Source organism: Macaca fascicularis, chromosome 6 (assembly GCF_037993035.2).
Source record: "Macaca fascicularis isolate 582-1 chromosome 6, T2T-MFA8v1.1".
In the NCBI taxonomy this organism is placed as follows: domain Eukaryota; kingdom Metazoa; phylum Chordata; class Mammalia; order Primates; family Cercopithecidae; genus Macaca; species Macaca fascicularis.
In genome coordinates this window covers 144,097,316-144,234,737 of record NC_088380.1, presented here as the reverse complement: position 1 = coordinate 144,234,737, position 137,422 = coordinate 144,097,316, and the positions used below count along the sequence as shown (strand labels likewise).

The 137,422-nt window shown below is 42.1% G+C and overlaps 2 protein-coding genes across 24 annotated transcripts in view; both read left to right on the top strand.

Moving 5' to 3' along the window:
* The window catches only part of HNRNPA0 (heterogeneous nuclear ribonucleoprotein A0), a 2,782-nt gene extending 1,545 nt beyond the window's left edge, over positions 1-1,237 (top strand). The window contains exon 1 of the mRNA XM_005557863.4: positions 1-1,237. This exon is cut by the window's left edge and continues 1,545 nt beyond it. The gene's annotated coding sequence lies outside the window, so the exon portion shown is untranslated.
* A 15,136-nt stretch (positions 1,238-16,373) lies between these two features.
* On the top strand, positions 16,374-135,713 carry KLHL3 (kelch like family member 3). Of its 23 annotated transcripts, XR_278270.5 has the most exons (16): positions 16,374-16,833; positions 32,120-32,239; positions 42,711-42,817; positions 53,966-54,087; positions 59,942-60,104; positions 74,972-75,081; positions 91,346-91,462; positions 95,110-95,259; positions 113,385-113,502; positions 114,203-114,400; positions 115,945-116,046; positions 119,150-119,278; positions 124,807-124,947; positions 127,347-127,490; positions 129,650-129,770; positions 131,122-131,999. XR_278270.5 is itself a non-coding variant. In XM_073994279.1 (15 exons), exons 4-15 carry the CDS (start codon positions 54,080-54,082, stop codon positions 131,148-131,150), a joined length of 1,404 nt encoding a protein of 467 aa, XP_073850380.1. In that variant the 5' UTR covers positions 16,374-16,833; positions 32,120-32,239; positions 42,711-42,817; positions 53,966-54,079; the 3' UTR covers positions 131,151-135,713. The 23 variants fall into 23 exon arrangements, 14 of the variants coding, with proteins under 14 accessions (XP_073850380.1, XP_005557917.3, XP_065402844.1 ...); XR_012414092.1 differs by lacking the exon at positions 115,945-116,046; XM_073994279.1 differs by lacking the exon at positions 129,650-129,770 and having other exon boundaries at positions 74,977-75,081; positions 131,122-135,713.
* The last annotated feature ends 1,709 nt before the right edge of the window (positions 135,714-137,422 follow it).

The following is a 137,422-nucleotide window of genomic DNA, read 5'->3' as shown; positions in this document are numbered from 1 at the left end:
GAGTGAACTTGCTGATTCTGTAGCAAAACCTGGGCGGGGGTTGGGGTGGGGGGTAGTTTACTTTGTTGTAAGGACTTGATAACCTGGCTACAGCGTTTTCTATGAAATCTACTTGGATCCCATGCCTGAAATTTGGAAGCATATGTACAAAAATCATTTTTACGTTTTATTTTTAATAAATCATTGTGTTTGACCGTACATGTCTAACATTTCTTTTCTAGGATCCATTCCGTACCGTTTTTAAGGGATATTTGTTTAAGACTTTACGTGTTAATTCTTTATTCTTGATGTGTACTTAGAGAAACTTAAGAGGTCCTGTGGTCCCCCTCCCGCCCCCCGTTGCCCTGCTAGTTGCGTGTTGAATTATATCCCTTACAGGCAAAACTTTTGAAGTGGTGGATGTGGCTTTTTAAACTCTTAAGTTTCTGTGCATCCATCTCTTGTACTAAGCGATTTGCTTACCATCTTGACATGGTTGGTCATTTCTATGACAATTTACTTCAAACTGTGTACTGTGTAGTTCTATATAGTTTGTGTTAAGCATGTCATTCATATAAACTGTTTAAAATTTTTCAGATGGCCTAGTTTCATCCCTCTTACTGGTTTATCTGTAATGAATGGTTAAAAATAAGGGTTATATTTTACCCTCAGATGCGTTTTTGTACTTTCAGAGCAGGTTTAAACGGTTTTTTTCCCCCCCCTATATCTGAACTGTTGTCCTCATGGAAATCCTTTTCCCGATCTTTGTAGCACCACCTACTGGCAGAATGGCAGAGTAGCTGCGAAACAATTTGTTTAAAAACTTGCTTAGGACAATTGCATCAGATATAGAAGTTTTGCCATCAGAATTCTTTGCAGACTTGGAAGTTACACGTTTGCTTGTAACTGAGATGGGCTTCACAGGAATGTAGTTGCCAGTTCATATCACAATTGCCCTTTCTATATGAGGTTTGAAAATGTAAACTGCTATGCATAGCTTGGGCAATAGCCCTAAATTGCTATGACAACTAATGAACCAGCTACGTATACTGGTATTTTAGGTGCAAGTTGTAAAGCAAAATATCTGTGTATTCTGCTTGGTTAACAAATGTATATTTGTAGCCCTTTCATGCAATAGCATTCAAGTTGTTGTTTATAAGAGAAGAAAAAACTGATAATAGGAGAAAATTGCCTTTCTGAATAGAAATATAGAATAGCAACGTTTATGGATATCACAAATAAAGAATTCAATTCTTTACATGATTGAGTGAGAGTATGTATAACCTGGTGGGTGGGTTCAGAGTACCTTTTAATCTAGTGTGCTTAACTTGATGTTATGATAATATTTAACTTAAATATTTGACTTAAATATTGATGTTGAAGGCTCAAAGCTATACTAAGAAACTTTCTGAAAGATTATTGGGCTTTAAAATAAAATAATATTTTAATATTGAACCATTTTTTAACTTTTTGTCACTGTTCAATTCCTAAAGGTCTAGTTCTTGCCAGATTTTTTTTTTTTTTTCTGATTGACAGGGCTTTTAAAGAAGTATGAAGAAAGGTTAAGATTATTAGGCTAAGTTATGGCTGCTCAGTAGTCACTTTGACAAAGGGTAGCGGATGCTTGGTACAAATAGTGTTATATCCTCTGACAAATGGGGTGAATGTTTTTGCACATTGATGTGATTAACACATAGTCAAATCCTTTGCTCTCAAATCTACAGTTTCCATACATTTCTGTCTTTTTTTTAATTCTAGTGATATACAAATTACATGTGGGCTACTTCATTTGGTAATTTGGTCCAACTTTTTGTTGGCTGTAGAGTGGCCTCTAGGATACAGAAAATGATTCTGAGATTTTTCGTTGCAATTGTTAAATACTACTCTGCTTGACTTACTCAGTTTTGGTGGGAAGACCTGGGTCAATTGGAATAGTAGTTCACCTTTCTCAGGGTTTTCAGTTTAATAAGGTTATTGTCATTTTATATTCCCAACATGGGAATATAGTGGCTTCTAAAGTTTGCAATTGAATTATGTAATAGGATTTTCTGTTTATTAGGAAGGCAACCTGTCCTGTTCATGGTATATTAACACTTCATTGTCATGTGTCTACCCTTAAAATTGCTATAAACTGTAGTGAAGAAAAAAGCATAGTGGTATTTAGTCACTTCTGGGTTCCTCTTGTCACTTTATATGCAAAAGCATTTTGGCATGTGGGACTTGGGGAGGACGGACAACTGGTTGTATGTTTTGACCCCTTCCACCTATGAGAATTATCTGAACATTATTCAGATTTAAGAGTTCATGGGAGCAGGTGGTACAGAACCTAGTGTTGAATATAATTTTCGTGCTATGCTTGAATGTATTTTGACGGATTAGCAAAATAAAAGTGAACCTCCTATTTTTAATCCTATTTTTCATCTTAATGTGAAGAATTTTTGCATTTACATTCTTTTAAAAGTCTAAATGCAGTAGTCTTTAGTTGAAAGTGGTTTGAAAGGCAGTTAAAGATGATACAGGTTGAGTATCCCTTATCTGAAATTCTTGGGCCCAGAAGTGTTTTAAGTTTGGATTTTTTTCAATTTTTGAATATTTGCATTATATTTACCAGCTGAGCAGCTCTCATACAAAAATGTAGAATCCAAAATGCTCCAATGAGCGTTTCTTTTCAATGTCATGTCTGCACTCAAAAAATTTCAGATTTTGGAGCATTTTGGAGTTTTTGATTGGAATACTTACCTGTAGTGTTTCAGGTCATTTAAAAAGCTCTCATTGGTACTGATTTACTGTATCCAAAAAAAAAAAAAAAAAAAAAAAAAGCTTGCAAATGGTTAAGGTTCACAGTGAACTATCAAATCAGAGTGACGATTCACAGTGATAGCTATCAAATCAGAATGACTATACTGATTGATTGTACCCATTCACCCATTGTTAGTGATTTGGAACATCTCATATTCAAATCTAATTTTCATAATTTTTGTTTTTAAATAAACCTAAAAATTAAGGATACTCGAGAATTTTGCTTTATGATTTCCTTCAAAACCAGAAGTGACAGTATCAATTACTGGATTTGTAGGCTTATTTAGTTTACCTTTAAGTGTGCTTAAGTTTTGAGAATTTGCATTTTAGGTTAAATTTTGTCTGCCTGTGTCTGCTGATTGCAGATAGGCATTTGCATGTTGGATTTTGAGCAGAACTGCATCTAGACTGCATGGATTTTACCCAAAAAAACAGCACTTGCACTTAGGGTGTCTTTCTAAATCTTAACCAACTTACCGAATCACTTTAAGGTGATCATTGGGGAAATTTTCCTCCTCTTAGCCTTATTTTGGCCTTTTGAAATAGCAACAAAGACTGCCTCATCAAATAACTCCTTAGCTGCCCTGCTTTTGAGTGAACTTCATATTTGCCTTAAATGAGAATGTAAATGTTACAAGATAAAACATTTATTATAAAAAATATATTTAAAAGCTGCTATTTAAAAAGGAATTCCAAACTAGGAAGATTAGAAAGGGCAATTCTCTATTTTCCACCTATTTTTTTACTTTCATTTGAAGCTAGATGATTTGAACCTTCAGAGAGGAAAAGGATTCAGGAAGACACCTTTGGTGGTAGTTCTTAACTGCTTCCTTCTCTATTCAGGCAGACTTTCTTTGTCTCTTTGATTCTTTTACCACTTTGTATGGTTTACTTAAAAAGTCTATCTGAAATAGGTATCATTTCCTGCTCTAAAGTTCTCAAGTGTAAACTTTTGCCATTTAAACAGTGTGCTTATTTCCCAGTGTTTATCCTCAATTTCATTGGGTGTCAGGCACCTTTGTGTAAGACAGTTCTATGTCTCACAGCAGTGAGACAAACGCGGTTGCTGTCTTCACATATCTTGCGTTCTTGTTGGAATTCAATTTATTTTGAGATGATGCATCTTTTCCTTTACAGCATTGGGTCACAATCTCTTATTGTTCACATCATCCAAATTGGAGTTAGTTCCATTGTCATTGAATGTATATTCTCTGATGAAAATTAAGATTCTTCTCCTTAATTCGTTACTTTTTAGAAATCAAAGGTATATTTTGTCTTTGATGCTTATGTTGCAAATGTAATTTGCTTCATAGTGGGTGTCTGGTTTAATATTTCATAGCCCTTAAGGACATAAATTTGGGCATCTAATAGATCAAATTCTATTCCTGACACAGTCACTTTATAGCACTGTGACCTTGGACAAACTGGCCCGAGCCTCACTTTCCTTATTTGTAAAAAATAGGCTATAGTAATACCTACTGCATAGGATTGTTGAGCAGATTCAATGAAAGAATGCATATAAAGAAGGGCTTACTATAGTCTCTGGTACACAGTAATCTTACTATTTGGCCCCTAAGGAAGAAGTGGGACAGACTAGCAAAAGGCATACTTTTATATCTTAGTACCCGAGACATGCATGGTCTTTAGGCTTTGCTCTTTACTTGCTGGGTGAGCTTCCATGTGGTAGTTATCTAAATCACTGCTGCTTCAACTCTAGTAGGAGAGAGATGAATCATGTTAGCTATCTGTAATGTTTTAAGTATTTGTTAATATTAGGAAGGTATAAATAATGTGAGTGTTGAGAGGTGACTGACTTCAGGCAGGAAGAAGGATCAAGAAAAGCATTGTGGAGCATATAACATTTAATCTTAAAAGATTAAGGTTCTCATAGAGAAGGTGGAAGGAGAAAGGGGGCATTTTAGGTAGAGGACAGATAGGCAGAAACATGGAGCATATTCAGAGAAGTTTGCTAATTGATGTCCAACACTAGGTACATTTACAGATGTTCTCATTGCATCATTTAGTAACCTTCCGCTTCACAGATAAGGTTGCTAAATCTCATGCCAGAAAAGTAACTCCCAAGGACCCCCAGCTGATGACATGATAGAACTGAGAGTTGAATCCAAGTCTGACCAATTCTAGTCATTTTGCTCTTTTCATTAAGCTTCATTGACTTCCAGATAACAAATGACTAATTTGTACTAAGATAAAAGAGAGTTGTGAGAAATAAATTGGGAAAATTAAGGTGGAACCAGATTACTGAGGTCTTTGAGTAGTAGGCTAAGGAGTTTGGACTTACCTGGTAGGCAGTAAAAGTCATTAAAGGTTTTTGAGCAACAGTAGTGGTAGTGAAACTAATTCACAGAGATTAGTCCAGTAGCATTGAGTAACATAAATGGCAGTGGGGGATGTTTCAAAGTGGCAAGTTTGCTAAGACAACTGATGTTAACCAGGTAAGAGAATGAGAGAGCATGAACAAAGAGGTGGCATTGGAAATAGACTGACAGAGAAGAGGTAAATTGTGAAAGCATAATTGACAAATGATTGGATATATGAAGAATGAGGAAGAGGGAGTAGATTAATCAAAATTACTGTGTGAGTGAGAGGATGGTGATGCCACTGGTAATAGAGAAGATTTAGAAGGAAGATTTGGACATAGTCAAAGATGCTGGTAGCACATTGAAGCGTTGTGTCTTGTGCATATAGCTTTACAAAATGGCCATTGTGCTGGATATTCTTTTTGCCCTTTCTGATCCACTTTCCATCTTTATCTCTCTTGCTCTGTGTTCCTGGGAGGTTGACTACTAAAGAACTGCATACTCTCTTTTCTGGCTTTATTCATGGTGGGTTTGGAACGTGATACAAAGGTGAGGCTGAAATATTTGTTCCTGCTCTTTCTCATATACTTAGCAAGAAATTGTCAGTGGCCACAGCTCTGCTCCAATGGCTCTAGGTCTTTTCTGACTTCTCATAACTATCTCCTATTTGCTAGATTCTCTAGTCCCAATATGGTTCAAACCTTGTTGATTTGCCTTAACTGTGCCCACACTCTTGTAAATAGTTCCTTTTATTAAAACTCTTCAATAACTGAATATACTGTGGTCATCTCTTCAGTGAAATTTGAAAAAAAACTTTCACATTTTCTAATGACTTGATCTTCCAACACCACCAGACATGAAGACTTAGCTATTTGCACTAGGTTACTACCCCTAAATTCAGTGCCTCCCTGTTTCTTACTATGTCAAATTAAAATTTGTTACCCTTCTGCTTTTTGATTCTGCTGGAAATACAGAAGAAAAAGACAAAAATCCCTGCCCTCAAAGAGCTTATATTTTACTGGGCAGAGACAGGCAATAAGACATAATAAATTATATGGTGTGTTAGAAGATGAGAAGTATAGAAAAAATTAGGGTGAGGAATGGTGAGTGTTGCAAGGGATGTTTGTGAGGATAGCATACTTTAAAATAGGGTGGTATGGGTAGATCTATCAGAAAGTGACATTTGAGCAAAGACTTGAAGGAAATGTGGCAGCGAGCAATATAGGTATTTAGGGGAAGAGAAAGAGCATTCTAGGTAGAGGATTAGGAAGAGCAAAAGCCCTGAGGCAGGACTGTGTCTGGCCTCTGAGGAAACGCAAATTGTTCAGGGTTGCTGGACCTGAATGAAGAGGAGAAAAGGAATAATGAGGCCAGAGAGGGGCCAGATCATGTAGGGACTTGTAGGTTGTTGTAAGGATTTTGGCTTTTACTAGATGAATGGTGAGCCATTTCAGTTTTGAGCAGAGGAGTTCCATGATCTGATTTGAATTTTAAAAGATTCTGCATTTCTCAAAATTCCCATTCCTGTCATACAGCTGCTTTCAATGAAGGTTTATAAGGAAAGCAATTGGAACTACTTGGATAAGGCATGAATGATCCACAATCTTTTCAACTCTAACATAGGTGTATACATATATATATTGAGAGATGCTGCTTTTTGGCTAAAATGAATCTTGAATTGGGGGTGTGCAGAAAAAGTTATATCTGGCCTGAGACTGGTATTTTTTAGAATGGCCTACTTGCATGGTTGGCCCTTATCTGAACATGTGGATTTAGGGGTATTCCCACTGTTCACTAACTAATAAAGGTGGTTCACCGTACCTAGACTGTGCAAACAAGATGATTTATACTAAATACCTGCTTTCCTTCTAGTAGTATGGAATTTTGATACATGCCAGGTAAAGGGTGTCTATATGACCAAACTCCCAGTGAAAACCTTGCATACTGAGTCCCTAGGCAGAAACATTGCTCGTATAAAAATGTGCTCTGTGTGAATCTTCATGGGAGGGAGAGATCCTAAAGAAGATTGCACGTGGATTCCTCCAGATTCTGCTTATGTCTTTTTCCTGTATGATCCAACTGTGTACACCTACTGTGTCACTGTAATAAACTTTAGCCACGAGTCTGATACTTAGTGCTGAGTTTTGCGAGCCCTTCTATCGAATCTCTGAATATGGGCTTGGTCCGGGAGATCTCTGACACAGCTAGATTTTTTTTTTTTTTTTTTTTAAGAGTCACCAAGTTAATTGGAAAACATCAGGTTGTGGATAGAAGAAGCAGTTGGGCAACCTATCACAGAAGTCAGCCAGCTCTGTCTAGTGGAGAGCTCTTCTGAGCTGTTTATGCTTTGTTAATTCCTTTTCTTTTCTCCAAAAGCTTCCCTCCATTTGGTTTTGTCACACTTTATACATTTGTAACAAATTGCTGACAGGAATTTGTCCATCTGGTTATGAAAAATGGCAAATGAGAGTAAAATTATGGATTTATTTATTAAGAACTATTAAAGTATTCATATGCTCTGGGACACCATTACTAGGAATTTAACCTAACAGATAGTTTATTGAAAAATTTATTGAAAGGAAAACAGTCTTTGCATAAAAATTACAACGTGGCAAAAAATTGGAAACTGTCAAATATTAGGGAAATGTTAACTGAGGTCTGTCAGAAGGTGAAATATTAACTCAGTGTTATCAGGTGAATGAATTAACAAGATGTGGTATATACATACAATGGAATATTCAGCCATAAGAAAGAATAAATTTCTGGTATGTGCTACAAGATGAAGGAACCTTGAAAATATGCCAAGTGAAATAAACCTGACACAAAAGGACATACTGTGCGCTTATATGAGGTACCTAGGGTAGGCAAATTCATAGAGGTAAAAATGGAAAATTACTGTTTAAGGGGTACAGAGTTTCTTAAACTCTGTTTAAGGGGTACAGAATTTCTTAAAATTACTGTTTAAGGGGTACAGAGTTTCTGCCCTGTTGCCCAGGCTGTAGCACAGTGGTGGTGCAATCATGGCTCACTGCAGCCTCAAACTCCTGGGCTCAGGCGATCCCTCTGCCTGTGCCTTCTAAGTAGCTAGGACTACAGGTGCACACCACTATGCCTGGTTAAGTTTTAAAGTGTTTTTTTTGTAGAGATGAGGTCTCACTATGTTCCCCAGGCTGGTCTCAAAACTACTGGGCTCAAGTGGTCCTCTCTCCTTGTCCTCCCAAAGTGCTGGGATTACAGGTGTGAACCACCATGCCCGGCCAAAAAAATTTTTTTAATGAAATCATGGGACATTGAAATTACTTATTTGCAAATATTTACAATTATGAATACCTTTTAAAAACTCCATAGAATTATTAAGTTCTCAATTTATTTCTGTTCTCATATCATCCTCTCTCTCTCCCCAACTGGAAGTTGCCTCTTCTTCCACCGAGTTTCCATGATACCTTTTCTGTACTTGACTCTCATACTTTTTACCATTGTATATGCCTATGTCTAATTTTCTCAAACAGCTTGTATGCTCTTTGGCATTATATTAATATAGGATTTATGCTGTCACTCTCTGGTACAGCCTGCATAGTAGACATTCAGTGAGACTTAGTTGACTGAATTATAAGCATGCTATTTTATGAAAGTAGAGATTTACCAAAATATTTGAGCATACTTGCCCATGGGTTTTATATCACTTAAAGTGTGTGCCTCCCTCAATTCTCTGTACTTGCTAGATGTGCAGACCCGATCTCACCCACATACACATCATTGTATTCTTGACTTTGGGGCTTTGCATCCTTTATTTATATTTTATCTTTTAATGTGAAACAGCCCAATTTTCTTTGGATCCAGAAAGGAAAGAACTGCAGACGTGAGGCAGAGGAAGCAGATAGAGGAGAGGATCATTGCAGTCGGTTTAAAGTTGCATATACCTATTGGAAAGTCGTAAGTAAGAAATAGTGTTCTTTCCTGAAGAGAATGTCTATGAAGGAAGCAGATTTTTTTTTTTTCCTTCCTAAGCCACTGGTGTAGTAATTAGGTTTTACTTTTGTTATGAAGAGATGTATACTTTTGCCAGCAGAGGGCACCACTTGTAGGTTGCAGATTCATAGGAAGACTCAGAGACCAGTGTGCTGGTCTGTGTGAAGTACTCTGCTTGTTGCTTTAGTTGGTCTGCCCCAGAGCTGCCCATTTTTTTTTTTTTTTTAATTCCCTTGGGGTCTGGTGGTACTCTTCCAGCTTTCCCCAAGAGCATTCTTTGGCTAGTCCTGGTCAATAAGCTAGGTGCCCAGAGGAATCCAGGTGGAAGGACTTTAGTATAGTAACTGTTGGGAAGCCTTGGATGCCAGCCTGTATGTAATATCTTTAGGAGTTCAAAGCTGTTTTTCCTCATCCAGAGGTAAGGTGAAAAGGGCATTAGGCCAGGCATCTGAGGGTCTGGTTCTGCACTGAGCTTGGCTCTCCAGGTAGTTTTGACCCAGTTACCTTTTCTCTCTGTCTCAATTAGCTTATCTCTAAAATGGAGATAGTAAGATAGGGGTAGTACATTCTGTGTATAGCTAATAGTGGCCTCTGAGGTCAGGCAGAACTGGGTTCAAATTCCAGCTTTGCCATTTACTAACTGTGAGGACTTGGTTCAAGTTATTTAACTCTCAGAACCTCGATTCTCTCTTGTTTAAAAGAGAGATAATAGTCCCACAGGGTTGTGAGAATTAAATGAGAAGGGTACACGTGAAGTGTGGAATACAGGTTCTGGCCCAGAGTAAATATTCAAGGAATGGGAGCTATTATTACCATTCAGGGGATGTTGTCTTAAGTCAAAGGAGATGATGGATATGAAGCACTTTGTAAGCTTAAAAATGCAACACAAATGGCATGAGTGATTATACTCTGGAATCTACTTGGCGTGAATTATTTTACCTTCAGAGGAAGAGTCCTTATTCCTCTGGATAAGGTGCTGTTTTGTTTATCTTTTGACTTTTTGGGGTCTCAAGTTCCTTTTCAATTTCTGCCTGGCTGTCTGAGGGCACTTGGCAAGTGCTCCTGAATATGAGAGGGCATTTTGGTGATACAGGTGTGGGTGGACCTTAATTTAGCTTTGGTCTTGTCTAGTCCTTGTTGGTAATAGTAACCAGTGGAGATGTGAAAATAGCTCCAGGAGAGGCCCTGTTTAATTTTCTTCTTGAACCTAGGACCGAGTGCTCACAGAACTATAGTTTGGTAGCATTGGCATAGACAATGAAAATCATAGCTGCTAGTAGTTGCTGAGTGCTTATTATAGGCCAGGCTCTCAGCTAAGTGCTTTACATACTTTCACATTCTAACCTAACAACGCTGTGAAGTAGGTACTATTGTTCTCACCTTTTTTCAATCAGAAAATCGAAGATTGTAACTTGCCTAGGGTCATGTTTCTGGTAAGTACATTTGAACCTTGCCCTGTCTGATTTTAATGGTCTGGGCTCCTTTCATTGTTCAGGTGATGTTTGCATCCAGCTGTGCATTAGAGTCACCTATGAAGTTCATTAAAATTCCTGTTCCCAGTGGGTGCAGTAGCTCACACCTGTCCATCCCAGCATTTTGGGAGGCTGAGGTGTGAGCATTGCTTGAGCCCAAGAAGTTTGAGTCCAGCCTGGGCAACATAGAGAGACCCCGTCTCTAAAACTAAAGGAAAAAATTTTTTAAAATTCCTGTTCCTCAGGCTCTAATTCTATGGGTGTGAGGAAGAGCTGGACCCTGCAGTGTTTTTTCATTTTTCCAGATTTATTGAGGTATAATTTGCATAAAATAAACCCTTTTTAAGTATATAGTTTAATGAAATGCAGTACTTGTATACAGTTGTGCAGGTATTACCACAGTCAAGATACAGAACATTTCTATAACCCTAAAACTTTCTTCATGCCTATTGATCCGACACCTACCATTTTAACCAGCTGGGCAGATGTTTCTGATGCACAGCTAGGTGTGGGACCATTGTACTGTGTTATGGTGCCTGCCAATGTGAGGAACTGATGTCCTGGAGAAGGAGGGTAAAAGCGAGAAAAGAAAAAGGGCATTTACAAGGAAGAATGATTGGCTTAGCTGTCTTCAGATAAACTGTACTGGCTCCCTGTACAGAGATAGAGTATGGAAGAGAGAACTTTCTAGATAAAACCCAGCTTAAAGAAGTTTCTCCTCCCAACATGGTTTCTTCCTAAGCCACATAAGAGCTGAATCATTCTAAACAAAGTCGGTGTAGATAACTGAATAAATTGCTTTGGGGTAGAGATCTGGGGTCACTGGGGACTTTTGATAAGCTGTAGAAGAAGGCTGGGGTGTGGGAAGGACTAGGCTAAGACGGGGGTCCCCAGGTCACAACCGGTACTGGTCCGTGGCCTGTTAAGAACTGGAATGCACAGCAGGAGGTGAGCAGCCGGTAGGTGAGCATGACCACCTGACCTCTGTCTCCTGTTAGCTCAGCAGTGGCATTAGATTCACCTAGGAGCATGAATCCTATTGTGAACTGTGCATGCAAGGGATCTAGGTTGTGCACTCCTTGAAAAGCTATCTAATGCCTGATGATCTAAGGTGGAACAGTTTCATCCTGAAACCATCATCCTCCCTGACCCCCCACCCCCATCCTTGGAAAAGTTGCCTTCCATGAAACTGATCCCTGGTGCCAAAAAGGTTGGGGCCCGCTGGACTAAGACACTATTATTGCTGGGCAATCCGACGATGGTACCTTTTTCTCCAGACAGATACCACTTTCATTCTTTTGACTCTCCTCTACTGCAAGACTCCAACAGCAACTGTCCTTAATCTGAAGTCCAGTCAGGAAAATTAGCCTAGAGCAAACAGGTTCAGGCTGTGGTCCAGCGAACATTTGGATAATAAGGTAGAAAATGTAAAATGTATCTCTGAAACTGGAAAATATTGGGGGTAGGAACTTTGTGCTAGGAGTCTGGAGACTTTGCTTCCTGACTCAGCTCTGTCCCTGGTTTTGCTAGATAACCTTTCTTCCTTTTTTTTTTTTTAAATTTCAACTTTAATTTTAGATCAAGGGGTACATGTACAGGTTTGTTACATGGGTATCTTGCATGATGCTGAGGTTTGGGGTATGAATGATCCTGTCACCTAGGTAACGAGCATGGTACCCAGTAGCTTTTCAACTACCTTTTAAGGCTTGCTCCTTGTATTAGGTGGTTATTGTGTTGCTATAAAGAAATACCCGAGGCTAGGTAATTTATAAAGAAAAGAGGTTTAATTGGCTCATGGCTCTGCAGGCTGTACAGGAAGCGTGCTGGCATCTGCTTCTGCGGAAGCCTCAGGAAGCTCACAATCATGGTGGAAGGCAAAGGGGGACCTGGTATATCACACGATGAGAGCAGAGGCAAGAGTGAGGAGGAGGGTGCCACACACTTTTAAACAACCAGATCTTGAATGAACTCAGAGTGAGAACTCACTCATTATTTTGGGGACAGCGTGAAACTATTATGAGTGATCTGCCCCTATGACCCAATTACCTCCCACTAGGCCCTATCTCCAACTCTAACACTGAGGATTACATTCCAGCATGAGATTTGGATCCTACCAACATCCAAATCATATCACCCCTTTTCCCTCCCTCCATCCTCTAGTAGTCCCCAGTATCTATTGTTCCCATCTTCATGTCCATATGTGCCCAGTGTTTAGCTCCCACTTATAAGTGAGGACATGTGACATTTGGTTTTCTGTTTCTGCATTAATTCACATAGAATAATGGCCTCTCACTGCTTTCATGTTGCCTCAAAGGACATGATTTTGTTCTTTTTTATGACCATGTAGTATTCCATGGCGTATATATACCACACATTCTTTATTGAGTCCACCATTGATGGGCACCTAACTTGATTTTTTGTCTTTGCTATTTTGAGTAGTGCTGTGATGAACATGCAAGTGTGTGTACCTTTTTAGTAGAATGGTTTATTTTCTTTTGAGCATATACGTAGTAATGGGATTGCTGGATCAAAAGGTGGTTCTATTTTTAGTTCTTTGAGAAATCTCCAGACTGCCTTCCATAGTAGCTGAACTAATTTACATTCACCAGCAGTGTATAAGCATTCCCTTTCCTCCACAGCCTTGGCAACATCTGTTATTTTTTGACTTTTTAGTAACAGTCATTTTGACTGGTGTGAGATGAGATGGTATCTCATTGTGGTTTTGATTTGCATTTCTCTGGTGAGTAGTGATGACGAGCATTTTTTCATATTTGTTGGCTGTTTGTATGTCTTCTTTTGAGAAACGTCTGTTCATGTCCATTGCCCACTTTTCAAAATGGGTTTATATGTTTTTTGCTTGTTGAGTTAAATTCCTTATAGATTCTGCATATTAGACCTTTGTCAGATGCAGTTTATGAATGTTTTCTCCTATTCCGTACACAGTTTACTCTGTTGATAGTTTCTTTTGCTATACAGAAGCTCTTTAGTTTTATTAGGTCCTACTTGTCATTTTTGCTTTTGCTGCAATTGCTTTTGAGGACTTAGTTGTAACTTCTTTGCCAAGGTCAATGTCTAGAAGGGTATTTCCTAGGTTTTTTCCCTGGGATTTTAATAGTTTTAGGTCTTACATTTAATTGTTTACTCCATCTTGAGTTTATTTTATTTTATTTTATTTTTTGAGACAGAGTCTCACTCTGTCACCCAGGCTGGAGTACAGTGGTACAATCTCGGCTCACTGTAACCTTTGGGTTCAAATGATCCTTCTGCCTCAGGCTCCCAAGTAGCTGAGACTACAGGCACATGCCACCACACCTGACTAATTTTAGTATTTTTAGTAAAGATGGGGTTTTGCCAGGTTGGCCAGGCTGGTCTCAAACTCTTGACCTCAGGTGATCTGCCTGCCTTGGCCTCCCAAAGTGTCGGGATTACAGGCATGAGCCACTGCACCTGGCTGAGTTAATTTTTATATATGGTGATAGGGTCCAGTTTCATTCTTCTGCATATGGATAGCCAGTTATCCCAATATCATTTATTGAATAGGAAGTCCTTTCCCTATTGCTTATTTTTGTTGACTTTGTTGAAAATCAGTTGGTTGTAGGTGAACAGCTTTATTTCTGGGTTCTCTTTTCTGTTCCATTGGTCTATGTGTCTGTTTTTATACCAATACCATACTGATTTGGTTACTATAGCCTTGTAGTATAGTTTGAAGTCAGTTAATGTGGTGCCTCCAGCTTTGTTCTTTTTGCTTAAGATGAGCTTTCTTTTCTAAATGGCGTCTTCTGAGTATTCTCTATTCTGTCTACTTCCTGTGAATCGTGAGTGGTGAATAAAGTATGAAGGTGTAGTAGTATGGTTTTGACACATACATTATAATGATATCGGTTAGCATGGCAAAAGTGGGTTGCAGGGAAATTTTGTGGGTTTTGATATTGGCTCTTAATAGTTGTATTTTGAAACTTGAATACCCACAACCCTTACATATTTCCTTTTTGGATCTTTTTTCTTTCTGTCTGGTGTATTAGATGTGGCATTTCCCCACCTTCCTGTAAGGCGAATATGTAAACGTGGGTATGTGCAAAGGAGTCATCTCTTTCTTATGTCCCTTTTATGAATCACCCAGTTGTCTTCCTGGTGGATGTCTGAACTCTGGCATGGATTCCAAGATTCAATTTCCTTATTTGTGATGTTCAGTTTTTTGTGGTCCCTGTGATTGACCTCAAGAGGAAATATCTGGAGCAGGGCCACAAGGCTGATTAGAGGAGGAAGGGACATAGAGGGAACAAGATAGGAGGGGTATTGTTGTGAAAGGAAGAAGTGAAGATACAGCCCTGTGGGGTGTAAATGAAATTATCCAGGCCTCTTCTCACTTGAGAAAGAGTGAGTTTGAGTAATGGCCTCGTCTAAGAGAACACTGAGGTGCCAGGGGAGGTAATCTTTGAGAATAACCCTGTAGCCAGTTTGAGTTCAGGAGGCTATATAAAGTATTAGTTACTTTTACTTTCTGTCACCCCAGTGTTTCTCTCTTCCTTCTGTGGTTTTAGAGCTTTGTAGTAGTGAAGACATTTATCAGGTTAAAATGATAAGAATGATAGATTTACTAAGCGTCTCTTCATACTTTCACCTACATCATGTTATCCTCCTTGAAGCCCCCTACAAAACATTAGAGCCTAGTGTTTCTTCTTAAACAATCATACAGGTTACTCTGAGAAGAAAAACAGACCATTTAAAACATTTTTAGAATCCTGTGATTTTGGAGCTGAAAGGGACTCTAAAGACTGTCTGGTCTTGACCCTATATTGTGAATGAGTAGCTGAGCATGAGGTCCAGAGTGTGGAGAACACTACTCAGGAAAGTCACTCACCCAGTGAGAGCTGGTGCAGATTCGGAAAAGCCCAGGAGTGTCTTGAGGGGTCCCGGAAGAGAGATGCTCATAGCTGATTTTTCTGAGGCATTAGGGTAGCTTCTGCACCACTTTTTGTGGCTAATTGCCCCAGTTACCTCTAAGCCTCTGTGGCTAGGATATACAGACTGGCCTCCTGCCTTCCACAAGATTATGTTTTAGTTTGGGAAAGAAGATTTATAAATAATGAATTAGCTAGGTGTGAGATGACAATACAGGACAGTATAGTTTGTAGCTATTTTGGTGGTGATTGGCTGTCATTGGTGTGATTCGGGAAGTTATGAAGACATGAGATTTTGACTAGCCTCCCAGAAAGACTAAAGGACTGGGATTGGAGAAGCCTTTCCAGGCAGGGAGAGTTAAATTAGTCTAAATAGAAGCTTAGCAGCTGGAGATTACAGGATGTGAAAGATCTTTGGCTGGATATGGGGGTTCAGTGGGAGACTTACTAGTTGGAGCCACAGCTTAAGTTAAATTCCAATATGACAGATTTTAGGAAGATATTTTAGGATTGTGCTAAGATATTTTAGTATTCATTGTGATAGCTTTACTGCAGTAGTCTTTGGCCTCTTGGAGTAAAATAGAGTTTGTTTCCGTTTCACCTATTTGTACTACCTCTCTTTTTCGACTAATTTTCCAATTTCTCTCTGTATTCTTTTAATTTCTCTCTGTGTTCTTCTCACTTCTGTCAGGTGCTTTTTCCTTAACTTCTCCCCATCTATCAGACACTCAGAGCTACTATAGAATTTGGGAGGAGGATTTGGAACATAAACTGTGACCTACAAGTGAATTTCCCCAGGTGGATGATAAACTCCACTGCAGGCCACAGAGGGGCCTCCTCATTCCAGCAATCTGGCCAGGCTGACAGACTCATAGCCTATGGGGGCAGGGGAGGGTGTAGGGGCCAGTATTTCTCCGGCTAGTGACGAACTGCCTGATTCTTTGCAGCCTAGACAGAGGAGGCAGGAGCCCCAGGGGCGGGCTAATCGCCTGGGCTGGGGATGCCTGGGCAGATGCAGAGGCAGCTGGAAAGGTGGCAGTGCACCTGGGTCGCTGGAGCTGCTGCCGTTCCTAGGAGACCAAGGAGCAGCAAGCCTGCGGGGGAGGGGGAGCAAGTGGGTTGCTGCTTTTAGCAGCTGAAAGGGCTGCAGGGAGCTCTGGGTAAGACATTTTCTGCTGCTGCTGCTTTTGCGGTAGAAGCTGCTGCGAGTAAGTCAGAGGAAGGAGGATTGAGAAGGGAGGAGGCTTCACTTGCAGCCATGCTGAATCACTGTTGCTGATCAGATCTCCCACTGGTCTGCTGGGAGAATCAAGAACAGAACTAGGATCCCCGGGTGCATGCACACAGTTCAGCGGCTACCATCCTGACTGGGCCTCACACAATGGAGGGTGAAAGGTATGTATGTATAAGTATGTGCTGTGTTGTGTGTGTATATAAGTAAATGTGTGCTTGCGGTACAGCCACCAGCTTTTGTGTTTGCATTGGCTAGGCAGGGTTGGAAAACCTGGCCACTGATGGATCTCAAAGGGCGGCAGAGCAAGAGCAGAAAAGCCGCTTTCCAAACCACCCATTCCAGGGCTTGAATCTCCAGAGATCTGGCTTCCGCAAAGGCAGGTCTGGGTTTGCTAGGCAGCGGAGCACCCTGAAAGAAGGGACTTCCTGGCTGGTGTTCGGGAATAGTTTCAGCACAGGCTGAATTAGATTGCCTTTCTCAGGCTGTTTCAAGGAGGCGTTTCCCTTTCCTGGCTACTTTCCCGGGGTGTTTTTTCTTTGGTGGGGGGTTTTTGATGTCATAGTGGGGCTGGCCTGACATAGTGTACTTGCATTTTCACGCAGGAGTGCTCGAATCTTCAGCAGGCATGCCATGCTGATGGCTGTGTGTGTGTGTGCGCGCAGGCACGCCGTGTATGCCTGTATACACACACATTCAGGGATGAAGGAGAGAAATCCAGTCAGATGACACTTGCTCTGAACTGAGTTTCATATTTGTATTGAAAAGTTTATGAGTTATACTGGAAGGTCTGTGCTTCCTCCATCAGGGATTTCTTTTGAAATACGAACCAGCAGAAAAGATTTCAAGTACTTTTGTTGAGCTGGATCTAACTAGCGAGGCAGTTAGATCCTGGCAGGCACACCCATCTAAATTTTTAAATTGTTATCTGAAGATCTGAATCTTTCATTGTGAAAGTACTCAGTGCAGTGCAGAGGTGACATTCCTCTGTCTATGAAGTAAAATATCTCTTGAGTGCCAACCTCTTCATTCTTTGGTCTGCAGTTGGTAGAGTACAGGGCTTGCCATTTTATCCGAGGAGAGAGCACTGCAGGGAGGGGTCCGGCCATGGCAGTGCACCACTGAGGGGAAGGCTGCTGCTCCAGGTTGCCAGTTTGATGCAGACAGTAACTATCTGGTTAACAATAATAGGCTCAACTAAGTCAACACTAGAGAATCTCTCAGTGAATACTTTCCTTTTCATGAGTTGTTGTGACTTCTGCGTCTCACGGGGCTCAGTGATGCCATTGAACATCTCTAGACCCTATTAGAACTGGCATGATGGTTGAGTGTCATCTCATTCTTTTGTCCGTAGAGGCCCTGGGAATTGTGTTCTTGATGACTCCCACAGGAAGAGCCTGGGACTGACTGTGCTGCTGGTGCATCGTCTTTCTGGGTGCTCTTTGTAACAGGAGTTTAGTGTTGAACTGCATGTGGCCTGCTGGGCAGCAGAACATGTGAAGGCTTGTTTCCTAGGTGTGGGGCAGAGGTGAGCAGTGTCTTTGGTCCCCCAAACAGTGTTCCATTGATCTGGTAGGTGGCAGAGAATGGGGCTGATGTGATGAAGGTTTAGAGATTCTGGGCCATGCCTATTTGCTTGATCTGTGGTGTAACTGGGGTTGAGAGATCAGTGTGAGACTACTAGCAGCGGATCAAATGGTTTGGGGCACTGTGTTCCCAGTTCTGTGTTCAGAAATGTAATGAGTCCCTGCCCCTGTCCTGGGGCCTCTCAGCTGGGATGGCTGATGTCTATGGCTTTAGAACACCAGGTTGCACATGTTCTTGTACTTTTCCTCTGCTGAAGGCAGATGGTAGACAAGAAATCCAAACCGAGCAGCTTCCAATGTTCACCAGGTCACCCAGGTCATACCTTTTGTTCCTGCCTCAAGCCCAGCTTACCATGCCAGGCATTCAAGTCTTCTGAACTCCAACTCCTGTTCCCATTCCCACTGCTCACTCATAAACCTACTAACAATTCTATTGATCTCTTTCATGATCACCCATCCTATACATTACTTCATCTAGCCTCATATCCTTAGCTCCCAGAGTTTCTTTTGCTGGATGTCTTTCCCTTCTAATTTTGCAAAAGTTATCTATCAAGGTTATTCTAAAATTCTACTTTATCTTGGAAACTCAGCTTTTCTAGTCCTGGCTGATGTTCTTCTGAATTCTAATCCCTCTAGTTTGCATCTCATAGTTGGACACTGAATAATAGGCCCATCAGATCTTTTAGTGCTTTTATTTCATATATCTTAGCAGTCCCCAAACTTGGAGACAGGTCCTCAAGGGCAAGGCTAGTACCTTGTACTTCTAAATACGCCCATTGACTACTGTGTGGGTACACAAATAGCAGGTGCTGAATAGTTATTAGCTGATTAACTAATAACCTTTGTGTGAGGCTCTGATAACTAAAAAGAAAGTTGGTGAGAGAAGAGACTGAAGCCTTTGGCCAATAGGTTCATCTTTGGATATCAGCCTTATTATCTTAGCACGGGTAACTGACTCCATGGAATGCTTTGAGGTAGGGGGGCGAACAGAGGGAAGTAGCCTTGTTTTGCAAGTTCCCTGGGAAATTGAGGTCCGGAGAAGCTGAGTGACTTGCCTAGGATCACATGTCCAACCTCCAGAGACTGGAGGGATCCTGAATCTGGTGCTTGTTCCACACTTAACCTGCTGAATCTTAATTGGGGCTGTTTTTAAGCATTACAAAATTTCAACCAAGAGATTGCTAATGAACAATTTTTTTTCTTTGCCACGAGGGTATGAAAATACTTTGTACCTTGAAAGGCTATTAATTAAAAGCATGGGCTTTGGAGTAACTTAGACCTAGTGGTGAATCTACTTTACAGTGTGACCTTGAGTGTGTCACACTCTTTTCAGAACTAATTTTTCTCTTTTGTGTAAAGGAAATAATAACAGTACTTATACTTCATAGAGCTGTTGTGAAGATTAAATGATACAATATGTGTAAGGTACCTAGTAAAGTTTTTTAGGCACTGAGTGAGTACTCAGGAGATGGTAGTTGCTATTATCATTGGTATCCACCTATTGCTATGTTGTAGCCTATACCTCGCTGCTGGGTTACTAACCAAGGCATATTTTAGGACCTCTCTCTGTTTATCATCCAAAGCAGATTAAGTAGAACCATTTCCATGAGGAAATGAGGGAGCTTATCAGGCCATCATCTTGCTTCTTACCTAAAACTATCTCCGTATAGTAAGTTCCCCCATAGGGCTTGGCATTTCTTCTTTTAGGTTTCATCAAGATCTACCTTAATCTTTCTTTTTATAGACAACCTGTGGCATCTAGTTGCCTCAGTGATTTGGAACCATGGGCTGGATACATGTTTGTTCAGGCCAAAATCTCAAGAAGAACTTGTGAATTTGCACTAACCTTTGCTGTATCTTTCTAGATTTCCAGGTCTCTCCTGGAACTTATGATACTAAGTCTTCCCCAGTTCCCTCTGTGGGAGAATCACTGTGGCTTGACCAGTCAGACGAAGGTGATTTTGTCTTCTCTTTTGCAAAGGGAAAGGGTCTCTGGCTGTTAGCTATTACAATGATAAATTGTGTCCATGTGAGTGGGTATGTAGAGAAGATAGGTATCACAAATGGCAGTTGTCCTTGCAATTGGGATTTTATTTCAGTTCTGGAAATCAGCCTTGTGGATAGCTTAAAATAAAATTTCAAAATAAATGGTTAGTCAGATTCATAGAGACAGAAAGTAAAATGGTTGCCAGGGGCTGGAGGGAGGGAGGAGTGGGGAAGTTATTGTTTAATGGATAGAGAGTTTCAGTTTGGGAAGATGAAAGAATCCTGGAGATGGATGGTGGTGATGGTTGTACAACAGTACGACTGTACTTAAAAATGGTTAAAATTATAAATTTTATATTACATCTATTTTACCACAATAAAAAAAACATTCAGGCCCAGACTGTGGCAGATCTGCAAGAGTTACAGAGCAGCACAACTTTGGAAGAAGCATCATAAAAAGGGGAAGTTAATTGTCTATTTTTCTTAAAATCATGATTATTTTCTTCATCAGAAGCACAGCAATGCCCCTGCTTGAGACGGGCATCATGTACCGGGCACTGTGCTGTGATTTTGTGTGAGGTGTCCTCAGAGGATAGTTCTTACTGACTGGTTTTTACGAAGGAGAGCCTGTTCCTGGACCTCAGGGAACTTCTGATCCAAAGGAGCTCATCTATTTACCTTTGATCCAGGAACGACAGATAGAGAATATTTTCTGAGGAGACAAGACTTTGAAAGCCAGTATACTTTAAATGTTGAGTTTTCTAATGTCAGGTTAAATGCTGGCAAGACCCAGGGAAGAGCAAGTGTTGAGCAACCTCGCCTTTTTTCTGTTCCCAGTGGCAAGTCACTTAGTCCTCCCCGAACCTTAGAAGTCAGGGATAGAAAATTCTGTAAAAAGTTTTGGGCATCACTGCTGCCTGAAGCAGATGTGCATGCATTTCAACCATGATAATTGAAACCAAATTTTTCCATTTTGGAAATACTTTTTGGCAAAGTAAAGTTTTCAACTGCAAAAACAAAGTCAGGGAAAGAAACCTCTTGATTTCCCTGCACCCAGATTTGGATTTTTAGGATTTTGCTTGCTAAGTTTTGAATTGGTAAGACAGATCTGGACAAGATAATTTTTGTGTGAGTTTTCCTAAAAAGTGCTTTATTTGATGAAATTTGCCATCATCAAACTAACCTTTTTTTTTTTTTCATTTTCTGGATGAATGTTCAAACTAGGTTAAACGGAATAGAGCACTAATAAACCATGTAAAAAATAGATTGAACATGTGCTGGTAGGTTTTTTCGTTTTTTTGTTTTTTTCTGAGACAGAGTTTTGCTCTGTCGCCCAGACTGGAGTGCAGTGGCACCATCTCGGCTCACTGCAAGCTCCGCCTCCCGGGTTCACGCCATTCTCCTGCCTCAGCCTCCAGAGTAGCTGGGACTACAGGCGCCCGCCACCACGCCCAGCTAATTTTTTGTATTTTTAGTAGAGGCGAGGTTTCACCATGTTAGCCAGGATGGTCTTGATCTCCTGACCTCGTGATCTACCCGTCTTGGCCTCCCAAAGTGCTGGGATTACAGGTGTGAGCCACTGCGCCCAACCCAGATTTTTTTTTTTTTCTGTTAAATAAGTTCAATGCCTCTCAGGTCAGAGATCTAACTTTTTATCATTTATGAGGATTTTCGGAGTCTTAGCACAACTTTCCTGGACTTTTCATTTTCATTTATGAAAGTATATCGTAGCCACTATCAAAATCACACACATGCAAGGGCTTAGCTCTCCTATTCAAACTAAACATAAACTTGGCTTCCAAAATGTCACATAATGAGTAGCATGTTTTCTTTTAGTCTTTCTCTCTTCTTGTCTAATTTTATCTGTCTGTGTAAAATGTTTTACATTTTTACATAGCCCATTTAAGAGTTTTCCCCTTGAGTTTTGCAGAAAGTGGTCTGTGAGTTGGGGTTTTAGGAATGTGATTAGTAACATACCTGTTCTTGAGCTTGTTTATGAAGGAGCACATTACAGGAATGACAGCAGCTGCTGGTCATCTTTGGTGAATCATGATTGGCTTGTGTGAAGGCCCCAGTGTGTAAACTCCAAGTTCAGTACAATTAATAACACTGACTCCAGTACACACTGCAATTTCCCATAATCAGAAGTGAAGTAGTGCTATATCACAGGTCCTAGGAGATTTAGTCTTTTTTCATTTGGCCTGGTTTGGTCGTACAAGGAAGAACGTCAGAGAGTGGGACATGAGGGGTTGTGCCTCCCTTGGTCTGATGGGCTATGGACATTATCCTGAGTCGGTGGACATTGTTATTGAGAGCCCAGGCCTTGGAGTCAGATAGGCCTGGGTTTCAGTGCCAGTTCTGCACTTACTAGTTATGTGGGACTTTTGGACAAATTTTATCTCTGTACCTTAAGAGATAATACTGCCTACTTCCTAGGGTTGTTCTGAAGATAAAATGAGATAATGGAGGTAAGGTGCTTTAACATACCCTCAACTTTCAGGAAATGTTAACTCAATCTATACCTTACTAATGCATATGTTCTGCATATCCATGTGGGCTATTACAGGGGTTCAACCTAATGCTATGAACTGAGGTGGCACTGCTGAAAGAGGATGAAGAGTATGGGGCTCTCTGGTAACCTGTGTGTAAATGGTACTTTGTGGTGGCAGGACTGCACCACCAAGTCCTGAATCCTGCTGGCTGGACATCTTCACGAGTCAGGTTCTTCATTAATCCAGAAGTAGCAATCTAAGTTTGGTCATTTTGGTCTTGAACTTTAGGATTGGGATACTTACTAGATCTGCAGTTTGACCAGAGCGCCAGGGGCTCAGAAATCCTATCTGGATAGGGTCCCATTGCTGCCCAGAGTTGGAGAAGCAGAGTCATGCCAATGACCTCATGAGAACCTAAAGTACAATAGTCAACATGTCATCAGTTTATTGATTTACAGTAAAATATTACTGGCAAGATATTCCTGAGGGCCTGCAACCACATTCTGGCTCTCTGAAGGACAACCACGGGGGAGGCCAAACTGGTCAAAACGCTGCAGAGTAAACTAGGGACTGAGTTATGGCATTGGAGTATTTATAGGCTTCAAGCTCCACCATGGGGATCTGACCTAAGGCTGAACCAGCTGATGACATCTAGTGATTAAATCACTTTCCTAGACAGAGTGAGATGGGTTGGACCGAGGGCTTTCTTCTCTGTCTGATTCTTAGTTTTTGGTTATTCCTTTCTAAATTACATTTTCTTTGTTGAGAGTTTTTAATGCATTCAGCACAGCTTTGCCCTGGCTCAGAGTTGTTTTGCCTTCATTGAGTGGTTTTGCCTCTTTATTCCATCTCATCTCTAGCTTGAACATAATGTGCTTCTGCCTCTTGTATGTGGCTAGTATCAGCTCACGACTTCTGAATTTTATTTGCATCTCTTGGAGACCTTTAGAGGTGAAACAGATCATAACTTTTAACAGCATTTCTCAGACTCCCCTTTCCTTCCTTCTACATTCTTGCACACCCAGGATGTTCTGGAGCTCCTCATTTGATTTTTCTTTCTTTTTTTTTTTTAACTTTTATTCTAGGTTCAGGGGTACACGTGCAGGTTTGTTATATAGGTAAACTTATGTCACAGAGGTTTGTTGTACAGATTAGTACCTGTCATCACCCAGGTAGCCAATAGTTATTTTTTCTGCTCCTCTTCCTCCACCCACCCTCCATCCTCAAGTAGGCCCTAATGTCTGTTGTTCCCTTCTTTGTGTCCATGAGTTCTCATCATTTGGAGCTCCTCATTTGTTAGATTCCCCCAAACATGGCTGCACAATCAGCCTGCTTGGAGACTCTTCTATCTCCTGCCTTTCTAGCATGTTTTTTTAGTATCCTTTGCTTTCCATTCACTGCTCCATTTTCCTCAGCAATAGAAAGACTCTAAGAATTGACACAGTAAGCAGCAACCCATCTGCCTTTCTTCCCTCTTCTCCAGTTGTTGCTGGCTTTCTCTCACCCCCATCCTCCTGATTCCGTGTCATCAATGCAGGGGACTGGGCTGCCTAAGAAAGTACTCCTCTCTGAATGCGGGGTGGAGGGGTTATGGAGAGGAGGTTGAGGAGGACAAAGCCATCAGTATTTTAATGAAGGGGAGTAAGGAAAGCTACAGTGGTCAGTAGTTAAACCTAATTTACTTATCTATCAATTAATTTACGCAATAGTCATTTATTGAGCACCTATCACGTGACAGAAGCTAAGAATTCAGAGGCAACTAAGACACTGCCTTGGTTCTCATGGAGCTCACAATCTAGAGGGGGCAGCAGTGTGCTGGAGTCAGCACTCACCCACTTGCAAAAGCTGTTTGTTAACTTTTCAGGAATTTTGTGAGCCAATTATTAAATGTTGCCATTATTAACGATTAAATTATGTAACATAAATTATATTAAAATTGAATGTAATAAAGTACCCCAAACTCATCACTTTCTAATTATTTTTACTATAATCTTCTAGGGCTTTGAGGTTGTGTCTATTGCGTCTTGCTGTAGAAATACTATACAGTGATATAATGGTGTGCTGTTGCACATCTCTTCCCAAATCTCATGTTTGGTGGCATCATGTTGGTAGCTTAAAATCTGCCATGGTGGGAGTATTTACACTCTGGAAATTGGCAAATGTTACAAATCAGGGCTCCTTTCCTCCCAACCAACTATTAAACATTTACCAGCACGCAGTGTGTGGGGCAGACAGATAAGTAAGAGGTAATTAGAATACAATACAGAAGGTAGCACAGAGTACTATGGGAATGCAGAAGAGGGGAAACTAACCTAGTTTCCCACTAGATTTTATCTAATCTAGTGAGTAGTGGAGTAAGAGAGGGAAGGCTTCAGGGAAGAGGCTTGAAGGCTGGTAGGAACTAGCTAGACACAGGGGAGAGTGAGTGGGGAATAGGATAAAACAGTTTTCTAGTCAGACAAAACTTCACAAGGCAGAGAGCCTAGTGTATTTTGACTATTGCAAGTATTTTAGTATTACAGTAATGAGAAGTCTTCAGGGCAACGATGGGATTAAGGGCCAGGCTAGGTGCCTGAGATTTATTCTGAATGCAGTGAGGAATCAGTGAGGCTTCATGTAGAACATGCCTTGAACACATTGACACTTTGGAAAGGTCCCTCTGGAGTCTGGGAGGAGGTTATTAGAATAATCCTGGCAAGAAACAATGATGGCCTGGAATGGGGTTGTGGTGGTAGTGAAAGTGAGAAGGAAATGGGGTGCAGGGATATTAACACATAGGATTGATAATGATTTATGGCTGTATGTGAGGAGTGAGAGAGAGAAAGGGAGAAGATATCAAGGATAACACCCCAGTTTTTGACTTAGATAGGTGATTGGGTGGTTGGTTATGCCTCTGAGATAGAGAATACAGAAAGAGTAGCAGGCTTAAGGGAGGGTAGGGAACTTAAATTTTGACTAAGTATGAGTTACCTGTGTAAAATCTAGGGGACTCAAATAAGACATTGGATATGTGGATCTGGAATTTAGAGGATAGAGGAGGGCAGGAAAGAAGGCTTTGGAAGGTGTGGTGCTGAAAGAGGGCCTAAGTTTTAGAGCTTATATATTTTTATCTATAACTTTTATAATTACTATTTTATGTATATTTATTTATAGTTTAACTCTGAAGGCCAACTCTATTTTCATTAAAAAATAAAAGTGTTGGTCAGACTATCCCCTTCTGCTCTATCATCTAACTCTTGTAAAGACAAGTGAAGGGTTTTCAGGTAGAGTTCAGATGACAAATATGTAATGAGGACCTACTCTGGGCATGGCCTCATGCTGGGCAGGCTAAGCTATACAGAGTCCTCAGACACATGTTCCTTGCCCTCCAGGTATGTTGAATCTAGTGTGAGGCAGGTAGATAGTTGGATTTGTACCATGAAGAAGTAATCAGGCACAAGGCAGAATTCTATGTGCCAGCTGAGTTACAAGCCAGAAATACTACAGGAATTCAGAGAAGGAAGAGCTCATTTAGAACTGACGTATCCCAAGGGCTTCATAGAGGAGGCAAAGCTTAATTGGTCCTCAAATAACAGGTATTTAGATTATGATACAGGGAAAGAGAAGGGAAATCTAGGTGTCTGCAGTGAATAGTTCATCTGCTTGGCACATAATAGGTACTTAGTAAATATTTGAGTAAACGAGAGAGGTAAGGCTGGCATTTAGGTTCAGTCCAGGTCAAGGAAGTCCTTGAATACTAGGCAAGAATCATGACTTTATCCTGTAGACTGATGATTTTTCAGCTGTTTAGCTATAGAGTCCTTTGAAAGGAAATTTTATTTGGACACTCAACATATAGAACAAATGGAGGCAGAGGGCTGTGACTGAAGCTTCAGCTCATAAACCTCATAGCCCCTGAAGAGACCTGTGTGCAGTGAGGATCTGAAAGTCATGGTCAGATGACATTTTAGAAGGATGAGTTTGGCAATGGTGTGCAGGAAGTACTTGGAGGGAGAGTATCTAGAGTGGGAAACAGCAGGTGGGAGGCCACTGTAACAGTCTAAGTCAAGGGAAAAGAGAAGCTGAAAGCCCAGGAAAGAAGGGCCAACTATGTCTATCCTTATGGCCATGAAGCTTGACGGTCTCACATGTATGTCTTCTTGAATGGGGTCAGTGGGTATCTGTGAGTGTGAGGTAAGTCGGAACCAATTTGGACACCCTTTCTGTGGACTGTTGAAGGAATCATCCACTGCAGTGGGTTCATCATGGCACCAGTAGTGGTTCATATAAGCAAGTTTACTAGTAACAGGCCAGTGTGGAAATTAATTAAAGTATTGAGCCAGGTATCTGATGCTTTGACAAAGTTGAGTAGATTTATGTGTTCTGATTGTGCTGCAGCTTATTTAGAAAATGGCTTAGATGATCATTTCTGTATATTTCTACAGCAAAGAGCAAAGATTCTGCCTGGCCCATACTTTCTCACTACATCTACGATTGTTGACCCATTTGAATCTTAAATATGGCTGCTCAACTTGAATGTTGCTGGAACCCTGGACAGTGGGATACAGATGACAGTTCCTTTGGTTAGCAGCTTGAGCTGCAGGTCTGGTGGGAGGGGCACATATAAATTAACATTGACTATGGTTTTTAGTAGAATCTGGGGCCAGTTTTTGCTCTTGGTGAAATCAACCATTTTATGCTTAGAGTAAGGGCATTTACTGTGAAATGCTTTTCAACAGAAAACATCTTGTGGCTGAGTCTGCCTGGAAAATTGTGTGTGTGCGTGTGTGTGATTTTGGTTGGGTCTGGGTAGGGTGAAAAGTATGGTATTAGACTTGAACAAGATAGTGGGAATATACCTTAGTGTGGTCTGTGTTTCACAGGCGAGGAGAGGGGATCCTCTAGCCTTATTTTGGAACAAGAACTGAGAATTCTTGGGATTGGGACTTGATAGCGTGGGGATGGGGCAATCTACTGAGGGTTAAGTAGTTAAGATCTGGTATGAATGGAGGGAAAAAGGTTTAGGGGATGAAATGGTAAGATCTAGCAACTCTGTTCTTGGGCATGTGACCTTAGGTTGAGAAATATGTATACGTATGTGCATTTGTGTACATGCGTGAACTATATTGCTGGAGGGTATAGGTTGTGAGCTTCAAGTACAGGATACCTAAACTCAGATCCCATCTCTACCACTTACTATTTGTACAATCTCGTAAATATTTTTTTGAACGTCTCTGGGCCCTCAGATGTTCTTTTCTTAATTTCTTGTTCTCTGGAAGGTTAATGAATTGCCAAGAAGCTTGTACCTTCCAGAGACCAGGGACTCAGAATCTCTTCCAAATTCCCTGTGTCTTTTCATGGAGGAGCAGGGGAAGAAAGGAACTTTGGGTTCCTTCAGATGTCAAGCCTTGCCTGTGCATCAAGGGTGGAAAGGGCTCTGAATGGATTTGGGGAAACCAGTATCTTTCCCTAGCCAGCCCTATGGTCACCAGCAAGTCACTTGCTCTTTCAGGGAGGCTCTAGTGTGAATTATATTTTGTTGAACATTGATCCTCTGATAATAGGCAATCTGTGTTTGAGACCTTTTGGTAAACACAACATTGTATTAACAAGGATACATCGTTATTGGACCATTTTGGAAAGTGCAAAGAGCAACACACCAGAAGAGTGAGATTTCCTGCTCCCTAGCTACACTGGAGATTGTGTCAATGCTTCTAAAATGGCTCTTTTTAGTTTATACCTGTTCCATATCTTTGAAGTGAAGCTAATAATATCTGTTCACTAGGCTTTTCTGTGCTTTAATCTTACTAATTCCCTGTCAAGAACCTTCAGTGGTTCCCTGATCCATACCAAATTATGCTTTCTCATCCTGGCTTTTAAGTCTCTCCACAGTTTGAAGACAATATTTATAATGAATACTTACAGAGTATTTTACAGTTTGTAGATTTATCCCAAGGATGCAAGTATGGTTTAGTATTAGAAAATATGTGTGTCATTCATCACATTACAAAATTAAAGGAAAAAACCCATATGAACATCTCATTAGATACACAAAGACGTTCGATAAAATTTAGCATAACTTTATGACTTAAAAACTCTTAATAAAAATAGAAGGGAATTTTCTTAATCTGACAAAAAACATTTACAAAAATCCTGTAACAAACATACATAATGGGGAAACATTAGAAACATCTTTAAAAGCAGGGATATGACAATACTACTCATTAGCATCCTTTCTGTTTGACATTATGTGACCATCCTAGCCAGTGCAAACTTTTTTCAAAAAAGAAATTAGAGGCCTAAGAATTTGATAGGAGAAAAATCTCTGGCATTATATGCAGATAATATGACTGTCTACATAGGACACCTAATTTATGTTCAAATAGTTAGGAATAATAGGAACATTGACAATGGCTGGATATATGATCAATTTGCAAAAATCAATTGCATTTTATAAACCGTAACAATCAGAGAACATAATTTAAAAATACATCATTTCTATTACAAAAGAGCAATAAAAACCATAAAGTACTTAGGAATAAATCTAATCAAACGTGTAAGGTCTTCATACAGGAAAATCTAAAAGTTTGAGTGACATTAAAGAAGACTTAAATAAATGGAGAGATATCCTGTGTTCATGGATAGGAGGGCATAGTATCAGAAAAATGATGGTTCTATCCAAATTGATCTGTAAGTTCAATGCAGTTTTTATCAAAATCCCACTCGAGTTCTTTACGGAATTTGACAAGCTAGTCAAGACACTTCTCAAAAATAATAATAGGATTGGGAATTTTCCTGTCCGATATCAGACCTTATTATAAAGCTACAGAAATCATGTGGTACTGGTACAGAGAGAGACAAACTGACCAGTGGAATAGGTTAGTAAGTCAAGAAATAAATCTCTTTATATCTGGAACTTTAATATATGACCTAAGATGGCATGACAGATGCATGAGAAAAATAAAAAGTTTTAAATACATCGAATTTATGGAGAAAATAAGATCCTTATGTCATATCTTGACATAAATATCGGTATTAGGACCTGGCACAGTGGCTCACGCCTGTAATCGCAGCACTTTGGGAGGCTGAAGTGAGCAGATCACTTGAGGCCAGGAGTTTGAGAACAGTCTGAGCAATATGGTGAAACTCCCCATCTCTACTAAAAATACAAAAATTAGCCAGGTGTGGTGGTGCACACCTGTAATCCCAGCTACTTGAGAAGCTAAGGCACGAGAATCACCCAGGAGGTGGAGGTTGAGCTGAGATCTGCACTCCAGTCTGGATGTCAGAGTGAAACTATCTCAAAAAAAGAGAAAAAAATCAGTATCAGATGAAATAAGGGCTTAAATACTAAAAGCAAAAATGTTAAACCTTTAGTAGAACATAGCAGATAATGTTTTTCTAGCTTTGTAGTAAAGAAAGACACCATAAAATAAATTATGCTTATGGAATTTCTCATCTTTTGAAGAAATTTTTCATCTTTGCTGGTTGCTTCCCCTTCTGATCACATTTGCTGGCTTGAGAATTTCTTCACTTGCTTTAAACACAACTCTAAGCATCCTCCTTTGTGCACATCTTCCTCTGCTCAGCTAACTTCCTTATACACAGAATCCAGACAGTCCCAAAGTTCAGATATTCATGGCTTACATTTGCATGATGAACTGACGGTGGGGAAGGGAGTCAAAAGAGGAGTCTGTTATGGTCAGACAAGCTGTGGGTCTGCCACGCTGGTTGTATTTGAATGTTCCAGTAGTTACGAATTCCAGTGTGAGATCTATAGGGATTCTCAGGCCTCTGAAATATACTCTCAATCATAGAAGCCTCTTTCTCTAGCCAGTCTGCAAAGTTAAGTGGTAGCATGGATAGAGGCTCACTAGGGAAAATCAAAGGAGAGTACCATCATTGTCCTAGAGTTGGAGTGAACTATGGGTCCCCGAATCTACACAAGTGGAGAAGGTTCTGTTGTCCTAGTAGCAAAGCAAAACTTCACCTGGTTCAAACAGGTAACTCCAAGGTCTCACACTTGACCTGGGAGCTGAATGGTTTCACCAATTTGGGGAGAAACACCTTTCCTTGCTCATTCTTTTGATTCCTTTTTTCCAGCTTCCATAAAGTTGAAAGATGTTGCTCAGGAGTTGTTGGGTAACTAGCTGGCACCCCACAGGGATTTGAATTATTTTGTCTTTCTCTTTCACTTTTTTTAAGAGACAGAGTTTTGCTCTGTTGCCCAGTCTGGGGTGCAATGGCATGAAACTCCTGGGCTCAAGCAGTCCTCTTACTTCAACCTCCTGAGTAGCTGGGACTACAGGCATGAGCCACCATACCCTTGTCTCTTGATTTCAGTAGAGAAGGCATTGAGATTATGGTTGACTCTTGCTAGATTTTACTTACTCAGTTAGTCTACACAGATAGCCTTTCTTTCCATAATACTTATAATCCTTTTGTCTTTCTATGGGATTACAGTTTCCCAAAAGCTTTTGCTGTTGTTCCACTGCTTCTTGGAGTGTAGCCAATGTGATTTTTCTAAAGCACAGATTTGTTTACCTGCTTTCTGTCCCAATTCTCTGTTTAAAACCCTTTGATGGCTTCTCATTATTTCAGAAAGAAATCCAAACTTCTTAGCTTTGCTTATATGACACTTAAAAGGCTGCTCAGTCTTCTAGTTTTTTCTCTTGATAGTCCCTCTTGTGCTCTCCTCTAGTTTTACTGAACTGCCAGTACTTTGAACACACTTTGTGCTTTTTCTCCTCCAGGTCTATGTGTATACTGTTTCCTCTGCCTGGAATAATCTTCTTTCTCTTTACCTGGCTTGTTTCTGTTCTTTCTTCAGGTCTCAGATTCTAGGAAGCTTTCCATCAACCTGTCATCACTGGGACGAGTTGGCCATCCCCTGTGCTTCTGTAGCTTCTATCAAATCATAATACTTAAGATGTGATGTTTAAATGTTTACTTGGCGTTCTCCTCTACTGAACTCTAAGCTTTGTGAGGGTAGTGATGGTGGCTTTGTCTATTGTTTTGTTTCCCTTAAATCTAAATGTGTGCCTGGCACATAGTAGCCTCCAGTAAATGCCTGTTTAATGAACAAACAAACCTGTGAAGTGAGTGATAGAGTGCTTAGTCCCTTTCAGTTTTCAGGATGGAGAGATGGAGAATGAGGACCTCACACAAAATCACACAGTACTTGGTGGAAGAAGCTGAACTATGACTTTCCTTCCCTCAGAGGAATGCACTTTGCATTGGAAGATACGAAGAAATTCCTAGTACATTGTCTTTCCTACTGGGTCTGTGTGAGAACAGGCTGATAGATGCCTCTGGTGGGTGGGTAAATGCATGAGCTTTTGGCAGTTGGATGAACGGGTTTACCAATGAGTGATTCTCTTTCCCTCTCTCTTCCTTCCTGTTCACAGCATCAAGCTGAGCTCCCAGACTCTGACACAGGCTGGAGATGATGAGAAGAACCAGAGGACGATCACTGTCAACCCTGCCCATATGGGGAAAGCATTCAAGGTTATGAATGAACTACGGAGGTACTTTTTCTATCTTGTCTATGCCCTTGCAGAAGGAACTTGTCCATGAGCTTCATCAAGGACTAAGAATAGAAGTCAGAATATGACCACTTAGGGAATTCTGACTCTTTCCACCCACTCTCAGTCACTTGGTTTCCCCTTTCTTTCTCTCTGTCTCTCTCTCTCTTTTTTTTTTTTTTTTTTTTTGAGATGGAGTCTCACTCTGTCACCCAGGCTGGAATGCAGGTGATGTGATCTTGGCTCACTGCAACCTCTGCCTCCCGGGTTCAAGCAATTCCCCTGCCTCAGCCTCCCGAGTAGCTAGGATTACAGGTGCATGCCACCATGCCCAGCTAATTTTTGTATTTTTAGTAGAGATGGGGTTTTGCCATGTTGGTCAGGCTGGTCTCGAACTCCTGACCTTGTGATCCACCTGCTTCAGCCTCCCAAAGTGCTGGGATTACAGTTGTGAGCCACCGCACCTGGCAGGTTTTCCCTTTCAAACTCTGCTTGAGAAAGAATGACTTTGCCAGAAAACTGTCTTTCCTTTGTATGTATTTAACACCTATCATTTTAATGATTAATCACAGGGGAAAAATCCTTTATGGTTATAGCAAGTCTGTTCATAAACTTGATTTCTAACAGAATGAGCTACTTGGAAACCAGTAATAGAATGATTGCAACACCCACACACAATTGCAGATTAAAGACTGGATGTCATGTATTTTCTTCTAGTTTCACTCTCTCTTTCACTGGTCTGAACTTAGGTTGGCAAGACAACCACATGGGTGGAAGAATACCTGGCTCCTTAAATGTAAAGAGAGAAATGAAATGTGAATATACTCATCCTCTCTGAGCTAATAGTGAGGGGTACACGGGCTGTTTGTAAGGCCAATGTGCATGTTTGACAAGCTTGTTGTAAGGCAGGTTCAGAGCGCTGAACATGTGTTTCTGTACGTGTTTTCCTGTACAAAGCCTGTGCACATGATCTCTTCTTTACCAGAGAGCTCAGAAGCTTCCTTTGCCCATGCAATTATTTACTGCATACTTCATCCTGTTATGAGGTGTAATTGTTTATTTCATCTTTTCTGTGTAGCTCATGAACTCTCTGAAGGCAGAGGCAACTTTTGAGTAGTTTTTATCTCTAGCACCTGGCACTTCATAGGAGCTTCTATTGATTCACCAAAGATGCCCAGAGGCACTGGCTAGGCCCTAGAATGGGTCAGTGGGGTACAAAGTAAAAAATAGAAATAGGTCAATGAAAATAATCCTTCTGTAGTACAAATAGGTATTATGATGGCGGAATACATCCACTGCCTGATAGGTGGTAGGTACGCAATAATTATTTGTTTCTTAAAGAGGGCCACAGAAGCAAGTATGACAGGTGGGAACTTTGGAGAAGAGGGTTGATGCTGGAGCTGAATTTTGAATGACAAATAAGAGTTAGACAAATGAAGGGTAGTGGGGATAGGGAGAAGCCTTCCAGGCAGAGAAAATGGCACATAGCCAAAGAAGTGTGTGTTGAGTGGGGAGTTGAACTACTTTTAAACAAAAGTTCTACCTGATTCTATGTTTGTTTTCTTATTTCTCCTTTCTACAGGGCCTAGTCTTTGGCATTAATAACCATGTTAAATTAAATTTGCCTTATGCTCCACTGCTCAATTTTTAGTAGGCCTCCTGCCAGATTTCCTGGAAGCTCTGCCCATAGCTGTCTTAGGCATCGGGCTGTGCTGATGTCCATGCTTATGGGCATGGTTCTCTTGTTAACTGAAGAATTTGTCTTGTGTTCCCTAGACACTATTGAAATTCCTCATTTAGTTCTTTTGGGTATGCTTGTGCCCTTTGTCCGATTGAGGAGTCTTTCACCAGGCCTTATTTTGCCTGGTATTATAGTCAACTCCAGTGATGGCTGAAAGGGAGAATTTAGGAATAGATATGTACACAAGATTCCCTGCACCCTTGCTTTCTATTACTAGCATCTTTTCTTTGTTTGTTTGTTTTGTTTTGTTTTTTAAAGAGACAGAGTCTTGGTCTGTCACTTAGGCTGGAGTGCAATGTCCCAGTCACAGCTTACTGTGACCTTGAACAACTGAGCTCAAGCAGTCCTCCCACCGTGGCCTCCCAAAATGTTGGGATTATGGGCATGAGCCACTGTGCCCAGCTCCCTTTTCCTTAATTAATTTTTTAAAAAGACATCCTAAGTTCTCATTACTTCTGTTACAAGTTACTAGGTTTTTCTCTTTCCTCAAAAGCATTGACTTAGATTTAGCCATCTCCAACTGTCCTGCTGCTTCTTCTCTTTTGTATAATTTGGCATTTGTCAAACTCTGTTCTGAGAAATGCTAGTTCCCTTAAGATGCTCTGTGAGAAAAAAGAGCTCTGTGCCCCAATGAGTTTGAAGAATGCTATATACTGTACCCCTCTCTGAGGTTCATAATGCCTACTGGCATATTAAACGCTCTGAGAAGTCCTGCACTAAATTTGTCTGATTGAGGGTTTTCCACACATATTTGACTATAGAGTCTTCCTTGGTGGTGGTTGTAGATAGACCAAGTGTTTTGTGAAATTTGTTTTGGGAAATACATTTCTAATACCAGACATAGTCCTTTGCTGAAATTTAAGTGAATAATCTTATTCTCCCTCTTTTTGTGTTTTTTCAAATGGACCACAATCTGTATATATTTGACTGGCTGGGAAAATTTTAATTCAGGTTTAGGCATAGATTTTCCTATCATTTTTCTTTTAATTTTTGTTCTGTAAAAGGAATATATTTGTTATAGAACATTTAGAATATACAGATGAGCAACAAGTCATCTATAATTTTAGTACATAGTGGTAACCATTGTAATACTTTGGACAATATACCTCTCTTCTTTAGAATATATGTCTCATTGCAAAAGACACTGTGGCACAATAAAAGTCTCTACGTTCCTTAGCATAAATCATTTTGGCAAAATATTTATTTATTTTTATTTTTTTGAGGCAGAGTTTTGCTCTTGTTGCCCGGGCTGGAGTGCAATAGTGTGATCTCGGCTTACCACAACCTCTGCCTCCCGGGTTCAAGCAATTCTCCTGCCTCAGCCTCCTGAGTAGCTGGGATTACAGGCACCCGCCACCATGCCCAGCCAAATGTTTATGTTTTATATAGCTAATGGCTACAAGTCTTTAGCTAAGACCAAGATTACAGTAGTTCAATGTATAGAACTTACAGATAAGTCAATTTAGTAACTTTGCATTTTGGCTTTGGTTTTTGGCTATGTTGCTTAAAAAGTTTTATGGGTTTTGATGAGTGCCTGCCCACCTCCGTTCCCATCTGACCGGGAGTATTTAAATTGGCTGTAAGTCTTTTGGCTCTAAGTCCTTGGCCATAGGGGTCCCACCAAGGGACAAGATGGACCTGGGGCAGGCAGGCACACTACCCTGGCAAAGAGATAGGACAGAATGAAGGTTTGGCCATCAATGCTGCCCCTGGCAGATCTTGTCTAAAAGGGTGAGAATGTAAATTAAAAATATAATTCTAAGCCCCACAGTGGACTGGAACAGACCATCCCTTGGCCAAGGGGACCCCTGAGTAACTTTGAAAATGGAGTTCTCAGCCATGATGGGATGGGAGGGTGGTCAGACCCCCTCCCTTGGTGACCGTGATTAAGCTTTCCTCCCTAAGGTTCTAACAAAAAAGACCCCACCACTGATATAAACAAACTTTCTGACACTGCCCTTCCTTTTTTACCTGATAAGAGACCACTGACCACAGGAGTGGTTCTGGCTAGTCTTTTTTGAGAATGTGCAGTAAGGGGTTTCACGGCCTCTGCTTCACTTTTTAACGTCAGAGGACTGAAAACTCTGCCCTCTGATCACCTCAGTTTTTGAACTTGGAGAGCAAGAACCTCAATTGCACATGTGTATGTTTCTCCTTTCATAAATATTCATGGCTCCTTCAATAGCTTATTGAATATGTGTATTTGGCCACCTTGATCAGCATAAATTCCTGTTTCTTTTGCCACTCTCTCGAAGTATCTTGTTTCTGGCTTCTGACTGGAGGCTGTGCTTCCCAGCCTGTCAGAATAGCCACCCTGCAGGCCATAACCTTTAAAAGAAATAAAGTTTCCTCTTCTTTTAAACAAACAAACAAATGAACAAACAAACATGTGCCTTAGTTGGGCATGGGAGTTTGTGACTATAATCCCAGCTTTGCGGGAGGATCATTTGAGCCCAGAAATTTGAGGCCAGCCTGGGCAACATAGTGAGACCCATCTCATTAAAAAAAATGAAATTTACGTCTCATCCTAACTTAACACTATATTGAACACATTTTTCTGTGTCATTAACTGTTCTACAATATTAAGTGGATCAATGATATTCTATTTTTCATTTATTTTTTAAAAACAGTTCCCTATTGTTAGATGTCTAGGTTTTCCCAGTTCCTCATATAAATAACCCCTGCTGTGGTTGTCTTTGTAGCCGTATAACATAGTGGTTACAAACATAGACTCTGGTTTCAAATCTTATCTCTAGTACTTATTGTGTGACCCTAGCCAAGTTAATTAATCTCTCTGATCTCACTTTTGTCAACTATAAAATGAGGCTAATAAGAGTACCAGTCTTGCTGGCTTGTTAAGAAGATTAATGAATAAAATGCTTAAAAACAGTGACAACACATATATTACTGTTGTTGAATACTTGTGCACATTCATGATTATTTGTATAGAAGAGAAGTAGAATTGCTGATTTGAACAGCCTGTAGAATAATAATAATAATAATAATAATAATATTCCTTAGATACTGTTGTGAGATCCTGGCACATAATGAATATTCTGTAAGCATTAGCTATGATGATGAGGATGATGATGTGCTAAGCACTGTGCTAGGTTCGGGAATATCACAGGAGATGAGAGGACCAAAATCTTGCCCTTAATGAAGCTTGTATTCACATGTTGTTGAAAGGCTACATCAAATTCCAAGGTAATTAAATGGCTAACTTCTGAAAACTAGAGTGGAAAGGGGAGGCAGGGAGGAAGGGGGTCTGCATTGATACTTTATTGATCTGAGTGAGTTTAATGGGAACTAGAGAGAGGCTGGGTATACTTATGGAGGTCTGGGCTAAAGCATCTTGCCATCCAGGGGTTAAGCTAATAAAATGTTACATGATATTCCAGGGATCTGGGATTCTTTCTTGCATTGCTTTCACATTCCCTTCCCTTAATTTTAAGCTATTTGAGTTAAAGCACACATGTTATTTGCAATTTATGAATCACAAATTCATGAGTTTCCTATTCTTTTTACCTCCATGGTAGAGAATGGCTGTTGGCATAGTAACTGCCAAGGCTTCTTCCTCCTTTTGCACTTTGTTGCTCTGCTGTGGCCAGACCGCAGCTGCTGCTGCTGAGTGGCAGAGCTCTAGTGACTCTTACTCCTGACTTACCATCCAGCCAGCAAACGGGACTGTGGGCCTTCTTAGAATAGAACATCCTAACCAGGCCTGAAAAGAAGAGGGCAGAGAGAACAGAACAACCAATGAGTAGAATCCACATGCAGTCTTTCTTTTCTCATTTTGACAATTTTAATCTCCCATTTCACCATTGCAAACAGTTCTCTGCTCTCATTTTTTTTTGATGATCTGTCACTATGCTTTTATTATTGTTATGAACCATCTTAGCATATTGCTTTCTGTTTTTCTTTTGGTAACAGCTTTATCAAGACATAATTCAGATGCCATACAATTTACCTGTTTAAAGTATACAGTTTAATGGCTTTTAGTTTATTCACAGAGTTGTGCAAGCACAATCTTAGAATATTTTCATCACCCTAAATAGAAACCCTGTATTCTTTAGCAGTCATCCCCTCCATAGTTTACCCTGTCCTTACCACCACTCCCCATCAGCCCTAAGCAACCACTAGTCTACTTTATGTCTCTATAGATGTACCTGTTTTAAAAATCATACAATATATAGCCTTTTGTATCTGGCTTTTTTCATTTAGCATAATGCATTTAAGGTTCATTCATGTAGCATGTCTCAGTACACCATTCCTTTTTATTGCAAAATAATATTTCATTGTATAGATATATCACATTTGACTTTTGGCTATTATAACTAATGCTGTTATGAACATTCATGTACAAGTTTTTGTGTGGATGTATGTTTTTGTTTCTCTTAGGTATATGTCTGAGAGTGGGATTATTGGGTCATATGGCAACTTTAATCTTTGGAGGAACTGCCAAACTGTTTGCAGAGCAGCTGCACCATTTTACCTTTCCATCAGCAGTGAAACTTCTAATTTCTCCACATCTTCTCTGACACTTGTTATTGTTTGTGCTTTTGATTATAGCCATTCTAATGAGTGTAAGGTGATATCTTGTTGTGGTTTTGATTTGCATTTCTCTGATTGTTAATGATGTTGATCATCTTTTCATGAGCTCTTTGGCTATTTCTATATCTTATTTGGAGAAATGCTTATTCAAATCTCTTGTTCATTTTTAATTAGGTTATTTTTCTGTTTATTATTGAGTTGTAACAGTTTGAGTTCTTCACATATTCTAGATACAAGCTAATTATCAGGTAGATGATTTGCAAAAAATTGTTTCTCATTCTATGGATTGTCTTTTCATTATCCTAATGGCATCCTTTGAAGCACAAGTGTTTTAAATTTGGATACCTAATTTATCAGTTTCTTTTATTGTTTGTGCTTTTGGTGTCATATCTAATAAACCATTGCCTTATTTGGAGTCATGAAGATTTACCCCTGTGTTTTCTTCTAAGAGTTTTTATAGTTTTAGCTCTTACTTTTAGATCTATGAGCCATTTTAAATAAATTTTTGTATATGGCATGAGGTAGGGATCCAACTTCATTATTTTGCATATGGCTATCCAGTTGTCCCAGCACGATTTGTTGAAAAGACTATTTTTTCCCAGTTGAATGATCTTTCCACCTTGTCAAAAATCAATTGAACATAAATATGAGGGTTTATTTCTGGACTCTCAATTTTATTTTATTGATCTATATAGCTATCCTATACTAGACCACACTGTCATATTTTTTGAGATGGGGTTTCACTATGTTGTCCAGGCTGGTCTTGAACTCCTGGGCTCAAGTAATCCTCCTGCTGCAGCCTCCCGAGCATCTAGGATTATAGGCATGTACCGCTACACCCAGCTACACACTGTCTTTTTTTTTTTTTTTGCTGGTTATTCCTCCCTTCAACCTCTTAACCATCTCACACGTCTGAATTCCAGAACCATGTAACCACTTGCCTGCTTGGTAACCTTACTTACGCATCCAGTGGGCAGCTCAAACTTAACATGTTCAAAACTTAACCTCTAATCTTAAATGAAATATTATATGGAAAAAAGAAGATATGGAGGAAAAGTGAAGCAGACAATCGAAAAAAACCAATTTTTTAAAATATAATTTTTTTCAAAATATGAAAAGTTAACATTTGCTAAATATTTACTATTAGCACTATGCATTACCTGATTTACAGCACATCTTAATTCCGTGACACTCTGGGGACATTGTATACTTGGCTACACTAGAGAGTGGTGAGGCAGAGGTTTGAGAGGCTTGAACTCAGGTAAGTTTGATTTGAGAGCCTGAGCTCCTTCCTAACAGCTACACTGTACTTTTCCACAAATGGCAAAGTGTCTAGTCCTACTTTTCTCTCCTCAAGATGGAGTAGTGATAGCTCAGAAAAAAGGATCCCATAGGATCCCAGGTAAGTTGAATAGGAGTGCTTGTGAGCCATGCAGTGCTTTAGAGCTACTACTTCCTTCTTCCATGTAGCACATATACATAAAGATGTCTCCAGTGTGCAGACAGACTTCCCCACCCCCAGGGAAAGCCCATCTTAAGTATTTGGCAAGTTTCTTTTGGCCAATTTCCCAGGTTAGAATTTCTCTGGCCTTAAGATACACTTTCCACCCATCAGAACTGCTGTCATCTATTTGCTTAACTGAATTCTCCATCTTTATTCTTCATTCCCTTGTGTTTCTTTCCCATTTGTTCAAAAATTGTCAGCCTCCCTGGGTTTGTGCAAGATAACACACCCTGACATTGTTTGTTCAGCTCCTAGCACTGAACATTTGCTCAGCATTTCTGACTCTTCTCTGCCAACAGTTTTCTTATTAGTTACCAAAAAATATGACCGATTACTCTATTTTTTTATTTTTTAGACAGAGTCTTGCTCTGTCACCCAGGCTGGAGTGTAGTAGCATGATCTTGGCCCTCTGCAACCTCTGCCTCCTGGGTTTCAAGCAATTCTCATGCCTCAGCCTCCCTAGTAACTGGGATTACAGGCATCTGCCACCAAACTGGGCTAATTTTTTTTTCTTTTTTTTTTTTTTGTATTTTTAGTAGAGATGGGGTCTCACCATGTTGGCAAGGCTGGTCTCAAACTCCTGGCCTCAAGTGATCTGCCCACCTCAGCCTCCCAAAATGTGGTTACTCTTAAATGGCAGTGATAATTCAATTTTCTTCCTAAAATTGTTAATATAAGTAAAAATGTCCAAAATGAGTCTCTTCATGTTGGAAATACATTTTTAGAGTAAAATTTAATGAGACTAAAAGGCCGTTTTCAGATGGCACCTGTAATCCCATTCGGCCCCCATGATATGTGTCCCAAAGGCAGCTAAAACAGCTGAGAAACTGGAGTGACCTTATTTGCCCATGGTCTCATAGCCAGTTAGGGGCAGAGCCAGTTCTGTTCCTGGTTGCACTGGTTTATCCTGATATAGTTGGTGATTAGGGTCTGCTATCCATTGTAGGGTAAGATCTCAATCCCCCGGTTTTGCCTCTTGCTGCCAAAGGTCTCACCCTTCCAGGAAGCCTCCTTAACGATACCTTATTCTACTTCCTGACCACTTCTCCCTGTTGAGCTAACCTGTCTTCTGTCTTTTCTCATTCTGAGTGTGTCAGCCAATCATGAGGCATTGTGGTACTGTGGAAAAACTACTGTATCTGGAGTAAGGAGAATTGGATTCAAGACTTAGGCTTCTGTGGCTTTGGGCATCTTTTCACCTCTCTGAACTTCATAGACCAGATGATCTCTAACAGCATTTGCAGCTCCAGCCTTCTCAGGCCCTGTGATTCTATTTCTCTGAACCTAAACAAATATCTTAGTAGTTGACAGTGACTTAATGTGCTATACCAGAGATAGCAAATATGTAGCTTTTCTTCCATCTGTCAACCATGGCAGACTCATTAATTGGCCTCAACATTCTCACACAGAATGTAGTCATGACCTCAGCCCTCTCAAACCAGGGTAGCGTGCCAAGTAACCACTACCAGTAGCTTACAGTTGAAGTGGGTTTGTCCTCCTTGTCTTTCCTCCTCTCTCCAGTGCTTTAATCTCAAGGAGGAATGAGTGGTGATCAGGATACCACTCAACTTAAGAGCATGGGTTCTGGGCTTCAGCTGCCTTCATTTAAATCCCGTTTCCACTGTTGCTTTTCTGTGTGGCCTTGGGAAAATTACTTCTCTGGACCTCAGTTTCTTCACTTGTAATATAGGCATAACAATTAGCCCTATCTCATGGGGTTGTAGAGAGGATTAAAAGAAGTAGTATGTGTAAAAAAGTGCTTAGAACAGTGCCTGGCACATGTAACTCAATAAATATTAACTATTATATTGTTAACAGTCATGATAAGAGCTTAGGAGAGTGATGAAGGAAAAATTCTTGGGTTGATGGAAGCTCGTGGCACCCTATCAATCTCTAAAGTAGTCAGATCTCCATTCTGTCTATGAATGTGGATTGATTACATTTCATTCATTAATTTATTTATTCAGTAAAAATTTAGGGTCTAATATGTGCTAGGTATGCAGCCAGGTGTCTAGGATATGACATTAAATAGGACAAGTCCCTTTCTGAGTTCAGTGGGGGTGACAAACAGAAAGGTAATTACAGTATTTTTAATAATTTCAGTGATTGGAGTTTGCACAGGGTCTTTAGGGAGCACTGTGTTTGCAGGCAGAGTCTTCTTGTTGAAAGTGTTAAATCTGGGTGGAAAGAGAAATACCTAAGGCTGGCTTGCCTCTTACTGGTGTTACATATACAGTGGATCCCGTGGGGAATCGTACTTGGTCTTGCTGGTGATACACTCAGTGGTATGCTCACGTTCCTCAGCATTCATTCGGTCACTCGAATGATAGCCCCAACTTTTGCCACTGTTCCCTGAGCCACTAAACCCCTAATTCTTAATCTGAGCTGATGGAATTGGGGAACGGAGAGGTGAAGATAAATGAAGCAGCCCAGAATTTACAGCCAGAGAGTAGTTGGATCTCTCCATGGACCTTAGGAAAGCATGAATGTCAGGTTTCTCAGGGACTTGGAAAAGTCAGTGAATCTACCCGCCTCTCTAACTCAAGATAGAGCAAGTCCCTGTGACAGCTTTGTATAGTGATAGTGTGAAATCTGGGTGAGAGAAAAAAATACCCTTGTAAGATGAGGGTAGGTGTCCATGCTGTGACCCATCCTGTCCTCTCACTGGTGTCTTACAGTAAACAGCTGTTGTGTGACGTGATGATTGTGGCAGAAGATGTCGAGATAGAAGCCCACCGTGTGGTCCTGGCAGCCTGCAGCCCTTACTTCTGTGCAATGTTCACAGGTATGGTGAGTGGCCAACATTAACCCATGGTTATGGGGCTGCAGCCCCAATGGGAGAATGTTGGGGGTGTGACATGAGGGGAGGGAGGAAAGAGAAAGCCCTTAGCCCACTATGAGGGGCTTCTCTATGCCAGATATTGTGCTTTGTGCCATGGAGGACTTGATGGAACCAAGTCCAGGCCAGTTGGGCATGTGTCCACCATGAGGAAAAAAGGTAGACTCACATAGTCCATTAGTTCTCAAAACTCAGCCTGCACCATAATCATGTGGGGGAGATTGTTAACAATGTAGACTCCTGGGCTCATGGCCAGGCCTTCTGATCTCTCACTTTGCAGATGGAGGACACTGAGGCCGAGACAAGGGAAGAGACCTGTCCAAGGTCACAGTGAATGAGTGGGACTTGGCTTCCTGGCACCTGGCCCAGTGCTTTACCAGCTGGCCTACCTATTGTCCTTTCCTAGACCTTCATTCCAGACAGGGGCCCTGGGCCTCCTCTAGTCTTTACAGAGTGGAGGAGATTTGGAAAAATGATGATGGATTTTGAGAGGGATGAGAAATAGGTATAATCAATATCTGACATTCAGTTTCAGCACCTTTGCCAACTTTCCAGGGTCCCTATTTACTGGGCATGCCCAATAGTCTTGTCCAAATATTTCCCATCTGTTAGTTCTGAGATTGAATTACCTGAAACCCATGGGCTAATCTTCCTGTCTATAGTTTCTCTCAGCACCTCCCCTGAACCAGGTACTTTCAGTGCTCTATAAATCACTGCTGACAGAAGGAGGCCATCTGGGCTTGGTGAGACCTCCAGACTGGGTCAGGTGTTCCTTCTACATGCTTTCCAAGTGCCTGTGCCTACTCTGAGTATGGCAACTGTCACCCTGCATAATTGTCTGTTTCCTGTGATCTATAATGCCCATGCCCTGTATCTCATGTAACTGACTGCTTTCCATCCTGCAAATGTCTCCTCCTCAGGCAGGCCCCCTCTCACCACTCTGACCATAGTTCCACACCAGGCCTCTCTCTTTCCTATAACTTGACTTCATCTTTTTATAACATTTATCACCATCTGAAAATCATCTTGGTTTGTCGTTATGTGTTTTTTACCCGTCTTGCCTCACTAGAATATAAGCCCCATGAGGACAGGAACCTTGTTGGGCTTGTTTGTTACCATATACTGAGCACCTGGTACATGGCAGGACACAAATATTTTTTAAATGAGTGAATGAAGTGTCACCTGCACCTTACTGTGAGCTTTGGGCACTTGGGGAACATGTCTTGTTATTGTTGAATCCTCCATGCCCACCACAGGAGGTAGTGAATAAGTGAATGTCTGAAGAATGAACACAAGCTTGCTAATGATGGGTGAGTGCAGGCATATTTTTGCTGAATGGGCTGTAACTCTTTTCCTAATATGGTACACAGCTGGGAAAGACTGGTTTTGTTGGGAGAGACTTGGCACTTGTGCATTGAGAGTTTGTCACATGTGTTTCCCCCTTGACTTGTCATGTGAAGCAGCTGGTCTCAACTTGGAGTCATGCCTCTGCTAAATGGACCAAGCTACTCTTACCTTACTTTCATCCATGAGCCAGGAATTTCACACTGTAGCCTGGAAAACTAGCTAAGTTCAGTATCTGGAAATTTTGAGCTGCATTCCCTTTTGAGTTGTCTTAAACCCTAGTTGCAAGGCCTTTATTTCCTTTTTTCCCCCTTTCCTTCATCCATCTATATTTTAAAATGGTTCATCTTGTCTGTAGAAGTTATTTAGCTATAACTTCAATAAATACCTCTGCCAGTTATTCTTTGTGTGTGGGGTTTGGAAAGTTCAGTGTTGAGAGAGGAATCTGTTTGGAATTGCAATGAATTGTCATGCTGGCTCCACTTTTTGCTGATGAACTTACCTCTGAAGTAGCGGAAGTGTCATAGCAAAACCAAAGTGATTTTACAAATTGGAAGAAAAAGTGCTTCTGGGGCATTCTTAGATTCTAGGAATTGAAGGGACGGGAGAATCAAGAGAAGAAAGCAGTGTAATGCAATGCCCAGCCCAAGCCTTCCATTAAACCCTGGTTACCAACCATCCTTCCACCCATCCATTCACCCATCCATCCAAATACTGTTCACATGTGTTTATTACAGATAAAAATCAGAAACTGTGGGCAAGCAAAAAGTAAAAAATTATGTGTACTACAACATCTAGGTAAGAATATGGTTTATGTCTTTTTAGATTTTATATTTATGAATGTATACATATATAAAATATATATTTTAACAAATAAGTGCATTTAATGTGTACAGTAGAATAGTCTTTTTTTTTTTTTTTTTTTTTGAGACAGAGTCTTGCTCTTTTGCTCAGGCTGGAGTATAGTGGTGCAATCTCAACTCACTGCCACCTCCGCCTCCTGGGTTCAAGTGATTCTTGTGCCTCAGCCTCCTGAGAAGCTGGGACTACAGGTGTGTGCCACCATACCTGGCTAATTTTTGTATTTTTAGTAGAGAGTGCGTTTTGCCATGTTGCAAAGCAATCTTGAACTGCTGGCCTCAAGTGATCCACCTGCTTCGGCTCCCAAAGTGCTGGGATTGCAGGCGTGAGCCTTTGCTCTCAGCCGAAATAGCCTTTTTCGATGTATGTATTTTTATTTTTTTTAAATTACTATTCATCTTCCTGGAATGTTCTGTCCTCCGTCTCTTGGCCTGGCTGACTCCCATTCATCTTTCATTACTGCTTAAGCATCACTTCCTCAGGAAGGCCTTCTATGACCTCTCTGGCTTAGGTTAAATTCCTTTGCTACTTACTCCCATGGTACTTTATGCTTCTCTTTAGTATTACTACTGATCTTATTACTTCCTCAATATTTGATTTCCCTGGCCAATCATAAGCTTTATGAGGGTAAGAACTATACCTTTAAAATTCACCACCACATCTCTGCTACCTAGCATGGTCTTCCATCTAGCAGGTGCTCAATAAAAATTTCTTTAATTGAGCTTAGCAATATATAATGAATATCTTTCCATGTCAATGAAATTGCAGTTACAACCTAATTATAATGCCTTCATAAGATTCCATTATATGTACTCTAATTGAAAATTCATTTCCTTCTTTGTTGGAAATTATAGTTTTATGTAATATTTTATTATTATAAATAATGTTATAATGGGCATCCTTGCATCTTAGTCTTTATTTACATTCCTGATTATTTTACTAGAATAGATTCCTAAAACAAGAAGTACTTGGTTAAAAGGTATGCACACTTTGAAGACTTTTGAGACATGTGCCGCATTGATCTAAAGAACAGTTGTATCAGCTTATACTCCCATCAGTAATATATCTAAGATTTATATATTTTAAGGCTCCTTGGCTTTGCCTAAACCTTGGTAAGTGGGTACTAAAAAACTCCAGTAACACTGCAAAATTTTGTTCTAATTATCTGGTTCAACTTCAAAACGTGTAAAATGCATCGTGTCCTGGGGGTAAGAGGCTGACTCTCGTTAGGTCCATTTCTATCAGTATGTTTAAAGCCAAAAGGAAAGTAAAATACACATGGCTTTCTTCTGACTTGAGTTGTGTGATTACGGTCTTTTACTCAAGCTTAAATGTTTTTATTTTTTTGTCCTCTGAGTTCATGTTGCCCAAATGTCCTGAGATGGTTCCAAATACCAATCCCACACTTCTTGACCATTGTCCTTTGGACAATAACTTGGAATAAATGTGAAACTGAGGTCTGAGTGCCCATCAGAGAGTGTCCCAATCCAACCAGTCTATGAGAAGATCTGGGGTGAGCAGTCAACCTATTTGCCCTTTACTGCTTTCAGCATAACTTGAGTGGGGAGGCCAGCAGTGCTGTGTTCTGCCCATCTTTTTCCTATAAAGATGAAATACTTAAGACTCATTCCTCATCCTCCCCATCTGGCACCTCCATCCCAAGGGAAGCAATTTTCCCAAAATCTCCTCATCAGTGTTTCTCTCTTTTTATCATGCCCTTTACCATGGCTTTTGTGTACTGTAGTATTTGTTACTCCATATGGGTCCCTGACCTACATGTCATTCAGATACAGCCCCCATTTTATAGTGTTAAAGAAACTGAGGTCTACAGAATATATGCGCCCAGGGTCTTATGCCCATAATCATGGCTAAAAGACACTTGGGCTTCCATCGCAAATGAAGCCCTGGGAGTGATCTGTCCCACTCATCTGGTCATATTGTACTGTATGTAGTGGCTGATTTAGATTGGTTTTTTAAAGAGGAGTTACTGTCCAGTTTTTATTAGATTTAGGCTGATGTTTGACTGGTATCTTTGAATATATGGTAAGTAGAAATAGGGAGGAGAGTTCAGGAATATGCTGGGGTTGAGAGACAAGGGGCTTAGACTTGGAGTAGGCATGAATTGTCCACAAGGCAGAACCATGAGGGCCTGGCTGTCTTACTCACTTCCCAGGCATGAAGTTCCTTCCATAGAACTGTTTTTTCACCCTTGCTGCCAGCCAGACTCTACCAGGCCCTGGCCTGTGGCCCGTGTCTGTGTTCCGGGTGTTTGTGTGGTGTATCGATGCCTTTGAAGAGCTCTGCATAACATGCAGCTCAGCAAAACTGAATACAAGGCAATGGACAATGAGAGAAGGAGAACTAGGGAATAGAATTCTTTTCTTAGACAAAGTGGACCTTCAGAGAGGTTGCAGAGTAATAGTGGTAGTAGATAGCATCTGGTTTATGAGAGTTTTGCCTCTGAGGAGTCAGGGATTAGGTAGAATGGTTCAGAGAAAAAGGGATGGAGGTGTGAAACGCTGCCTGGGATCAAGAAGCAATGGCTTCACCTTCCATGTGACTATCTTCTAGAGTTAGTCACTTTTGGACTAAGTGACAGTGACATAGGGCTTCTTCTTCCTGTCCCTATCATACCACAATAAAGTCAGGCATCTTTTTCTGGCTCAGGAGACGAAGATTTGAGGGTGAGGGAGCCAGCGGTCCTGTCTAATAATGTTACCCTTGATGCAGAAATGGCAAGTTTTTGAGCAGGAATTTGGCTTGTGGTTCAACAGAGGATGGTGTGGTGGTCAGGAATAGAGACTGCTATTCACTCCCAGTGGTTTCTCCATTAAGGTGCAACTGGTTTGACTGAGATGGTCTGAAGTAGACTTGTTTGGGTTTAGAGTAGCTCAGCCTTAAAATTGAGACCATCGTTGGAAATAAACTATTGGTAAGGAATATTTTATGAATGTTCATAGAAGAGGTTTGGAGTTGGTGATGTGGAGAGGCCTCTTTACTAAAGATTAAACACAAGTGTGGTAATGCCACCTTGCACTGGGAGATGGTGTGGTATCTTGGAAAGGGCTTTGGAGTAATAATGACCTGTATTCCAATCTTAACTGCATAGGTGTGTGGAGAATTCACTTTCCTCTCTGATCCTCAGCTTTCTTATTGAAGAGACTGGAATAATAACAATAACTAGGGAACAAATATAGGTAATGGGTATAAGGCACTCAGCACTTGGTACTTAATAAAGACTACTTTTATTATTGTAGAGTATGTCATAGTTTTAAAAATTCTTGTGGATGTCGGGGGTGGAGGTGATAGGGTTGATTTTTTTTTTTTTTTTGTAGTCACTATGTAATGACACAGAGGCATTTTTTTCCTGACTTTGTGCTTCCTGTGCTTCTAGTTGAGAAGAAATATATTTCCAGGTGGAGGAGGGATGAGATTCCAGGGAGGGTGGGTGAGGAAGCGGTGTCTATTACTGTGGTTCTGCTGGATCCTGCTGTCCCACCTTTCACAATCTCATTGTCTCCTTTGATTCTCACACAGCCTTGGGATAAAGGCAGAACAGAGAATGTCTTTATTTCACAGGTGATATAGGGTAACCTGTGGTTCAACAGAGGACTGTGTGGCACCCAGGAATACAGACTGCTATTCACTCCCAATATGACATAAGGATCTGTGAACTAAGGACATTCCCTGATCTGCAGTCAAATGGCCCAGACCACTCACCTGCAGCAGGGTTGGCCAGGATTCAAGGAGATGGCAGAGCATTTCTTTCTCTCCTGTGAGGTTAATGTCTTTGGCCTTAGAGCTCAGCTCTAGCCAAATGGGTTGGCAGCCCAGATTTTAGGACTTGGATGAGGGTTGGAGGGAAGAAATTCAATAACCATCTTAGTGCCCATGAAGAATCATTGTGCAAAGGATAAGGATTTTCCTGTTTTCTCTCTACCCAGAACATGAGACTAAATTACAGTACTAATTCAAGTTAGGAGCAAGAAGGTATTCTGTGGCATAAGGACTCTTGAATACCCCCTTTTCTTGTTTTTAAGGACATATAACTATGTAGAGGTGGTCGGTGGTTTAGCTGTGGTGTTCTTCAGAGAGACCTGCCAACCAATCTATTACATTTTCATTCTCAAGACTTTATTTACTTAATAATAGGGTTGCTTTTATACCAATGACCTGGAAGATGAGCTAGTGATTTTTCTAGACATCTTGAGTCTTCTGTGATAATGAAAGATTTTCCTTTCACTCCTCCAGTCCATCCTTCTCCCTCTTGCTCTTCTTTGGCAGTCTTCCACCTAAAAATATCTCAGCTGTGCACATAGTGTGCTTGTTAGGATCTAGAATGAAGACTTAGATGCTTTTACCTAATAGGCTTCTGGGATTGCTTGCTCTTCTGGGCCCTCTGTGGTTCTCAGAGGCTGCTAAGTGCAAGGCCATAATGGTCTAAGTATTTAAAGAAGTTCAAGATACAGTCAGGCCAACATCATCTTTTACCTGATATTCTGCAGCAGTCTTCTAATTGGCCAGTCTGCCACCTGTTTTGTTTTCCCATTCCCCACCTATTCTCCACACTGTGGCTACAGTGATTTTCCCAATATTAAAATCTGATGTATCCCTTACCTGCTTAAAATCTATCAGGGGCTCCCTGTTGCCCTTAGGAAGGGTCTAAATTCCTTAGCATGGCTTGTAAGTCCCTCAAATGGTCCAGCTCCTGCTTTCATCTACAGCCCCATCTCATCATTCTTCCCTAACATGCTCCAGCCAGACTGAACTTGTTATGGTTCCCAGACAGATCACACCCTTTGTTACCTCTAGACCTTTGTATATACTATACAAAGTTTATGTCTGGGATACTCTTCTCTCATTCTCACTTCTCTTCTGAATAACTATGACTCCTCCAGATCAGTGGCTCTTAACCATTATGCATCAATCTGATGAAAACAATGGACTTTATCTCTGGAAGAGCAAACCTGTGCTCTTGTGTGCTCATCATTTTGCATGCAGCTTTAGGGTGCAGGAATCCCTGGCTTGAGGACCTTTAAAGCTAAGTCCCCATTTCTAACATTTGACATCTTTTGCATTTGTTGGTTTTCTTGTCTCTCTCTCCACCAGACTGAGCTCCATGAGGGCAGGGCTGTGACTTGTTAACCACTGTATTATCTGGGCCTAGCACAGTGCTTGACACATGAGGACACATCTGATACATGTTTGCTGAATTGAATAAATGAACAAATATCTGCCCCTGAGAGAATCATGTTGTCTTTGGAGAAACAGGACATGCATGTTGGCAGATGGTGAGCAGAAGATGGAAAGGGTAAAAAGATGTGCAGCTGACAGACATTCTCTGTAAGTTCAGAGTCTGAGGTGGCTGTCTGGGCCTCTTGGGAAGAGCTAGCAGAAGAGAGCACTTGGACTGACCACAAACATGGAAGGACTTACAGGGTTCATCTTCTGTTTTCTGGAAATACTTTGTCAAGCTATTAGGGATGAGTGAAGGAGCAAGAATGACCAAGTCCTTAATGGTTTTCCCCCTCTAGAATTACTGAAGCCCATGGAATTATGATATGTCAAGAGAGCCTCCCTTCTTTTTTTTTTTTTTTCTATTCCAATAACTACTTTTTAAGTGCTTCTTTTATGCCAAGCACTTTGTTATGTGTTGAGGATAAGCCGCTTGGTTTTTGCTAGATATTAAGTACTAACTTGTCCTCAGAATTAAGATCAAGGCCTTGAGTTTGGGAATACTTTTATTAAGGTTATTAGTTAGGGTGAGATTTTATTGTGGGATGTATTAGAAATGACACAGGGTCTAGAGTTAGGCCAAAGTTCAAATCTCAGTCCTGCCTCTTAGTATCTATGTGTAAATCCCTTTTGAAATGCCATTTTTGGCCAGATGCGGTGGCTCACGCCTGTAATCCCAGCACTTTGGGAGTCTGAGGCGGGTGGATCATCTGAGGTTGGGAGTTCGAGACCAGCTTGACCAACATGGAGAAACTCCGTCTCTACTTAAAAAAAAAAAAAAAAAAAAAATACAAATTAGCCAGGTGTGGTGGTGCATGCCTGTAATCCCAGCTACTTGGGAGGCTGAGGCAGGAGAATCACTTGAACCCGGGAGGCAGAGGTTGCGGTGAGCTGAGATTGTGCCATTGCACTCCAGCCTGGGCAACAAGAGCAAAACTCCGTCTCGAAAAAGAAAAGAAATGCCAGTTTTATAATTTGTAAAATGGAAGTAATACTGTCTACCTCCTGGACTTGTTTCAAGGGTTAAATGAAATAATGTGGGTCAGATACACATTAGTCTACCTTAGCAGAAGGTCAGGTATACAGTAGTGACTATTACTATGAGTATTTTTAGGGCCCATTTAAACTAAAGTCTTAGTTTGGTGTAGTCATTTTTGCTGGTTCATAAAAGATAATAAGATTGGATTCTACAAGCTTTCTCAGAAAGTAAGTGGTGTGTTTGAGCCCTTAGTTTTTCTTTCACATCGTTTTTTTCTTGCTTGTTTAAGTTTTAAGTACTTTATATAGAAAATTAGAAATTTGAGAGTCACGTAAAGGAGCAAGGAAAAGTCTCCTAAAGACCTACTGTCTAGAAAACTGTGTCTTAAACTTTTCTGAATCATAGACACCTGTAAGAATCTGATAAAAATGACCTGTCATCCCCCTAGAAAAAGTGAACTTTTGCACATATAGAAAAATATTTTCTTACAATTCCAGGAGTTTCCATTTATTTACCCCAAAGTTACAAAACCCTAACCTGACTTTCAACCACAAATTCCACAGGTGGAAAACAGTCAGCCCAGGCTCTGATTTACACTGCTGTGAGGGCTTCTGAATCCCTTGGTTCTTACAGTCCAGCTGCTCTATTTTTTTAGTCTTATTTTTTGAGGGCTAACTCCTTAAAAAAAGAATCGGCTATCTTTGATTATCTTTTGCAGTATAATTACCAACTGGACCCTCATCAATGAACTTTTTAATAGCTTAACTTCTGATTTCCTTGTGTATGCATGTTTTTGTTTGTGTGTCTCAATAAACTCAAGAGAGAGATTGTGGAGCCTGTCTTATGGGTGGAGGAGGAATATACTATTTTTCCCTGTTTTTCTTTACCTGTTCGTTCTGCCCCAGGGCACTGTGCTGAGGCCTTTCACGGGCTTCCACTGGCAGTCAGAGAAGAGAGACCAGGGTGGAGGGTCTCAGGTCCACCTGATCTGGCAGTTAAGGGAGCAGGCAGGGTTTGGAATGTCTCCCCCGTTACTTTCCTCTCCGTTCCAGAGTCATTCAGCTCTAGAACTGTGTCAGGATGGGACTCTGGATTGGTGGAGGAATCATGTGCAGTCCGTACAGCTTGGAGGTGGGTGTCTGCAGCCCACATGCTGTACTGTACTTTATTTTCTTGGCTCTGGTGTATGAATTCCACAGAGAGAAAACAACCACCCAGGCTCTGTTTTCACATTCACATTCACATTCACATTAAGGCTTCTGGATCTCTTGTTTCTTGCAGTCAGGTTGCCCTTTATTTTAGTCTACAAAGACATGTGTTGCCTGTCTTTCCTGAAATCAGCAGCCCTTGTTGAATGGGCCTGGCTTTAGATAAACCCATGTGTTGTATATAGAGTGCAGGCTGAAGGCAAGGGGCCTCAGGACTGTGGAAATGTGGTGCTGCTATTGCCATTATTTACAGCCCTGCCTTCTTTCTTTCTTGGATTATTATCAGGGCCTCCAGCTGTTCTCCCTGCATGTAATCTAGCTTCTACCCTGCATCCAAAATTTCATTCAAAAATGCCCATCTGTTGATGTCATTTCCCTGTTGAAAACTTCTCAGTGGTGCTACACCTGGGATAAAGTCCCAGATTGTTTACGTGACTTACAGGGCTTGTCAGGTCCTGGCCCTATTTACCTCTCCAGCTTCCTTCTTCTTACTGTTACTCCATGTACCAGCCACACCAACCTCTTGCCATTTTACCAAAATTTATTCTTTTGGTACTTTCCTCTCTTTGCATGAATGGATTCCAGATTCAGCTCATCCTTCCTCACCTTTGCTGCCTGTAGAACTCTTCCTCATCCTCTAATGCCTCACTCAAATGTGACCTCTTAATAGGATGCCTGACTGGAGTTCCCAGGAGAGATTTGTTGCTCCCTCCTCTGTGTTCTTGGGATTTAGTATAACATGGTGGTTACAAGTATGGACTCTAGAGTCAGACTCCCTGGGTTTCCACCCAACTTGGCCTTTCCTAGGTGTGTGACTGTGGGCAAAATGAATTACCTACCCTCCTGTGCTCAGTTTCTTCATCTGTAAAATGGTGATAATAGTAATAAACCTCATAGGTTGTTGCGAGGATTAAAAGACTTTAAAGTGCTTAACACAGTGTATGGCCATAGTTAGCTCTCAGGAAATGTTACTTATTGTTGTTGTTATCACAATACTTTGTGTATAACTCTATCTACTAAGCTGTTGTCACCTCTGTTTATAAACACTTTTATATATCTGCCTTACTTGTGTTCCTTAAGGACAGGCCTAGACTTGTGTTCCTTAAGGACAGGCCTAGACTTGTGTTCCTTAAGGACAGGTGCATATCTTGTTCACTTTGTCTGGCCTTGTATATGGAAGTTTACAGTAAATGTTGGTTAAATGAGTGATTGCACACAGATTTTCCTTCAAAATGGAAGTGGGCAATAGATAGAGTAAGGAATACTTAAGGCTAGGTTTGTAGGTGATCACACATCCAAAGTTGATGTGACTTTGATATTACCTGGTTTATCCTCTTCTGCGCCTGAATCCCTTCTGCTGCCTCCTGGAGCCCAGGTAGTGCTTTTATGTTTCCAAGACAGGGCAGGAGGCCATGTGGAAGGTAAACATATCCCATATGACCTTTTTGTTTTTGTTGTAAACTCTAGGTGACATGTCTGAGAGTAAAGCCAAAAAGATAGAAATCAAGGACGTGGATGGGCAGACACTGAGTAAGCTGATTGACTACATCTATACTGCTGAAATCGAGGTGACCGAAGAGAATGTCCAGGTAAACTCAGGCTCACTAATAGCTCAGTGTATTGCACACTCAGGACCCACCGTTTTACAGTGTTATTTTATTTAACCTTCACAACAATTCAGTTGGTTACTGAAGAGGAAACTAAAGCTCCAGGGAGGTCAGGTGACCTGCCCTGGGCCACATGGCCAGGAGGTGGGCCAACTGGTCCTCAAACTCATGCCTTCCTGGCTTGGGCACCCATGCTCCTAGCCACTAGGCCATGATATCCCTGAATGAGCCTGGACCCTGGGAGTAGAAAGTCTTTAACTCATGTCTGTTCAAAATCTTGTGAAGGAAAAGCTGGGAGCTTGAGTGACTCCTCTTCTCCCCAGGTCATCATCTCATCTCAGAATTCAAACAGCTCAATAACTTTTGGGTACGAACAGTAAATGCAAAGTAATTTGGTATAAAATGAGTAGAGGGGAGGTAATAGAATTCTATAATTGGGACCAGCTCTCTTTGCTCCTTTCATCATGTATTTATTTAATAACTTTTTTTTCCTGTAAAATACAAAGTGTTTCCAAATTTGGATAATTAGAAGATATTCTACTCTGGATCCTTATTGCCTGGTTAGGATTAAGAGGTACATAAAGCAAGGTATAGTTTGTGTGGACATAATGTTCACTGTTTGGAGGTCCTGAGTCCAGAAGCTTCTGTCTTATGAGGTTGGGTTATGTCACCCTCCCAGCATATGGATGCTTTCACCAAACTGAAAATTCTCTGAACTTCATTGTTTAGGGACTTTTAACCTCTTCACTTTAAACTGTGGTTAGGTCAAGGGTGATGTTGGAGAAAAAACAAAAAAGATTGGGAAGGGGCTGGGCATGGTGGCTCACACCTATAATCCCAGCGCTTTGGGAAGCTGAGGCAGGCAGATCACCTGAGGTCAGGAGTTTGAAACTAGCCTGGCCAACATGGTAAAACCCCATCTCTACTGAAAATACAAAAACTAGCCAGGCGTGGTGGCAGGTACCTGTAATTCCAGCTACTTGGGAGGCTGAGGCAGGAGAATCACTTGAACCTGGGAGGCGGAGGTTGCAGTGAGCCAAGATTGCACCAATGCACTCTAACCTGGGTGACAGAGCGAGACTCTGTCTCTGGGGAAAAAAAAAGATTGGGAAGAAGAGAGTTTGGATCAAAATGTGGATTCTTCTCCATGCTGTTATGTATCTGCTGAGGCAGTTGCTCACAGGTTGTCTGTGAAGACAGGAGGTATTGAGGATTTGGTGCACTGAGGAGATGAGCATGGAGGCACTGGGGCTCTCCTGAAAGCCTTAGAAACGAGGGTCAGAGATCTGGGACTTGGTTAAATGGCTGAGAGCTATACCCCGAGTCGCTTCCCAGCCACATATACCTTGGAGAGACCCTGAGTTCCCCTTCCATGGTGGAGGTACCAGCAGTCATAACTGACTTACTTTTATAAGCAAGCATATGCCCATCAATTCACATGCATTATTCCATTCAATTTTTATAATCACCCATTGGACCATACCAATATGATCCCTCCTTTACAGCTTGAAGAAACTGGTGCTCAAAGGGGTTAAATAACCTGCCATGGTCACATAGAGAGTAAGTAGTAGAGTTGGGAGCTGAAGCCAGTCCCCGCTGACTCACTGTGCTCTGTGGCTATGATGAATTCTAGTTTCTCATTAAATGAATGATCAGAACCTTGACTTTGGCTCATAATGATTTACAATAATAAAAACTAACATCAGCTGAGCACTTCCTATGTACGAAACACTGTGTTAACTGCTTTCAATTTTTCTCATTTGATCCTCATAACAAACCTTATTGTCCTCATTTTATTTTTGAGGAGACAGAGGCATTGAGAGGTTAAGTAATTTGTCCTCAGTTGCATGGCTGGTAAGTGGAGGAGTCAAAATTCAAAATGACACTTAATCACAGTGCTGTTCTATCAGCTTCCCTGTTCATCTATATACCCCCCACCGCTTTTCCTTTCTTTCTTTATGTGGCACTGATTCTGTGCCAGACCCACTGTGTGGTTGGGGCAGAGACCCTGGGTGGCCCCAAAACCTGGGCCCCCTGGCTGGTGCCCTCCCTCTGTGCATGGCCCTGCCTCCCTGCAATTCCAGGAGAAGGTGCTTTCTGAGGCAGGGCATTTCCTTTTGTTTTTACTAAAGGAAGCAAACTCTGTGGCAGGATATCCTCTGCTATGTTTTCATGTTATCTGAGAGAGAAAAAAAAAAAAAAAAAGGGGCCTGCACATGAAAAATGGAGGGGAAGCCATTGCAAGCTGAAGGGTAACCTGTAAACTCTTTGCCGGGGGCCATTTCAGGGCCTGTTTTCCAAGAACTGTAATGCTGAGGTGGCAAAAGGCAAGCTAGAAGATTTTTGACTTAGGGTAATCTTCCATCCTGATGGGTGGTTTTGGCCAACTACTCCTCTGATCTCAGCCTCCTCCCTCCAGGGACCAGGCGGTACTGCCTTAGTGATTCTATGAGGATGGTCTTGCTTCCGAGCTGAGGACCCACGCTTGGCCTCTTGTTCATAGTCTTGTCACTGCTGCTGCTTTGAAGGAGTAGAGTTTTAGGCAAGATAAAAGGAAGTCCTCTCAAAGTCCTGTTGATGTGAGGAGCGGGAACTGAAGACAGTCATTTCATGGATGTGTTGCTCTTTTTTCTTTCAGAGCCTCCGGGAATGTGTTTTGTACTTGTGTCTAGATCCCAGAACCCCATTGGATGGGGCCCTAATTTATCCCTGAGACTGAGTCTGAGCAGTGATACATCTTCCAGCCTCCAAGCCTTCCCTTCAGTATTCTGATTTCCTTGACTTTTTTTTCCATACCTTTCTGTATGAAGCAAGTAGAAGGAAGAAAAGGGCCTTTGACTCTAAGCTAGTCTCATAGTCAAAGAGAGGGAAAGAGCAATTAGAGAAACCAGAAGCCTAATTCATTTTAGGAAGTCAGTTTGGGAAGGCTTTTGGGTAGGAGAGGACTCAAACAGGATAAGGTGTGTGGAGTGGTAGAAATCCTTATAGTTTTTGCCTACTAAGTAGGTATTGTGAACAGTAGGGAAGTTGAAAGCTATGTGGATAGCTCTATCCAGGGAGGTTTTAAAAATTGAAATTGTAACCTAAGGAGTATATTCAGGAAATATTTATTATTTCATTTCTCTGGCTGGTTGTCATGAGCTTGAGAATTTAAGCACCACACTGTGCTGCTGTCTCCTTGGAAGAGGGGAAGGGGGAAGGGACTGTGTGTCACTGGCATGATCCTGTGTATGTGTATAGGGTGGGGGAGCTCACTGGAATGCAGTCTGGGGGCAGATTGGACTCTCAGAAATTCTCTTGGGTGGTGGGTGATGGGGAGAGGGTTGAATTCCTGCCCCTTCTCACATCTGGCCCTTTTGGAGTTTACCACACCTCTGAGTAGGGTGTGTGCTGGCTAACATTTGATGGCTTCCTCTCCCTCCGGGGCTTCTTAGGGTCACTGGTTAGAGGTTACTTCTCCCTAGGATGAACACCTAGCCTAGTTTGCCCAGAAGTGAGAGGCCTTCTGGAATGGGGACTTTCAGCGGTAAAAATGGCGAAGTCCCAGGTAAATCAGCATGATTGGTCAACCTATGGCCTTAACTCCAGTCTTAACTCTAGCTGATACTGGCCAGGGGGCGTCATGGAGGTCATTTGGAGACTGGGGGCAGAACTTTTTATTCCTGGTGTGCATTCAGCAAGAATGGTTAATGGATCTCCATTTGACTAGCAGGCAGAGACTAATCTGGTCCTGGAATCTGTTCGGCCAGGCTGAGCAAGCTCACAGGTTAATTGAGTTTCCCAGTTTATGTCTGCTTAGTGGGGATGGTGGCTGCTTAGTGGGGATGGTGGCTGCTTAGTTGGGAGAGAGTTCAGGTGGTTAGATTAGATTTGGATCCTACCTGTGTTCATTTATAGTCCAAAACTTTCAGAAGAGGGTGATTTTATCTTTTTCTTGCTCAGGAATGTATTAGTGGTTCAGAAAATATCACAGACATGGTGTTAATTTACTGTTTTCCTGCTGGGGATATAGGATAGTGGAAGAGAGGGTGGAGAAAGGGAAAAGGAGCACATTTTCTAGAACTCAGCTGTCGTGAGGGAGAAGTGTAAGCCTGTGGGTAGGAGCAGCTTTCCTTGTTGAGCGTAGGCATTTGGCTCAGGAGTTCGAGCACTGATAGTGGAGGCTCTTGCTGGTTATTGTCTGTGGGCAGGGATAATGAAGGGTGACCGACTGTCCCACTTTTAGCCCTGAAAGTCCTGGGAAACCCCCCAGTCCTGGAAAAACTAGGACTGTTGGTAACCCCAGTGGAGGGACAAAGCCCCCAAATGGGCAGTGGGGCAGAGTTTTTGGCCTGAGTACATAAAAGTGATGAGAGTCAGAGCTGAGGACTCAGACCTGTCTTGGGAGAAAGTCAGAGTCCAGAATTTAAATCACTTAAAAAAAAAGGAGTCTTTTTTAAGTGTCCTGAATCAAGAAAACAAATACATCTGCAGCCCATATCTTCCTGGGCAAGCACTTGTGGATGGGAACAGCTAGAGTGTAGCTGGCTCAGTCACTCTGTCTCAGAGCCAGGGCAGCAGCTAAGAGCAACGGACTGGGGCAAGGGGATTATTCTGGGGTGAAGTGGATGCCGGGGTCCCCAAGATAAGCAGCCTTAAATCAAGCTATTCTGCAGTGTGTTTTTTAAATAAATTTCTTTTTGGAAAATAATTCTCAGACTATCTGCTGCTTCCATAGGTGAAGGTCAGGGTAGCAGAGCTGAAGTGGGACAGGACTTTGGCCTTTTGTCCTGTATGTTTGACCTAGACGCAGGCTTCAGCAGCTGAGGGAAAGTCCTAGGGAAACTTGACAGAGGTTGGCTGTCTGAGCACCCAGCGGGCCTGCTCAAGCCAGTCTTCCCTGACCCTTAGGAAAAACACATGCACATATACCTGAGCAAGAACTATTTCTGTCTTCCAGCATATAGTATAAGTAGTCATGTGTCCTGTGACCTTTTAAATGGAAACTTAGCCATCCTTTCTCTAAGAATGTACCCAAAGATGTTCTTTGCTTTGTATCTGTTCAATGGGAGAATGAAGTGTCGTTGCTTGAGTCCTGAGGGATTTGGGATGAATCTTGTTCCAGTAGACTCTAAGCTCCAGGAGAATAGGATCTGGTTTCTCTTGCTTACCCCTGAATCCCAGAGCCTAAACTAGTGCCTGGCACATAGATGTTCAGTAATTAATAATTCATTAAGTACCTTTCTGAATGAGGACAGTACACTGAAGGTTGTGGGGCAGTGGCTCTCAAATGTGGCTGCACATTAGAAGCACCTGGGGAGCTTTAAAAACCATCTTAATGTCCAGGCCACACTCTATACCTATTAAGTTAGATTCTTTTAGGGCAAGACCCAGGCATCAGTAGTTTTAAAACTCTTAAGGTAATTCCAGTTTGCAGCCCAGCATGAGAACCATTGTGTGTGTGTGTGTGTGTGTGTGTGTGTAGAGTTTTGTTACTCAGAGTGTGGTTTGTGGACCAGCAACTACAAGTATCACTTGGGTTCTTATTAGAAATGCAGGCTCTCAGATCCCATCCTAGACCTAATGAGTTAGAATCTGTATTTTAATGAGATCCCCAGGGAATTAAAGACTGGGAAGCATGGCTGTAGGGATACAGAGAATCTGCTGGTGTTTAGGGTCCATGAAGTGCAGAGTAGTGGGAAATAAGGCTGGAAAGCAGGCTAGGAAGTTTGGACTTATTGGGCAGGCAGTGGAGAGCCATGAAAAGATCTTGAGCATGGAAGTGATATGATAGGAAAAAGGGGATGAGTCCCTGCCAGTAGGAGCCAATGTCTGAGAATGTCACTTTCTCTTGCAGGTGCTGCTTCCGGCAGCCAGCTTGCTGCAGCTCATGGATGTTCGGCAGAACTGCTGTGACTTCCTGCAGTCTCAGTTGCATCCCACCAATTGCCTGGGCATCCGTGCGTTTGCAGATGTGCACACCTGCACTGACCTTCTGCAGCAGGCCAATGCCTACGCAGGTAAGGGGGAGCTGGACTGCTGCACCTCCTCCGAGTTTGTGGATCTAATCACCTGGTCTTCTGCAGACTCCTCAGAGATTATGAGAAGTGGTCTCTGCTGTGAAGCAGCTATGATTTAGGTAGAGATACAGGTGGAAAGATAATTAATGATAGGAGAGTTGAGCTCATTGCCAAGTGGAAAATGATTGATTGCCAAGGGGATGGTACAGACAGTAATTTTCACTAGAGTAGAGGAAGGAGATCCAAGAAGACTTGGGCGGTGGGGAGAGCAAACTGAGCTAAGTCTTGAGCTAGGTCTTGTTATTATTAAGAAAACTTTTGTTTTTTTTCTGAGTGTTCCATGAACATTCTTTTAAAAGTCACGTACTGGCTGGGCGCGGTGGCTCACGCCTGTAATCCCAGCACTTTGGGAGGCCGAGACGGGCGAATCACGAGGTCGGGAGATCGAGACCATCCTGGCGAACGCGGTGAAACCCCGTCTCTACTAAAAAAATACAAAAAACTAGCCGGGCGAGGTGGCGGGCGCCTGTAGTCCCAGCTACTCGGGAGGCTGAGGCAGGAGAATGGCGGGAACCCGGGAGGCGGAGCTTGCAGTGAGCTGAGATCCGGCCACTGCACTCCAGCCTGGGAGACAGAGCGAGACTCCGTCTCAAAAAACAAACAAACAAACAAACAAACAAACAAAAAATTAGCTGGGCGTGGTGGCGGGCACCTGTAGTCCCAGCTACTTGGGAGGCTGAGGCAGGAGAATGATGTGAACCCGGGAGGCGGAGCTTGCAGTGAGCCGAGACTGTGCCACTACACTCCAGCCTGGGCAACAGAACGAGACTGTGTCTTTTTTTTTTTTTTTTTTTTTTTTTTTTTTTTTTTTTTTTTTTTAATTTATTTATTATTATTATACTTTAAGTTGTAGGGTACATGTGCATAACGTGCAGGTTTGTTACATATGTATACTTGTGCCATGTTGCTGTGCTGCACCCATCAACTCGTCATTTACATCAGGTATAACTCCCAGTGCAATCCCTCCCCCCTCCCCCCTCCCCATGATAGGCCACGGTGTGTGATGTTCCCCTTCCTGAGTCCGAGTGATCTCATTGTTCAGTTCCCACCTATGAGTGAGAACATGCGGTGTTTGGTTTTCTGTTCTTGTGATAGTTTGCTAAGAATGATGGATTCCAGCTGCATCCAAGTCCCTACAAAGGACTCAAACTCATCCTTTTTGATGGCTGCATAGTATTCCATGGTGTATATGTGCCACATTTTCTTAATCCAATCTGTCACTGATGGACATTTGGGTTGATTCCAAGTCTTTGCTATTGTGAATAGTGTTGCAATAAACATACGTGTGCATGTGTCTTTATAGCAGCATAATTTATAATCCTTTGGGTATATACCCAGTAATGGGATGGCTGGGTCATATGGTACATCTAGTTCTAGATCCTTGAGGAATCGCCATACTGTTTTCCATAATGGTTGAACTAGTTTACAATCCCACCAACAGTGTAAAAGTGTTCCTATTTCTCCACATCCTCTCCAGCACCTGTTGTTTCCTGACTTTTTAATGATTGCCATTCTAACTGGTGTGAGATGGTATCTCATGGTGGTTTTGATTTGCATTTCTCTGATGGCCAGTGATGATGAGCATTTTTTCATGTGTCTGTTGGCTGTATGAATGTCTTCTTTTGAGAAATGTCTGTTCATGTCCTTTGCCCACTTTTTGATGGGGTTGTTTGTTTTTTTCTTGTAAATTTGTTTGAGTTCTTTGTAGGTTCTGGATATTAGCCCTTTGTCAGATGAGTAGATTGCAAAAATTTTCTCCCATTCTGTAGGTTGCCTGTTCACTCTGATGGTAGTGTCTTTTGCTGTGCAGAAGCTCTTTAGTTTAATGAGATCCCATTTGTCAATTTTGGCTTTTGCTGCCATTGCTTTTGGTGTTTTAGACATGAAATCTTTGCCCATGCCTATGTCCTGAATGGTACTACCTAGGTTTTCCTCTAGGATTTTTATGGTATTAGGTCTAACATTTAAGTCTCTAATCCATCTTGAATTAATTTTCGTATAAGGAGTAAGGAAAGGATCCAGTTTCAGCTTTCTACTTATGGCTAGCCAATTTTCCCAGCACCATTTATTAAATAGGGAATCCTTTCCCCATTTCTTGTTTCTCTCAGGTTTGTCAAAGATCAAATGGCTGTAGATGTGTGGTATTATTTCTGAGGACTCTGTTCTGTTCCATTGGTCTATATCTCTGTTTTGGTACCAGTACCATGCTGTTTTGGTTACTGTAGCCTTGTAGTATAGTTTGAAGTCAGGTAGCGTGATGCCTCCAGCTTTGTTCTTTTGACTTAGGATTGTCTTGGAGATGCGGGCTCTTTTTTGGTTCCATATGAACTTTAAAGCAGTTTTTTCCAATTCTGTGAAGAAACTCATTGGTAGCTTGATGGGGATGGCATTGAATCTATAAATTACCTTGGGCAGTATGGCCATTTTCACAATATTGATTCTTCCTATCCATGAGCATGGTATGTTCTTCCATTTGTTTGTGTCCTCTTTGATTTCACTGAGCAGTGGTTTGTAGTTCTCCTTGAAGAGGTCCTTTACATCCCTTGTCAGTTGGATTCCTAGGTATTTGATTCTCTTTGAAGCAATTGTGAATGGAAGTTCATTCCTGATTTGGCTCTCTGTTTGTCTGTTACTGGTGTATAAGAATGCTTGTGCCTGGGAGACAGAGCGAGACTCCGTCTCAAAAAACAAACAAACAAACAAACAAACAAACAAAAAATTAGCTGGGCGTGGTGGCGGGCACCTGTAGTCCCAGCTACTTGGGAGGCTGAGGCAGGAGAATGATGTGAACCCGGGAGGCGGAGCTTGCAGTGAGCCGAGACTGTGCCACTACACTCCAGCCTGGGCAACAGAACGAGACTGTGTTTTAAAAAAAAAAAAAAAAAGTCACGTACTATTGCAGGGCTTGTAATGATGAGGAGTGCCCTGCTCCACCTTTCCACACCAAGTCTTGTGCTCCAGAGCCACTCACTTTCAATCCTTTAGGAGTTAAAATCCTGGTTCTGATCCAGCTAAAAGCTACTTCATCTACTACTCACCTCCATTTATCAAAATAATATGTATAACTGCTATTCTTTGATTTATTAGTTTTAGATATTATTTGTTGACTTCTCCAGAAGAATAAGATTGAGCTTTCGCAGACTTTCCCCTTATACACATGCAGCCATCCCTGTCTTTATTGTCCAAATATAATTTCCACAACTGAACTAAGTCATCTATTACAATTATAGTGTTTTTTAAATCAGAAAACTTTAATCAGAAGGGCAGTTAGTAATTGTCTTTTTCTCTTGCATAGTGTATGGTTCTACCACTACTTCTTGTTAGAACAGTCCTCAATGCATCAGATAATCTGTTGGTTCACTTATTTTTCTTGGAGATGTTCTCTGTGCTAGAGCTTGTCATTCTATTATTTTAATGGGGTTTTGGGAGGGAGTAGAAATGAACATTTATATTCAGTCCACCATGTTTATTTAGCTAGCTGGAAAGAAATCTTCATTGCCACTTGTTCCAGCCTGAGGAAAGATGATGAATGACTAGGAAATAGGTCTGATCATTTAAATTGATAAATTCAGTCATGGCCACCTTCTTCCCTTGCAATAAAGCACCTCCTTCTTCCCCCTGCTCAAGCACTGTCATGGCTGCTATTCTGTTCAGTGTCTCCTGTTCAGCCAGTGTCTGGAAATTAGCTGAGGACCTACTGGCTGCCCACCTGCCAGCTAGCTACCTGTGCTGTGCTAGCCTCTTGGTCAACAAAGCAACAAGCATTTGCTCTGTTCCTTGGCATGCTTTTTCTCTCTGATTAAGTCCCTGACCCCAGGAGCCTGCAGAGACTCTTATGTCTCCCTGCAGCCTGTTTCTGAAGGCACAAGCAAGTCTTCTTTCTGAAGACTTGTAAAGATAGTCTTTATATGATGATTTTTGTGAAGGACATTACCCAGTAGCCTCAATTCTGAGTCCTGCTGATTCTTTCTGGTTCTGAACCTTGACCCTTCTGCCTCTCTGCTGTTCCTGTGCTCTCTTTTCCCTGCATATTCTCCACTGCCTTTCCACCTTCGCTTAGGGAGCCCTGGGGAGGGTTCCCAGTGAAGCCTTTGAAGAGGTCACTTTCTAGATGGATGGATGTGCTAAGGCTTTGCTTTAGCAGGAGCCAAGCTCTTTGCTAAGGCAAACATTTTCTCTGCAGATTGTTTTCAGAAATATTTGCTAGTGCAGTGGCAAAGGGAGAGTGCTTAGATGTCAGAAATTCTCTGTCTCCTTCTTCTGCATCTCTTCTTGCCAGCCCTCTCCTTCCACATAGTGTGTGCATACATGTGTGTGCACACCTAGCACATATCCCGCCCTAATTGGCTGGTATGGTTGTCTGAGGTTTGGGGAGTATACTGAATCCCCACCTTTTTTAAAATTTAAAATTACATTCTAGATTCAAGAGGTACTTGTACAGGTTTGTTACATTTGTATATTGTGTGATGCTGAGTTTTGGCTTCTGTTGATCCCATTACTTAGATGGTGAACATAGTACCCAATAGGAAATTTATCAGCCCTTGCCCCTACTCCTTTTGGAGTCCCCAGTGTCTGTTGTTCCCATCTTTATGTCCATGGGCACCTGGGGTTTAGTTCCCACTTACAAGTGAAAACATGATATTTGGTGTTCTGCTTCTGTGTTAATTAACTTAGGATAATGGCCTCCAGCTGTGTACATGTTCCTGCAAAGGACATGATTTTGTTCTTTTTTTTATGGCTGCATAGTATTCCATGGTGTGTATGTACCACATTTTCTTTATCCAATCCATTGTGGATGGACACCTAGATTGATTGCATGTCTTTGCTATTGTGAATAGTGCTTAATGAACGTATGTGTGCATGTGTCTTTTGGTAGAACAATTTATTCTCCTTTGGGTATATACGCAGTAATGGGGTTGCTGGGTCAAATGGTGGTTCTATTTTTAGTTCTTTGAGAAATCTCAAGACTGTTTTCCACAGTAGCTGAATTAATTTACATTCCCACTCGCAGTATATAAGCATTCCCTTTTCTCTGCAACCTTGCCGGCATCTGTTGTTTTTTGACATTTTAATAATAGCCATCCTGACTGGTGTGAGATGGTATCACTTGGTAGTTTTGATGTGCATTTCTCTAATGTGAATCCCCACCTTTAATAGGGCTCCCAGGCTCTTCTGGCCTGTCTTTTCCCAACTTTCAATGTCTATGTTTTCTCCCTTTGCCCCTTTCACTCTGTGATGATGAGACTCATCTGTGGGAGAGTGCAGCAGATGCAGCTAGGAACACATCCATCATTCTGGTGTTCCTTGGTCCTGTTGCTGTCATAGTGATTGTGTTCTGTCCACATTATGGGTGTGTGTATGCAGACATCCTGATGAATTATTCTTAGCCAGTGTTTCTTGAGCTCTCCCTTTGGGTCATACCCTATGCTAAGCATTTTATTGGCATCATCCCATTTAATGCATATGATAGCTGAGGAAACCAGGGCATAGAGAGGTGAAGTAATTTGTTGAGGTCACATCGTGACAGATGGGACAGAAGGCAGGATTCAAGCCCAGGCAGTGCTGACTCCAGAGCCAGTGTTTATTACATTCTACAGCTTCTAGGCCCAGTTTGGACATAAGGACGCCCTGTGAATCAGTAACTGAGGAGTGCATGTGGCTAGAGTTGGCATTTTCCATTGAAAGCATGTTCCTGGAAGCCTGTGCAATGTAGTCACCAAATCCCAACAACCAGACAGTGTAGACAGACATCCAGCTGTCCGCTAGACACAGGGTATGTCGTCATCTTGGGATGGAGGAAGCACCATGTGGGTGCTTCTGTTCCCTGTCAGGTGACTTCCTCCCAGACACATGGAGCCTGTTCCCTCACTGCATGAGTGAGTAGGCCCTCCTACTTTCCCTGGCTGGGTCAGCATGATCTTCAGGCTGAGAGTCTCCTCCCTGTTATGTAGGCCTTCTGTGGAGCCTGTGATCCTCTCCTGGGTAGCTTTCTCTGCAGCCCACTCTGCTCTGCACACTAGGGAGGTAATATTTTTAAAGTAGTATAATGCAGAAGATAAGGCTATGATGCAAAGATGTTAGAAGAAGGGAATGAAGGTTAGATTTTGCAGTATTTAGAGAAGAAGTAGAAAATGATTATCTATGCTTACACACTTGAACCCACCCACTGATGTGGGCCTGCTTTTTTCCTTGTACCCTTGACTTTAGATGGAGCCTGGGGTTCTCTGCCATCGCTGCCTCTTGAGACAGACCTGTGACCTCACTCTACTGTAAGTGCAGGGGTGCAGGCACCCACTAGGGTCACACACACGGGAAAGCATTGGTCTCTGTGGTCAGAGGCCTCCCTGGACCCAGGCCTTGAGTTAGAAGGTACTTCATGCCAACAAACTACAAGGAGACCTTCCAGATCAGAACTAGGAATCAGACCAGCTAACACTTTGGAGCTGAATAATCCTGAGCCTATTTTCTCCTCTCTATCCTGGGAGTAGCACATCCTATCCTGTTTCCAGGATCATCTGGGGAACAGGGGGAATGGGGAGGAGAGCATTCTATGGAAGTAGACACCACTGGGGCTGTGCTGTGGAGCCTCCCTCCCAGCCTCATCATCTGCAGTGAGGGAGCCTCAGAGTTGGGTCCAGGCAGGAGAGACAGGAATCCTCAGGTCACTGCTGTTGCAGACCACATGCACTTTGTGGGAAGAAGGATTTCCAGTACTTCTGGTTTTGGTTTCTCTTTATCTAGATGTCTACTGCAGGCAGGTATGTTCTGTACAGCCTCCCCTACTCTTCCCAGTTTCTGGCTAGCATTGCTTTGCCTTCACTTGTCTGTAGATTCCAGTTTTGCTGCTGAATCCTCTTTCTTTTCCTTCTCTAAAAAGCTTTCTTTTTTGTTGTTATTATTGTTGTTGTTATTGCTATTTTAATAAAAACTCATCCCTGACTATTACAGAAAAAGCACACGGGTGGGAAGAATATACCACAATCCTACCCAGAGAGAACTGCCAGCAGCACCTTGATGTGTATCCTTCCAGATCTTTTTCATTGTACATGTATGCTTTCCAGTTTAAAAAAATTCTAGCCAGGTACAGTAGCAGGTGCCTGTAGTCCCAGCTACTTGGGAGGTTGAGGTTGATAGCTCAAGCTATCATGCATAGCTTGAGCCCAGGAATTTGAGTCCAGCCTGGGGAACATAGCAAGATACCCCATCTCTTAAAGAAACTTGTTAGCAGTATATTCTGAATGTCTTTCCATGTTAGCAGATACATTTCTATACCATTGTTTGAGAAATGTAGGTAATATATTCAATAAAAGCAATTTATACTCATGACCAAAAAATGCAAACAGTACATAGAGGTATAAAATGCAAAGCCAGTCTTCTCCCAGGCTGTCTTTCTGAAGTGGGGAGATCCTTGGTAACCCCACAGAATTTATATATTATGCTTTTTAACTTGCACAAACAGAAGCACTCTGTACTCATTGTACTTTTGTTTGACAATACAAATCTTGCAATTATTTCCAGACCCTTGTGTATGGCTATATCTTATTCTTTTAACCTGCTGTATCACATGGATGGAGTATAATTTATTTAACCAGTCTTCTAGTGATGGACATTAATGTTTCCAGTTTTTTCTTTTATTTAAAATGCTTCAGTGAGAATTCTTATACATAATATTTTGGAGTATACTTGCTAATATACCTATAGGGTGCAATCTTAGTAGCATAATTGCTGGATCAAAGAGAGTATACATTAAAATTTTTTTTGATAGATTTTGCCAACTTGCTCTCTAAACAAATGTGACTTTATTTTAAAGCCAGTTCTTGTCTTCTGATAGGTCCTTGGCTTTTCCAGGGAGAGCACAACTTTGTGGGGGCTGAAGCTTCATCTGTATGTCCAGCTGCCTATTTCGTTTCCTGTTTGGAAGGGCCCTGTCTCTTCCTGCTGTGGCAGTCCCTCCTGCTTCCTCTGGATTCAGTTTCCCCCTCAGGGAAGTCCCCCAGATCTTTGCTATGATATATGTTATTCTGAGGTAGGGAGGGTAGGTCCTGCATTTAGAAGCTGACTGCTCAGACTCTTGCCTCAGCTAATGGCATCACAGTCTTCCTCGGCAGCTAGTAGCTGGGAAATGGACCCCAGTGTCTTTCACAGCCTGTTTCTTATACCTCATTATTGTTGTTTCCAGGGACTGCTTAATCTTTAACCTCAGAGGCCAGGGCTTAGGTTTATGGGGACTTTGTTGTTTGGTAATTGGACAGCCATGCACTGGGCCATCAGCAGAGCTGTTTCGGAGGGATGTTAATGGGACTTCATTAATGAAGTAGCAATTAAAATTCTTTGGACATGTTGTTTACATCAGGCTGCCAAAGCTAAGCGAAAACCTCCAGCCATGGGATGGAAAAGCCATTGGATTTCACGTGCTCATGGAGAGAAATGGCCTTTTTTTGATTGATTGAGTCATTTGAGATCATGGAATGAAGTAATTAAATTAAGGGCAGCAGAAAAATTTGAAAAAGCACTAAAAAACATAAATCTCTGACTCAGTGAGAGTCCTCTTCTAAAATTGCTGCTGCTAACTTGTCACCATGAAATAATGATGATGATAATGATGGGCATTTCTATCAGTTTTGAACACTTGCTAGGTGCCAGGAATGGTGCTACATGATTCATAGGCATGGCCTCATTTTGTTCACTTAAGTATAAGAGATAGTTATTATTTTCTCAGCTTATAGGTGAAGAAACTGAAACCCCAGAGAGGTTTAGTAACTTGTCCAAGATCATATATTAACAGCTTATAAGTGGCAGGGCCAGAGGGAGGCCAGCTGACTGCAGAGGTCTGTGTCCTAAGCCCCGCTACTTATTTCTCACCCACCCAGACCAGCCAAGCCTATTTTCCATGATGGTTGCCTCACTCCTGCCTCTCTTGGATTTTCTGCATCTAATTTGAAGGTGGCAAATAAGGCAGTAGTGCAGACACAGATAGGTTTCGTTGCTTGCTCTTTGTTAGGATTTTAGGAAACTTCCCTTGTTCCATTTTCTGGGTTACGGGGAACCTCACTGTTGAATCAATAGCACTGTTATGGCCCTTGGCTGTGTGTGCATGCGTGTGTGTGTGTGTGTGCGTGTGTGTGTGTGTGTGCGTGTGTGTGTGTGTGTCTGTGTGTGTGTGTGAGAGAGAGAGAGAGAGAGAGAGAGAGAGAGAGGAGAGAGAGGACAACACATAATATTTCTGGAGTAAGGCAACATGGAAAGAGAGCTTATTTCCTGCCTTCCCAGGGAATGTGGAGGTAATAATATTTAGAGTCTGAGGGCTGGTGGTCATGACCCTTCTGAGAAGAGATCAAGGTAGGTCTCTGTTACTTCCCTGTGGGAGCTGAGCCTTTTCCCTAGAGCAGAGAAACTGTGAGCCTGGAAAGCTAAATATTGATTCAAGAAAGCTTGCCTCTGGCCTCTAAAAACAGAGTAATAAGGGGCAGAAGAGAGGGTTTTAAGGCAGTTCTGTGGTTTTATTTTTTCACCCTGCCAAAATGTTTCCATTTTGTTTGTGTGTCCACCTGTGTCAGCCAGTCTGTCCTGAGGGTGTGACCTGTGGTTCAGTTCAGAGGCACTCACACCTGTTCCCTGGGGCTGCTGGCCCTGGGAATTATGGCTCTTATGGGGTTTATTCCATCTGTGCAGGTCAAGGAAGTCACAGATGGGTCATCATTCCGTTTGTTCTAAGCTTGTAGGTTAGATGAACCAGATCAAAGGTTTAGGTTTATTTCATTCCATGAAGAGAGAGGAATAGTCCTGGGGCTAGCTTGAGAGGTTGCCTGAGCCCTAGGCAGTCTTGAAGAACAGTCAGGAAAGTGCAGTAATAATTTTAGAGCTCAATATATACAGATATTATGCTGGAAACTGAGAATTCAGCTTCAAATAACACAGACTTGGTCCCTGACCTCATGGGGCTCCCAGTCCCAATAGAATAGAAAGATTCATGTAATAAAGCAGGGTGATTAGGGATATGATTGTTATTTCTTGTTTGAGGGGCTTTGGGAACCCCAAAGACTATCATTTCCTCTGGCCTAGTGGATGGAGGGATTAGGGAAATATCTTAATTCCAGTGTTAGGTCTGAGATTTGAACCCAGAACTGACTCCAAAATGCCAAGAAGTTAGGAATTTAGGGACTAAGATTATTCTATTTTTTTCCCCAAAAAAAGGTTTTTAGATGCATATCCTCTGTCTATGCCTCTCTCTGTCTCTATGTCCAGCACCCCGAGAGGGATTCTTAAGGTTTTCTGATGTTTGTGTTGAATTTTATCCCAGTGGACTGCTCAGGATTGGTGTTTATCTTGGTACCTAAGATACTCATCAGAATATCTGTTATTACGATTGGGCAGTCTTGTTTTCAAAACCTGACTCTACCAGGTTTACTGTTCTGTAAACCTAAGCACATGTCTTAGACTCTCTGAGCTTCTGTTTCTCCATCTGTAAAATGGGGATGTTGATACTCACTTTAGTAGGGCTTTTGTGGGGATTGAGAGACATAATATATGTAAAATGCTTAGAATGGTGTTAGCTAGTATTAGGAAATGGCCTCAACTTTCTCCAAGATGCAACTGTATCCCCAGAGAAAGCCCTTGCCTGGGAATGTATCACCCAAATTTTATCATCCTTTTAACATTGGGAAGATATGTTTGTGTTGCTTGGATGGGGAAAAGACTGAAAGTTATATGGTGCCTCTTCCTCTTCTCCATAATTTCCCATCCACATGGACAGGAACATACTCATTGTGTTTTACCAAGCAGGATATGGAACTTAAACAATATTTGTTACTTATAGTAAAGCCTGGTTAACTAGGACTCTTAACCAGAACTCTTAATTAACTGACTTATTTTTCTCTGTGTCCACTCCTCTTTAAGAAAAAGACGCAAAACGATAAGAAAAGTTAGTTATCATTAGAGAGTTACCCTTCAAGGGCTAGCCCATGGTTAAAAGGTACTATGCCCCCTGGCACATGCATTCTTCCCCCAGAATCTAGCCTTGTCTGCCTCTCCGTTGCATCTCCAAAAGCCGGGCAGAGCTCCTCATACTTAGGGAGTGCTCAGCAAACCTTTGTTGGACGAATGAAGACATAACCTAGGTTCTAGCTAGACTTCACTATTACTGTTCTTTACACATGCTCTGAATTTTCCTGTTCCCTATCTTTGTTTGTACTGAAAGTACCTCTCTGAGTCATGTGAGAGGTAGACTTTGGGATGGAGTTATTGGTGCCTTGTTTTGTCTTGCTTGTGAGGCTGCTTGTAGACATCAGTTCTAGTTTCTTCATTTTTGAAGAAATGCTGCATTTGATACATCATACATTATGAGTTATCTAGCACCTGCAGTGGACTCAGTAAATGTGAGTTACATCTATTTCTTTATTTAATGCTCATATCACCTTTATGAGATATGTACTATTATTATTTCCATTTAATATATGGGAAACCTGCAGCCTCAAGGAACTGAATAACCTATATCACTGGACAGTTTGCTGAATTCGATAGAATTAAATTTGGTCTCTAAGATCTTGCAGGTGCACAGCCTTGCCCATAGGACCTGCAGTCCCAAAGGATGTGTTACATTTTTTTTTTTTTTTGTAATAGAGAGGGGGCCTCACTTTATTGACCAGGCCTGACTTGAACCCCTGGCCTCAAATGATCTTCCTGCGCAGGCTTCTAAAGTGTTAGGATTATAGGTGTGAGCCACTGTGCCTGGCTCCAAGGGATATCTTGATTATACAGAAAATCTTTTCTGTTAAAGAGTGGTGCTGCTGGCCGCAGTGGCTCACACCTGTAATCTCAGCACTTTGGGAGACTGAGGCGGGTGGATCATCTGAGGTCAGGAGTTCGAGACCAGTCTGACCAACATGGTGAAACCTTGTCTCTACTAAAAATACAAAAGATCAACTGGTTGTGGTTGTGGACACCTGTAATCTCAGCTACTCGGGAGGCTGGGAGGCGGAGGTTGCGGTGAGTCAAGATTGTGCCATTGCATTCCACCCTGGGCAATGAGCGAAACTCCATCTCAAAAAAAAAAAAAAAAAAAAAAGTTACTGCTCACAGAACCGGACTTTGGAAAGCGGGAACACAGGCTGATAATATTCATCCTTCATAAAATGGATGGCAAAGCCTGGGAAGAAGTGACTATAAGACGTGAGCCCAGGTCTTCTGACCCTTTAGCCAAGGCTCTTTACTATATTCTCCATTAATACATTAAAAGCAAAACAAAACAAAAAACCCAAATAATTGTTCAAAATAGAAGATGATTCAGGAAGGTATCTTCTGGGAGCAAAGTGGGTTCTTTCCAGGAAGCAGCTGTGGAGAGGGCTGACTGGAATACAAAGTCTTCTGGGGAAATCCTATTTCCCAGGAAGTGGAGTTAGCTGGAGCATCCTGTTTCTGTCTTTTCTATCCTGTTGTTTCTTGAGTGTTGCTAACAGAGAGGGGACCCTAGTTCAAAGACTTTGGGGGTTACCCCTGTCTCCTCAGACTAAATGGAAAAGGGAAGGCATTTTCCTCTTTGATCCTTTTCTTTGTCTCTTTCCGCTTATGCCCTACAAACCTCACAGATCCCTGGGTGCCAGCCCTGGGTGAAAAGCTGCTGCCTGCTATTTCTCTTGTTGCCCCTTCCCCACTAGATACTGCTTCCTGGGAGGATTTCTGAATGGGATTTCAATGGAAGGTTTCCAGATGGGCAGAGAAGCGGCCCACTTCAGAAAGAAAGGGTTTAGATTCAAACCTTGCAGCAGGGGAGGGACAGAGAGATGGAGGTGGGGTGCTGACTACTTTCTGTCTTGATTTATCTCTAAGGATTTCTAATTTGTTCCCCACATCACCTAGAATATACATTACTGCACTTCTTTTATCTTCCCTTTTAAAATCAAAGCCTATCTACAGCCTTATGAGCTCTAAGGAAATTTTTATTTCACAGCATAGAATTTTACTTTCTTACCTCCTCTTGTTCTTTTCCCTTCTCCAGCTGTCAGGTTTTTGGTCAGCCAAAGATACATGTGGGAAGGCCAGATGTGGCTCTGGGCCAGAGATGTTGGTGCTGGTTTGCGGGACTCTCCTTAGAACCATGTGGTCCTGCTGAGCTCAGCTGTGGCTGGTCCAGAGAGCCTCAATGTCCTGTGCTTGCTCATGGTGTGGTGGCTTGTGTGGTGACTACTGTTTCTATCTGCTGTTTCTTGGGTGTTACCAATTGACAGGGGACTGTGGTTCAAAGACTTTTTGGATCAGAAAGGGAATGGAGGGAGAATCCAGTACTTTCCCAGCCTCCAGCCCAAGAATAAATTCTCACCATCCAACGAAGATTGCTCTCTTGCTTTTATTTTAAGATCTTTAGCAATGAACACTTAAAAAATAATACTATCTAGTCTTAAATATTTCCATAGTTAAGAAGGTTTTTTGAATGTTTCACTTAAAAATTAAAGGCTTTTTTTGTATTGATATACAGAGAAGCAAAGACCAGCTTCTTACCATGTTGATGTTGACAGTTGGTTCCCTTCATAAAGAAACTGACTTTCAGATTTGTCTTATTATATGTAAATATTTCTGAGTTTCAAGATGGACAACCTTTAGTTGTGACCATGGTAATATCAATAGGCTGGTGTGGAGCAAGTGGGGAGCCTTTTTTGTCCAGTGGAAGATGGAAAATATTATTTATAACTCAGTATTTGAGAATAAACTATTCATGTTTAGGGAATCTGGATGAAGGTAGAAATTTGTGTGAGAATTCTTTGGGTCTGAAATTATTTCAATATAAAAAGTTAAAAATGATTTTCACAAGAAATGATTTAAATCTTAAATTATTTGTTTGATTTTTATGAAGTTAATGAAGTCAGGTGCAGTGGCTTGTGTCTATAGTCCCAGCTATTCAGGAGGCTGAGGCAGGAGTATCACTTGAGCCTAGGAGATCATGACCAACCTGGGCAATATAGCAATGATGCCGTTGGCCCAAAAACATAATAATAAATGGCAAAGCCAGGGTTTGAACCTAGGCTCCTTCTTTCTGAAGTAGATGACATTTCAGTGAATATAATTCTCTAATAGCAGGATGATGACCTGGAAAAATGTCAGGGTAGGAATTGTTCCTGGCATTTCCCTTCTGTGGACCTTCGGCCTGTGGGTTTTATCTTATTCTAGTTGTCACCACATTCCCCTCTGTCTTACAGTTCCATAGGCCTGGCTCCGTCGACTGTTCTAGGGGTGGTGGGGTCACCTTGTTGCCACCACACCTGGATGAATGCTTAATTGGGCCTCCTCATGAACCAGAGGCTCACAATAGTAGGCTTGACTTTGGGCAAGAAAGAATGATCCTGTCTTCTGACCTTCTAATGTTGACTTCCTATAAGAACCCCCAGAGATCTCTCAGACACACAACAGTTCTGACCCATTTTTGTTTGGCTGAGCTTCAGGGTGCACTGTCTGCAACTCCACCAGCTTACACTCTGAGGGGAAATGAGCTCAATTATGGAGGCAGATCCCAGTGAGGCTTTTCTGCAATGCTATTATTAATCTCATGGAGCATGGAAAAAATACAAACTCAGATCTGTCTGCCCCATTTTCGTCTGTGTTGATGTTCAGGACAGAGGATCATAGTGGATGCCATCACTGTTGAATTAAAAGGCAAGTTTCCCTCCAGCCATGCTGTCTCTGTCTTTGTTTCACTCCCTTTCCCTCCATGCCCCCCGGCCCCCTCCAGGACTCTACTGTGAATCCCACAGATTGTCTTGGAAGGGCAGGAATGTGTTATAACTTTGTTTTGTTCTGCTTTTTTTTTTTTGGAACAGAGCAGCACTTTCCAGAGGTGATGCTAGGAGAAGAATTTCTTAGCCTGAGTCTGGACCAGGTGTGCAGCTTGATATCCAGCGACAAGCTGACCGTTTCTTCAGAAGAGAAGGTATGATGTGGCTCATTGGGGAAACAGGAACCTCACTCGTCAGGTGGTCATGGGAAGGACTTGTGGTTTTGTGAGATCTTTTCTTTCTTTTTTTTTTTTTTTGAGATGGAGTCTCGCTGTGTTGCCCAGGCTGGAGTGCAATGGTGAGATCTTGGCTCACTGCAACCTCTGCCTCCCGGGTTCAAGTGATTCCTCTGCCTCAGCCTCCTGAGTAGCTGGGGTTATAGGCATCTGCCACCACGCCCAGCTAATTTTTTGTATTTTCAGTAGAGACAGGGTTTCACCATGTTGACCAGACTGGTCTCAAACTCCTGACCTCAGGCAATCCGCCTGCCTTGGCCTCCCAAAATGCTGGGATTACAGATGTGAGCTACTGCGCCCGGCCAATCTTTTTTTTCTTTCAGAGAAAAACAACAGCTTTTTTTTCTTTTAAATCCCTTTAAAAATAATAATAAAAAAAAGACTTTCTGGCTCATGACGGCTACATTCTAGACTCTTTAGAGAAGAAATGACAGTGATGACGATGACGACAAAGCTGTCACTATTTACTGAACACTTATAGTTTGCCAAACACTATGCTGAGTGCTTTATGTTCTTGGGCTCATTCCCTCTACGATAACCCGGTGAAGCAGGCATTGCTATTGTCCCCACATTACAGAAGAGGAAGCAAATTCAGATTCCTCTTCTACCAGGAAAAATGTCTCTGTGCTGGTAGATGTAGTCTACTATAGTGAAAATAACATAAGCTTCGGTGTTGGCCAGCAGGGTCCAAATCTCAGCTCCAGTATTTACAAATTAGTTATGGGACCTTGGGTGAGGTACTTTGCCTCTTCTTTGTTTCCTCATTTTGTAAAGTGAGGATTATAGTATTAGAACATATTCCACAGGGCAATTAATTGGGATAATATATGTAAAATGCCTGGTATAATCCTTGGTACCTAGTAGGTGTTCAATCAGTATTAGCCCAGTTTATTATTTACCCTGCACCTGGAATTAATCCCTTCCTCCTCTGTGTTTCAGGATAACACTCACCTTGTTCTCCTTTTCATTATACATAGTTAGTTCTGAGCTGATCCTCCTCCCACATTCAGCTGAGTTCCTTGATGGTAGGGACTACATCTTATTCCTTTCTGTGCCCTCAGAGATGCTCAATACATGGTTTTTGAATGTCTTAGTTCACTCTTTGCATCCAAGCTTGAGGCTCTTTTTGAGGGAATATTTCAGGAGAAACATTGACAAGAATTTTATATACGAGATGAAATTGTATTCGCATGTCCAGAGAATGGGGTAGAATTCACGAACCCCTGCCTGCCATCCTGGAAAAGTTTGATCAAGAAGAAAAACAGTCGTTTGTTAAAACTGTGGGCTTCCCTGAGATTAGCAATGGATCCCCAGAAGGTGACTGGCACAATCAACTGGACTCTCCCTTAGGCTCAGGGAGGCCTCAGCTTCCTTGAATGCATAAGTGCACATAGGACCCTTCCTGCCTTAAGGTCAGAAACTGAGAGGATGCCCTTCCTTCTTACCAAGCATATTTACTGTCTGCTCTGATTTTGCTACCAAATTGGCACAATTGGAAGGAATGAACCAGTCAGTTGATTGGCTATGTGAATATTGAGACAGTTGGTCAATTTGGGGCCCCCTTGATTATGTTCTAAGTGTAGAGTGAGAAAATGGAAGCACTCATATAAACAGCAGGATTTGAATCATCCTGGGGTATGTGGGTTGAGAGTGGGGGACCCTGTTACTTTGAATTCATGCTGGCCCATCCTGCTCTTGAGATCATAGAAAGTTTTCTGCACATGAAGGCTAATCTGTGCTTGCTGTGTCTGGGTGGGAGTAGGGGTGGATTGTTAATAGGGAGAGGCATTATAGTGCCCTGAAAACCACTTGGGCTTTGGACACAGGCAAACCTGGTTCTAGTGTCTGCTTTCTGGCTATATGACTTTGAGAAGTCACTAGTCTCTTTCAACCTTAGTTTCCTTAAATTTAAAATGGGAATTCTGAGTCCCTCCTCTATAGCGTTGTCACGAGGCTTAGAGATAATGGATATAAAATACCAAATAGAGTGTTTGGCAGGTGCTCAATAAATGGCAGTTGTCATTGTAATTGCCACAATCATCTGTTTTTAGGCACCATTAATAATGATAATGGTATCAATTTTGCCATTGATAATGGTAAAATATGCCATTGAGTTAATTATATCTTTCCAGAAACAAAGAAACATGACTTTAAATGTATACACTTAAACATTGTTTGCAGTGTTGCTCAATAATTCATATGCTTACATATAAGTTGCTCTTTCTGTATAGCCAGAATTTGGAGTATAGGTATTTTTCACATTAACGAAGTTCTATTTCATATTTGCTTCTTGGAAGTTATATGTAACTTCAGAATTATGTGCTGCTTTTCATGATCTTGATCCCTTTAGTACCGTTAAGGTTGGCAGTGTAATTTTGAGGTTTATCAAAGAATAGTGGGGCTTGGGCTACATTTTCTCTTTGGCTAACCTCATAGTTTTATTTCTCCATAATTGATCATGTCTTGCTGGAAGTTAAATAGCTGGAAGCTTCTGACAATTGGATGTTTTTCATTTTAATGCTAGTCCTTTAGGCTTTGAAAATTCTGTGTCTGCTCCAGGAGATTTAGTGATTTCTACCCCCTTTAATTACATTGTGTGTGACAAGCAATCTCTTGCATGCATAATAACCTTTCCTTTCAATACTGTTTTATAATGGAATTTTAAAATGTATTTGAAGTAATATTAGGAATCTTAAGTTAAAATTCAATGGCATATAATGTTAACAGTTGCAGAAAACTCAACTGGGTTGGTAATCAAATAACTTGTGTTCTGCTAAATCCACACTTAACAGCATAACAGCAATTATGACTTACTCTGCGTGCAGCCCACAGATTTCTTTGAACATATATTATAAAATGAAGCCAGATTTCACACATTAACAGGTAAAAAACACATGCATCTTAAAATAGAGGAAATGTAATATTTTACTATTAATGATGAGTATAAGTAACAGGCAGCTTTCATCTTGGGAGTTTGCAAGTATAAGTTGTACAGTCAGAGGGGCTGAGTTTGAATCTTGAGTTCCCTACTTAAACAAGCTGAGAACCCTGGGCAAGTTTTTTATCTCCCACAAGAATGTATGTACCATCTACAAGTAGACAGACAGGAATTTTGTCTGTCTGCTTGTCACTGCTGGAGTGGTATCAGGTTCATGGTAGACACTGAAAAAATAGCTGTTGAAAGAATGAATAAAAGAACCTCCCTATGGCTCAGTTTTCTCATCTGTAAAAGGTGAGTAATGGTAGCATAGTATCTATCTTGTAAGGTTATGAGGATTAAATGGGATGATATATGAAAAGTGCTTAGAATAGAGGAACTGTTCATTACTGTAAGATACTGTTGTTATTGCTGCTATTATTATGGTTATTACTACTAGTACTGCTCCTAGTAGTAGTCATAACTGTTGACTGGGTCCTTTCTTAAGGGGAAGTCTTCCCAGTGCCCATCTTGGTGTGGGCTGTTGGCGTGACCTGGGGCCCAGTGCCTAGCAGAGTCAGAGAGTGATTGTGACCTCATGCTCCCCAGTGTCCCCAGCCCTGCCTGGACCCCTCCCAGAGCTCAGAGACTGTTCTTCTTCCAACATCAATTACTTTTGCTCATTCCCATTCCTTATCTCCTCTACTGCCCTCAAACACCTTGAGGGCTGTGAGGGTACCTTAGTCATCTTTGTATCACACACAGTGCCTGACTCAGTGCCCCAGGAGGTGCCACGGAAGGACTCAGCAGATGTTCCCCAAGGGATTGAGGCACACTGGGGCTGGACTCTGCACTGAGCCAGCTGAGGTTATGGGAATAATTTTAACAGTTTTCTAGAGAGTAAGGACAGATAGGGGAATTAGAGGGTAGGGGAGGGCATGAATCCTTGCCATTTTCGCTCTTGTTTTTCCTTCATGTGGTTTCTATTTTAGAATTCTTGTTATTGAGAGAGGTCAAATGGTTGTGATGGGAGTTACACAAAATCACTAGTTCATTGTGTAGGACCTTCCCCTTCCTCAAGTCATGCCAGACCCCTATTGACTTCAACAGGGATGGCACCATGTTCAAGTGGTTGAAGAAGAGGCCTGGAGGCAGCGAACAAGACTTAGGGTTTATTGAGGGCACTTACATACCGGGCTGTCCAGTGGTGGCAGGCTGGACAGGAAATTGCAACTGCTTGTAAAATACATGCAGTTTATATAGCATTTTCACTTAACACCCTCCTGCTGGTGACCTTCACCTGGCAACCTTCATTTAACACAAAACAAAGGGCCTCAATCCCCGACATGGCCTGCGTTTCCCAGGATGGGCTGGGGTTCAGATGTTCCTCATAGATAAGGAATGAATCTCCAGGTTCTTGATTCCTTAGCTTGGAACACTGAACACACATTCTTTGTAGACCATAGAGTCATTCTCAGGGTATGCTTAAGTTATTGCTGTCAGGTGCATCTATCATACATTCCACTACTCTGAGGGCAAAGCCAAGAAGATTAAAGCAAGGCATCTGATTCTTCCATATGGTGGGTGTTGAGGGGTCAGGGCTAAGCCTGTAAGCTGACAGCATGTTTATTGTATTTCCTTTTGAGACACAAAGTTCAGCTCTGGCCATGAACATCCTCAGTGACCAGTGACCCAGGGGCAGTGTAAACAACCTTCTGGGACAAATCCACTCTAAGGAAAGAGATATGACTCCTGAGTTCGAGCGCAGTTTTGCCGTTGAATTGCTCTGGGACCTAGCAACTTACTGGCCTTCTTTGAATCTTGGCTTTCCTAGCTGGTAAATATATTTCTCCATCTCAAGATCCCATGTCTTCTTATGAAACACTATTGAGGCTTTTCAGAGACACCTCTGAGTGAGACTTAACAGGGAAATGGCCTGCATTTTAGATACCGGTCAGGGAGAAATTTATTAAGTCTCTTTAAAAAATTAGTGTTAAGTATGTTCTGGAATAAGAACTACAGGTTACTTTCTCTTTGCACTATCACATTTTAAAATGTGCTGTTGTCTCCTTAAACTGCATTTTACAGGTCAAATTCTGATATCTTATTTCTTGGGAGCAACTGGGCCCTTGTCTCCCAGGATCATTGGTGTTCCATGCCCTTCTGTCTGAATTCTTTGCCTTTCCAGCCAGGTGGTTGTGGGAGGCAGGCTGTGAGAGGCAGGCTGGAGAGCCTTAGCCGGTGGCCTGGGCTTACATGATTGCTGTGGAGGCATTGCCAGGTGACTGAGCAGGTGTACCCTGCTGTCTAGGCCGAGCTGTTGGCAGCCCTGCCTTACTCTGAGGTTATCAGAGTTGCCAGCTTCTCAGCTTGCCAACAGTGATCTGTTAACGCCCTACCTTGGTGTTACTCTTGCACAGAATGGGTGTTCTCCCAAAGGACACCCATGCACAGAATACCACAGCACTGTGCCCCCAAATCTACCATGACCAACCAGTGTTCTCCAAGTACATTTCACACATCATTTTTGTTTTAAACAGGAAGCTTGTATTGAAGTAAGTTCATGGAGAAGTAAACAAATAAAGTATACAACTAAACTTTTTACAAAGTAAAATACCCACATAACTAGCACCCAGATCAAGAAACAAACCCCAGAACCCCCTTCCAGTTACTACCCCCTATCCTGGGAAGGGCACCTACCTTCTTGGCTTCTCACCCGTTGGATGAGTTTTACCCGTTTTGGAAGTTTATATAAACTGAACAATGGTGCATGTGTGCTTTTGTGTCTGATTTTTCTTGTCCAGCATGACGTTCAGAACATCATTTCTTACCCTCACAACAAGTTGCAAGGCAGAGATTACTGTCTTCATTTTGCAGAGGAAGAAACTAAGGGTCAGAGAGGTGACACAGCTCATTAACAGTAGACAACTCCACGATGTGAAGCTGTGTGTGTCTGCCTCCCAAGGCCCGCTCCTTATTAATGCATCCCCACCCTGATGAGGGGTACAGAGATGAGTGACAGCTAGTCATTACTATTCAGGGGCTCATAGTCTGGTGGGCAGACATACTGAAAACATGTGTCCACAGTATGTGGCCAAGAGAAATAATTGCTTATAATTACAGTTCAAGGAAAGCACGTGGAATATTTTATTCCAGGTTGTTGGATAGGAAAGACATCATGGAAAAGAGAATCTTTGAGCTAAACTTTGGAGAATGAGAGTAGAATTTTGGAAAGCCATTTAGGTTGGAGGAATAGTAGGACTATTCCTACTGAAGACTTGGAAGTTTGGAATAGTTTGTTCTTGGGGAGAAAAGTAACCTCTGTGATGAGAATCAAGGATCTTCAATGGGGTATGGTGGGAGATGAGGCTGGGAATGGGGTAGGAGTCTGTGAAGAGATTTAAGAAATGAGAACTTTCTTCTTGAAGTCAGTATTTGCCTAACTGTATCCCATAAAGACAATATTACAAGATTTTTTTTTTTTTTTTTTGAGACAGTCTCACTCTGTTGCCCAGGCTGGAGTGCAGTGGCGTGATCTCGGCTCACTGCAAGCTCTGCCTCCCAGGTTCATGCCATTCTCCTGCCTCAGGCTCCCGAGTAGCTGGGACTACAGGCGCCCGCCACCACGCCCGGCTAGTTTTTTGTATTTTTTTAGTAGAGACAGAGTTTCACCATGTTAGCCAGGATGGTCTCGATCTCCTGACCTCGTGATCCGCCCGTCTCGGCCTCCCAAAGTGCTGGGATTACAGGCTTGAGCTGCCGCGCCTGGCCAATTTTTTGAATTTTTAGTAGAGATGGGGTTTTACCGTGTTAGCCAGGATGGTCTCAATCTCCTGACCTCGTGATCCGCCCGTCTCGGCCTCCCAAAGTGCTGGGATTACAGGTGTGAGCCACCACGCCCAACCAGTATTATAAGATGTTTATAGGTGTTTGGGTTTTTTTTTTTTTTTTTTTTTTTTGTTGTTGTTGTTGTTTTTGAGATGGAGTCTTGCTCTGTCACCCAGACTGGAGTGCAGTGGCATGATCTTGGCTCACTACAACCTCTGCTTCCCGGGTTCAAGCGTCTCTCCTGCCTCAGCCTCCCCAGTAGCTGGGATAGCTGGGATCACAGGTGCCCACTACCACACCCGGCTATTTTTTTTGTATATTTAGTAGAGATGGGTTTTCTCCATGTTGGTCAGGCTGGTCTTGAACTCCTGACCTCATGATCTGCCCTCCTCGGCCTGCCAAAGTGCTGGGATTACAGGCATGAGCCACGGTGCCTGGCCAGGTTTTTTTTGTTTTGTTTTGTTTTGTTTTGTTTTTAAAGCATTCTCAGGTACATTTAGAAGACACTGGCTGAAAAGAGTAACCGGGTTTCTTTACTACAGGACTTGTCAGAGCTTTTATATGGTAATGAGCTTTGTGAACCTTTAAGGAGTATTTGAGGATACAGTATGATGTGTTTCCTAGGCTTATTTGGCCCCTGAGCCCCTTTGCTACAGAATATCTCCTGCACCTAGTATCCTTAGGAACACATTATGGAGAAGAGTCTTTAAGCCACCTTTCATTGGTTGTCCCAGGTATTCTACTATTTTTTGTATCTTTGATATGTCTTTTGGTAGTTCATTTCCTTGGTGATTTACAATTTTTGATTGTGACTCCATGTTCAGAGGATGTCATATCCTGGGAATCTAGGTTTTCCCTGGGCTGTGGACCCTATAGGGCAGGTTTACTGGTTTAGGAAAAAGGTTTTGTATTAGACATTGTCTTAGATATTTCCTATACCACCTGGGTGATATCAGTTCAAACTCTAAATTTGTAGGTGGCATGAGCCTAGGGTTTGGGTTTCTTGAAGATGTAGTTTTTACTCCCTATCTTGCCCCTTTCCCTTGCCTCCCACCCCACTGCATTCCTCAGCCCATAGGAGATGGTGAGCTTCCTTCCCCTTACTCATAGCACATGGGCAGAGTTCATGTAGTCTTAGTGTTACAGCTGGGGCAAATCTGTCCACAGGAGCCTGTGGCCTAGACACCCTACCCAATGGGACACCAGTCCTCAGTTAAAGCCCATATCTGAATTGTCTCTGGGAGCCATTTTGGCTTCAACTTCCACTCAGCTGCCTGGATTGAATTCCTTCTTATTTAAAACACTCAGGCATTTTCTTCTGGCTTTTGTGTATGGCTCAAATCTTTATTTTTTTTCTGTAATACATCATTTTCACGTGTTTGGAGCTACAGGGAAAGATTCCTTCCAAAGCAGCTCAGTCTACCATATTGACTGGCAGACATTCTCCATCCCTATGTCATCCTGCACTCATGGTTAGAATTAGTTCCACTGAAGTCTCTCAGCTTGTAAACGTTCCTATCAAACCAGTATGCTTCAGTCCTTTCCTTATTCTTGGTGGACTCATAGTGAAAGTCTTTTTTACTGACTGTAGGCAGTAATAGAAAGCTGAAGAACGATTTCCAGGCTGAGTGATGTTGCTGTTTTAATTTTTTCATCATTTTTGGTTATCTGAAGTCAGATATCTGGTAGTGTACTGCTGTAGGAAGAGAACCATACGTACATTCACTCATGCTTTTATTAATTTATTCATCCTATGAAGAAATATTTCTCTGTGTGGCAAATAGCGTATTAGTCACAGGAGAGACACTGGCAAACAGATAAAAACAAGATACCTGCCTTTGCAGAACTTATAATCACATAGAGGAGAGAGATTTTATCAAATATGTGGACAAATAAATATATAGCTACAAAGTGAGAGATGTGGTATGAAGGAAATGTGCAGTGTACTGTGAAAGTGTGGATTGAAATCAGTGGTTCTAATTGCTGTCTTCTCACCAATTTGCTGGGTAGTGTCAGGCAAACGACTTTGTCTCTCTCTGCCTTGCTTTCTCCTTTTGCAAATGGCTAGCAGTTTCACAGGGTCCTTGTGAATCTGAAATGAAGCGACTACAAGAAAGAGCTTTTAAGTATTGTGTGAAAGGGTGATGGTATGGTCAGAAAGGAGAATTCAACGGGGTAGGTTTCTAGGGAGCCTTCAGACCAGGACATCGCTCAGTCAGTGGTGTGCTGGTAAATGTTTAACTGACTCTCTAAAAAACATTCTAAAAGCCCTGATTCATGTGTTGATTCATTTGCTGATTTCCATGGTGTAAATATTTTCATCAAGGCTGACTTCAACTACCAGTGTAATGTCACTAAACGTGGAGTTAGGAAGAGATATGCACAATGAGCTCCTATTGCCACACACCACTGCTCCCAGTTGTCCCTGGAGTTGTGTGTGGCAATGAGGTGAGAGTATGTTAACAAGAGAGTTAACACAACTCTTGTTAAGCTTTCATTTAAGAAACGAAAACAGGAATCCGACAGAATCATTCTTTTGTCTAGAAGCACTATCTTCTTGATTTAAAAGCATGGCAGGAGATTTGGTAAATGGTATTGCCTCAATCCCCGGGAAAGGAATAGGAGACCTAGGGGAGATGTCCCAGGAGGGCTGGGGGATTGTAATTAGGATTATAGGTTTAGGAACTTAGTTTCCCAACTCAACAGTCTGCCCAGGTTTTTGTTTGTTTGTTTGTTTTGTTTTTTGTTTTGTTTGTTTTGAGACGGAGCCTCTCTCTGTCGCCAGGCTGGAGTGCAGCGGTGCAAGCTCAGCTCGCTTGCAACTTCCACCTCCCGGGTTCAAGCGATTTTCCTGCCTCAGCCTCTCGAGTAGCTGGGGACTACAGGCATGCACCACCATGCCCAGCTAATTTTTGTATTTTCAGTGGAGACGGGGTTTCACCATGTTGGCTAGGATGGTCTCGATCTCTTGACTTCATGATCCGCTTATCTCTGCCTCCTCGGCCTCCCACAGTGCTGGGATTATAGGCATGAGCCACCATGCCCGGCCTAGGTTTTAAAAATTAATTTTATCTCTGAGGTGCAAATTGCATAGTGTTTGAGCATGGGTTTTTGGAGTTAAAGGTGAGTTCACATCAGATCTACTCTTCCTGGCAGTGTGACCTTGTACAGCTTGCTAACCTCTTTGAGGCTGTTTCCTCGTCTGTAAAAATGTGAGCAGTGACACCTACTTCACAGAGATTGTTGGTAGATTCAATGAGATCATATGTTTAAAATGCCTAGCACTGTGCTTGTTGTTATTGATAAAGTTAGTCCTTCTCAGATCGAATAACAAATCAGGTCCATGTATAGGAACCTAGTTTTTTTCCCCCTGATAGTGTCAAAATTAGCTTCTTTCCCTTCTTCCTATGTTTTGCTGAGAATTGCTCCCAATTGAACTTCTCCCCTTGCCAAGTCAGTGCCCTGCCTTTTTAACTCGAGTCCTTCTTGATCTTCAAAACACATTTTGAAAGCAGGGAAAAGTGCCCCAGGACTCCTCATTTTCCTTGGGACATGCAAGTCCACCCTAGCTTGGCTGCCTGTCTGTCCAGAGGGGTGGAGTGGAAGGACTGGATTCGTCTGGTATTCTCTGACCAAGACCTGTGCTTACATATGAAGTGTGGTGAGCTGGGAGCTATGGAATCTGATTTTCTCCAACTGCTTTCCACATGACAGTCTTGTAGCATACAAGAAATTGGTTCTAGGACATTAATCAGTGAGGAAATGGGGCTATTTCTTTGTTTAAAAAGTGAAACCCTAAGTGTACCTATGAGCAGCTGATTATTTCATCACAAAAAGTAGTAGCTAAGTAGATACCACCCTGTCCTATGATTGAATCTATAGTCTCTGCTTAGATTTTATAGACCAGGGGTTGACAAACTTTTTCTAGGAAGGGCCAGATAGTAAATATTTTAGGCTTTATGTGTTATGGCTTCTCAACTCTGCTACTGTAATGTGAAAACAGCCATAGACAATACGTAAACGATGAGTGTGGCTGCCTTCCAACATAATTTTATTTACCAAAACTGGTTCCAAGCTGGATTTGGCCTGTGGGCAGCAGTTTGCAACCCCCCTGCTATTAGACCTATTAGACATTTGAGAGTCAGCTAAGAATAATGGGTTTAGAGCATGAGCACTGAAGTCGGTTCTGTATGTAACCAAGCAGAGCCGGCTCTGCTGCTTTTCAGTTCTGGGAGTTGGGCAAGTCATTTAACAAGTCATAAGAGTATTTAATCATTGGGTTATCTTGAGAATTTGGGGAGGCATTGTTTATGGAGAGTCTCTTGGTGGGAAGGGTTTTTGGGAACCATTTTAGGTACATTGAAAGCTAAAGCAAGTTGGAAGTTTATTTGCTTGTTTATTTTTCAAGCATGAAGTCTAAATGAAAAAAATATGTGGCCTTCTCTAGCTGCTGAGAAGGTCAGTGTTGTTGCCGAATGCTGTGGCTTTCACAGCTGAGTAGGTAAACAGTGCAACTAAGTGGAACCAGTTAGACAAGTGAAACCAAAAATAAAGATAAGGCTAAATATCGACTTTGGTAGATCAGCTTGCTTTTTTGTTTTTATAACAAAAATTAAGCTGGTTGATGGGGAAGAATGTGACCAATAAATGCTACCCACTCAAAGGACTTGTCGTTCATTCTTCAGCAAAGCTTTGCCAATCAATTACCTTGTGTTGTGCTAGGCAGCATTGGGGGATGGCGTGCAGAGACAGAGCTGGTATACTTCTCACTCTGCATAGGCTCACGGTCTAGTAAAGGGGAGTAGAAAGAGGTGTGGCTAACCAACCACATACAAAGCAGAATGAGGTTGTGGCTGCCCATCACCTAACCCAGCAAAGGCAGACTTTATCTGCCTTTGACTCTGTCTTACCTACCAAGATTCCAACTGCCTGTTCCCCAGCCCTGCTCTGTGCTCCAGCCCGGGCAGCTTCCACACATCTCCTTCCATGCTTATTCTGAATTCATTTTCCATTCATTCATTTTAAAAATATTTGAGTTTGTGTTATGTGCCAGCAAATAAGACAAGGTCTCTCATGGATCTTAAGGGCTAGTGGAAGAAACATAGTCAAACAATGCTGTGAGGGTGCGGGACATAGCTCGATGAGAGTTCCTAATAAAAAATGAACTAGACAAGGATTTCTATGGTATATGTGCTTATGTTTGTACACATACAGGTTATTTTATATAGAAATAGGAGCAAACTATACATACGTACTACCCCTTTCCTTTTCTGCTCCCTTCCCTTCCTTTCCTTTCCCTTCCCTTTTCCCCTTCCCTTTCCTTTCCTTGCCAAATTCAAGTTATGTCCAGCCTGACTTAAGTGTATAATTAGGAAACAGGGGCAAAGCATCATTAGCATATTAACACAAAAAAGTGTCCTTAGGTTATGAAAAATTGGAGTCCTTTTTTCCCCGGCAGATAAAGCTTTCATTTCAACTTTCTGCCATCCTGTAAATTTTGTAGTTTTTTCCCTTAGAATTTATTTTCTTCTCCCTTACACTTCTTATTCTGAAAAATTAAAAACCTCTTGTAGGTTTGAAAGAATGAACATTCACGTAGTCTTTACCTAAACTCACCATTAACATTTTGCTTCATTTACTTTATCTCTCTAGATTTAATCTTTCATTTTGCTGAATCATTTGACGGTAAATTGCAGACATTATGACATTCACCCCTAAATATTTTAGCATGTATCTCTTAAGAATGAAGAAAAATTCTCTTTTCTAGCCATAAAGCCAATTATCATACCAATGAAATTTAATATTGATCTAGCAATATTATCTAACATATAGTAGTTATTCACATTTTCCTATAGCCCCCCAAAAGTCATTTATGGCTATTTCTTTTAGAGCCATAATCTAATTAAGATTTATGCACTGCATTTAGTTACCTTGTCTATAAATCTCTCTAATCTAGAACTGTCTCCCTATCTTTTTTTGTCTTCCATAAATTAATAGTTTTGAAAATCTAGGCTAGCCATCCTGTAGAATGTTGCAAACATAGAGTTGTCTGATCATCTCGTCACTGTAAAATTCAGGTTATATATTAGTATTTTAGGAAGAATTGTAGTTAGGAGATACTGTGTCTTTTCCATTAAATCACAATCAGGAATATAAGCTTGTCCTCTTATTGGTGGTGTTAAATTTGGTTCTTTGTTTAAAGTGTTGTCTATCAGGTCTCTCTATTTGAGGATATTTTCCCTCCACGTGATATGTAATCTGTTGGGTGATTCCTTGAGAATTGTGAACGTTTCCCCATCCAACAACATTATTATTATTTTTTTAAAGCTAGGCTCTTGCTGTGTTGCCCAGGCTGGAGTGCAGTGGCATGGTTACATCTCACTGCAGCTTCAACCTCCTGGGATCAAGTGATCCTCCCGCCTCAGCCTCTCAAGCAGCTGGGACTACAGACACGTGCCAACATGCCTGACTGATTTTTTTTTTTTTTGTAGAGATGGGGTCTTGCTAAGTTTCTCAGGCTGGTCTCAAACTCCTGGGCTCCCACCTTGGCCTCCCAAAGTGCTGGGATTACGGGTGTAAGCCACTGCACCTGGCCTTTAACAACTTGATTTTAGCATTCATTGGTGATCTTTGTTCAATCAGTTATTACATTGGTGGTATTGCAGAAATGGTGTTTTTCTAATTCCATCATTCCTTTTTCAGGCATTTTTTTTTTTTTAAATAGAAGAGACCTTCTTGACACTTTTTTAGTATCCATATGGGCTCATGAATTTTTTTTTAAATTATTATTATCATTTTTTGAGACAGGGTCTCACTTCGTCTCCCAGGTTGGAGTGCAGTGGTATACTCATGGCACACTGTAGCCTCGACCTCCCAGGCTCAAACAATCCTGCCACCTCAGCCTCCCTAGTAGCTGGGACTATAGGCATGCATCACCATGCCTGGCTAATTTTTGTATCTTGTAGTGATAGGATTTTTCCATGTTGCCCAGGCTGGTCTTGAACTCCTGGGCTCAAGCGATCTGCCTGCCTTGGCCTCCCAAAATGTTGGGATTATAGGTGTGAGCCACCATACCTGGCCATATTATAATTTTTTTAAAAAAATTAAGAATATTTTATATTGAGGTATATGGATATTAAACACACAACTTGATTAGTTTTGACAAACATATATGCCCATGTAATGCCCACCCTAAACCACAAAAAGTTTCCTTTGAACCTTTTTCAGTCATTCCCTGACCCTCCTTCCCCTCAAAGCGGCAGCACTGATCTGATTTCTTCATTATTCTCTTTGATATTTAACTTGTCCCAAATATTGGCATTGAAAGCCCCATCCAGCTGGCTCTTTTTGACGTGTCTTCTCTAATCACATATAAGAAGATGTTTGCTTTATTCTTTTTAATAGCTGAAAATAGAGTTGGCACTCTGTATCCATGAGTTCCACATCCATGGATTCAACTAAGAAAATATTCAGAGGAAAAAAATTCCATAAAGTTCTGAAAAGCAAAATTTGAATTTGCTGCAACACCAAGTACTACATCGAATCCACTTGCACGAAGTGATGTATGGGTGTTATATTAGGTATTATAAGCAATCTTATATAATTATTTAAAGTATATTTATTATTTATATACTTTAAATATATATATTTAAAGTATTTAAATTATATGGGAGGATGATTTAAAGTATATGGGAGGATGTGTGGAGGTTATATGCAAATACCATGCCATTTTATATAAGGGACTTAAACATTGGCAGATGTTGGTACCTGTGGGTAGTTGTAGAACCAGTGCCCTGAGGCTGGCCGTGGTGGCTCATGCTTGTAATCCCAGCACTTTGGGAGGCTGAGGCAGGCGGATCACTTGAGGTCAGGAGTTCGAGACCAGCCTGGCCAACATGGTGAAACCCTGTCTCTATTAAAAATACAAAAATTAGCTGGGTGTGGTGGTGCACGCCTGTAATCCCAGCTACTAGGAAGGCTGAGACGGGACAATCACTTGAACCCAGGAGGTGGAGGTTGCAGTGAGCCCAGATTGTGCCACTCCACTCCAGCCTGGGCAACAGAGTAAGAACAACAACAACAAAAACAAACAAACAAACAAGAAACACCCAGTGCCCCAAGGATGCTGAGGGATAAGTGTATCTAATGGTATTGATACTCCTTTAATAATTTCTCCATTAGTGGGCTTTAGGTGGTTTCATTTTTTTATCCCGTTACAACCATGCTGCAGCAAAGATCTTGGAGCACATATTCTGTTCTCTTACACTGATGTGAGTATAGGCTAGAGCTCTAGAAGTGGTATTTTATTTTATTTTATTTTATTTTGAGATGGAGTCTCGCTCTGTCAACCAGGCTGGAGTGCAGTGGCACGATCTCGGCTCACTGCAAGCTCTGCCTCCCAGGTTCATGCCATTCTCCTGCCTCAGCCTCCCCAGTAGCTGGGACTACAGGCGCCCGCCACCACGCCTAGCTAATTTTTTTGTATTTTTAGTAGAGACGGGGTTTCACCGTGTTAGCCAGGATGGTCTTGATCTCCTGACCTCATGATCCGCCCACCTCGGCCTCCCAAAGTGCTGGGATTACAGGCGTGAGCCACTGCGTCCGGCCAGAAGTGGTATTTTAAAGTCAACGAGTATGCACATTTAAAATTTTGATCAATATTGCCAATACTTCCCTCCCCTCTTAAAAAGCATTATTAATGAAATTTTTACAGACACTGCTGGTTTCCCCATGGCCCCTCCAACGTTGAATTTTATCTGCCTGTGTGTGTCTGGTGGCACAGAGTTTGAATTTGGACTTATCCTTGAGTAGAGTGAACATCCAAAGTATAGGTCCGCCTTTTTGGTTCTAAGCCCTCTAGTTTTGATTCGCATAGAAATGAAATCTCTCCTCAAGGAGAAATGTTTGCCATTCCTTGTCATTCAGTGTCACATTGACCATCACAGCCGGCTTTGGGCAGAGGGCATTCTTACTGTTTTTATTCTGCATTAACTTTACACAGGACATAAGTGAGGAAATGGAGGCATGGGGGGATGATGACATTGCCCCCAGGGTCTGATCTTCCTGAGCAGCCTCTATAAATTTGGTTCACAGTTACTGCTGTGTATTTTTACCCTTAAATAACTATTGGAACTGGTTTTTATTTTAGAATGAACCATGATGATTCTACGTTTGGGATAGCAGGTTTGTCCTTGTGTGTGTGTGTGTGTCTGTGTGTCTGTGTGTCTGTGTGTGTAGAGTGTGTGTGTGATCACTCTCTGAGGCCAGCAAGTAAACCAACGCTTTCTGTTTTTATTTTAAATATGAGTCTCAGATTAATTAAACACCTGTGTGGATGACTCATAACTTTTTCTCCTTTTTTTTTTTTTTAATAGATTGGGGGTTGTTTGAAAGCTTTTATCTCTTTACTGAAGTTGCCCATGTTGCTTTTCTTTATAGGTGTTTGAAGCTGTGATTTCATGGATCAATTATGAGAAAGAAACCCGTTTGGAGCACATGGCAAAGCTGATGGAACATGTCCGGCTTCCTCTCTTACCTAGGGACTACCTAGTCCAAGTGAGTGTTGTATGAAGAGCCAAGCACTTCTGTGTTCAGCCAGGCCTCTAGGAATAGCAGTGGGCAACCCTGGTTGGACGGAGTAGTTGAGGGGTTTAGTGGGTGGTTTCCGTATGTGCTGAGGGAGCCAACCCACTGGGTTAAGTGTTAGGTGTTGTAAAGTTGAAGATCATAGGCTTGAAAATAGGACACGTAGGTTTCAGTCTCTGCTCTACTGCTTATTAGTTTTGGATTTTTATTTAACCTCTTCAAGCCTCAGTTTTTCTTCCATAGAACAGATATTATAGTAGAGCCCAGCAGGGTTGTTGTAGGGACTAAAGGAGTAGAGTATGCAAGTCAGCTGTTTAGCATGGAGCCTGGGGTAACAAATGTTCCATGAAAGTTAGCTGCCTTTGTTGTAGAAGACTGAAACAAGAAGGGTCATGTCCACAATGTTTCTATGTTCCCTTTTTGTCTTAGTTTTAGGCAACTTGAAGCCAAATTCAAGATTGTAAAAACTGGGTGCCTAGAATACGTAGTGCTTCCACTTCCTCTGAAGAGGAAAGAAAAATTAAGAATTATGGGGTTCCCTTATGGTACCATATGTTTTCTCATTTAATCCTTATAATAACCCTGAGGGGCAAAGATTGTAACTCCTTTTTTACACATGTAGGCCTTGAGGCTTGTGGAGGTTGGGATTTATCAGGGGTCTCCATCCTTAGGGAGGCTCAGGATTCAACTCCATGTCAGTCTGGCTCTGCAGTGCATAGTTCTTCCACTAAGCTAGCTGCCACCATTGATACGCTCTTTTCTGCTTACCCATTACGTGACTTATTTTATATAGTAAATGGCATTAGATACTTTTATAAGCAGAGAATAAACCTTAAAATATATGAACAAAACAAAACATTGAGACAGCAGGTTAGCCCTCAGCTGTCTCCAAGGAGTCTCTGGAAGGAAGGGAAGGTGTGATGCAAGGATAAAGAGGAGGTTTAGCAGCCTAGCAGCCCAGCAGACCAACTCTTGTTACTTTCCAGCCATATAATACCAGGTACATACTTAACCTTTTTAAACCTCAGTTTTCTTATCTGGAAAAAATGGCACTTGCTTTATAGGATTGTTTGGGGATAAACAATAAAATGAGATAATCCATGTAAGGCCTATAATACAGTGTTCAGTGAATGTTACTGATCTTACTCGGTAGTTTTTGTGACCACTGCAGTGATTCTTAGTAGCAGGTGACACAGTATCCTCATGAGCATGTGTAAACTCCTCTGCTGGTAACACTTGTTGATTGCAGGTATGAGGGGTCAGTGAAATGTTCCCTGAATTGCCTTACTTCAGCCTCCTCAGGTGCTGAGGGATATGCTTGCAAGCTCTTAAATGGGGCATGCATGCTACTTTGGGTGGTACCACTGCCACCTGGTGGCAGCATATCTTTCCTTTAGAAAAGGTCCCCTAAGCGGAGGGAGTGAACCGGCCTGAGCATCCAATGTCAGTCAAACCTCCCACTGTCCTGTGGGAAGCTGGCCAGAGGTGGAGGAGGCACCTGGACTCCAGCATAGTCTTGCTTCCACAGGGAATGTTGGCGACCTGGGGACCTGGGTTCCAGAGAAAGCTAAAGCACCTTAGAGACCCTTGGTCACAAACTCCCATCAGGCATCCACAACTGAAACTTAAATGTCACCATTAGGAAATGGTTCTTGGGTTATTATGCCAAAGTAGAGTTTAGATCTGGAAAAGAAGGGGGTCGGAGGCAATGGGCATGAGAACTGTTGTGTGGGACTCCTCCTCCCTTCGCCCTTTTTTCAGAAATGCCTTTTATCAGGTCTCTCAGAGTGAACACCTCTGGAAGGGGATGTTTCATTAACATTCATTTGACTTTGAAACTTCAAATGAGTATAATTGCTGGGATGGCTGATGGTGATGGGGAGGAGGAGGAGGAGGAGGAAAGGAAAGCCCTGGGCAGACCTCCACCAATGCTGCCTGACTTCTGGGAGAGGTTTTTTTTTTTTTTTTTCCTTTCACAAAAGGTAGCATTTATTAGGCTTTTACTCAGCATTTAAAATATTGTACTAAATATATAATATATTGTGATAAAATATATATAACGTAAACTGTTATTTTAACCATTTTTAAGTGTACAATTTAGAGGCATTCATTACATTCAAATTCAGTACAACCATTACTATAAAGATTACAAAAACTTTTTCATCACCCCCAAAGTTGAAACTCTTGTACCCATGAAGCACTAATTTTCCAAGAGAACTTTTAATTCAAGCTGAGTAAGTTCTTCTGGAGAAATAGCTGCTCATGCATTTCTCCTTCCTTCCAAGCTTTTTTAGACATCATCTCCCACCCTTTTCATTTTGTAATTGACCCTAAAATGATTTGTCTCAAGCTGGCTCAGTTCCTTACTGGGAGGGGGAAAAAAAAAACCTTCCAAGGAAAACAGTTCTTGGGGACTGTCTCTGGGGAGGGAGGTGGTCAGAGGTACACATAGGCCTTCTCTTGCCAATTGTTTTTTCCCTGCCAGCTCCAATGCTGCCCAGCAGGTGATGGCCCTGGCCATGCTTTCATTCCTACTGACAGATTGGGACCCAGGAGAGGCTCAGTCATGCCTTGTACATCACTGACTTGAGGGCTGAGATAATTGAGGTGGGAGGCCCTTCTCATTCTCTGACTGGACTTGAAGTCTTCAGGGTCAGAAATTTTGTCTTGTTTATCAGTTTTCTTCTTGGGGACCAGCACAGGACTGCCCAGCCAGGAGACATTCAATCAGTGTTAGCTGTTGAATAGAATTGATCTTTCCTAACACAAAGCAGCCTCAGAAGACCACACTGCCCATTCCAGATATACCACACAGTGATCTGACCTGGGCCAAAATGTGGAGATTCGAGAGTTAGAGCACCAGAATGGCTTCATGCTTGGTCTTGCTCATGAAACCTTTAGGCTTACATTTGCTGAGCACTTGCTTAGGTCCTAAGCGCTGGAATAGGAGGTGAAGAAGTCAGAGCCCCAGCTTAGATGGAGTCCTAGGTGAGGTCAATAGGTGGGACTTTGTGCAGGATAATTTTTCTGCTCTGATGTTGTTACTCTGTTAGAAAGAGCTCACTGGCCGATTTTCTGCCCTGAGACCTTCACTATAAGACAACAAATATGAATGTTTCTCCTTGACAAGCTTATTTTACTCAATGCCTCCAAAGGTTGGCTGATGGCTCCCACACCCTTTCCTCTTTCCCCTCACTCCTCCTCTCAGATATCTGTTTGCCCTAAACATTATAATGCATTCAAATCAGGAGAAATGTGGTTAGAGGCTTTCAGCATGGCTACTTGTCTTTTGTTTTGCATAAACTCATTTAAGCCTCAAAACAAACAAAACTAGTCAGGTTGTAGATACCTTTAATATGCCCATTTTACAGATGAGGAAACTGAGGATCAGAGATGTTAAGTAGTAGATCTGGTCTAATGCCAGAGCTTGATCCCTTATCCCACTGTGTTCTTAAAATTCAGGAGGTAAGCAGTAAGTTGTAACTCTTTGGCTTCTGAGATGATGTGGTGAAGGAGTGAATGAGTGTGGGAGTGCAGGAATGACTGAGCCCAGGGTGAAAGCTTGGGAAATGTGGCTGAGCTCTGCTCCAGGATCACCTGTGGATTATTACCTCTAGACGGTTGAAGAAGAAACTTTGATAAAGAATAACAACACCTGTAAAGACTTCCTCATTGAGGCCATGAAATACCATCTGCTCCCTCTGGATCAGAGGCTATTGATTAAGAACCCAAGGACCAAGCCCAGGACTCCAGTCAGCCTTCCCAAGGTAAGCCCCAGCCCAGTAACCGCCAAGAGTCAGGAGTGTGCCCTGGGAAAGTGGCCTTCCACTCCTGCCTCCAAGTCTTTCCTCACCCATGGCTGCCCTGCATCTGGGTTGCATTTACAACCTAGGAGATGGAGTCTGCTGGTTCCTCTTGAATCTGCTGGTACCTCTCTCTTCTGGGGTCTTCCTTTCCTAAGAGTTTCAAGGTAACCTCCAGTGTCATCAGGGAGGTTTGAGAATAACTCAGAGCTCTCTCTCACCCCCACCCTGACTTCTCATTTCACACCATGGCTTGTACTCTATTTCTGTTGGAAGCAGAGGAATGGCTATGTTGGTTTCACTTAGTGATGGCCATAGTATTCCTCTTTCTAGGCCATTCTTTGAGTTAGAATAGTCCTAGTCTGTTTCTTTCCCCCACTTCAGGGAAGGACAAAAAGGACAATTAGGGCTGCCAGAGGGAAGAAAAGGGGTTCTGAGAAAAGGACCCTGTCGAATTGAGGAGTTCGACAGGTCATGAAGCAGAGGAAGGAAATGGAAGAAATGAGAATTTGTGAGGGAGCAACCAGGGAAAGGGAAGGAAGACATAGGAGGGGACCCCATGATCTAGAGATCTAGAGTTTATGGTGTGTGCTGGCTGCTTTGGTTCCCTGCAAGTCTCCTTTCCTCTCTGATCCTCAGGCTTCTTATCTACAGAATGAACGATGCTCCACTTGATCCCTAAAGTTCTGTCTGGCTTGGCACCAAAGTAGTCGTTCTAGGAGTCTAACATGCTGATGTCTGGGGGAAGGAATCAGTCAACCCAAGAGGAAAGGTGGGAGGAGAGGAGTGGGTCATGCTGTCTCATTGATGACACAGTAGGCAGCACCAGGAAATTATTTAGCTCTTGCTTTGTCCTCCTCCTCCTCCTCTTTCCAGCTGGCTGCCGTCCTCCCTGCCTGCTTCTTCCAGGAAGGTTTCACAGTGGCTGGAGAAGCATGTTGTTTTCCAAGACCAGGTGTTGGAATTCTCTGAGGTTTGCAGGACCTTCTTTCCCCTCTGCTCCATGACCTTGGATCATGGGGAATATATTGGTTGCAATGTGAACAAATGTCTCAGTGTCCCAGATAATAATACAAGCAGCTAACCTTTATTGAGTGCTGAGGTTATCACTTGAGTATCTTATTTAATCTTTTCAACAACTCTACAACGAAAAGATAGTTATCCTAGTTTTATAAAGGAGGAAACTGAGGTTCAGAGAAGTTAATTTATTTGCCCAAGGTCAACACAGCTAATGTGGTAGAATCAGCATTTGAACTGAGTCTTTATCACTCTCCATACCTGTTTTCTGAACCCATACCATCCTGCACCTGGCTTCACCTTCGTAAACCTGAGAGTGCATACTTGCCTGCTGGCCTCATGTTGCCTAGTGCCGGTTAGAAGAAGGCATAGCTGCAAGGCAAGGCCTTGGTCTGGCTGGACATTGGTCTTACTGCAGGTTGATGCCTTTTGTTTTGTTTGGTTGGAATATTGCATAGAAACTTCTTCAATATTTTTCAAAATGAAAATAACTTAGCTTTCTTTAATTATAGACATATGTGCTTATTGTAGATTATTAAAAGGATACTACAATTTTGAAATTAAGTAAAAGTCACTTGAAATGTCTCCTAGGGTAAGAAATCTGCTATTATTTGGAAAGTTTTCTTTCAGACATGTCTCTGTGCACTTTTTCACAGATAGATAAAAATGTACAGTGTATCGCTACACAGATTGAAATATTTGCCCCCCATGCAGCCATGTAGTGAGGACTGCTTTTAATATTATCATATAGGTGAAATCAGCATTTAAATTGTAATAGTACCTGGTACTTAATTTTATGCACTATTATGTACATGTTATAGACAGTCCTCTACTGATGGGCTTTGCAGTAATTTCCTTTTTTTTTTTTTTTTAATTGTATCCTTTAAAAGATGGCATCAGGTTTGAGTTCATATTTCTTTCATTGGGAGTGAGATTCATCTTGGTTTCATATGGTTATTGGCAGTTGTATTTCTATTTTGGAGAATTCTCTGTTCATGTCCCTAGCTCATTTTTCTGTTAGATTGTATATTTTTTATTAATTTTTTTTTATTCCTTTGTTTTCTTCTTGAGGCAGAGTCTTGGTCTTGTACCCAGGCCAGAGTGCAGTGGAGTGATCTCAGCTCACTTCAGCTTCAACCTTCCAAGCTCAAGCGATCCTCCTACCTCAGCCTCCCGAGTAGCTGGGACTGTAGGTGTGTGCCACCACACCCAGCTAATTTTTTTTCTTTTAATTTTTTTGTAGAGACAGGTTTTTGCCATGTTGCCTAGGGTGGTCTCGAACTCCTGAGCTCAAGCAATCCACCCACGTTGGCCTCCCAAAGTGCTGGAATTATAGGTGTGAGCCACTGTGCCTGGCCTTATTTATAGTTTTTAAAGGCTCTTTGTACATTAAAGAGGTTAGGCCTTTGAATGTATATATTTCAAATATGTTTTTTCTTAGTTTGCAGTTTGTCTCTTGCTTATAGTAATTTTTTAGTCCAAAAAACCCCAGTTTTTAAGGAGTCAAATTGATCTATCTTTTGCTTTATAGCTTGGGTTTTGTGTCATGTTTAGAAATATTTTCTTTACTCTGAAATGATTTAAAGAATGTCCCCATGTTTTCTTCAAGTACCTTTATAATTTTTGTTTTACATTTGAATCTTTGATGCACTTAAAATTATTTTGTGTGTGTAAGGAGTGAGGTCAGGGATTCAGTTTTATTTGTATTGCAAATGATGAGCCAGTTGTCTCAAGGTTATTTTATTCATTAATTCCCCTTTTCCCCCATTGGTTTGAATACTATCTTTATTATGATCTAAGTTTCCACAAGCTTCATGTCTTGAGAATGTTGATTCTAAGTGCACTGCTTTTTATTTAGCATTTTTACTTCCCTGGGTTTTCAGCTGGTGTTCCGTCTGTGACATTTCCCTTTGGAAGCTGTGGTTCTCATCCTCTATAATATCAGATGAATGACATCTTTGCCTGAGGAGTGTAGCTTGGAGCTAAGGGAATGGTTCAGTGCTGGCCCAGCTTTTTTGTGTAGAAACCATACCTAGTGACTTCTCCTTTTCTGGACTCCATGTCTAGCTCTTACCACATATACCCATAAAAAGATAGTTTGAAAATTAAAGCCCAGTTTGTGCCTGAGCCTAGACGAAGCATGCTGAGAGCTGCTCCACCATCACCCCTGTTTCATCCTAGGGATTGAATCTGTAGTTGAGAAAGAGTCTACTCCTTGTTTCAGGAGGTCAAAGCCATCCTTCTGTCTACCCTACTCCTTAAGAAACATTTATTTTCTGAATGAAGACATTTAGATTCCTGGGCCTTCTGCAGGCAACTGAAACCATGACTTCCTTAGAATCTGTTAAAGAAAGAAATAAAGAAGACATCACTGCTGTTTGTCTCATTGTTCTCCTGTATTCAATCCTTGAATGATTTAAGGTTATGTTGTCTAACCTGCTTCTTAAACTATACTCTCATCACCATTGTTTGAGCACTTAAATTAGTGAGGGGATCCCCACTGAGGGCTTGAAGAATGAATGGGGTATGCTGAGGGAAATGATTACTTAGGGATTATCAGATCGTGTACTGTCTTAATAAATCATCACAGTAATAGGTCTGTACTATTCATATCCCCACTTTACTGAGATTACTCAGAGAGGTTAAGAAATTTGCCCAGTTAAGTACTGGCTAAGTGCAGTGCTGGGGTTTGGTCTGTCTCACTCCAAAATCCATGCTTTTCTTTTTACACCAAACTGCTTCCTGAGAAACAGCTTTGAGGTTTTGGTAGCGGTTTAAAGAGATTTCTTTTAGATTAGTTGAGGTATAATAATTTATATGCAGTAAAACTCACACTTTTTAGAGATATGTGATAAGATTTTACAAATACACCATCATGTAACCACCATCCCAATCAAAACATAGAATATTTTAATCACTACAAAAAGTTTCCATGTGCTGCTTTGTAGTCAATCCTCTTCTTCTACCCCCAGCCTCTGACAACTACTGATCTGATTTCTGTCCCTACGGTTTTGCCTTTTCTAGAGTGTCATATAAATGGAATCATGCTGTATGTAGTCCTTTGAGCTTGGCTTCTTTTTCTTACCATAATGCATTTGAGATTCATCCCCGTTGTTGCATGTATCAGGAGCTCATTCCTTTTTATCACTAAGTAACATTCCATTGTATGGATGGACCATAATTTATTCATTCACCAGTTGGTGGACATTTGGGTATCCAGTTTTTGGCTGTTACAAATAAAGCTGCTGTGATTTCACTTACAGATCTTTGTGTGGACATATGTTTTAATTTCTCTTGGGTAAATACCTAGGAGTAGGATTGCTGGGTTATATGGTAAGTATATGTTTAACTTTATAAGAAATTGATAAATTGTTTTTTAAAATGACTGTACTATTATGCATTTCCACCAGCAATATATGAGTTTCAGTTATTCTGCAGTCCTGCTACTACTTGACATTATCTATTTTAAAAAATTTTAGCCATTCTAGTAGGTATGTGGTGGTATATCACTATGGTTTTAATATGCATCTCTCTAATCGCTATGCGGTTAAGATTTTCTCATGTGCTTATTTGCCACCCATATTTCTTCTTTGGTAAAGTGTCTGTTAAAATCTTTTGCCCATTTGAAAAGTTGGGTTATTATTTTCTTATTGAGTTGTAAATGTTCTTTATATATTCTGGATACAAGTCTTTAATAAGATATATATTGTGTAAATATTTTCTCCCAACCCGTGCCTTATATTTTCATTTTCTTAGCAGTATCTTTGGAAGATAGTTTTTTAACTAATTAATTTTTTAATTGACAAAAGTTATATGCATTTATCATGTACAACATGAGGTTTTGAAATATAGTTACATTGTGGAATGGCTAAATTTAGCTAATTAACATATGTATTACCTCATATACTTATTTTTTTTTTGTGGTGAGAACACTTAAAATCTATACTCTTTTTTTTTTTTTTTTTTTGAGACGGAGTCTCGCTCTGTTGCCCAGGCTGGAGTGCAGTGGCTGGATCTCAGCTCGCTGCAAGCTGCGCCTCCCGGGTTTATGCCCTTCTCCTGCCTCAGCCTCCCGAGTAGCTGGGACTACAGGCGCCTGCCACCTCACCCGGCTAGTTTTTTTGTATTTTTTAGTAGAGATGGGGTTTCACCGTGTTAGCCAGGATGGTCTCGATCTTCTGACCTCGTGATCTGCCCGTCTCAGCCTCCCAAAGTGCTGGGATTACAGGCTTGAGCCACCACGCCTGGCCAAAATCTATTCTCTTAACTATTTTCAAGAATACAATACATTGTTATTAACTATAGTCACCATGTTGTACTATAAATCTCTTAAAGGTATTTCTCTCATCTCACTGAAATTTCGTATCCTTTGATCAACATCTTCCCGGCCAACCCCTTCCCCATCCCTTGGTAACCACCGTTCTATTCTCTGCTTCTATGGGTTTAACTTTTTTAGATTCCGCGATGAATGAGATTGTATGTTATTTGTCCTTTTGTGCCCTGCTTATTTCACTTAATGTAATATCCTCCAGGTTTATCCATATTGTCACTGATGACAGGATTTCCTTCTTTTTTAAGGCTAAAGAGTATTCTACTAAGTATGTATACCACAGTTTCTTTATGCAGTCATCTGTTGATGGACATTTAGCTTGATTCCACATCTTGGCTATTGCAACTAATGCTGCAGTGAACATGAGAGTAGGTATTGCTCTGACATACTGATTTCATTTCCTTTGGATATATACCCAATAATGGGATTGCTGGATTATATGGTAGTTCTATTTTTATTTTTTTTGAGCAAGTTCCACACTGTTTTCCATGGTGGCTATACTGTACTTGGAAGAGCATAAGTTTTAAGTTTTTCAATTTTTTTTCTGTTATGGTTTATTTTGTGTTCTATCTAAAAAAATCTTTGCCTAATTTGAAGTCACAGATTTTCTCCTATACTTTCTTCTAGTAGTTTTAGGTTTTACATTTAGGCCTATGGATCCATTTTGAGAAATTTTTTTTGGTTTTAATATGGTGCATGAGGTGAGAGTCTAAGACTCATTTGTTTTGCATATGAATGTCCAGTTGTTCCACACCATTTATTGGGAAGATTCTCTGTTCTCCATTGAATTACCCTGTTACTTTTGTTATAAATAATTGACTGTATATGTGTTCATCTATTTCCGGGCTCTCTTCTGTTCCATTTTATCTATTTGTCTACCTTTACACCAATACCATGTGGCCTCGATTACTACCTTTCTAGTAAGTCTTGAAATTAGGTAGTATGAGTCCTCCGGTTTTGTTCTTCAGTGTTGTTTTTGTGAATCTGGGTCCTTTGCATTTCCATTAAATTTCAGAATCAACTTGTCTATCTACAAAAAAGCTTGTAGGGGTTCTGCTTGGAATGGTATTAAATCTCTAGATCAAATGGGGGAACTACCATCTTAATAATATTAAATCTTTAGATCCATGAACACAGTATTACTCCATTTATGCAGGTCTTCTTTAATTTCTCTCATCAGTGTTGTATAGTTTTCAGTTTATGGGTCTTATGTGTCTTTTGTTAGATATATCCCTGGGTATTTTATAGTTTTAGATGCTATTGTAAATGTTTTCTTTTGAAATTCCAATTTCTAATTGTTTATTGCTGATATGTAGAAATGTAATTGGTTAGAAAGCTTATTTAATGGGGGAGAGGTCAGGTTGGTGATGGCTTCATTGCTTTCTGAACAACAAGGACAGTAGTTTCAGAAGATTACTGAGTAGCCCAGACTGATGCTTCAGGCATGCATTTTGGGCTCTCTTCTAGAGTGTTAGCTCCTCAACGCAACTGTAGGTTCCATGGCAGCAGGCGTTACTCATCTGTGTCCTTGGCACATGACCTCAATTAAAGAAATACATTTTAAAAGATGAAATAACCTCATTATTTATTAATACTTAATACTGACCATTTATATTACCCCTCATTTTTTCCTGATGGGCTTATCAGCATTCATACCTGTGTTTTCACATGGCTTTAGTGAGGATTTATATCCTACTTTATATCCTCCTTTGATCACTAATGTAGGTTGACCCTAGTTTGATTCAAGCCTACAAGTCCAGATTAGAATGAATCCAATTGTCGTTTCTAGAGGATTAGAAGGGTTGTAAAGCTCTTTGTTTTTCTTTTTCTTTTCTTTTTCTTTCTTTCTTTCTTTCTTTCAAAATCTGAAATCCAGCTATAAACAATCATGTATGCATTAATTCATTACTTTTCTTTGAGATGGAGTTTTGCTCTTGTTGTCCAGGCTGGAGTGCAATGGCACGACCTTGGCTCACTGCAACCTCTGACTCCCGGGTTCAAGCGATTCTCCTGCCTCAGCCTCCCAAGTAGCTGGGATTACAGGTGCCTGCCACCACGCCCAGTTACATTTTTTGTATTTTTAGTAGAGATGAGGTTTCACTATGTTGGTCAGGCTGGTCTCGAACTCCTGACCTCTGGTGATCCGCCCTCCTCAGCCTCCCAAAGTGCTGGATTACAGGCGTGAGCCACTGTGCCTGGCCGATTCATTACTTTTTAATTCACTCATCCAACATACTTCCATAGAGAAACCACTAATTGCCAGGCACTGGGGTAAGTACTGGATTCATGAAGGCTGATATGAACTGGTCTCTTCTCCAGGGGACTCCCAGACCAGAAGGAGGGGAAACAGCTGTGAAAGGACAATTACAATGGAGTGAGTAAACGCCCCCATAGGGGTACAGGCAAAACACTCTGGGAGCACAGAGAGGGGTAAGGAATTAAGGAAAGCTTTCTGCAGGAGCTGACAGGAGCTGTGTCTCCAAGGTAAAATGCGAATTGTCTGTGAGAGTGAACATCCAGAAACTGGTTCAGGTGACTGCAGGAGAAAACTGGTTTACATCCTCTGGTGACCACTTAGAATAATTTGTACTTTGCATCTTCTTCTCTGGGTCATTGTCCTGGTCTTCATCACTGAAGGTATTGATAATACAAGTAGTATTGTTTAAATACTAATTACTGAGCAACTTCTTTGTGTTGTTAGCCTAAGTACTTAATGCCCATTATCTCATTTTGTCTTTATTACAACTCTGGAGGCTTTAATGTTGGAGAAAACCAAGATTCAGTGAGATTGAGTAAGACTGAGTGACTTGCCCAGGGTTTTACAGCTCTTAAGTGGCAGTGTGAGGACTTGAATCCAGGTCTGGCTGACTCAAAGCCTGGGCTTTTAATCACTACATGATAGTAATCCCCACAATAATGATAACAGCAGATACCAATTACTGAGCACTTATCATGTGCCAGCCACTGGGCTAAGTGACTTATATTTGTATCTCATAGGATTTTCATAACTGTAATTATCCCCATTTTGCAGATGAGGAAGTTGGACCTTGGGTTCTGTCACCCACTCATTATGCATTAGTTATCTATTTCTGCATTACAAATTACCCTAACTCTGATGGCTTAACACAGTAAACATCTGTCATCTCACAGTTTCTATGGGCAGGAATCCTGGAGTGGCTTAGCTGGGTCCTTTTGGTCCAGGGTCATACAGTCAAGCTGTTGGTCAGGGTGCAGTTATTTCAAGGCTTGTTTGGGGAGGATCTGATTCTAAGCTCACTCATGTGGTTGCTGGCAGGCCTGCTTCTTGCCATGTGGGCCTCTCCATAAGCTGCTTGAGTGTCCTCATGACATGCTGGCTTTCTTCCAGCAAAAGTGATTCTAGAGCAGGAAAATGAGTGCGCACACCTAACACAGAAGCTGTAGTCTTTTTATAACCTAATGTCAAAATCCATGTCCCATCACTTCTGTCTTTTATTTGCTAGATACAAGCCACTAAGTCTAGCCCACACTCAAGGGGAGAGGTATTAAGTTCCATGTCTGAGTGTAGAAGTATCACAGAATTTGTGACCCGTCTTTAAAGCACAATTAGTAAATGGCTGAGTTGAGGTTTAAGCCTAGGATGACTGGCCTGACGCCCCGCGCTCCAAACTGTTTTATTATATTGCTTCCAAATGTCACAAAAGCATTATAGCCGAATGCTGTGTTGAAAGAAACCTGATTCCTGTCCTTTGGGGACTTTTAATTTTAAGAAGTCTCTCTGAGAAAGTAAGATAGACATATAAGAACAACCAAATAAGTAGAGGAAGAGAGAAATTAGGAGATAATTGGACTAGTTGGAGAAGCAGGCATGGGAATTCCAAGGGCAGGCTGTTTTTGGCTTTCATAAATTCAGTCCAGATAGGCTTTCTAGCAGAGCAAACTTGAAAAACAACGTGGTGGAGAGAGACTGGCACTATATTCAGTAATTCTCAGCAGTAACTCTGTTTGCCAGCCAAGTCCCTTCCCTGAGAGGAACAGGACTCTGCCTTGAGATAGCTGCAGAGGCTAATAAGGGTGTTTTTCCTGAGCCATATATGCACAGAGCATACTGACACATTCCAGCCGGAACAGCTAACAGCATCATCTTGGCTCCCACACATTCACCGCCCAGCACTTTCCCTGAGGCTGTGTTGCCATGGACAACCCGAAGCTGCCTCCCAGCCACTCAGAAGTCTCCTATGTTACCCTGTTCCACAGATGGCAGCAAGGAAATGAGGTTTCAGGAAGATGCAAATGAACCTTTTGGAAATGTACTGAACCTGGCACTTTTCACTGTCATTCCAGTTCAGTTGGCATCTCTATTCAGCTCTTTAAAAATGCTACTGAAACGCCATTTGGATTGGAAGTGGGTGGCTTGCTCCTGAGTTGGGCTGTCCTGCTTTCAGTAGATGGTGTTGGAAGAAGCTGTTGACAGGGTGGGTGGGATGACCTCTCATTTGGCCCAGGCCCCTGGATGGGCACTGCCCCTTTCCACCTTGGTCCGCACCCTGGCAAGCACCCTGGGGTCCTGAAAAAGCCCCATAATCACCCCTAGAATTAGTGGTACTTACCCTCCCTTCACAGGTTCATTGTATCCTTTTCCACCTTTCATTGGGAATCTGTTTTTTAGCACCTGTCTTAGAAGCTAATAATGACACTAGTGTTAATCAGATAACATTTAGTGTTTACTGTTTAGCAAGCATTGTGCTAAGTGCTTCATATCATTTAAGCCTCCTGACACCCATACGGGAAGCATCCTATTATCCTGATATTACAAGTTATGAAAATGAGGCTTAGGAAGGTTAAATGTCTTGCTCATCTCATAGCCACACAGTTATATAGTGACTGGGCTGATACTATATTTGGGCCTGGATGTGTCTGATTCCAAAGCCCATTTTTTCCACTCTTCTTCTCTCCACCGGGCCTTGACCTCATATTACCTGGTTCTCAGACCCCCATTGTCTCTGCACCTTGCTATCAGTACTTGCCTAGAGCAACTGTTGCTCAGGAACCTGCTTGGACAAGTCTTCTGGCTCGACCTCGACATGCTCCTTCGGATGAATTGCTGGTGTTAGCCCTGCGGCCCCACGCACCAGGGTAAGAGAGAGTCTCGCTTCCTGCCCTGGCCCGAGGGACCGACTGGCTGGGCCTGCCTCCTGCCCAGCTCACCGGTCACAGAAGAGAGTTTGGACATACATTCTACTCTTGCCCGATGAAAAAAGTGTGTAGAGCCCAGATTGTTCCTTTCAACTGAGTGGAAATTTGAATGACCTATGTAGTCCTGAGGCCAGGGCTAGGGTCTTAATCTACACGTAGGCTGGAAATCTCTACACTCTTCATGGATTGTCCCTTTCCCTGGCTAGTCTCTGGCACCTAATGGCTCTCAGACACAGGGTGGTTGTGATTTCAGTGAGGAGGGACCAACATGCCTTCAATCCCACAGTCATGCTGGTGGAATCAGAATCATCTATGTAAACAAGAGAGCATTATATATTAATTTAAAAAAATGTTATGCTGGGAGTAAAATTTCCTTCCTAAGGAATCAGGTAGTCTTTTCCATGGGCTCACTAGTCTTCCTAAAATAAATGGCTATTTGACTTTTCAAAATGAGAGTGTTTTCCTTGGGAGGTATCTAATAACCATTCCTGCTACAGTGGAGTTCAGCTCACTCAATCTGTCAACCAGAGAACCTCCATTCACCAGAACTTCTGCAGCCTTCAACATAGTGACAGTTAAGACTTGGGATCAAGAACCCTGAGGCACCCTGCCAAACTCCTACGTATGCTGCAGTTCACCAGAGTGATTAAATTATGTTCAGTCTAGCACAATTGTTCACCTAGAGCCAATTCTTTAGTTTGTGATTCCTAGATGACTGATAGTTCTTACTTAGGGTTACCTTGAAAGATAAATGTTAAAAATAGTGATCATTAAATAGGCTGATTTGATTAATTTCTAATGAAGGCATATTAATCTTAAGTATATTGGGGTTTAGGAGTGTTGGGAAAAGAAAGAACTCCCTGGGCCTGAGTGTTTCTGAAATATAAAATGAGGGCATATAGGAGAGAATGGTTCACGTCTCTTTCTCTGACATCTTGTGGTCTTCTTAAGTAGCTAGAAGTTTGTGATTTCAGAGATGTGATACGTGTAGACTGTGGGAAATACTTATATTTGCCTAACTGGTTGCTAACATCAGGTATCCATGGAAACAAGTATCCATTAGCACTCATGATAAGAAATTTATTCTTTTTACTCTGTATGATCAACACAATAGTGGGTATAGTGCTCCATGTATGATGGCTTCTTGCAACACCTACCGTAAAAATTGGATTTCTTTTGACCATACTGGGCTGTACTAATTTACATTCCCACCAGCAGGGCATAAGAGTTCCTCTTTCTCCACATCCTTGCCAGCATTTGTTATCTTTTGTCTTTTCTACAGTAGACATTCTAATTGGGGTGAGGTGATGTCTCGTGGTTTTCATTTGCATTTCCTAGATGAATAGTAATGTTGAACATTTTTTTTCATACACTTGTTGGTCATTCATATATCTTTTTTAGAGAAATATCTATTTAGATCTTTTTGCCTATTTTTGAATCAGATTATCTGTTTTTCTGTTATTTAGTTGTTTGAGTTCCTTATACATTTTGGGTACTAACACCTTGTCAAATGTGTGCTTTTGGCACGTTTGTCAAAAATCAGTTGGCTGTAAATGTGTGGATTTATTTCTAGGTTCTCTAATTTATTCCATTGATCTATGTGTCTGTTTTTATGCCAGTACCATGATGTTTTAGTTACTCTAGCTTTGCTGTATATTTTGAAGTCAGGTAGCATGATGCCGCCAGCTTCGTTCCTTTTACTCTAGATGGTTTGGCTATTCAGGATCCTTTGTGGTCCCATATGAGTTTTAGAATTTTTTTTCCTATTTTTTTTGTGAAGAATGTCATTGGTAGTTTGATGGGGATTACACTGAATCTGTAGATTGCTTTAGGTAGTATAAGCATTTTAACCTTATTAATTCTTTCAATCCATGATCATGGAATATCTTTCCATTTATTTGTGTCCTCTTCAATTTCTTTCATCAATGTTTTATAGTTTTCATTGTAGAGATCTTTTATGTCCATGGTTAAATTTATTCCTAGGTATTTTATTTTTTTGTAGCTACTGTTAATGAGTTTTTTTTCTTTATTTCTTTTTCAGGTAGTTCGCTATTAGTGTATAATGAATAAATGAATTCATTTATTCATTCTAATAGTTTTTTGGTGGCATCTTTAGGCTTTTTAATATATAAGATCATATTCTCTGCAAGCAGGTACAGTTTGACTTTCTCCTTTCAATTTGAATGTACTTCATTTCTTTCTCTTGCCCGATTGCTCTGGCTAGGACTTCCAGTACTATGTTGGATAGAAGTGGAGAAAGTGGGCATCCTTGTCTTGTTCCAGTTCTTAGAGGAAAAACTTTCTACTTTCCCCTTTCTAGTATGATTTTAGCTGTGTGTTTTTCATATATGGCCTTTATTATGTTGAGTTACTTTCCTTCTATTTCTAATTTGTTAAGAGTTTTTATTATGAAGGGATGTTGAGTTTTATCAAATGCTTTTTCTGCATCTATTGAAATGATCATGTGGTTTTTGTCTTTGATTCTGTTAATGTGATGTATCATTTTTATTCATTTGTGTAGTGTTGAACCATCCTTGCATCCCTAGGATGAATCCATTTGATCATGGTGAATGATCTTTTCAATATGCTGTTGAATTTCATTTGCTAGTATTTTGTTGTGGATTTTTGCATCTGTGTTCATCATGGATATCAGTCTATAGTTTTCTTTTTTGTCATGTCCTTGTCTAGTTTGGTATTAGAGGAGTGCTGGCTTCAAAGAATGAATTTGGAAGGATTCCCTCCCTTTCAGTATTTTAGAATAGTTTGAGAATAACTGGTATTAGTTCTTCTTTAAATGTTTGGTAGAATTCAGCAGTGAAACTGTCAGGTTCTGTGCTTTTCTTTGATAGCAGACTTTTTATTAGTGATTCAATCTTGTTGCTTGTTATTGGTCTGTTTGAGTTTTCTGTTTCTTCATGATTCTATATTGGTTGGTTGTATGGGTCCAGGAAAAATTAAAAATAGAACTACCATATGACCCTGCAGTCAATACTGGGTATGTATCCAAAGAAATTAAATCAGCATGTCAAAGAGATATTTGTACTCTCATATTTATTTCAGCAGTATTTACAATAGCTAAAATACAGAATCAACCTAAGTGCCCATCAACAGATGAATGGATTTTAAAATGTGGTATATATACTATTCAACTATAAAAAGGCTGGGCACAGTGGCTCACACTTGTAATCCCAGCACTTTGGGAGGCTGAGGCGAGTGGATCACCTTAGGTCAGGAGTTTGAGACCAGCCTGGCCAACATGGTGAAACCTTGTCTTTAGTGAAAATACAGAAAATTAGCCGGGTGTGGTGGTAGGCACCTGAAATCTTAGCTACTTGGGAGGCTGAGGCAGGAGAATTGCTTGGACCCGGGAGGTAGAGGTCGCAGTGAACCAAGATCCTGCCGTTGCACTCCAGCCTTGGTGACAGAGCGAGACTCCGTCTCAAAATAAATAAATAAATAAAAAGATGAAATCCTGTCATTTGTGACAACGTGGATGAACCTGGAGGACATTATGTTAAGTGAAATAACCCAGGCATATAGAAGGACAAACACCACATGATTTCACTTATATATGAAATCTAAAACAGCCGAACTCGTAGAAGTAGAGAGCAGAATAGTGGTTATCAGAGGCTGTGGAAGGGAGGAGGGAGGGGAGATGGGGAAAGGGAGATGGGGCTGATCAATGGATACTGTGTTACAGTTAGATAGGAGGAATACCTTCTGGAGTTCTATTACACAGTAGGGTGACTATAGTTAACAATAATGTATTGTATATTTCAAAATAGCTAGAAGAGAGGATTTTGAATGTTCTCACCACAAAGAAATAATAAGTGTTTGAGCTGGTAGATATGCTGATTACCCTGATTTGATCATTACCCAATGTATGCATATATCCAAACATCACACTCTACCCCATAAATATGTGTACCTATTATATGCCAACTAAAAATAAAACAAAAAAATTGAGTTTCCTATGCCTGTGAGAGAAGCAGATGTATACCTGCTCTTCCCGCTGCCTTGAGCTACCCCTGAAACTGATGGTCCTATCCCACAAAACCTCATAATTCCTTTTCTCAGATAGTTGTACAAGTTTCGTATGTTTAAAGTCATCTCTTACCAGTGGTTTTATGAGCTCAAAGGCAAGTTTGTTTTGAAAACCTTATCTTGTATCCTATTTTTTTTTTTTTTTTTTGAGACAGGGTCTCACTCTGTTGCCTAGACTGGAGTGGAGTGGCGCTGCAATCACAACTCACTGCAGCCTCAAAATCCTGGGCTCAGGTGATTCTCCTACCTCAGCCTTCCAAGTAGCTGGGGCTACAGGCAATGCACCACCACACCCAGCTAGTTTTTTGTATTTTTTGTAGAGACAGGGTTTCACCGTGTTGCCCAGGCTGGTCTTGAGCTCCTGGACTCAAGAGATCCACCCGCCTGTGCCACCTAAAGTACTGGGATTACAGGTGTGAGCCACTGCACCTAGCTGTCGTGTATCATTTTTGTCTTTCTACTGAGGCTTTACTTTAACATTACAAAATTTGCATTCTGTAACACTGTTTCTGTGAAAATTCTCAGAGATGAGTGGTAGATTTTCTCCAATATGAATGTACCCTCTACTTCCCTGGTGGGAGATAGTTTCTGGGGCATGGTGAGGGTTCCTGAAAACTTTGCCCTTTTTTTTTTTAAATTTACAAAAGAAGCTGGATAGCTTATGCCAAGAATAAGCAAACTTTCTTTTGGTGGTCGAGTCAAAAGATGGAAAAACTCTCACTTTCTCTTTTTATTTTGCTTGTTTTTTCCTCACTGTCTCCAGAATTTTAATCTGGTGTTCCAACATATTTTAACTAAAGAAAATGGCATTTTAGTTTAGTTTCTTTTTTCATTTTTAAAAACTCTGTATTGTTGTTGAACTCCTTGCATGTGCTGTTTACTTTTTATTCATGTATTCTTTATTCCAAACAAATACTTGAGCCCTCACTTTTACCTGGCAACATAAGTTTGTGGAGTTATCTTGGTGACTGAGGCAGATACATCTTCTGCCCAGGCAGGGCTCACCGTCTAGAGGCGCAAAAGACAAGTCACTGATGGTCCAGCACAATGCAGAACCCACAGGGCAGGTGAAATCTCAGAGGATGGATGTGTAGTTCTGACTTGGAGGCCAGAGAAGTCCATTTGTAGGAAATAACATGTAAACTGAGACCTGAAAGATAAGCAGGTGTTAAGGCAGAGCGCTCAGAGTTGGGAAGAAGGTTTCGAGTCAGGGAACAGCATGTGGGAGGGTGTGGGGTGCCTAAAGTCCTTGCAGAAAGAAAACTTAAAACTGCTTTTATTCTCACTCAGCTTCAGAAATCAGATTTCAAAGAAAATCTTGCAATATTTGCCTTCAGTTTGGCTTTACCAACTCAAAACCGGAAAGACAATGCAAGTTCTGGGCATATTTACAAGCACGTAATTCTGGCCTTGAAGAGTAGATTAGGCATTGTCTGGAGTTTGCCAAGGGGCTGTGCTCATTAACATCCCCCTTGAACTGTTCATGGATGCCTGTCTAAGCAAAGAATTCCAGATGGGAAGTAATGTAGAATTCATCTTTACTCTGAAAAAGGCTACTCTTGACACAGGGCAGTGGGCCCTCTGAACTGAGGCACCCAGGAAAGTCAAGAACAGAATGTTTCTGTCTGGAAGCAGCAGCAGCAGCAGCTCGAGGCTGGGCTTTGTGTCCTGGGTTCCTTTGGAATGCTTTAGAAGTCAGAACTGATATCTGAATTTTTGAACACTGGTCACCCACTTTTGGTGACAGACAGCTATGGACTAAATCTGATGACCAGTGACCACCCACATGGCAGTGGGTGAGCCTCTTCTGGAATATTGGGGAATAAAAGATTGATCTGTAGTAATGGTGAGCTCTGGTTTTGCCTCCCGTATGGTGGGAAGTGTTCATTTGAGGGATGTGCTCCTGCGAGTTCACACAGAGTTTGATGGGCACTTCTCTCCCCAAAAATACATCATGGGGAAGTAAAAAGCCCTATGATAATTCATAATGGCAAAAGTTTTTCATGGCATATCATCAGGAAATCTACACAGTGTGGATTAAAAAGGTAGTTCTCAAAGTATGAACCCTAGAGTGGCAGCAGCAGCAGCACCTGGGAACTTGTTAGAAAGGCAGCCTCTGGGCTCCACTCCAGATCCACCGAATCACACTCTGGGCACAGGGCCCAGCAGCTTGTGTTTTCACAAGTCCTCTAGGTGATTCTGATGTATGCTCAAGTTTGAGAACCACCGGGTAAAGGAGACAAGCTACAGGTAATGATCAAATGAATTTGCTGGTTGTAACTTCCACCCTTTCTCTCCACTCAAGAAAGCATATCGGAATGCCATTGAGTGAGAGTGACATCATTGTGGGGACAGCTATGAATTCGCACACGCTTATTAAAATATGTAAACTATAGGTAACTGGTACTTTAATATTTATTTATTAATAACATGTGACCAAAGGCACAGCAGTGATACCACAATTAAGTACTGCAGTTCTATTAACCTAACCAGAGCAGTAGTTTTCATTGTTTTTGACCATGCCCTTGCAATACAAAATGCATTTAAATTTCTATCCAGAAGACACATGTAAGTGTGTACAACTAAAACAAATATTTCATGAAATAATATTCTTATTATCGTACTTTTAAAAATATATATGCTGGTCATAATCCATTAAATTGATTTCATGACTTACTAATGGAAAGTGACCTGTGTTTTGACAAACACAGATGCAACCAGCTGTGTTTGCTTGGATCCTGTCTCTAGAGCAGGAGTTGCGGGGGTGGCTGGCCTCACCCTCTGTCAGATAGACTTGGATTTCAGTCTCTGCCTACACTCCTAGCTGTGTGACCTTGGGCCGCTTAATGTGTTCTCTGAGCTTTACTTTCCTATCTGTCAATGTGGATGATGATGATTACCTCACAGCTGTGGTGACGAGTAAATGACAACACATTTCACATAGTGCCTGGCAATGGTGGCTACTACCTTACTTGTGGAAATAGGACTGCTAGCACTAGTTTTCAGAACATCATCAGTTTAATAACTTTTGTAATAACCACCTCACAGGAGTTTTTCACAAGTTTTTTCTATACTGCAGTGCAAAAGTGCACCCTACATTCTAGGCATTCAGAAATACTTTTGAATAATACTTTAAAAAATGCATCCAAATTCTGCACTCTTTTTCAAAGTATATTCAAGTTTGTTTTGATATAAGATTTAGCACCTCCCATTCCCAATCTTGAGGACACTGAGATTACAGATGATGCCCTACGTGGCTTCACACACCCACAAGATAGCCCCTAGTGGGGCATTTGGGAAATAGAACTTATGATTGTGTTTCTGTGGGAAGATGCTTGTTAGACTTTTCTTGAATACTCATACCTGTTGGTGACTAGGGGCAGCATCTCCATGTATGTAGCTCTGTAAACTGGCATCTCGGATCATCCACAGACCCTGAGTGATAAGCCATGTGGAAGTACCAGGGATACCATAAATCCAGATTTTGGGGAGACCCCGCTAATGTCCACTTGTCTCTCTGGAGGTCATGATTGTGGTTGGCGGCCAGGCACCCAAGGCAATCCGCAGTGTGGAGTGCTATGATTTCGAGGAGGACCGGTGGGATCAGATTGCTGAGCTTCCCTCCAGAAGATGCAGAGCAGGTGAGCAGCCTCCCAGTTCTGCAAGCTGTTTTTCCCCTGCTGGTCCCCACTCTGTGCCAGAAGTCGTGAGCTACTCCTTGTTTCCTCAAGCATCTGTGCATTTCAGGCTCCCTTTCTTTTCCCTCCTGCACAGTTTTTTTTTTTTCTTTTTTTTTTTGTTTTAAGACAGTCTTGCTCTGTCACCCAGGTTGGAGTGCAGCGTCATGATCTTGGCTTACTGCAACCGCCGCCTCCTGGCTTCAAGTGATTCTCTCACCTCAGCCTTCCAAGTAGCTGGGATTACAGGCACACACCACCATGCTTGGCGAATATTTGCATTTTTAATAGAGACGGGTTTCACCATGTTGGCCAGGCTGGTCTTGAACTCCTGACCTCAGGTGATCCACCCACCTTGGCTGCCCAAAGTACTGGGATTACAGGCATGAGCCACCACGCCCGGCCACTTGCACAGTTTTTGGCTCTTTTGGGGTCAGTTCTTATGAGCTTGGGGAGTTAAAGCTGATTCAAGTATTTACTTGAGTCAGACAAAATTAGAAAAGCAAGTAGGAAAGAAATCCAGTGAATCCCATGACTGCCAAATATCTAAAGTATCTTCGGTGGTGACTTTTCCTGTGTCTGTCTTGCTCCTCCATTGTCATCCATCAACTTGAGCAGTCATGCGCCTGACCTGACCTTGATGTCTCGGTTTCCTGTGCCTCAGGTGTGGTGTTCATGGCTGGCCACGTGTATGCCGTGGGAGGGTTTAATGGCTCACTGCGGGTGCGGACAGTGGATGTGTATGACGGCGTGAAGGACCAGTGGACATCCATTGCCAGCATGCAGGAGCGCCGGAGCACGCTGGGCGCAGCGGTGCTCAATGACTTGCTCTACGCGGTGGGAGGCTTTGATGGCAGTACTGGTAGGTTCAGGGTGTGTTCCCAACCCCTCCTAGCCTGGGACACACCCTCCATGAAACCCTGTTTTATTCAGCCAGTTCTGGACCAACTTTCTGTCCATTTGTAGCTACTGCCCCAGGGAGATACCACCCTTCTGCCTCATCCAGCTTTCAGGGGAAGAGCCAGGCCTTCTTGCACACAGAATATGTAACTGCCCATGTACTAGGCTTTCTAGGACTCAGAAGAGTCCCTTTCCTACTTTTCAGTGTCTGGGAACCTATTTACTCAGAAGATGAGACTTAGAAGGAGAGCATGCTTAGCTGGGGGGTGCCTCAGGCCTCCAGTTTGAATCCTCTGCCAGACAGATGAGGGAGCTGAGTTCAGCACTTGGAAGGAACCTGGCTCAGGTCACGCAGTGGGCTAGGCTGCCCATTTTTTCTGTTGCCCTTTCTACTACCCCACTTGAAGCTTTGCCAGGCTTTTTCACCATAGGTGAGCCTTCTTGCCTCTGGACTCTATCTAGCTTCAAAATTTCAACCCGAAACCATTAGTTGACATAAACTCAGAGAGGTGATCTCATCTCTGCTCATGCTGCCAGGTAGGTGTCTCAGTAAACAGTAGCTCTATTAAACTAATATGATATCCTTTGGCCCCCAGGGAGGGGAAAAGCAGTGTTTTTTTACTTCTCTGAATTTTTATTTGTGTCTTCACAATTTGGGGATTTTTCTCAGCCTTCTCTTTGCCTCACTCATATAATTCCAGGGCTTTAGCCCCTCTGGAGGCTGCCTTTAGTGAGTGGGGCAGAGAACGAAAGGGTAGTGGTGCATTGTTTCTTTTGGAAATTACTTTTGGCTATAAGTAGAGAACCTGATTAAACTGTGCCTTAAAACATGAGGGATTTTGCTTTACTCATGAAACAAGAAGCCTAGAGGTTAGCAGTGGCTGAGTTGGTCCAGTGGCTCATGGACATTGAGACCCCATTCTTTAAGATTAGATTTTCTTGGCCTTTTTCTCATGATCATGAGATGGCTGTTATACCTCCAGCCAACACATTTGTGTTCCAGGGGAGAATGGTATCTATATCAGAAAAGCAAAGGCCGTTTCTAAAATCCCCATAGACTTCTGCTTAGGTCTCATTGACTTGGTCACCCCTAGCTGCGAGGGAGTCTTGGAAAGCAAGTGTTTAGCTTTCCACTGCTAAGATAGACGAAGCTGGGGGAAAGGGGATTGGAATAGGTGTTCAGTGAGGCTACCTCAAGTGACTACTTGGAATCAAAGTATCTCACTCTGCAGTTTTTATGATCTACGTTTGCCATGCATTTCAGACACACCCCCTGTCCTTTCACAGCCCACTCTCTGGGTCAAGTCTTAATAGTCCCCGCAGGTAGACACTGCAGATGTGTTTGAGGGAGTCGCCACAGGCCACATGGTGATTCAGAGGTGGCACCGAGCCATACATTTAGGTTTCCAGCCCCTGCATTTGGACTCCTCCCCCATCCTCACTGCTTCTTACACAGCAGGGTGAGGCCTGGTGCCATGGAAGTCTCATGAGTCTCTTGTCTCCCAGGCCTAGCATCGGTGGAAGCCTACAGCTACAAGACCAACGAGTGGTTCTTTGTGGCCCCGATGAACACGCGGCGGAGCAGTGTGGGTGTGGGCGTTGTGGAGGGTAAGGAGGTGCAGTGGCCGGTGGCCAGGCCTATCCGGCCCACAGGCCTTGTCCTGGGTCCAGCATCCTGCTTCGTGCTTCCTCTACCTTGGTTTATTCCTGAGATCACTCCTCTGAGTTAGGTACTATTATCCTGATTCAGCAGACGAGACTCAGAGAGGTGGTGGAGCTCCTGGCCCGTGGTGGAGCTGGGCTGGGGGAGTAGAAGGAGCCCAGAGGGGAAATGCCGGCCTGTGGTTTGGCCCCTTGTCAATAGCTCTGCTGGAGGTTGGGGAGGGGAAGGGAGTAGGGAATCTATAGTCAGCATGTGACCCAGGAGGATAATGTAGTGGAGGGAGAATTAAATGTGTTTAATGAATTTTGTCCTCATATTCATATGTTGAACATTAACAGAACTGTGGGTGAGGTAGGCATGTCTTCTTAGGTCTGATGACTGTCTCTGCAGGGCAGGCTGGTGATCGAGTCCAGCTCTAGTCAGGAAAGCTGTGTAGGGTAAGGCAGGAGGGCGTGGTGAGGTCTCGGGCCTGGTCAGATGGTACACATTCGTTTGTAAAAAAAAAAACAAAACAAAACTCTCACGTCTAGTCTCTCGTTTTGTTTGCAAAACCCTTGTGAAAGAGATAGGCAGGACTCAGATTTTCTCCATCCTCCAGATGCCCCACATTCTAATGACAGTAAATAGCACAGCCTGTCCTTGAACCCAGGTCTTCTGACTCCTAAGCCGGTGCTCTTTCCACTGTGCTATGCCCCTTCAGAATGCTGACAAATGCCAGTAGGTAGGAGTTCTGTAAATATGTGTGAATTCAGTGTACCAAAGCATAGACTATTACTTGAACTAAAATGTTATTTGCAGGACAACACTGATTCATCAACCTGTGCGAGTGTGAGAATTTAGATGGAATATCTGTTCATTCAGACATGTGTGCAGACATTCCATCTCTCATGTACATACTCAAGAATACACATGCAAACACAAATGTGTCCTGGGGACAGCGTAACATTCAGCGAGTTAGACATTCATAGAAATATTCTTTTCTCGCACTGTATTTCTCAGTCTGCACTGGTATTGTGTAATTTAAGTTTTCGTTTAAAGGTATACTATTCTAACATACTAAATAAGTCATCTTTGTGAGGGCAAGGATTTTGTCCTCCTTCCAAGGTGAATTGTGTCTTGCAATCTCATTCTCTTGGTGGAACAGAAATTGATTTGTCTGCCAAGTATAAGTGCTTTGTCTAGCCACCTTCTCATTTCTTCTCTTGTTCCTTAGCCAGGAATATCAAACAATAGAGTAGGGGTTAAAAATAGCAAATCCCTGTTAATAGACTGAAGGAGGAACCTTGAGTGTGTATTTTTTCAGCTGATGCAGATGGAATGGTTGATGGGGGTTAGAGGAGGTGCCATAATGGTGGTAATTTAAAATACTCCCCTTGACAAAAGCTTTTGTGAGCATGTTCTGTATGTGGAAGAAGTGCTGTCTTGTAGCACGCCCTGTTGACATGGAAGACAGGCTGGGAATTTGTTTCTTCTGCCCCTCCTGAATCTGAAGCTCTTTCGGCTGTGGGCACCCTGGGGCAGCAGAGTCCAATTTACAGCTGTGGTGAGAATGTTGAGGGAGGAACTTAAGTGGACTCTGCTTCACTGTGGCCTTGAAGAGACAGCTCTCTGCAGTGTCTGGCTTCCTCTCCTCCCTCTCATCATCTCATTACCATGGCTATACAGTTTGAATGACACTGAAAAAAAAAAAATGGAGGAAATCGCAATAATTTGCTACTGGCTGCCTCGAAGAATAGCTATTTAGGAAAAGACTGTGTGGATCAGAGTACAGGCAGAAGCTCCCCAAGAGAACGGAGAGTGTGCTATGGAGATTGTCGCATCTGAAGCAGCACACCGTACAAGTAGCCTGGACCATAGAAGGGCTGCTTAGTCAGGTTTTTAAAAAATTTTCACTCCGGTGCGTGCAGAACTGAGGGGAGGGTGTGTTTGTTTCTTCTAGATGGGTCAATTGAGAGGACCCTGGGGCAGAAAATAAAGCCAGGCTCGATGATGATAGAAGAAAAACATTTTTACATTTGATAATACAGCAGTAGTTCTGGTAGCAGAGTATAGGTTTGAGCCTGAGAATCTTTCTAACTTAAAATAATTGCGGATTTTCAAATACTAGTAGTATTCTTGGTGTCTATCCATCAAGAAAGCACATATGACCAAAAAATCTACCAAGTAATCCTGTTAAATGGATTTGCATTTGGCGCTGTTTATTTAGTCTGCAACTAGTGTGACTCCTCCCTCTGTTCCCACAGAAGAGACCATCCCATTGCATTTTAAGACTAAATTTTAAACCCAAAATGTTTGAATTTCTGCTTTGGGATAGCTCAAATGCCAAATGTTTCCTCCTGCGTCCTGCCTCACTGTCAGCTCTCAGCCCCAGGCGGAAATGATACTCTTGGGTAGCAGCTTAATGGTATTTTAATTTAAAAGTAGATGACGGCACCTCAGGGCTCTTGTGTATGGCTCAGAGATCACAGGGTAGTCTGCAGAAAAATTCCAGCCACCCTGGCCCACGATGTACAAAGAACACTCCATTCACACACTGTACCTGCCAGGGTTGTGGAAGGGGTAGAGACAATGGCTAAGACAGGTTTTGGGTTCTCATTGAAGAAGATTTTTCCATATTTATTTCATCTGCTATTTCAAGCCTTGAGCCAGAAAGGTGGTCTGCCTGCGTATAGCTGGGGGCCTTCTAGCTTTCCATCTATCCAGTGCTGGTGTCTTGTTCTAGAGAAAATTTAACCTAATTCACCAGAAAGATTATGTTGAGTCCCAGTGGTGCCAGGCCATAGCTTTGGGCTGGGTATTTGGGGGTGCTTATTTAGAATGTTCAGTGTTTGCTTCTAAGGAGCTCATGGCTTAAGAGCAAGTAGAATATGTGAAGAAATGTGAAGGATGCTTTGCTTGGTTGAGGAGTAAGTTGGTGGTCCCCTGGAGAAAGAGGGAACAGAATTCTGAGGTAAGGGTGCCCCAGTTGGTTGCAGATAGGGTTTTAGCTGAGCTCTGGTTTCATGCCAGTGTCCCTGGCACCACACTCAGCCACTTTGTGTGTTGCAGGGAAGCTATATGCTGTTGGGGGTTATGATGGAGCTTCCCGCCAGTGTCTGAGCACTGTGGAGCAGTACAACCCAGCGACCAATGAGTGGACATATGTGGCGGACATGAGCACCCGTCGCAGTGGCGCAGGTATGGGAGAACCTCGGGATGCTGGCTGTGTCTGATTTGCTCACAAGTGGGTCTTTACATTTTTTTTTTGTTTGTTTCATTTTAGATTCAGAGGGTACATGTGCAGGTTTGTTACATGGATATACTGCATAACAGTCGGGTTTGGGCTTCTAGTGTACCCATCACCCAAATAGTGACCATTGTACCTAATGGGTAATTTTTCAACCTTCACCCTCCTTCCAGCCTCATCCCTTTTGGAATCCCCAGTGTCTATTGTTCTCATCTTTATGTCCATGTATACCCATTATTTAGCCTGTACATGTAAGTGAGAAGATACGGTATTTGATTTTCTGTTTCTGGGTTATCTCACTTAGGATTATGGCTTCCAGCTCCATCCATGTTGCTGCAAAGGACATAATTTCACCCTTTATTTGGCTGCATAAGATTCCATGGTGTATACATACTGTATTTTCTTTAATCAGCCATTGATGGATACTTAGATTGGTTATATGACTTTGCTGTTGTCAATAGTGCTGCTTTAAATGTAATGACTGTACATGTCTTTTTAGTATAATGATTTCTTTTTCTTTGCATAGATACCCAGTAGTGGGATTGCTGGGTCAAATGGTAGTTATATTTTGAGTTCTTTGGGAAATCCCCATACTGTTTTTCCATAGAGGTTGTATTAATTTATATTTCCACAACAGTGTATAAGCATACCCTTTTCTCTGCAACCATACTAATGTCTTTTTTTTTTTTTTTTTTTTTTTGAGATGGAGTCTCACTCTGTTGCCCAGGCTGGAGTGCAGTGGCGCCATCTTGGCTCACTGCAAGCTCCGCCTCCCTGCAAACTCCGCCTCCTGGGTTCACGCCATTCTTCTGCCTCAGCCTCCTGAGTAGCAGGGACTACAGGCACCCACCACCATGCCCAGCTAATTTTTTGTATTTGTAGTGGAGATGGGGTTTCACTGTGTTAGCCAGGATGGTCTCGATCTCCTGACCTCGTGATCCATCTGCCTCAGCCTCCCAAAGTGCTGGGATTGCAGGTGTGAGCCACTGCACCCGGCCTTTTTTGACTTTTTAATAATAGCCATCTGACAAGTATAAGATGATATCTCATTGTGGCTTTAATCTTCCTTTTTCTGATGATAATCATCAGATGTTAAGCAGTTTTTCATATGATTATTGGCCACTGGAGTGCCTTATTTTGAGAAATGTCTGTATGTATATCCTTTGCCTGCTTATTAATGGGGTTGTTTTTTCCTTGTTGAGTTGTTGGAGTTCCTTGTATATTCTGGACATTAGTCCTTTGCTGGGGGCATAATTTGCAAATATTTTCTCCCATTCTGTAGGTTGACTGTTTACTCTGTTGATCATTTCTTATGCTGTGCAGAAGCCTTTTTGTTTGTTTGTTTAATTAAATTCCATTTGTCTATTTTTGTTTTTGTTGCACTTGCTGTTGGCATCTTAGTCATAAATTCTTTGCCTAGGCCAATGCCCTGAAGAGTTTTTCCTAGGTTTTCTTCTAGGACTTTTATAGTTTCAGGTCTTACATTTAAGTCTTTAATCCATCTTCAGTTAATTTTTGTATATGGTAAGAGACAGAGGTCTAGTTTCATTCTTGTGTATGTGACTAGCCACATACAGCACCATTTATTGAATAGAGTGTCTTTTCCCTATTGTTTTATTTTTGTCGACTTTTTTGAAGATCAGCTTGTTTTAAGTATGTGGCTTTGTTTCGGGGTTCTCTATTCTGTTCCATTGATCTCTGTGTCTATTTTTGTACCAGTACCATGCTGTTTTAGTTACTATAGCCTTGTAATATAATTTGAAGTCAGGTAATGTGATACTTCTGGCTTTGTTCTTTTTGGTTAAGATTGGCTTTGGCTATTTGGGCTCTTTTTTGGTTCTGTATAAACTTTAGGATTGTTTATTCTAATTCTATGAAGAATGATGTTGATAGTTTGGTAGGAATTGTGTTGAATCTGTAGATTCCTTCAGGGAATATGGTCATTTTAATGACATTGATTCTTCCAATACATGAGTATGGGATGTTTTTCCATTTGTTTGTGTAATCTGTGATTTCTTTAGTCAGTCACAAGTGGGTATTGGTTCAACAACCTAACATTTTATTTTAACTCCTCCTTCTTTCGTTTTGCTGTATATAATCCCACTAGCACCTTTGCAGCTAGACACAGCACTTATAAGTTAACCTTTCCTGGGGGATCACTAGAGAATGGATGAGATAATACGCTCCTCATCATCGCTTATGTTTCTATGAAGGTGTTTACATCTTTTGAAAGTGAAGGCTTACTATGTGCCAGGCACTGTCCTAACAAATACTTTTTATGCCTCAATCCATTTAATCCTCACTACAGCCCTACAATGTGGATACAATATGAATTCCACTTATCAGATTTAGAAAGGAAGGCTGCCAGTGGTTGAGTAATTTGCCCAAGGTCATATAATTAGTAATGCTGACTCCAGAGTTAGTTTTTTAAATCCCTAAATTATCAGTCTTATTCCTCTGAAGTAGTAGGACAAGTCTTCAGTTGACAAAGCTGAGCTTGCCTGTCTGGGATTGAAAGCCAAGCTATTAGTGTTCATGTTTGGAGATAACTTATGTCCCCTGCTCCCACTTTTCCTCACTTCAATGCATTCCCCAACATGGGAAGAAAATGACTTTCCAAAAGGTTTCCACTTCTACTTCTTGTCAGAAAACCAGAAGCTCTATGGTCCTTTGGGATTTTTCAGGAAGCGGAGCAACAACCCCTTCTCCCCTGCTTTGTCTTCCCATCCATTGTCTTAGAGGCCCAAAGGGAAGGGTCTGAGGGCAGACAGAGGCATCAGTCCTCTGGTTCTTTATTGCTGGTTCCTGTGGTCAGTGGTGACTGATTACCAATCTGATCCTGGCGGGAAGGCTGTGTGACTTCTGAGAAGGGTAGCCACATTCCCACAATGTTATTCCTTTCTCTCTCTCTCTCTTTTTTTTTTGTGTATTTTTGGAGATTGAGTTGTGATCTCATTTTATAGTACCAAACATATGACCACTTCCTCAGCATTCTTTAAAAAGTATGCTATTTTAATATTTTTAAAGAGCCTTTGTGTGCTCACTGGTTTCAAAAATAAAATCTGCATGATGCCATTTAAGAAGTGTTTGTGTTTGGAGTGCTATTTTTAGGGAATTTTTGTCTCTGCTGATTCTGACAGGTTGGCCCTTCCTGAATGTGGAGCCATTGCCTGGAAGTCAGGAGGCCCGGGACTTGGTGCTGGGTCTGCTCTCATTTGCCATATGACCTTCCTTGGGCAAATCCCTTCCCTTATTCTGGCCTCTAATTCCTTATATGTGAAATGAGTGGGTTGTAGGGTTGTAGTAGATGTTCCCTAAGAACCAAGTCAATCCACAAATCCCATGATTCTTTTCCTGTCGTAAACCTCTTTCGGAAATTTTGGTTTCTAAAGTTTTGGTAGAGTCTTCTTCGTACTCCCTAGAAATCCTCTGTTGTGACGTAAGGGGTGAGAGCTCAGCATGCCTGGGGCAGCCCACCCTGAGATGCGTGACCGCTCCTAGGGCCGAAAGCCTGGGGAGGCAGCCGGGCGTGAAGCCGCCAGGGCAGACCTGCGTTAGGAAGCTCAGGCTTGTCTCTGTGGAGGGAGCCGCCTTTGGAGACTACAGCTGCTTTGTCTCTGCCAAGCTGCTGAAATGGTTATTGCTGGGTGGACATCACCTGGCCCTATTCCTGTCTCTTACCTACCCTGGAGGACCTGGAGGGTGACACGTCTGTTGCCTGGGAGTGCAGTGTCCCTGGGAGGCACACTGACCTTGATTTAGGAAATCAAAACCAAGCCTTTTTCCTGAGGTTACTGTCAGAGCCCTGGCCTCCGACTCCCAGGTCAGCCTTTCTTCAGTGCTTCACTTTGGTGAGATTTGGGCAAGTCTCACCTCTGGAGTTGGGAACCCACATACTTATCAAGGTGGGTGTTCTTGTTGGCTGAAGACCCAGAGACCAGAGGCCCTGGCCTTTGGCTGCCTGAGGCCCTTTGAGGTGCCAGGAGCGCCTGTGGCTCTAGGTCCAGGACGCCGCTGCATGAATGTTTATGGATGAGGCTGCACTAGGGCAGAGGCAGAGTTGCCTGAGTGCCTGGAAGGCAGCTCGCTTCCTCAGCAGGGTGTGGGCAATGCTACCAGATGGTCAGGGGAAAAAGAGGCCCTCTCTCAGGGAATGTGTGTTCCTGCTGAGCATGGAGGAAAGGAAGGTGAGGCAGCTTTGGAACTCAACTAATTGTATTAAACCTGTCAGTTAGAGAGAGCCATTGTTGATACGACAGCGCCATCTGCTGTTAGTTTAGAGCAACTGCTGGGAGCCACTAGCATACCCACGTAATTGCTGGGAGGGATTTTATTAATTTATATTTTTGTCATTCAAGCAATATTTCTTGAGAACCTACTGCCGTGGGGCACAGGGAAGCAGACGAGGGACAAGGCAAAAACAGTCCTCATCCATATGGAGTTATAGTTTACAAGTCTGGTTCTTGGGTCTGAAAGCTGGCTGCACATCCCAGTCACCTGAGGAACTTTCTCTGACTCCTGACCAGTGTGGAATCTCTCTTGTAAAAAGCCTCCCAGTCCGTTGAGGTGCAGCCTGCCCACGGAGTGGAGTAGTCTGTGGTCCATGGGAACTACTGATCTAGTACGACTCTTTCCCTTTACAAATAGGGAAACTGAGGCCCAGAAAGGGGAAGGGTCACCCAGTGAGCAAATCAGAGAGGCAAGTCCGGAACACAGGTGTCCTAGCTACCAGGTCAGTTGCACTTTCTAGATACTGTGCTGTCTTCCCTCTTTATGGCTTTCATCTTCTTGTTGTATAAAAGGATTTTAAAAGATTATACTGAAACTTGTAAACGAAGCAATTCTAGCACTCAGCTCAGGCCGATCAACGTGGTTAGTGATCTAATAATGCCCTCTGCAGTTCAGGAGGAGAGAAGTGGGCGGAAGGGTCAGCTTCTGCTTACATGACCAGCAGGGAGGCCTCCGTAATAATAATTTCAGCACTTTTGCTGTGTCGCTAGTTTCAATTTTTAACTCTTTTTAATCAACTAATATAAGGATGAGTAAGTAATACAACATTGTAGGAAAACGAGGCAATATAGATAGGCAAAAAAGGAAAATGAATGTAATTTGCCACTCAGAAATAATTATTCTTAATATTTTAATGGATTTCTTTCAGTATTTTTTGTCCTTTTTTCTTTGCTTATGAACATCGTCCCCTGTATGTATATATGTATGTATATATTTATGTTTTTTCAAAACAGAATTTGGGTCACATTTGCTTTATACTTCAAAGTTTTGAGCTTGCGAGTCTTATGAGGAGGCGGGTAGGGTGTCATTATATTTGTTTTACAGATGAGGACACTGAGGTCCAGGGAGACAAAATGGCACTCCCCAAGTCCCCTCGCTGGTCAGGGCTGTCCAGGACTGGACCCCAGGCCTCCTGATTTCTGGTTACTGTAGCCAGCCTGAGGCTGGGACACTGTGCTCTGCCTTTCAGGGGTTGGAGTGCTTAGCGGACAGCTGTACGCCACAGGTGGGCATGATGGGCCTTTGGTGAGGAAGAGCGTTGAGGTTTACGATCCTGGAACAAATACCTGGAAGCAAGTGGCAGACATGAACATGTGCCGGCGCAATGCAGGTAATGACTGCTCTCTCCATCTCCCCTTTGGGGGTCGTGTGCCTTTTCTCCCTGAAGACACTGGCTCTAAACAGCAGGGAGATTCCCAGGGTCTGGAGCTGAGTGTATATCCTGAACAGGGAGTGTCCATTTTCCAGGTGGGCTCTCGGTTAGAGGAGGGGAGAAATTGAGACCCCGAAAGCTAGCTGCAGATCCTGCAACCTAGATGCAGAGGATCCCCTTCCTCCCCACTGAAGGGTGATGACTTTTACCACACACGGATGAGCACAGACCTGGAAAAGTCCTTTGGTTGCCGTCAGTACCCCCTGCCCGACAGCTTTGTAGGTAGCTAAGCTCAGGGCTCTGTGGACAAGAGCCAGACAATGGCACTTGGTTCTATCTTTTCTTTGCCAGTGCCTGGCTAGGAGAACCTCTCATTTCCTACTTGAAACCAGTCTCCTTCCTTGCAGGGACAGTTGGACCCTTGATCAGTTCTCCTTTCCTTATTGCGTTCTTTGTATTCCTGTCTCTCCTTTCCTTCTTGTCTCCTATGCCTTCCTGTAGGAATGATTTACTGTAGAGTATTTAGGTTTATATTTCCTGGAGCATGAGGCCCCTTGTAAGCTATTTCCTTTTTGAGCTTTGCCTTGTGGGTTGTGTACTGTGTCGGTATACCTTTATGCCTCTTTGCTCTAGGACAGTGTTGGCTTAGCCCAACTTCCCAGGCTGGAAAGACACACAGGTGACTTTCAGGCAGATGCATTTTCATTATTCTCATATTACCTGTTTGCTAAGCCCATTCGTGTCTGACTTGGAAGTGTAAACAGGGGCTGAGGGGATGTTTATTAATTTACTCGTTGCCTAAGCCTGCTGTGATAGAAGTTCTCATTTGGCTTGAAGCCACATGAGCAAAGAATTACAGGACCCTTAAGGCAGCTAGTCTATCTAGAACCTGGGAATTCAGTTTAGATGTAAATGTGTGTTTGCATAAAATTCATGCATAGATATTTCTATTTTTTAATAACAAAAATGGAATTACACTATAACACTATTTTGTAACCTGTTTTTTTTTTTAAAAAAAAACTCACTTTACAATCTCTCACGAATATCTTATTACAACACTAAACTTACTTATATGATATTATTTTAAATGACTATATCATAATTTAAGCAATCTACTATTGGACACAGGTTATTTCCATCTTTTCTATACTATAAGTAATACTTTAGTTATTATAAATGGTCTTTATAGCTAAATCAGTGCACACATTTAAAATTATTTCTTTAGAATAAAAGGCCAGAAATGGATTTTTTTTTTTTTTGAGACAGGGTCTCGCCCTCTCAGGCTAGATTGCAGTGGCATAATCTTGGCTCTGCAACTCTGCCTCCTGGGCTCAAGAGATCCTCCCAGCTCAGCCTCCTGAGTTTTGGGACCACAGGTATGTGCCATCACATCTGGCTAATGTTTGTATTTTTTGTAGAGACAGGGTTTCACCATGTTGCCCAGGTTGGTCTTGAACTCCTGGGCTCAAGTGATCCATCTGCCTTGGCCTCCCAAAGTGCTGGGATTACAGGTGTGAGCCACTGTGCCTGGCCAGAAGTGGACTTTTTTAATTAGAGGGAGCACATGTATTTTAGATGCCATCCAGGAAGGTGTCCATTTTATCGTCTCACCAGTATTTGAGAGTACCTTCAGCAACACTGGTAATTGCTACTTTTTGGAGTATCACCAATCCCTTAATCTAATTTTGAAAAACACACAACATATTGGACTATGGCCTTTGAAAGTCTTAATGAGCAATAATTAATTACATTTTCATACGCCTTAGACCCTGCTGCATGAGACCTTGCCCAAAACCCATCTCACTCTGAGATCAGGGTGGGAGCTGTTCCTCATCCCTGGGAGCTGTGTGTGAATGTAGACCCCAGACTTGTAAAGGGATTACAGACATAACCATCAGCATCACACAGTGTGGATACACCATAGGGCTTATCCGGGAAAAACTTAGCAGCAGAGAAGTAGTAGCATGCATGAAGTCCCCTGAATTGTTTTATTCTCTAGCTCAGGCCTGGCACAGGAGGTCTGTGTACACCTTTCCAGTAGAGAGGGGTCTGTGCCCATATGCTCTACATACTTATAGTGTAGGTATGTGTGTGGTGGAGGGCATACACGTTATAAGTAATCAGACCCCCTGGTCAGAGAAATGATCTTGTTAGGAAGAAGGATCCTTGGAGCCCAGTGGCTGTTGTCAATATTTTCTTCCACTTAGCAAACTCAAACCTCCGGAGCCAAATCTCCGTTGTCTTACCATGAAGGGAGGAAAAGAGCCTCCCAGGCTCTCTGGATTTGTCTCTTGATCAATTCTGATCTCTTGGTGCGCCTGCTGTGATGTCTCCTATGGCTTTTGTTTGACTCCCAGGGGTCTGTGCAGTGAATGGGCTCCTGTATGTGGTTGGAGGGGATGATGGATCCTGCAACTTGGCTTCAGTGGAGTACTACAATCCTGTCACTGACAAATGGACACTGCTTCCAACCAACATGAGCACGGGGCGGAGCTATGCAGGTCAGTGTGTGCCATCTCCATGCCCATCCCAGAGGCCTCCAACACACTGGGGGAATGAGGGGTGGGTGGGCCGGTGGGATGAGGGGATGTGAGCTTGCTTAACTTGGGCCTGAGTGCCTCCTCTAGGGATGACAGGTAATTGTTACATGGCCACCACTCTTTCATTCTGAGCTCATGACAGATACTGATAATTAGCACTTATTACCCCCTGCCCCTGCCCTGACCCTGTGAATCTGAAGGTAGCCTCAGAATTTATAACGTTTGTTCCATCGAGCCACTCCAACTGAACTGAGTTGTCACAAGAGATTTTAGAATTTCATTGCCATTCCTGGTTTACTTTGTGCCAGGCTCCTAGATGGCATAAGATGCAATTCTTGCTGTCCAGAGTTGAATTGGACAACTGGGAAGACAAGATGATGTATATACAAGTTCTAAATGACATACACTAGACAGGCTTTAGCACATGAAAGACTGGTGAGAACTGGCAAAGCCAGGGAACCCTTCCTGGAGGAGACAGGCTCAATTACACTTTGAGGCTGGATCACAATCACACAAATGGCTGTCCTTTAGTGGGTGGCTGGCCCCGTGCCATGGGGCAGTGTGTTAGGAACAGAGTGTGCATTTGTTTTCATCTTTTCTGCAACTCTTGGGCTGAATGGGACTGTATCCATTTATTTTATGGATGATGAAACTGAGGTTTGGAGAGTTTAAGTAACTTGCTGAAGGCCACACAGCTAATAAATGGCAAAGTCAGTTCAAACCCAGAGTTCTAAGTCCATGCCCTTTGTGCTACCCCAGCTCAGGGTAAGCCTTAGACTAAGGCACCAGGCGGGTGTGTAAGCTTCTTCTTGGGGAGTGTGTGTGAGGGGTTTGGTGAGTGGCAGGGGCAGGGGTGGCGTCAGAGTTGGTGTTTCTCTCTATGGGGAGATGAGCAAATATATATCCATAGTGTAGTTCAGTTCCTTGTATCTGGTTTTCCAGAACCTGGAATAGAGATAACATTATTTATCCAGCACACACAGAACATACCAGGCATTATCCAAAGTATTTGATAGTCATTATCTCTTTTAATCCATACCACAACTCCAGGGATATTCTTCCAATTCCCATTTTGCGTTATAAAGGTCAGTCATTCCATCTAGTTTGACTGCAGAGGAAGATTGTGCTGTGCAGATTTGAAGGAGTTTGCGGCACAGTCTTTCAACGTAAGACTTCTGTTGCAATGGACTTTAACTTTTTTCTTCCTGTAGAGTTTTTTTCACGTTGTAATGCTTTTCTTGGCTAAGTATAAAACATTTTAGAAGAAGTTTGGTCCTGGAGTAATTCTGTTCTGGGATGAGTGAGACAAGTGAGGATCTTCCCTTGACTCCATGCGTGCCTTAATGAGAGGGGAAGAGTTAAGTGTGGGTGGTTAGAATTTCATATATATGCTGAATATTTCATGTACCTTTCTTCATTGCCTGCCCTCTCCAGAAGTAGGTAGGAAGCAGACAAGCAAACCTGCAATTTTATGTTCAAACCCACTTACTGAGTCTATTATCTTAAAGTCTAAGGAAATGTTCCAAAATGCAAAGATTTGTGGACAGTTATTTATTGGGGCCTTACTCATGATAGGAAAAAACTGAGAATAACTTAATGTCTGACATGAGGGAAATAGTTAATAATCTATGGGATATTTATATAGTGTATGATTTTTAATGTTATGAGAAAACATTTGTAATAGCCTGTTAGGTTAAAAAGGATGCAAAGTTGTATGAACCTTGTGAACTCACACATGTAGTCCTGTATTGCTGGTAGCGGGAGTGGGGGTTGAATAGCTGCTGCTTCTTCTGCAGATGGATATTGGAGTCAGATGTGAATTTGAATCCTAGCTCTGCCACTAGCCCTGAGTCTCTGGGCCAGATATCCTATCATACTGAACCCCTGTTGTCTTATTTGTAAAATGGGAATAAAATTAGACTAAGCCTTTTAGGGTGCTGTGAGAATGGAATGCAGTAATACTTGTGAAGAGCTAAGCACAATGCCTGCCTGGCAGTAGACACCATGCAGTAAATGATTGTAATTATTATTAGATGCTAGAAAGTATTCCAAAAAGACAGTGGTGGTTTTCTTTGTGTGAAGGGATTAAAGCTTTTTTCTTTGTGTTCTGCATTTTCCAGATTTCCCATAATGAGAATATATTACTTTTATAATCAAGATAAAGGTTATATGAAAAAGCAACACAGGAGCCTGCTTTCAAAAACAAAAAGCTACCTTCTGAAAGAGATGTCTGAGATTCAAGTAAGATGCTGTCAAGACCAGGCACCTGGACTCAGGTTCTGCCTGCCTCGAAGCTTCAATGTCTGCACCTTTAGCCAGGAATAAACAGGAAATAGATGTCTTAGCAGAATATCTCCAGTGGGGTATCCTGGCTTGCTTTTAGCCATGTTCTGTCAATCTCATCTTCAACCAGAACATTTTATAGTTGTGGGACTATGTTAAAATAAGGCTCCAGTAACCATCCTGCCTGGAGACACCTATAAGTTAGGATTTCGTTTAGCAACAGGCACCAGAAACCCTGACAGATACTTTCCTAAATAAGGAAGTGAGTGTATTTGTCTCAAGTAGAAAGAAATCCAAGGTTGGCCGGGGGGCTCAGACTGACATTGAAGAACCAGGTTTCTCTTCTCTTTTCTGTTCTGCCAGCTTTATCAAGGGCTGCTGCCTCCCCTTGGCCTTGCGTGAGCATTCCAGTCACAACAAGAACAAAGCCAGCGTTGCAACACTGGCACACTTGCCTTTATAGTCTTATTGGCCAGCACTGGGTCACATGGCACATCTAACTGCCAGGCAGTCTGGGAACCCGAACTTTCAACTTGCTGGTGGCTGTAGTCAAGGACAGCAAGTTGGAAGGATGTTGACGGAATCAACCTGTACTATCTGATATGTAGCCTCAGTCCCTTACAGTGAGGTTCTGGGTCATGCGTGGATTTATAGTTAGGTGTTGAGCGTGGTTCACCCGGACTAAAACAGTAACACAGCGTACATGTCTAGAGCATTTATCAAAGTCGAGATTGTCACATTGGCAGGGTCTGTTAGATGACATTCGTGTGGGAACTGAGCATAAAGAGGTCAAAGAACTTGCCAAAGGCCATAGTGCAGGTTGACTGGTGGCAGAGTTAGGATTGGAATTCAGTCTTTCTTGCTCCCATGAAGGCAGCCTACTATACTTTCCACTTCATTCCAGTGTCTTCTAAAAGTAGAGATGAATCACCCATCGCTTCTCTTACAATGATTCAAATTTAGAGCTGCATAGCTGCCCCTGGGCACTGAGCATTGTTGGGCTGGGTGCTAGGGCTGGGGACGGGAGTCACCACAGTGAGTCCATGTGATGACACCCGGTGAGGCCACTAGCCAGCGGTGTTTGAGGGACTGTGCTCGTAGGTTCAAGTGTCTTGCCAGGACTTGGCTCTTGGAGTGGGGAGCGGCCAGCTGCTAGCAGCCTGAGTCTACAGACACTTCGATATTAGGATAAAAATTGTACACATTTCCCTTGGCTGTGACTCAGGATATCTTGGATTCATGAACTCACTGGGACTCTGAGTAATTTTGGAGAAGCTAAGATGATAACTTTCTCCCCCTTTCTTATTAGGTGTTGCCGTGATTCACAAGTCCTTGTGACCCAAAATCCCACTGCCAGGAGGTGGAGGAAGGAGCAGGTGCTGCCTGTGACTCTGAACAGCAGGACCTTGGTGACTGGATTCAACTCCCTTAGGAGGGTCTGCTGTCCTCTGATTTGGCAGACTGGTGTTGTTCATCGCAGTGTGGACACCATTACCCACCCCCGCTCCCCTGAGGTGCTCTGGCCTATGCTCTGAGCAATGGGATCCTAACAGCCCCAGGCAGCACCTTTGGGCTTTGTTTTGGTGTTTCTACAGGGACCATACAGACCCTGGAATGTGTGTGTGTGTATAGAACATGGTGTTTCTCTAAGTTGGGGGGTGAGCGTGTGTGACAGTCTACTGGATTTCTTTACTACTGATCCTTTCGCTGTGTTAAAAATCAAATCACAGAGACCTCTCTTCTGGATTTGTCCCATGGGGACCCTGAGACTACTAAAGCTGCTTTCTTCCGAAGGTCCAGTTGGACAGTCTGGGAATGTCCAGAAATAACCAGTGAGGGGGCAGTTCCCTGGCCACACCCACTTATGTACTTTAACTACTGTGACTTTGTCTGCAGAAGAGCTAGAGAATTTTCAAAGCTGCACCGTGTCCTCTGTGTGCTAGAATAAGGGACAAATGGGTTCCCTGCGCTTCTCAGCCCACTGTTTTTCCTTGAGTTCTCCTACAGGAAGCAGATGAGAACTGCTCAGTCTTCAGGTTTAGGCCATTGGTCTTTGATGTCATAGATTCCAGGCCTGGGAGATATTATGTCTCTTCAGCTGGGAAAACTAGCTCTTCAGAGAAGCCTCGGGTAACACTGAAACAAAACAAAACAAAACAAAACAAAAACCAGGAAAAAAACAAAAAACCGAAAACCAAAGTGGTAAGGATTCAGTTCCTGCCTGTAATGGTCTCAGAGAGGGTCCTACTTTTAGGTTTTCCCAGGATAGGACAGTCCCCATTTATACTTAAAATCCGGGTTTAATTATTCACAGCACCCCGTTTTACTCTCTGAAGTGTTCTGGTTTGGAGGATAAATAAGAGGTCACCCTCCTCCAAAGGCAAATATAGATTTGTGCCTGTGTTGGATGGAGTCGTGTGTGATTCAGATGGACGTTGGATGGCTCCAAAGGAATATACCACTAGAGCTGGCCCTTGGCGCTTTGTGACAGTGGTCAAGTCTGTCTAATGTCCTTGTCTTCTTTTTCTTGTGCTTTCCCCCATTCCAGGGTGTGCACCCTCTCCCCAAGCCCCAAGAACCTCACTACTGCTTTCCCTGTGAGGTAGGAGGTGTCAGTGGGCCCTGGGTTTGAGGCCTCCTGAGGTGTGCTTGCGTTTTAAAAAGGGAGCTTGGGAAGAGCTTTGCTAATTCACAGGTAAAAATGATTAATGATAGAGCTTCAAGCATCTTGAGGAGTGAGCATTTGAGGGTGCTTGGAGTAATTTGTCTTTAAAAAACTTTAAAGTTGTGCTGTTCGTAAACTAGCAAATTGCTCATGCTGGAATTTCTGGCATAAGCAGGGGAAGTCTTGTGTCTGGAGAATAGTCTCATACCTTGCAGTCTGGGACACTCCCTACTTTGAGAATCCACCTACAGGAAGCCAAGGAACTTTATCAATCCTGATGTTGGACTTCTGATACGACTGGGCTACTTCCAAGCAGGTGCTGCAGGAGATTGGCATCCCCCAACCCCTGCAGTCAGAAACCCCAAAGTCTTCCCCGCCAGTGGGCCGCTTTGTGTATTTACTGTATATTTATTGTGCCCTAAATGTGCAACTCTCCTAAAGACAAAACTTCTCTTTCTGATGTTAAGCACATGTTTCTTCAACAAGACGCTTGGAGAACAACAAGGTACCCAGAAGTTGTAGAAGCCTTCAGAAGAGGCTAAAATATCCAGCTTTGGGGGACCTTGAAGAAATGTCTCCAAAGGAAGCAAGGCATGTTTTAGTTGAGTACTGTGGTCTCACTATGAAGTGGGGATGACGGTGGCTTCAGAACTCTACCTGGCTGTGGGTTGGAAGCTGATGGAATGAGAAATGTCCTTTCTCCTTCTCTGAGGAAATTTTGAGTCTTGTTTTGGTGTATCTGTGTAATGGGGATGGGGTTGGGGTTGGGATCTGATGTATGCCGCCCACAGAAGCTCTCAATTTCAGATGACAGGTGAATTCCGCGTCCCTCCCCCACCATTGAGAAGCTAGACTTTCGTGCTGGAGAGGCTATTTTTTTATGTGTCATCTTCCAGGGAAGGGTCCCTCCACTGAAAGCTAGTCAGTCATGTTTTCCGTTTTTGGATTTTTGCAATTGGTTTCGCCTCATGTCTCCCTCCCTACAAAGCACTGCCTCTGCTGGGCGTGATGGCAAGGCCGTGTCTGTTTCACCCTCATGTGTCCTTTCTCATGGGGACCAGAACACTGGTACGTCATCACCAAAGCCAATCTGCTCCAGCTGCCCACAGATGCCACCAAAACCTGCTATCTCTTTGTTACCAGGTAGGATTCTCTTTCCCCAGTGGACACAGCAGGCTATTTTCGAGTTTGTGCTGGTCACATGGTAGATGAAGCCTCTTACTGCCCCACTTAGGGTGGCCACGGCTGCTTGTGAATGCAGCTTTGCCAGTGGTGTATCTGTCATCTGACTGAGGTGGTGAAATGGAATTGAGGCCCAAGGTTAGAAGCAGCCGAGACGCCACTTGGATACTGATTTGAACAATGTAGAAGTCAGATTCTGAATTCCAAAGTTATTCTCATAAGTACCCAATGGCATCTCTCCATCTACAAAGTTGCAGTATTATGCAAATGAAAGTGACCTCATTTTCTGCTATGCAATAAGAATACTTAATTCTATTTCCTGACAAGCCAGTTGCAATATCCCCTGAGATGCTTTTTGAGCTGTCTTACTTTGATATCTGTTGTGTAATGTTTGTATATTTCTGAGCCAGATCCTTTCAAAGATTGCCTTTTTATAAAATTGAAGCTGTAGCTTTTAGGCTAAAATTTTAATGTAGATATTTTTATAAGATATTTTTTTCAAGATGTTTGAATCGCTTTTTATTGTCCATGATAATATGTTATGTTCTTTGCATCGTTCACTCTCAAACATAGTTCATGCCTGTAGCTCTCTTCCTTTTGTTTCTCACCCTCCAGAAGCATCTTTTTCAGTAGCACCAGGTAGATGAGCCTTTTTTTTTTTTTTTTAAATACCATATTCAAGGGAGTCTGCTCCATTTTAAAACACAGTCACTGGTGTTTCTTGAATTGCTAGGGACTGATGTTGTGTTCGACTCAGCTCTTGCCCATCTGTATTGATTGTGTGTGTGTTTTTTTTTTGGAGTCTGCTTTCTGTGGGGGTGAGGCTGGGCTGTCTCATGGTGGCTCCCACTGACGGGCACTGAAGCTGGCACCCTGTGGCATGGAGAAGCCTCAGGGAAAGGCCTGCCCCCCAGCACACACTCCCATAGTGTCCTAGGTCCAGCCGACCATTCCTTATTCTCTTCTATCTCCTTGTTCATCTGAAGCTTCCAATAGCTTGAGGCCTTTGCTGCTGGATGATGCCCTTTTTGGGAGCATCTTGTCTCTGACCTTTGGAAGAGGGGTCAGTCCTCATGATCCCCATGTGTTAAGCATGTGCTTTGCAGGTGCTCACACGACACTTACAACTTACTTCCTGAGCTGTGTCTCTACTCCAGGCTCTGGTTTGTGTATTTATCTGCCATTAGCATCATGATTTTTAAAATTAATTATTATTATTATTGTTGGGACAGGTGCCATTTACATTGCCTCCATGCTCCCCACTTGCACCTAGCTGGATCAGGTTGGGAGGATGAGCAAACTCGTATTCCAGTTAGTTGGAGTTTTTAAAGGCTCTGTTTGCCTGGAGAAGCAAGGAGGTTAGAATGTATTTTTTTTTTTTAAGCATTTGCACTATTTAGAGTCCTAGCCCCTCATGTTCAGCTGTGCTGTGTTTCTACTGACCAAACAGGAGAGCCAGCAGCACTTCCAGCGTTTGGGAATGGAAGAGATTACTTCTGTAGTGGATAATTGCAGCCTCATAGCCCCTGTGCAGCCTTCGTCATGGGACTCAGTGACTCATGGATATAGCATCAGCCATGGCAGGAATGCACAGGACTGTGGCATTTGCAGCATCAAATTGCCCTAGTGCCATGTTTGGTTATGAGATTGTAAATTATTCGCTCCCCCGTCCTCCCCTCCCCTCGTTTTCAGTGGCAATAGAGGACCCTTGTGTTTTTTGTTTAATTTGCATATTATGTGTAAAATACTTTCTTTGAAAGAAAAGTGAAGACGCTGAATGTGTATGTCTGTGTGGGTGCTCTGTCCCTGTGGTTGTCATAGCCAGTCAGACTTGATCACTGATACCCCGTACAACATGTTGCATAGGTAAGATCCTCAATCTGGTGTTCTCTGCATGGCTGTTAGGGACTGTATATCTTGTAAAAGAACACTTGTCACATGCTTGATCAGTTACAGCTATAGCTGAAGAAACATTTCCTCAAATGTATTATTTTAACAGGAATCATGTTCTAATTTCCCATCCTTTAATTTTAATAAAAGTTGAACTGTGCAAACTTTTCTCAGTATTTCATTTGTTTAGTCCACTCTCTCTGCTATGTCTCAAACATGAAAAGGACAGATTTATTCCTGTATGTCTTTGGATTAAAAAAATTTTAAGATGTACTGGACAAGATCTGGGTTCCTTGGTTTCCATCACTGGCCCCAGCAGAGTGCCAGGCCCACAAAGACCTTCTTCAATGAGGCCAAGAGAGGACAGTCCCTCCAGGGGGTGTTAGGTGGTGTGGGCAACTGCCAGATAATCACTGGGAACCACGGAGAGTCAGGTTTGGTGGGGAAGACAGCTAGCTCAGCTGGGCATCACCATTTGGGAGAGGAGCCTTGTATGAAGCGGGGGGGCGGTGGATCCCTGGCTCAGCTGTAACTTCTCAAAGCCTCCTGCTCAGAGACCTTAGCTCTCTCTCTAGTTAACAAAGCAGTTCCAGGCCCTTTTGAGATGTCAGTAGCTCTGGCCTGTACCAGGTGACAGATGGACAGCACAGAGGTGTTGGACTTCCCTTCAAGCTGGAGAGACTCAAGGGACGAGTGGGAACCCTTAGCCAGATTCCTCCCCATATTTGGGAAAGTAAATTTTGAGCTCCAAGGGGGCACAGCCTGCTTGACTCACTCTGCACTCCTGGTGCCTGGCACTCAGCTGGCGCTCAGCTGGCACTCAGGAACAGTTGATGGAAGAGCAAAGAAAGGCACGTGGTAGGGCTCGGGTGGCAGTTTCTTTCCTTCCTCCAACTCCTCTCCCCTCTCCTGGGCTGGCCTCTGCCAGAGCCTCTGTTCTCCCAGCTGTCACCACTCACCCTCTGCTCCTGTCGAGCAGTTAGACTGTTCAGAAGAATGAGGTCAGGCCTCTTTGAGCCCCACAGATCCTGAGCAGGTGGGCAGGAATGTGTGCCCCTGGGACAGAGGAGGCCCACAAAGGTGAACCCATTTATCTGGGGGTGTGTTGTGAGCAGTGGAGCACACCTGGACGAAACCTACTAACTCTTGACCCACAATTGAATTTGTGCATCAGCCTGAGAAGAGGGTTCAGGCTGCGGTTGTTTCAATAATCATAGCAGCTGGCATTTATTTTGCATTTGATGTGTGCCAGGCCCTGTGCCGAATGCTTTAATTCCAGTTAATCTCCATAACACCTCATGGAGGCAAATGACCACATGATGCTCTGCCTAATTCACAGGATTACCGGAGTTAATTAACAGACCCTTGAGAAGAGGTGCAGGCCCCCTCCTCCTACTGAAGCTGCTTGCTGAACTGTGCCATCTTCAAATCCCAGAGGCCATACCCTATGAGTGCATTCTGCAGCTAGGAGGTCACCAGCGTCTGGCCCTCAAGGGTGGGCAGGGAAGCAGATCCCAGAGCTAGGCTGGAGACCCCCTCTGCGGTCAACCTGCTCTGGGCCTCAGCTGGTCTTGGAGAGGCCTGGCGAGGGGCTGATGGCTAGTGAGGGCTTTGTCTCAGGGCACACGTATTTCCCCCACTATGCTTCTGGCCTGGTTTCTCCTTACAGGAGAAGTTTCAGAGTAATTTCATATTTGGTGGTTTTTCTACCAACTTATGTTTCTATAGTTTACAAATAGTGTCTTTTGACCCTAATAAGCTATTTTACTTTAATAAAAATATCTTCTGTTCTGTTTGCCTCCTGTGATTTTCACATAGGAATCTGTATTCCCCATTGTCTATCCCTTTCTGCTCAGACAGCTTCTCCTACTGC

Coding starts and splice junctions, on each gene's coding strand:
- KLHL3 (XM_005557860.4), top strand. Junction 54,088..59,941: donor TGACCGAAGAGAATGTCCAG/GTAAACTCAGGC, acceptor TTTCTCTTGCAG/GTGCTGCTTCCGGCAGCCAG. Junction 75,082..91,345: donor CCGTTTCTTCAGAAGAGAAG/GTATGATGTGGC, acceptor TTTTCTTTATAG/GTGTTTGAAGCTGTGATTTC.